General features: G+C 43.2%; 37 protein-coding genes across 37 annotated transcripts; 21 read left to right on the forward strand and 16 right to left on the reverse strand.

Moving 5' to 3' along the window:
* Positions 1-21,684: 21,684 nt before the first annotated feature.
* On the forward strand, positions 21,685-23,067 carry K441DRAFT_674196 (uncharacterized protein; the record flags this gene model as incomplete). Its single annotated transcript, XM_067650724.1, has 1 exon — positions 21,685-23,067. The coding sequence occupies one exon, from the start codon at positions 21,685-21,687 to the stop codon at positions 23,065-23,067; it is 1,383 nt and encodes a 460-aa protein (XP_067508130.1).
* Positions 23,068-23,171: 104 nt separating this feature from the next.
* Positions 23,172-23,607, reverse strand: K441DRAFT_289640 (uncharacterized protein). The gene has a single exon (XM_067640973.1). The coding sequence runs from the start codon at positions 23,507-23,509 to the stop codon at positions 23,276-23,278; it is 234 nt and encodes a 77-aa protein (XP_067508131.1). The 5' UTR covers positions 23,510-23,607; the 3' UTR covers positions 23,172-23,275.
* Positions 23,608-24,899: 1,292 nt separating this feature from the next.
* Positions 24,900-25,837, reverse strand: K441DRAFT_653905 (uncharacterized protein; the record flags this gene model as incomplete). The annotated part of the gene is made up of 2 exons (XM_067647608.1): positions 25,794-25,837; positions 24,900-25,726 (listed from the first exon to the last, which is right to left on the reverse strand). A coding segment is annotated over exon 2 (287 nt), but the record flags the coding sequence as incomplete, so codon positions are not given.
* Positions 25,828-28,486, reverse strand: K441DRAFT_542331 (putative DEAD/DEAH box helicase; the record flags this gene model as incomplete). Its single annotated transcript, XM_067642683.1, has 3 exons — positions 25,828-25,975; positions 26,147-28,113; positions 28,211-28,486. The coding sequence occupies 3 exons, from the start codon at positions 28,484-28,486 to the stop codon at positions 25,828-25,830; spliced, it is 2,391 nt and encodes a 796-aa protein (XP_067508133.1).
* A 123-nt stretch (positions 28,487-28,609) lies between these two features.
* K441DRAFT_703208 (mitochondrial 54S ribosomal protein mL59) lies at positions 28,610-29,856 on the reverse strand (the record flags this gene model as incomplete). The annotated part of the gene is made up of 3 exons (XM_067653460.1): positions 28,610-28,889; positions 28,941-29,450; positions 29,845-29,856. The coding sequence occupies 3 exons, from the start codon at positions 29,854-29,856 to the stop codon at positions 28,851-28,853; spliced, it is 561 nt and encodes a 186-aa protein (XP_067508134.1). The 3' UTR covers positions 28,610-28,850.
* Positions 29,855-30,634, forward strand: K441DRAFT_684670 (N-terminal nucleophile aminohydrolase; the record flags this gene model as incomplete). The annotated part of the gene is made up of 3 exons (XM_067651806.1): positions 29,855-30,096; positions 30,136-30,331; positions 30,491-30,634. The coding sequence occupies 3 exons, from the start codon at positions 29,855-29,857 to the stop codon at positions 30,632-30,634; spliced, it is 582 nt and encodes a 193-aa protein (XP_067508135.1).
* A 49-nt stretch (positions 30,635-30,683) lies between these two features.
* K441DRAFT_289705 (uncharacterized protein) lies at positions 30,684-31,091 on the reverse strand. Its single transcript, XM_067640974.1, has one exon. It carries the CDS (start codon positions 31,005-31,007, stop codon positions 30,786-30,788), a length of 222 nt encoding a protein of 73 aa, XP_067508136.1. The 5' UTR covers positions 31,008-31,091; the 3' UTR covers positions 30,684-30,785.
* An 84-nt stretch (positions 31,092-31,175) lies between these two features.
* On the reverse strand, positions 31,176-32,275 carry K441DRAFT_541848 (uncharacterized protein; the record flags this gene model as incomplete). Its single annotated transcript, XM_067642668.1, has 2 exons — positions 31,176-32,126; positions 32,177-32,275. The coding sequence occupies 2 exons, from the start codon at positions 32,273-32,275 to the stop codon at positions 31,176-31,178; spliced, it is 1,050 nt and encodes a 349-aa protein (XP_067508137.1).
* Positions 32,276-33,031: 756 nt separating this feature from the next.
* K441DRAFT_653913 (N-terminal nucleophile aminohydrolase) lies at positions 33,032-34,847 on the forward strand. The gene is made up of 5 exons (XM_067647609.1): positions 33,032-33,530; positions 33,587-33,652; positions 33,712-33,870; positions 33,957-34,283; positions 34,337-34,847. The coding sequence occupies exons 1-5, from the start codon at positions 33,528-33,530 to the stop codon at positions 34,655-34,657; spliced, it is 876 nt and encodes a 291-aa protein (XP_067508138.1). The 5' UTR covers positions 33,032-33,527; the 3' UTR covers positions 34,658-34,847.
* On the forward strand, positions 34,847-36,240 carry K441DRAFT_653914 (phosphoglycerate mutase-like protein). The gene is made up of 3 exons (XM_067647610.1): positions 34,847-34,926; positions 34,975-35,184; positions 35,566-36,240. The coding sequence occupies exons 1-3, from the start codon at positions 34,872-34,874 to the stop codon at positions 36,027-36,029; spliced, it is 729 nt and encodes a 242-aa protein (XP_067508139.1). The 5' UTR covers positions 34,847-34,871; the 3' UTR covers positions 36,030-36,240.
* A 330-nt stretch (positions 36,241-36,570) lies between these two features.
* K441DRAFT_542340 (uncharacterized protein) lies at positions 36,571-38,695 on the reverse strand (the record flags this gene model as incomplete). Its single annotated transcript, XM_067642684.1, has 2 exons — positions 36,571-38,422; positions 38,499-38,695. The coding sequence occupies 2 exons, from the start codon at positions 38,693-38,695 to the stop codon at positions 36,571-36,573; spliced, it is 2,049 nt and encodes a 682-aa protein (XP_067508140.1).
* Positions 38,696-43,717: 5,022 nt separating this feature from the next.
* K441DRAFT_653916 (glucosamine-fructose-6-phosphate aminotransferase) lies at positions 43,718-46,407 on the forward strand. Its single transcript, XM_067647611.1, has 5 exons — positions 43,718-43,845; positions 43,902-43,972; positions 44,051-44,282; positions 44,420-45,810; positions 45,864-46,407. Exons 1-5 carry the CDS (start codon positions 43,841-43,843, stop codon positions 46,244-46,246), a joined length of 2,082 nt encoding a protein of 693 aa, XP_067508141.1. The 5' UTR covers positions 43,718-43,840; the 3' UTR covers positions 46,247-46,407.
* Positions 46,408-46,546: 139 nt separating this feature from the next.
* Positions 46,547-47,644, forward strand: K441DRAFT_653917 (Lumazine synthase). The gene is made up of 3 exons (XM_067647612.1): positions 46,547-46,723; positions 46,793-46,958; positions 47,048-47,644. Exons 1-3 carry the CDS (start codon positions 46,681-46,683, stop codon positions 47,490-47,492), a joined length of 654 nt encoding a protein of 217 aa, XP_067508142.1. The 5' UTR covers positions 46,547-46,680; the 3' UTR covers positions 47,493-47,644.
* Positions 47,645-49,192: 1,548 nt separating this feature from the next.
* K441DRAFT_542550 (histone H3-K4 methyltransferase Set1) lies at positions 49,193-53,128 on the forward strand (the record flags this gene model as incomplete). Its single annotated transcript, XM_067642700.1, has 3 exons — positions 49,193-49,723; positions 49,809-52,911; positions 53,025-53,128. The coding sequence occupies 3 exons, from the start codon at positions 49,193-49,195 to the stop codon at positions 53,126-53,128; spliced, it is 3,738 nt and encodes a 1,245-aa protein (XP_067508143.1).
* Positions 53,129-53,905: 777 nt separating this feature from the next.
* On the reverse strand, positions 53,906-55,525 carry K441DRAFT_653922 (uncharacterized protein). Its single transcript, XM_067647613.1, has one exon. It carries the CDS (start codon positions 55,267-55,269, stop codon positions 54,175-54,177), a length of 1,095 nt encoding a protein of 364 aa, XP_067508144.1. The 5' UTR covers positions 55,270-55,525; the 3' UTR covers positions 53,906-54,174.
* Positions 55,526-55,812: 287 nt separating this feature from the next.
* On the forward strand, positions 55,813-56,291 carry K441DRAFT_603687 (uncharacterized protein; the record flags this gene model as incomplete). Its single annotated transcript, XM_067645314.1, has 1 exon — positions 55,813-56,291. The coding sequence occupies one exon, from the start codon at positions 55,813-55,815 to the stop codon at positions 56,146-56,148; it is 336 nt and encodes a 111-aa protein (XP_067508145.1). The 3' UTR covers positions 56,149-56,291.
* Positions 55,932-56,950, forward strand: K441DRAFT_628791 (UMP-CMP kinase-like protein; the record flags this gene model as incomplete). The annotated part of the gene is made up of 2 exons (XM_067646210.1): positions 55,932-56,512; positions 56,622-56,950. Coding segments are annotated over exons 1-2 (660 nt in total), but the record flags the coding sequence as incomplete, so codon positions are not given.
* K441DRAFT_703218 (eukaryotic translation initiation factor 3 subunit M) lies at positions 56,811-58,756 on the reverse strand. The gene is made up of 2 exons (XM_067653461.1): positions 58,436-58,756; positions 56,811-58,382 (listed from the first exon to the last, which is right to left on the reverse strand). Exons 1-2 carry the CDS (start codon positions 58,650-58,652, stop codon positions 57,289-57,291), a joined length of 1,311 nt encoding a protein of 436 aa, XP_067508147.1. The 5' UTR covers positions 58,653-58,756; the 3' UTR covers positions 56,811-57,288.
* A 192-nt stretch (positions 58,757-58,948) lies between these two features.
* K441DRAFT_653924 (cation chloride cotransporter-like protein) lies at positions 58,949-63,564 on the reverse strand. Its single transcript, XM_067647614.1, has 4 exons — positions 62,797-63,564; positions 62,150-62,741; positions 61,937-62,102; positions 58,949-61,888 (listed from the first exon to the last, which is right to left on the reverse strand). The coding sequence occupies exons 1-4, from the start codon at positions 63,377-63,379 to the stop codon at positions 59,069-59,071; spliced, it is 4,161 nt and encodes a 1,386-aa protein (XP_067508148.1). The 5' UTR covers positions 63,380-63,564; the 3' UTR covers positions 58,949-59,068.
* A 189-nt stretch (positions 63,565-63,753) lies between these two features.
* Positions 63,754-66,757, forward strand: K441DRAFT_653925 (amino acid transporter-like protein). Its single transcript, XM_067647615.1, has 2 exons — positions 63,754-66,297; positions 66,351-66,757. The coding sequence occupies exons 1-2, from the start codon at positions 64,129-64,131 to the stop codon at positions 66,516-66,518; spliced, it is 2,337 nt and encodes a 778-aa protein (XP_067508149.1). The 5' UTR covers positions 63,754-64,128; the 3' UTR covers positions 66,519-66,757.
* Positions 66,758-66,809: 52 nt separating this feature from the next.
* On the forward strand, positions 66,810-69,039 carry K441DRAFT_736335 (cytochrome P450; the record flags this gene model as incomplete). Its single annotated transcript, XM_067654310.1, has 3 exons — positions 66,810-66,843; positions 67,166-68,087; positions 68,173-69,039. 3 exons carry the CDS (start codon positions 66,810-66,812, stop codon positions 68,672-68,674), a joined length of 1,458 nt encoding a protein of 485 aa, XP_067508150.1. The 3' UTR covers positions 68,675-69,039.
* K441DRAFT_464990 (WD40 repeat-like protein) lies at positions 68,822-70,489 on the reverse strand (the record flags this gene model as incomplete). The annotated part of the gene is made up of 2 exons (XM_067641808.1): positions 68,822-69,403; positions 69,455-70,489. Coding segments are annotated over 2 exons (1,617 nt in total), but the record flags the coding sequence as incomplete, so codon positions are not given.
* A 232-nt stretch (positions 70,490-70,721) lies between these two features.
* On the forward strand, positions 70,722-76,071 carry K441DRAFT_628806 (uncharacterized protein). Its single transcript, XM_067646211.1, has 5 exons — positions 70,722-70,930; positions 71,052-71,207; positions 71,300-74,400; positions 74,468-74,616; positions 74,665-76,071. The coding sequence occupies exons 1-5, from the start codon at positions 70,875-70,877 to the stop codon at positions 75,667-75,669; spliced, it is 4,467 nt and encodes a 1,488-aa protein (XP_067508152.1). The 5' UTR covers positions 70,722-70,874; the 3' UTR covers positions 75,670-76,071.
* Positions 76,072-77,810: 1,739 nt separating this feature from the next.
* Positions 77,811-79,263, forward strand: K441DRAFT_541824 (EXS-domain-containing protein; the record flags this gene model as incomplete). The annotated part of the gene is made up of 5 exons (XM_067642665.1): positions 77,811-77,901; positions 77,958-78,007; positions 78,065-78,759; positions 78,811-79,127; positions 79,190-79,263. 5 exons carry the CDS (start codon positions 77,811-77,813, stop codon positions 79,261-79,263), a joined length of 1,227 nt encoding a protein of 408 aa, XP_067508153.1.
* Positions 79,264-79,584: 321 nt separating this feature from the next.
* Positions 79,585-83,128, reverse strand: K441DRAFT_543206 (uncharacterized protein; the record flags this gene model as incomplete). The annotated part of the gene is made up of 2 exons (XM_067642726.1): positions 79,585-80,995; positions 81,045-83,128. 2 exons carry the CDS (start codon positions 83,126-83,128, stop codon positions 79,585-79,587), a joined length of 3,495 nt encoding a protein of 1,164 aa, XP_067508154.1.
* Positions 83,129-83,896: 768 nt separating this feature from the next.
* Positions 83,897-85,049, forward strand: K441DRAFT_542555 (BIG1-domain-containing protein; the record flags this gene model as incomplete). Its single annotated transcript, XM_067642701.1, has 5 exons — positions 83,897-83,994; positions 84,046-84,356; positions 84,422-84,520; positions 84,578-84,820; positions 84,913-85,049. The coding sequence occupies 5 exons, from the start codon at positions 83,897-83,899 to the stop codon at positions 85,047-85,049; spliced, it is 888 nt and encodes a 295-aa protein (XP_067508155.1).
* Positions 85,050-87,182: 2,133 nt separating this feature from the next.
* Positions 87,183-89,287, forward strand: K441DRAFT_290201 (uncharacterized protein). The gene is made up of 4 exons (XM_067640976.1): positions 87,183-87,454; positions 87,527-88,178; positions 88,235-88,319; positions 88,378-89,287. Exons 2-4 carry the CDS (start codon positions 87,547-87,549, stop codon positions 89,209-89,211), a joined length of 1,551 nt encoding a protein of 516 aa, XP_067508156.1. The 5' UTR covers positions 87,183-87,454; positions 87,527-87,546; the 3' UTR covers positions 89,212-89,287.
* Positions 89,288-92,213: 2,926 nt separating this feature from the next.
* Positions 92,214-93,483, forward strand: K441DRAFT_653934 (uncharacterized protein). Its single transcript, XM_067647616.1, has one exon. The coding sequence runs from the start codon at positions 92,262-92,264 to the stop codon at positions 93,339-93,341; it is 1,080 nt and encodes a 359-aa protein (XP_067508157.1). The 5' UTR covers positions 92,214-92,261; the 3' UTR covers positions 93,342-93,483.
* Positions 93,484-94,040: 557 nt separating this feature from the next.
* Positions 94,041-94,682, reverse strand: K441DRAFT_674220 (uncharacterized protein; the record flags this gene model as incomplete). The annotated part of the gene is made up of 3 exons (XM_067650726.1): positions 94,041-94,124; positions 94,185-94,490; positions 94,545-94,682. 3 exons carry the CDS (start codon positions 94,680-94,682, stop codon positions 94,041-94,043), a joined length of 528 nt encoding a protein of 175 aa, XP_067508158.1.
* A 144-nt stretch (positions 94,683-94,826) lies between these two features.
* K441DRAFT_653936 (uncharacterized protein) lies at positions 94,827-96,603 on the forward strand. Its single transcript, XM_067647617.1, has 3 exons — positions 94,827-95,124; positions 95,185-95,397; positions 95,526-96,603. Exons 1-3 carry the CDS (start codon positions 94,869-94,871, stop codon positions 96,476-96,478), a joined length of 1,422 nt encoding a protein of 473 aa, XP_067508159.1. The 5' UTR covers positions 94,827-94,868; the 3' UTR covers positions 96,479-96,603.
* Positions 96,604-98,119: 1,516 nt separating this feature from the next.
* Positions 98,120-99,597, forward strand: K441DRAFT_290422 (protein prenylyltransferase). The gene is made up of 4 exons (XM_067640979.1): positions 98,120-98,290; positions 98,406-98,659; positions 98,743-99,129; positions 99,186-99,597. Exons 2-4 carry the CDS (start codon positions 98,442-98,444, stop codon positions 99,502-99,504), a joined length of 924 nt encoding a protein of 307 aa, XP_067508160.1. The 5' UTR covers positions 98,120-98,290; positions 98,406-98,441; the 3' UTR covers positions 99,505-99,597.
* Positions 99,598-99,689: 92 nt separating this feature from the next.
* K441DRAFT_541894 (tryptophan synthase beta subunit-like PLP-dependent enzyme) lies at positions 99,690-100,866 on the reverse strand (the record flags this gene model as incomplete). Its single annotated transcript, XM_067642670.1, has 3 exons — positions 99,690-100,572; positions 100,648-100,701; positions 100,763-100,866. The coding sequence occupies 3 exons, from the start codon at positions 100,864-100,866 to the stop codon at positions 99,690-99,692; spliced, it is 1,041 nt and encodes a 346-aa protein (XP_067508161.1).
* A 256-nt stretch (positions 100,867-101,122) lies between these two features.
* K441DRAFT_684695 (cytochrome P450 family protein) lies at positions 101,123-102,992 on the reverse strand (the record flags this gene model as incomplete). Its single annotated transcript, XM_067651807.1, has 7 exons — positions 101,123-101,308; positions 101,375-101,512; positions 101,569-101,663; positions 101,716-102,238; positions 102,338-102,591; positions 102,649-102,750; positions 102,806-102,992. 7 exons carry the CDS (start codon positions 102,990-102,992, stop codon positions 101,123-101,125), a joined length of 1,485 nt encoding a protein of 494 aa, XP_067508162.1.
* A 525-nt stretch (positions 102,993-103,517) lies between these two features.
* Positions 103,518-104,384, forward strand: K441DRAFT_674224 (uncharacterized protein; the record flags this gene model as incomplete). Its single annotated transcript, XM_067650727.1, has 1 exon — positions 103,518-104,384. One exon carries the CDS (start codon positions 103,518-103,520, stop codon positions 104,382-104,384), a length of 867 nt encoding a protein of 288 aa, XP_067508163.1.
* A 558-nt stretch (positions 104,385-104,942) lies between these two features.
* On the reverse strand, positions 104,943-106,242 carry K441DRAFT_653940 (peroxisome biosynthesis protein-like protein). Its single transcript, XM_067647618.1, has one exon. The coding sequence runs from the start codon at positions 106,181-106,183 to the stop codon at positions 105,107-105,109; it is 1,077 nt and encodes a 358-aa protein (XP_067508164.1). The 5' UTR covers positions 106,184-106,242; the 3' UTR covers positions 104,943-105,106.
* Positions 106,243-108,081: 1,839 nt separating this feature from the next.
* K441DRAFT_736369 (uncharacterized protein) lies at positions 108,082-108,351 on the forward strand (the record flags this gene model as incomplete). The annotated part of the gene is made up of 1 exon (XM_067654311.1): positions 108,082-108,351. A coding segment is annotated over one exon (237 nt), but the record flags the coding sequence as incomplete, so codon positions are not given.
* Positions 108,352-110,843: 2,492 nt separating this feature from the next.
* K441DRAFT_674226 (uncharacterized protein) lies at positions 110,844-111,535 on the forward strand (the record flags this gene model as incomplete). The annotated part of the gene is made up of 3 exons (XM_067650728.1): positions 110,844-110,900; positions 110,951-111,335; positions 111,393-111,535. The coding sequence occupies 3 exons, from the start codon at positions 110,844-110,846 to the stop codon at positions 111,533-111,535; spliced, it is 585 nt and encodes a 194-aa protein (XP_067508166.1).
* Between the last annotated feature and the right edge of the window lie 23,928 nt (positions 111,536-135,463).

Genomic DNA, 135,463 nt, shown 5'->3' on the forward strand with positions numbered 1-135,463 from the left:
AAAAAATATATATATCTATCTATATTTAAACTAGTAATCTTTAGCGTAGTGTTAAGGCTCTTAATAGTCCCTTCTAACCTAGATCTTGCTGAAATCTATAATATTATTCTTAATAGCAGATTTAATAACCTTAATCGCCCTAACTGAGTTAGTTAATAGGCTAGCCCTATTATTAGTTATAGTATTACTAGCAGAGCTAAAAGCGCGCTTATTTAATGTACTTGTTATAGGGTAAGTGAGGAAAGTAAGGGCTAGGCGACTAAGTATTAGATACTATTCTTTATAATTAAGCTAATATTAAACTAAGTTCTTAGTAATAGCCTATAGCTATTTAAGGTAGTAGTTAAGCTTATTAAATTACTTATTAAGGTTAACCTTATTATTTTAATTAAAGAGACCTTTATTATTATAGATACTATTAAGGTTAGCCTTTAGAAATCTAATCGTTTAATATACTTGACTTACTATAACGTTAGGAGCTACTAGTGGGTAATTTCTTATATATTTCTACTTAGTAGCCTTATAGAGATTACAAATAGATAAGCGTGCCTTAGCTAGCTAGCTCGGCTTTATAGCCTAGTAACGTTAAAGCTATATAAATTTAAGGCTTAGATAAAGAATAATTGCTATATAGTATGCTAGCGTAAGGTCTAACAGCTAGTAATACTTATTAAGTTTTTTATAGGCTAGGTCTATTACTACCTTTAATCTAAATATTAATATAAGCAAACTGTAGCTATATCTATTATAAAGTTTATATAAAGCTATTTATTAAATAAGGGTTAATTAATTAGTTAATCTATATTATATTTTAATTATTATTTAACCTAGGGTCCCTAGGGCTCTATAAAGAGATTTATAATATACGTGCCCTATATATATAACTTATGCACATCCTATACTATAGAAAATGCAAATTATCTAACACATCCCCTTAGCTTTAAGCTCTTTAAGGTTAAAGCTAACTACCTTCTTATATCCGTTAATATATTAATTAAACTATAATCTTATCTAAATCCTTCCTTCTCACCTTAACCTTCTCCCTTAGGTCCTCTAGTTACTTCTCCTTATTTAACTACTTCTTAATATTTACTATTCTAATTATATTAATAAAGCTCTTAAACCTCTACTTAGGCAGGGCCTTTATAAGTCTATTAGTAATTATCTCCTTTATTACTTTTTATTAAAATATTACTTATTTTATTATATATTCTTAATATTACTAGTATTAATAGATATTAATATATTAAAGCTTTATAATTAGCTTTACTATATCTTCTTTAATTAATTAGAGTATTTAGGTATTATTATAATTAATAATTAAGGGCTTATTTAGCCTTAATATTATTACTCTAAATAGCCTACTAATAAAGATAGCTTTCTTTACTATTTATAATAGGGCTAATAACTTAGCTTTTATGCTTAATATTATTACTATATCCTACTTATTTACTCTCTAGGCAATTAATCCCCTAAATAGCTTTATAATATATCTTTATAAGCTCTTTCTATTAATAGAGTTATTTATAAATAATACATCGCTAGTATAGATAAATAATTACGCTTTACTTCTATTATCTCTTTTATTATTTTATCCTTTATTATATATTCCTTTATCTTTTCCTCTACTATTTATTTCTTCCTTATCTCCTTTATAGTAAATTACTCTACTTCTTATACTATATAAGTACTAAATAACTTTATCTACTGCTTAATAGTGCTTTTAGCTTAGGTTCTAATTAAACCTTACTAGCTATAATACTATAAAAGCAATATCTAGACGTATTATTATAGCTATATAGAGTATTAAACCTAGTTTTCTCTAATATAGTATTATAGAAGCTAGTAAGGATATAGAATAAACTAATAGGTCTATATTAGGGGATAGACGTATTAGATAAATTAATTAGTAATTAGTAAAAAGAAGTTTAGATTCTACTATAAAAGTATTTAAAAGATGCCCTTTAAGATTTATCTTATACTAGTTAGCTATCTTCTTAATATAGGCTTTTTAGGATAGCTATAGGAGCCTTTAACTATAATTGCGTAGTATATAGATTTTTAGAAACTATTTTAGCTCGCTAAGGGTACTTATTTAGTATTCCTTACTTAGCTCCTTAATTACTTCTTAAGCTTTCTTCTTATTTATTTTTTAGTAGTAGAAGATAATATTATTAATAAAGAAGAAAATAATTATTTTACCTTTTAGTATAATATACGGCTTTTAAGGTACCTCTTTAAAACCTAATTCTATTAATAAGCTTATAAGATTCTTCTATTATAGTAGTAGTAATTATTATAGTTTATAAAGGGCTTTTCTTAAGCGTAGTACTTTATTTATCTTTCCTTTATTAAACCCTAGTAGTAGCTTTATATAGATAACCTTATTAAGATTATAATAGATAAATATATTAACTATATCTATCTATATTATTTTTAGGTTAAATTTTATAGTTATTATTATAAGGGTTTAAAAGGTTATACTAGCTAATATAGTAGCTTTTATAGGTAGGTTTCCTAGGGCCTATTAATTTCTATATACTACTAAGCGTGCCTTATATTTCTAGAGGAATTTATACTTATCTATTTTATAAATAAACACCTATATTAAGCTAATAACCTACTATCCCTTTATATACTTCTTATCTATTTCTTAAAATAACCTTATTTAATAATAAGATTAAAGATAGGCTTATTAAGCCTTTTAAAACTAATCTTAAAGAGGGTATATATTAAGGTCCTTAATTAACTAAGATAGTAAAGGTAAGTTCTTCCTATATAATCTAATATTATATATTTTACTTAATTTTAGCTTACTATTATTAAGTTAACTATTAAGGCTAAACTTCCTTCTTACTATAAAGGCGCTATAATAGGCTAAGGTAATTCTTTTAGTAATAAAGTCTTTAAACCTATTATTATAGGCTTCCTTAAATAAGTCTTTAACTAAGTTATTAAACACCTCCTAAGTATAAAACCTATTTCCTACTTAGTTAATAATATCCTAATTAGTATCTTATATATTTAACTTTATAGGATACTTAATATAAAAGGTATATAGAGATTCTTTATTTTCTTTTATTAGAGGTAGTATATATTATATATCTTTAAAAGCTCTTATAAGATTAAAATCTGCTAATTTATTAAAGGTTTAAATTAGCTTATTATTAATATTATTATCTTCCTTTTAAATTAACGGTTTAAATATATACTTATTATCTTTTAAAAAAACCTTATTCTTAATTAGGGTATTAGGGAGTTAAAAAATTTTAATTAGTATGTCTAATTTAGTATATAAGTTCTTTAAGATGTCTATTTACTTACTATTAAAAATATCTTTTTATTAAAGATAATATCCCTTATAGAGATAATAATACCCTTATATAGAATCTAGATTCTATAAATATTAGTAAAGTTATAGTTAATAAGGTAGCTAATATAGGCTTATAGATTTAGCTTACTTAGCCTTTTTTTTCTTTAGCTAGGCGTTAAATATTATTGCGTACGCCCTATAGCTATAGGCTCTTAGGTACGCTAGTTGCGGTTTTTTTAATCTTTTATTTGCTAGGAAGGTATANAACCTCTTATATAGTAATTTTTAACTATTACTTTCCTATAGAGTTTAATCTTATAGGTAGACTATATAGTTAACTATCTCGTTCTATAGGTTATATAGTAGATTAGCTATAATTCTTATTACTTATACTCTCTTAATAATTACACCCCTTAAGCGTTTAGTAGTACTATTTTAAGCTTAGATATATAGCGCCAAAGGCTTAAATATAATCCCTTAAGTCTATAGCTATTTAAGGGTTTTTCTTCTCTTTAGCTTATTATCTAATCTAATAGTATTAACTTTAAGGTTATACCTTAAACAAATCTATTAAATAAAATCTTTAAGCACTTATAGTATCTTCTTCTTCTTACTATACGTTATTATAAAATATAGGAAGGTTCTTTTTAAGAAGGTGTTATAGATAAGTATAACTTATATAAATCTAGTATATGCTTCCTTAAGGTTAATCTAGTTAATATAGAGGTTAAAATAAGGTTTATTAATATTTTATTTTAAGAACCTTTATAAGACCTAACGCTTAATTTTAGTAAGACTATAGTATTAATATTCTATTATCTTAGGGCCTTAAAGCTTAACTCCTAGGGTGTTAATACCTAAATAATAAAGGCCTATAGGTCCTAAATATCCTAAATACAGACACTATAAATCTAGATAAACGTCTCTTAACGATATTCTTCGCTTCTGTTTTAGGCGTAGTAGTTAGCTTAAATTAAAAGCTAATAGATTTCCTAATTAGACGTACTTAATAGTCTATTATCTATAATATTCTTTTATTTAATATAGGATTATATTATCCTTCTAAACTAAAAGATTATTATCTCCTTTAGCCCGCGAAGCCCTACTATACACGTCTACGTTGCCGCAGGTAGAAACATTATTGGGAAATCATTCCTTATAATGGCTAAGTGCAGAGGCGATGGAGGAGAGCCATCGTAGCGCGCTGCGCGCGCTGGTGTTGCGACTCTGTAGCGTTAAGCCTGCGACGCGTATATCGCCCTTAATAACACTAGGAGTCCTACTACCCCTACTTAGGGCTCCTGCCATACTATCTAGGGGGGCTATTAAGGGAAACTGGGATATGAAAACCGCCCGATGTATAACTACCTGGCTTATAACCAGGCCTAAAACTGGCCTTATTTAGCTAGTTAATGTAGACGCGCCCTAGGCGTATAATAGGACACTTTTAGGCTTGCACGAGCTCTAAGATTAAAAGGATACGGCGAGGGTATAGGGAACCTCTTTTTATAAGAACTTATTAAGGTTAACGCGTTGCAGATACTTTATACGAAACTTATTAAGGCCCCTCTATAAGGGCCTATCTGGTATCCGGTATACCTAGGTAACTTAGAAGAGGGTCTTAATAGGCGTAGTGCGCGTAACCTAGACGACAGTAACGTAATAGCGATGTAACGGCGACTAGATGGCTTAATAAGGTGGAAATATAGGTAAAGCTCTAGGTAGTGGAAACACAGGCCAGCTTTAACGGCCCTATGGCGTATAACTTAGTCGACTTATAGTTAACCCATAGTTAACTTATAGGCGACTTTTAGGAGGGTTTTAATAGGCGTAGTGTATATAACCTAATGTGTATATATATAAGGCGACTTATAGGAAGGTCTTAATAGGCGTGGTGTACGTAACCTAATATATATATATGGGGGAGGCTGTAGGGGAAACATAGGCCAGTTAGATAAGGACTTAATTGTTAGAGATATAGGCTAGCTTATAAAAAGGGGGGACATAAGCTTAGTTAGTAGGAGGGGGGAAAGTAGGTCGTTTAGTGCGGGACCTAGTATCTCTATAGCCCCCCTCCTATAAGACACGGTTGGCCTATTATAAGAAGACTTCTATAGGCAATGTAAAACGGGAACTAGTAGTATATAGGGTATTACGCCCCTATATTACTACTGGCTTCCCACGGGGTGTAGTATATAGTAGCTACTGCTAGCTTTAAGGACCTTACCCCTTAACTAGGCTCTGACCTTTAGTGCACCTAGTAAACAGGTAGGATTATACCCTAGCTAGAGAAACTATTATATAGCTTAAGAGAACGGATACGCGTGTTAATATATTAATAGACGGAACTGTTTACCTTTAGGGCGGCTTACTAGTAAAATATACTTAAGGAGTAAATAGGAGTTACTTAGGCAGGAAAGGTAGTGGCTTAGCCTCGTCCGTAGAAGGTATACCCAACTATATTATAGGATGCAGCTACAACGCCCCCATAGGATTACGTTAGTAGGCGTAAAGATGGGAGTTACGACCCCTAGAAACGGCAGCTTATACCCACGCCGGCGGAAATAATAAAGAAAGGCGTAAAACTAGAGACTATAGAAGGCTCCTAAGCCATATAAAAGCGTACTAACTCTAGGAGGAAACTCTTATATAGACTACTAGGGGGTAGACTAGTACTTAGGTAATACCGTTATAAGATATCCAAAAGAACTAGTGAAACTCCCCGTAATTAGTAGTGGCAGCTAATTACTTATAGATTAGGACCAAAGTACTAGAAAACTGGGGTAGAGGCCTAAATAAGTAGGTATATTAAACTCTACTATATTACTAGTTAATATATAACTACCTAACCAAAAAAAAAACCTAGTAGCCTGGACAACACCATACGGTTTTCCTATCTCCTCTTAAGGAGTGGTGACCCTTGGCGAGGGCCTAGTAACTAGGGCCTAGGTATAAAAGATACCCAGGTATACACGTCCCGCTCGCCTTATAGTATAGTGTAGTGGTAGTTTATAGATAAATCCCCCTTACGCCTTCGATAGGCCTTAGGGGGGAGGAAGGCATAGTGTATATGGCAATGGTTAAACAAGAGATAGCATATAGGGGACGGTTAAGATATGGGAGAAATAACAATAAGTACACGGCGATTGATCGGCAAGGCCTAGCTGGGACGTAGTGAACCCCAGCTTTGGATAAGCTGGAGAAGGAAGCAGTGGTTCCTAAGGAGTTCAAACAATCTAAGGAGGGCGGTATAGGACGTAGCCGTAGGCCTGTAGGGCCGCTGCTATATACGGACATAGCAAATCGGGGTTTTTCATCCGACTGAGGTAGCTCATAGGGTTTTTCCTCCCCCAAACTGCAGGGGTTTTCTTCCTGTAAATACATAAGTTTTCCCCCCTGTGACGGAGTAGTCTGCGTGGGCCATGTAGGATCCGTATCAGACGTTAAGCAATGAATTATTATTATTATTATTATTATCTCCTTTATTATCCTAGTAGTACCCTTATTTTTAAAGTAGATGGAATAATACTAGATTTATATTAAAGTCCGTATAAAAGGCAACGTCTTTAAGACGTAGGTTTCCCTTACTCTTGTCTAGTTTTATAACTTAGATAGTAATATCACTATAGCCTAGTATAGGCACTTCTAAGCTACCGGCGATAATATATTCGTGTCTTAGAGCTTTCCTAAAGTTATAGAAATAAGAGAGGTTATTAAAGATATAGAGAGTAGTTCCTAAGTTAAGAATAGTTAATAGCTTTAGTAGATAGAGTTAACCAGTATAACACAATTCTAGGAATATCGCATTAGCTTCTTCCTTAATCTTAACTATCTCCTAACTCTTATTGTTACGGACGCTTTAAGTACAATATTACGACTACTTAGAGAAGAGTTAAAAGAAGCTAGTTAGTTAATATAAGCACGGTCTAGGATAAAACCCGTAAAACTATATAACGAGGAATAGTAAGCAGAGTTACGTAATATAATCTATGTAATCTATATAATCTATAAGATCTATAATAGAGCAAATAGAGCAGACAAAGCAAATAGAGCAACGACTTTCTTAGGAGTATGGTTATGTATTTAAGGACCCTTAGTCCCTACCTAGATAGTTCCTTCCTTATAGTAATTTTTAGAATATAATTAAAGTTAATCTATTAGGCAACCACTCCACTAGTTATTATTACGTTGTTAACTTATCTATTTCTATATACCTAGCCTATTAATAGAACCTACTGTAGTTTAAGCTATAAGGTTCCGTTATATAATTACTACCACGGTTATAGTTTAATAAGTTAAATAATATACCACCAAAAGCAGCCACCATAACGCCATTAACGGTGGTAACTACTTTAAGATTAGGTAATAACACTAGTATAGTAGACACTAACTCGCAACAACCTATAATAGTAAAACAGCTATAGGAGATAGTTAATTAGTTAATGGAAAATAATATAACGCTTAAAAATAAAATTAATGGGATAGGTGTAGTAAAGATTAAGCTACCATTAATTGAACGATTCTTAGGAGAAAGATTAAAGCTTAAAGGATTCCTTATATAAATGCACTTTAAGGTTTTATAAGAAAAAGCCAAGTTGCTAACACCTATAGATTAAGTAGCGTACGTAGGATTATTCCTAATAGAAAGGGCACTTAAGTGGTTTAAATCTTACTTTATGGAAATATAAGTAAACGGAATAACAACTATAAACTAAGACGTATGGTTTATATTCTTAAACTAGGCTAGATTTATAGGATAATTAATATAAATATTTGGGGACCCAGAAGTAATAATAATAGTAAAAAGGAAGCTTTAAGACTTAACGTAACAAACCTTAGTAATTAAATACATAATATAGTTTTAGATATTAGCTATATAAGTTAAGTGGAATAATAAGGCGCTTATAGTATAATATAAATAGGGACTTAAAGTAAAAGTCTAGGACGTAATTATTCTAATAAAAGATACGGATACCCTAAGGGAATTAATAAATTAAGCGATTAAGATTAATAATAGGATCTTCTAAAGGGAACAGACTAAGAGAGGCTAGGATAGAGTTCTATAGTTATATAAGACGTAGAGTACGTAATAACTAAAACTAAGTTAGAAACTATAGTATGGCGCAGAGCTAATAGACCTAAGTAGTACTAAAGAAACCTATAAGAGATAGGGAAAACAACTATAGAAACCTAGAAGTTAAGAATTAAGTAATTAAAGAACTAAGGAGCATAGGCTAAACTAAGGATCTTAGTAGCAGAAGACGTTTAAGCGGACTCTATAGTAAAAGTAATGGTTTAAAGACGGAGCTTATATAAATTATAGAAAATAGGGTTATTTTACTAGAGATTATAAAAGTGGTTAGAATTATTATATAGTAAAGGGAACTAGACTAATAGTATATAATATATACGTATAAAAAGATAATAGTGTACTATAAGGAATAAAGGAATGTTTAATCTAAAGTTTTACGTTTTATTATAATAACGCATGCTAAGTTTATAAAGACGCTAAGTATAGCGTAAGCTATTAGCTATAAGAGCTAGAGTTAAGAGGACTTAAGGGAACTATAGAGTTAGATAAAGAATAAGATTAACTCTATAAGCTAGATTAAGATATTACAGTAATATATGGATAAAGATTAGCAATAATAATAATAAAGTTAGAGTACTTATTAATTAATAGCAACAAGGGAAAGAAAGGAACTAACTAGGAGTATTTAAACCTTAATAATGTAATAGAAGTAGAGACTAAGACCGCTATAGAGCAAGGTTTAGTAACGGGTATTATAACACCGTTAGATACGATTTCCATTGCTTTATAAGACGGAAGGAGTAATATCTATAGGCGATTAAGTAAGTAAATAACTGCTAGTGCTAGCTTACTACTTAATAAAGGCAAAAGGCTATAGGCTTAAGATTCTCTAAACGAGATAAGAGATGACTAAGATTCTTAAGATAAGATAAGGCACGCTTAAGGACCTATAATAGACGATAACCGATGGAGTAGAGCAATAGCTTAGTTTAGCAATATATAAATAAGCTTAGGACAAAGTTTCCTAAAGGCATAAGACTCTTAAGACAAGATAAGTAAGATTTAAGACTCTTAAGATGAGATAAGAATACTAGTAAAGCCTAGTTAAACTAAGGCTAGAGCGTAGCTTAAAAAAGAAGTAAGCTTAGGATTAAAGAATCTAAGGGATTAAGAATTCGGCGTATAAATAAGGACACCCATAAGCAAGAAGTAAGAAACTTTACTATAAATTAGAGAATCTGTAATATAAACAGTAGTTAGACTAGGAGACAAATATATAAACCTAGAAGATTTACTAGGGGAATATAGTGTTTAGCCTAAAGATTAAAAAGTTAATACCACGATTAAGAAGTAAGAAGACTTTAAGAATCTAACTATAAGACGCAAGTACTAGGAAACCACAAATGAATTTAAAGTAAGAATCTTTGTATGGTATAAATAAGGACTAAATATAAGATTTAGTATAATAGGTTATATATAAGACAGAGCACTGGTATAAAGAATTACTAATAGGCTAAGAGCAGGCACGCTAAGAGCTAAGTGGCTTACTAAACTGGAAAATAAAGAGGATTTAGGGATTTTAACTAGGTTCGAAGAATGGCATATAAAGGGCTGTTATGATATAGTAATAAGAAGATACTTCCTTATAAATAGACCGTATATACTTTAGCAGCTATACTAAAAATAGTATAGGTAGAGATATAACGATAAGTGGGAAGATTTCTATATATAGTTGGATAAGAAAGTTATCTAAGACCACCTAATTACGGAAAAGGTAATAAATTATATTAAGGGAGCCTTAATTATAACATTAAAAGATCTAAAGAAATAATTAGAGGACTAAAGAAGCGAAAGACGTATCTTAGTACCCGCGAATGAAATTATAACGTTTAGATTAATATAATAAAGGTTTAAACTTAAGGATAAGGATAAGTTAAGAGTTAACCTAAAGCACCTAGTATACTATATGCTTTTATGGATTGTATATATAGATAATATATATAAGATGCACAAAAATCTAAAAGAAAAAAACCGGAAATACTTTATAAGGATATATTAGGCGCTAAATAAGTAATAATATAAAAATGCTAAGTATATACACAGCTGGTATTTAGTAGAAGTTTAAGAGTTAGGAGACTTAATACTTTAACTAGGAAGATTTTTTATAGAAGAATACTTAGATGGATAATAGTGGTGGAAATACCTAAAGAATATATATCTATAGTATATTAAGGACAAAAAGTAAATAAAGCATTGGCTAAAGAATAAGTTAAGTGTACTAAGAGCTAGCTGTGAGGCAGTATTGCCAGGGTGTACGGTAGGGAGCAGGCAAGCCGAGCATGAGTCACATAGGGAGTCGATGGAAGAGGACGATATGGTAAAGAGTAGGCAATAGCCTCGTACGAAGAGAGACGAACCGATGAGGAGGGAAGGGCTGCAAGCCCGAGGTGCTTATAAGGAGGTGCCAAGGGCTAGCCGAAGGCTAGCCTTGGCGACCCCTAAGAGCCCCTAGGCGATGCAGCCGAGTAAGGGCCAAAATAACCCTTACACTAGCAGCTAATAGTTAGGAAAAGTAGAGGCCTATAAAACTAGAGGGAGCCAGTAGTAGAGCCTTAGACCCTTAAAGGAATTTAAGAATAACACCTAAATTTATAAGTTAAATAGTAAGATTAACAGTTTAAAGCGCTAGTAGATAGTAGAGTAATAAGGAACTATATCTTACTAGTAATAGTTAAAAGGATGGGGCTACTATATAGATAGAAAGAGCACCTATATCTACTAGTAACAATTTTAGGAGATCTAATAGCCTATAAAGGAGGCATTATTAATCTTAAAATAGGACCTATTTAAATAACCATTAAAGGGAGATAGATTAAAATGTCTTTTAATATATTACCATTAGGAAATAATAAGGCAGTATTAGAAATACCTTAGTTATAGAAATACAATTTAAAGATTAATTAGATTATAGGTTAGGTTAATATTAGAGATACTTAATACTATAAAATGTAATAATAAGCTAAGATAGTATAGTACTAAGTAGGAGCAACCTATAAAGAAATAGATAAAGGACTAAGCTATATACTAAAGAGATACTATAAGTACGGTAAGAAACTATGGTTACTAAAAAGTAAGAAGCTGTTAAAGTATATAGTATAGGACTATAAGATAGAATTGGAACTAGGAGTAAGTTTAAGGTTCTTTCTAATCTATAAGCTTACTAAAGAAGAAGGGAGAGTACTAAAAGAGTTTATCTAGGAGAACTTATAAAAGGGATATATTAGACTATTATAGTTATTAGTAGGTTATCTAGTACTATTTATACTAAAGAAAAATAGGAAACTTAGATTATATATTAACTATAGATAGTTAAATAGTATTACTGGGAAGAATAGATATCATTTACCCTTAATTAGCGAAATTTAAGATAGGATCGGTAATGTGTAAATCTTTACGAAGATAAATTTAAAATGGGCGTACCATTAAATTAGGATTAAGGAAGGCGATAAATAAAAGGTAGCCTTTAGGTTAAAGGAAGGACTATATAAACTATTAGTAATGCAGTTNNGGCTTATAAATATACNAGCAACNTTNTNNAAANGNATTAANAATNTATTAAGNGAACANTTNGATAAATTTATTATAGTATACCTTAATAATATTATTATCTACTTAATAAGTAAAGAGGAGCACGGAGAATATATTAAATAGGTTTTAAAGAGACTATAAGAAAAACAGATGCTAGTAGTAATTAAGAAATATAAATTCTTTACTAGGAAGACAGATTTTGTTAAATTTATTATTAAACTAGGCCAACTTAGTATAGATCTAAAGAAGATTAAGGCTATAGTAAATTGGTAAGAATTAAAGAACGTTATATAGTTAAGGTTATTTCTAGGGTTTTGTAATTACTGCAGAAGGTTTATAGCTTAATAGTTAAAGGATATTAAGCTATTTATAAGGTTAATAAAGAAAGAAGAACTTTAGGTATAAAGAAAAGAGTAAAGAAAACTATTTAAGGAGGTTAAGGAGTTATTTACTTAAAGCCTAATCCTTAAAATCTACTAACTAAAACTAGAGACAGTGGTTAAAACGGACGTATTAGACTTTACACTAGGGGTATACTTTCTATAGAAATATAAAAATAGATGGCACCTAGTGGTATACTATAGTTAAAAGATAATACTACTAGAACTAAACTATAATATCTATAACAAGGAGTTATTAGGTATAGTTACAGCACTTTAGAAATAAAGAGCATTCTTATAAGGCATAGAGAAACTATTTATAGTTAAGACGGATTATAAGAACCTAACGGGGTTCCTAATAATAAAAGAACTTAACTAAAGATAAGTTAAATAGGCAGAGATGCTTATAGAATACTATTTTAAGATTTAGTATACTAAGGGTACAGATAATATACGGGCAGATGCTTTAAGTAAAAAGGCTAAACTACAAAATAATAAGAAGCCATTAGGGGCTTTACTGCGAAAAAACATAGATGGAGTAATTAGATATAATTATCCAAAGATTATAGTAATAAGAGAAACTAGTTAGACCTATAAATTACTAAAAAGTAACTAGTTATAAAAGATTTAAGACGTATAGGTAGAGGATCTAAACTTAGAGTAGTATAAAAACTGAGAAGTAACATACGTGCCTAGAAGTATTACAAAAGAATTTATTAAGTTATTTTATAAGGGACTAACTTAAGGACATAATAGAGCTATAGGCTTAGTATTAAGACTTTAAGAGGAGTATATTATTAATAAAATCTAGGGACTAGTAAGGTAAGTTATAAAGGAATACCTAAATTACTAAAGGAATAAACTAGCAAGATATAAGCTATATAGAGGGCTATAACCTATTAAAATACTAGAGAGACTATGGGAGGTTATATTATAGGACTTTATTATAAAGTTACTAAAGTTAAAAGATCCTATTACTAGATAAGATTATAATATAATCCTAGTAATAGTAGATAAGCTAATAAAGTAGGGATACTTTATAGTATGCATAGAAGAAATCTTAGTAGAAGATGTCGCTAGAATCTATATTAAAGAAGTATTTATAAAATATAGAGCACTAAGTAAGATTATATTAGATAGGGATTTAAGATTTATAGTAGTATTTTAAAAGGTATTTTTAGCGGAGCAAGGAGTTTAAGTAGTAACTTTTACCGTATATTATCCGCAGACAGATGGTTAAATAGAAAGATTAAATTAGATACTAGAATAGTACCTAAAATACTATATTAATTATATACAGAATAATTAGGTATTATTATTACTAATTACGCAGTTCGCATATAATATAACACCTTAAGAAAGAATAGGAATATTACTATTTAAGGCGAATTATGGATATAAACTAAGAATATCGTTATTACTATAATAAGTAAAAAAACGAGTAGTATAGCTAAGTAAAGAATAAAGATATTAATAAATCTTTATATAAACCTTATGGAGATAGTAAAGGTGGTATAGTAAAGAATAAAAAAGTACTACGACGCTAAGAGATCTGAGGGACTAGATCTTAAGGAGGGGGATAAAGTGTAGCTACTATATAAAAATTTTAAAAGTTAACAACTAAGTAAGAAGTTAGATTATGTTAGACTAGGACCTTTTAAAATTATAAAGAGGATTTTATTAGTTATGTTTAAGTTAAACTTACTAGCTAAAATAAAGATCTACCCTATATAGTATATTATAATGCTAGAGCTAGTATATAGGAATATTAAGCTACTAGTTTATAAAGCAGACACGTATAGAGGGCAAGAAGAGGATAAATAGTAAGTTTTAAAGATTATTAGTTATAAAGACGTTAATAATAAAATATAGTATAAAGTAAAGTAAATAGGCTATAATAAGACTACCTAGGAGCTACTAGAGAATTTAAAGAATGCTATAGAAAAGGTATAAAAGTATTAGAAGAGAAAAGGTTAGGCAGCATTAATAAAGAAGAATTGTTAAAAAATAAACCACCTAAGGGGAATATAGGAAGAACGATTGCCGAACTACTTAGAGTTGTTTTCTTCTCTATTAGAAGAGAATCTGTTCTTTTATTACTAAGTTCCTATAAACCTTATTTTATAAGCTTCTACTCCTTAAAACAAACCTTTTTACGAACTTTTTTAAGATGGATTAACCGGGTAGATATAGTAAGACGGGAGTTAAGAGTGCGTTGCTAAGTATTAGCAGCCTCTTTCTTAGCGTTATAGGAACGATAAAGTTTAGTAAGGGCAATAAAGAGCTTATTATTAAGCCTTGCAGCAGTAAATTAAATATAAAACCCTATAATAAATTACTTAGGGAACTTAAAGACTATTTAGAGTAATAAAACGCGTATATTTAGCGTTAGAGACGGAATAAATATCACAAGACAATTAAACGTTTGCCTTAGTGCACTCTAAATAAGAGGATAGTTGCTAGGAAGAAGGACTTACTAATATAACGTAAACTAACCCCTCTTTCGCATAATGAGAATATAGAAATGGCATTATCTTACTAAGAGATAATATTATAGCGATGGTACGAGACCGACGAGCTATAGAAGAAGAAGAAGGTGCTTTAGGTATAATAAGTAACGATATTAACTAAATTAATTAGACGGATATTATACCTCTAGTAAATAACCTAGAGATACTAGGTATCTTTAAGGACAAAGATAAAGAGGAGGGAGATAGTATTACGGACGCTTTAAGTATAATATTATAACTACTTAGAGAAGAGTTAGAAGAAGCTAGTTGGTTAATATAAGCACGGTCTAGGATAAAACCCGTAAAACCATATGATGAGAAATAGTAAGTAGAGTTACGTAATGTAATCTATATAATCTATATAATCTGCGAGATCTATAATAAAGCGAATAAAGCAGACAGAGTAGATAGAGTAATGACTTTCTTAGGAGTACGGTTATGTATTTAAGGACCCTTAGTCCCTACCTAGATAGCTCCTTCCTTATAGTAATTCTTAGAATATAATTAGAGTTAATCTATTAGGCAACCACTCCACCAGTTATTATTACGTTGTTAACTTATCTATTTCTACACATCTAGCCTATTAATAGAACCCACCGTAGTTCAAGCTACAAGGTTCCGTTACACTTATCCTATTACTATTAAGCTTTATTATCCTTAAGCTTAAGTTATTTTACTTAAGTAGCTAGATCCTTATTATGCTCTACCTTTATAAGTACCCTTTTCATATATATACCTACAGCTTTAAATCCCTTAGGCCTTTTACTCTTAAATAGATACTAATAGTTAGGGAGGGTATATCCCCTTATATCGCATACTAGGCATTTAAGGTTCTTCGACCTTTTAGAAAAAGACGTCTCTTCTTTAATTAAGTTTATCCCTACCCTTTTTCGGCTATAAGATTAGCTATTCCCTCTTCCTTTTATACCTTTAGTAATTAGGATATCCTCTTTAGATTCTCCTACGTAGTCTATATTAAATACATTCCCTCTTACCGTTATAGGTATAGCTTTAAAAAGGTTTTAGAATGCTTCTCGCAGCTCTATTACTATTACGGCACTGGCAGAACTTGGTAGAACTTCGCGGTCACGTGACTAGAGGACCGTATAAAAGAGCCCTACTTCAACCGGCGCTGCTCTTCTTCTCCTTTCCTTTCTCTAGCTTTAGATCCTCGTTTATAGACTACCAATTATATAGGCTTACGCGTCCCTCTTGCCGTACTCGTGCCTTAATTAACTAAGTCGCTAATATTATCTAAAGCTTAACTACCCTTTCTTCCTAAGAAGAAACTTAAATATATCTACGGACCATAAACTAGAATAGAATATAGAATTAGACCTAAAGAATATTACCAGAACTAAAAGAACAGAAAAGAATAATAAGATTTATAGAATATGTACAGACCAGAACCCCTATAGAATCCTACTAAAGGTTACCCTAATAACCGTACTACGATGCTAAGAAATACAGTAGCTGGCAAAGCAGCCGTAGGACCCTTAAATACCTCCAATAGTAAAACAGTAACTAACTTAAACTCCTAAGTAGAGCTCGCAGCAGCCAATGCCAAAATTAAATAATTTTAAGAGCTGCTTAAAGCCAGAGAACCCCTTACGCCTAGTAAGGAATTATTAGACACCTAGAGACTTGCTATAGTCCTTAAGGCTCTAGCCTAATGTATAGCATTAGTATTGTCGCGGTCCGTAAAGGTTGCGAACCCCCTATTACTTATAGATAAAACTAACCCTATATTTAATAATTAGAAGCTTTAATTGCAGGATAAGCTTAAAGTTAATGCGGACCATTTTCCTACTACTTAGGCTAAAATAGCCTACGTCTTCGGCCGTACTGGCGGGGACGCATAGACGCACCTACGTCCGCGGTACGCACAGGACTTAGTAGAGCCCTTCCTCTCTAAAGAAGAGATAATTATCTACCTGTCTTCTATTTATAAGGACCCCTTTAAAGTATAGAACGCCTAACTTAATTATAAAAGCCTAAATATAAAAATAATAGAGACCTTCTTGGCCTTTTAGACCCGCTTTCTGCACCTAGCCGGCTAGGCTCGAATTCCCCAGGAAGATTTAATACCAGACCTATTTAATAAGCTTACCCTAGACCTGCAGCGAGCCGTATTACTAGTTTTTACTACTATATAGACGCTAAAGGAACTTATAGACTAGTGCTTAGCTATTAACTAAGGCCTCCACTAAATTAAGGTATACGCTAAATAGTACAAAGCTAGAAACCCTTTAAATTAGACTATAAGCAATATAAGAACGGCCTATAATGCCCTAGCACGATCGGCAACCCCTATAGCACTACCTATATAGCCTACCGCTAATTTAGCAGCTAGCTATACGGCTAGCCCCGCCATAGGTCCGGCGAATGCTCGGCCTATATATAGCAACCCCTATATATAGGCCCTTAGTGATTAAGGAGCTTGCTTTTCTTACGGATAGAAAGGTTACTATATAAAGGATTACCTAACAAACGCAAAAGCGGACAAGGTTCTATTAATCTAGGAGGATAGCGCGGAGTTGGAAAAAGAGAAACCCTAGAGGAAGACTCCTTTCTAGGGTTAAAAGAGATTAATATATTAGATATTAATCTAAGTTAGCTAGTTAGTAAAAAAAGCTACACTATCCCTTATACTTTATTCCGTAATAAATACTAAGTTTTAACCTTTACTTTAGCTAACTCTAAAGTAAATGCCTTTGCCTTAATAGACACCTAGTATACCATAAAGCTAGCTAACTTTCTAAATATACCTATTAAAGAACTGCCTAAACTAATTCCTATCTACGGGTATAACGGGCGGATAGGACTACCTATTACGACTATTTTACGGATTTACCTCTGTGTTGACGGATAAAGGTAGTATAACGCCCCCTTCCTTATTACGGACCTAGGTAGCTATAATATAATCTTAAGGCGAAAATAGCTAGCCTATTTAAGCTTATAGCTTAATATATAGAGTAGATGGCTTACCTAACCTAAAACCCTACCCCTAACCCCTTTCTTTATAAAAGAAATTAGCATTATAATAAAAAACCTTATACGGCCCTAGATTAATACTATTTACTAGGCCGATGCTATATGTAGGGACTAGGCCTTTAAGAAAGATATATAGCTTAATTCGCAACGGATCTGTATACTATATTACCCCCAGACTACCCATATTACGCTACCCGCATTAAAGACCTAAGAAGTTAGTAGTAACCTAAAAAAGCCCCCTATAAAGAGCTTAGGCCCTATATAGCTATAAAGAATAGCAAGGGACGTTAGACGTTACACTAAACTAATAGATTAGAGGGATAACCTATAGAAGATAGAATAGGAGCTAAGAAAGATTATAAACCCTAAACCGCAAAATACGGTCTAGAAAACGGCTATAAGGAAACTAGCGGACCTCCCACTAGTTAATATCTGCTATATTAGTGCTATAGAATTCTACTAGAACTTAGTTTAGCCTAATACCGTCGCCTTTATAACGAGCTTATACAAAATTAATTAAAAAATTAAGGAAAAGGGAAATAAGCTTAGTGGATAAAAAAGTAAGCTTATAAATAAGGAACTAGTAGAATAAAAGCTACCCTATTAACACTAGAAATTCAAGGACGTATTCTCTAAAGTAGCGTCTAATATACTTCTACCTTATTAACCGTATAACCATAAGATTAAGATTAAGCAGGGCAAAAAAAATACCCTTAGCTTTAGCCCCCTTTACAAGCAGTCTATTACCGAATTATAGGCTATAAAGCAGTATCTTATTAATAACCTAAATAAGGGCTTTATTAAGCCTAGCTAAGCCCCTTTTACCTTACCTATTTTCTTTATTAAAAAGCTAAATAGAGGACTTTGCTTCTGTATTAACTACTATAAGCTAAATAATATAACCCGCAAGGATTGCTATCCGCTACCCCTACTTAATAAGACTCTGGCCCGAATAAGTAGAGCTAAGGTCTTTATAAAGCTTAATATCCGCTAGGCCTTCTACTAAATTAGGATAAACCCTAGGTTTAAAGATCTTACTACGTTTCGGACCTATTACAAAACATATAAATATAAAGTGCTCCCTTTTAGACTAACTAATGGACCAGCTACGTACCAGCGGTATATAAATAATGTACTCTTTAACTACCTTAATAATTTCTATACGGCCTATTTAGATAATATTATAATCTACTCCAAAAACGAGCTAAAATATAAAGAGCACGTCTATAAAGTCCTATAACGGCTCCGCGAGGCTAGCCTCTAGGTTAATATTAAGAAGTCGGAGTTTAGTGTTAAGTATACAAAGTACTTAGGTTTTATTATTAGTATAAATAGAATTAAAACTAACCTAAAGAAAACGGCCGTAATTAACTAGTAGGCACCCCTACGGACCATAAAGGGGGTATAATCCTTTTTAGGGTTTTATAACTTCTACCAACGCTTTATTAAGAACTATAGTAGAATCGCCTAGCCTCTTAACCGTCTTACTAGAAAAGACCAGCCCTTCTACTTTAACGCTATATATAGGTAGGCCTTTAATAAGCTTAAGAAACGGCTGGTATCGGCTCCCCTACTTACCTATTTTAACCCAGAACGGCCCTTAATACTAAAAACTAATGCCTTAAATAGCGTAATAGCTAGTGTTTTTTCCTAGAAGTAACCGGACGGAGAGTAGCACCCTATTATATACTATTTAAAAACTATAATAGATGCTAAGCTAAATTACTACATCCATAACAAAGAAATGCTAGCTATTATCTCTAGCTTTTAGCACTGGCGTGTATAGCTAGAGGGGACCCCTAAGCCGATTAAGGTAGTTTTAGATTATAAGGCCCTAGAATACTTTATAATAACTAAGGCCCTTATAGCCTAGCAGGTATACTAGGCGGATACCCTATCTTAGTTTAACTTCTTAATTATATATAGACTAGGCGCTACAAACCGTGCGGACGCTCTTATAAGGCGCGAGTAAGACCTAGATAACTAGACGGCTGTAAAGATCTTACTACGGACCTAGACGCTACTACAACTAAAATACCTTAACCCTTAGATACGGGCAGAACTAAGCACAGACTCCTTAGGCGCCGAGATATGTCCTATTAACTCCTTTAAACTTAACCTTATTAATAAACTACTACAGGCCAACTAAATAACCCCCTCTCTATAGGAATACCGTAAAAAGGCAAAGAACGTTACCAGCCTATAGTCCCTTAAAAACGGACTACTTAAGTACTAGGAACGGTTAGTAGTAGCTAAAGAACAAAACTTACGGACCTAGCTTATTACTAAAGCTTATACCTAGGTCTCTACGGCCCACCCTAGAAAAAATAAGACCTATAAAATTATTAGTGACCGCTACTACTAGCCCAGAATAGTTATAGATATTAACCGTTATATATGGAACTGCGACAGCTGCCGTAGATCTATAATTCCATAAAATAAAACCCTAGGACTATTAAAACCTCTCCTGATACCTAACCGCCCCTAGCAGTATATCTCTATAGACTTCTATAAGCTACCAATAGACCGCGACGGATATAATATAGTTATAATTCTAGTTAACCGCTTTAGCAAGCGCCCATTCTTAATTCCCTATTATAAGAATATTAATGCTAAGGAGGCGGCCTAACTATATATCTACTACATCTACCGCATTTACGGACTACTAGATACTATTATATCTAATTATAGCCTATAATTTATATCGGCCTTCTAGAACGAGTTTACCCGGATTCTAGGTATTAGGCTAAAGCTCTCTATAGTATACTACCCCTAGATAAACGGCTAGATGGAGATTGTAAATTAATATTTAGATTAAAGACTTCGGCCTTTTATTAACTACTTCTAAGATAACTAGGGCGAACTACTACCCCTAATAAACTACGCCTAGGCAACCCTACCCTATAACTTTATAGGATTTGCACCTATCTAACTAGAAATAGAGTATTTACCCTAAATAAGCTTTAACTGGGATAGACCAGAAGGACCATAGACCGTACGCGAGAAACTGTCTTATAAGGAAGCCTAGCAGTACGCCAAGCGCTTAAAGGAAGCCTAGACGGTAGCCCATATAAATCTAGAAAAGGCCTAGAAATTAATGGAACAGCAGGCAAATAAGCATAGGCGCAAACCTAACTTTACCGTAGGCGATATGGTCTGGGTTATAACAAAGAACTAAAAGACAGAACGGCCTAGCTATAAGCTAGACTATTAAATAGCGGGACCATATAAGGTCCTTAAGAAGATAGGTAACTTATACAAAGTAAAGCTCCTGGATTTAATTAAGGTTCACCCTATTTTCTCGCCGGATAAGCTATAGAAAGCTATAAACAACCTATTGCCTAGATAAAAGAACAAACCTCCCCTACCGATTTAAGTCAATGGCGACAACGAATAGGAAATTAAAGAAGTACTGGCCTATAAACTAGTAAGGAAAACGCTAAAGTACCACGTTAGTTGGAAAGGCTATAACCCAAATCCTACCTAGTACCCTATATGGAACTTTATTAGCAGTCCCTATAAGCTTTAAAATTTTTATAACCGCTACCCTAATAAACTAGGACCCCTAAAGTACCTAGACGAGTAGATAGAGTGCTAGTATAGCGAAGACGACAAGCTACCGGAAGAACATAAAGATAAAAACGCCCCATAAGCATAATACGGACTATAAAGCCTAAGGGCAGGCTTTTGCAGAGGAGGGGGTAATGTTACGGCACTAGCAGAACTTGGCAGAACTTCGCGGTTATATAACTAAAGGACCGCATAAAAGAACCCTACTTCGACCGGGGCGCCCTTCAAGCATGTCAAGAGCAGACTACGACTTTTAATTGGAATCTGTTTTTCCTTGCGGTAGAACAAACACTTGGCATGCGTCCTACACTTACTGCACGACAGCCGCAACATTCTTCGATACCGGAATTCATCCTACGTGGGCTCACGATGATGTTGCCACTAGTACAGAAACTCCCAGATGACCGCATGATTCAAATTGAACTGACATATATCGATGGCCTCGCCCTGATAGTTGTATGGGCACACCACCTCCTGGAGCTGAACGTGGTTGTTTATGATCATGTGACTGGTGGAATCGGTCTCGAGCCATTAAAAAAACAGTTTGGGACTGGAAATGCCCAGGTCGTTGTTGAAGTTGGTGCCCCGCTTGGTAGGCCGGCTTCCATCACTTTAATGTCAGTGATTGAAAATGGGAAAGATGAACTATTCAGGCTTGTGCCTGACACAGACGCGATGAGAATCGAAATCCTTCGAAGAGAGCTATTATGTGAGTATGGAGGGTCTCTTATCACAAGCGTGGCTGCGGGCGAGTTTCAAGACCTCGAGCCTGTCGTCGCAGAAATGGCGCATGTGGTGTGCGCTTTCGCTATTAACATTGGGTTTCGGTTTTTGAGACGTCCTATGTCAAGCATACATGGAGATGACGCGGATAAAGGCACTACTCTCAATCAGTATGACGGAATGCTGTATGACGACGATTTCTTTGAGAATGAAGACCGCGTTACAGGGTATGAGAAGGAGCTGGAGAATGACTCCGATCGACAGCTTGAATACGAAACACAACGTTCGCCGCCGATTGAAACTCCAACACCAAGGATTTTGGACGCTACCCGTACGGTATTTGGGGGGATTAAAATGAACAGGAAAACCATTGACCAACATTTGAACCTTTATGACATAGCACCGTTGAACGAAAAGTTGCCCGTTCCAAATCGACTGTTAGCAATGTACAAACGTTCCATTGGAAAAGCGGAAATGTCAGAAAAGGAGCAGGATCATCTGGTTACCATCTGGCGTAGGTTAGTCGAGGTGGGACGGCTTCTAGCTATTCTTATTCTGGCGTTGGCCCACGTGGAAGACTTAGGATCATGTGAAAAAATCCCGTTGATTTGTCAAACTGAGGCTTTGCAAGACCACCCCCTCGCAATCAAGCTCCGAACATGGAACGGCATCGACCCCCTGGACATAGGAGAATACACGTGGTATCATGCTATTGCGCTTTTACTCCTTGGACATGCTATGCCGACCACGCTTGGTAATGTGCCGCCTGCTTTAGTGAGCAGTCGCGGTTGGAGCGTTTATGTTGGAACTTTCCTTCAGCCCCAGACTCGAAACTTCGAGGAGATGATAGACCCGAGCCTGATTAGTTCTGGGAGATTTGAATTTCGATCGGCGTGCCGTGGCGGAATGAAGTTTATCGACATGCCATATTCGACGGTCCAGACAAGGGTACATTAGGTCATTGGGAGTACGAAGAGCATAGTGGTGACACGGCGTCATTGAGATGCGCAGATCAAGTTCTCCAGGGCCGCCCTCTCCATGGTGAGGATGAAGATAGTTTCAAGGTAACCTTACGGCTTATCAGGACGCCGACCCCCAATAACAATTTCACGAGACGCACCGGCTATGCGGAGTTATTCAGTGCCTTGTGGCTCGCTCGGCGAACTCAGTCATGTGACCATAACATAACAAGTGTTGTATTGGATCCAAGTTGCGTGACTGTTCGAGGGTACGGAGATGAATGGCATGACTTCGATGAAAGGTTGGTTATATGTTTGACGGCGAACAATTCGGCTGCAAGATGGAGGGCTCTGATAGCGATAAGCCGCAGCAGCAGGAGGAGACGGTGGAAGCGACAGCTGATGTTAAGAGGGAAAAACTGTTGTTTCCAATGCGCCATTGAGCAAGCTTCCGCGGACGGAGGCCGTTGGTTTATTCTTTTGTAGCCCTAGAGTAGCGATTGTTTACAGAGATTGAGCGGGGCATGTGAGCTTTCGGTGCAGCAGAAGATTGGTGAGCAGCCTGCTCAATTTGAGAGGGCTACATTGGGTTATTTACGTACAGAAGAACACTGCTGGCAGTGTCAGATTCAATGCGGAGTGCAGATTTTGCGGTGGGTGCAGTAATGTTGATCATCGTTAGTTGAATGCAGATCTGCCAACGTGTTTCAAATTCTGGGGCTTCGGTAAGGAGCACATTTGTAAATTGTTTACCCCTATCCCTTCTACAAGCAGGTGCAGAACACCAGAATCAAAACTACTTGTATAGCCTATATAGATTTGATCAATTAATTACCATCGACCATGCCTTCCAATCGTACTTCCAATGATATAGATCTTGTTCGACCGACTCAATACAACGTTCCACCAAATTGGATTGTTAAAAAACCACCCCCCGAGCCATAGGAGCTGCCCGATTCGAGCTTTTGCATATTAACGATTTCGACGACCATAGCACCCCAAATATATTTCCACTTGATCGAAACGACCCGTTCGCTATATTCAGTCAATTCTTTACTGGTAAGATTATAGATAAGCTAGTAGAGTAGACAAATAAGTACGTAGGGCTGCCGGTCAAACGATACAGGTGAAAAGCTACGGACCTGCCCATGGCAGCCAACATACAAAGAAGAACTCTAGGTGTATTTTAGTATGCTTATTCATATGGGCCTTGCACACGAATCGTCTATCGAAGATTAAGGGATGCCACAAGCCTCTTTCGGAGCTCTCTACAAAGTGCATATACATGCCCCCAAATTAGGCCTAGTGCTTGCCTGTTTAGCGTGCTTATAAAAAATCTATCGCCCACGCGCGCAACCTCAAACACCGCGAGGATACATTAACTCGGCGTGATCCTCCACACTGGGAGCCTCCTCGAAGGCGTGGGCGAGGAAGAGGACGTGCGGGAGGACTAGGAGGACGCGGAGGATCACAATCAACTACTGCAACTGCAGCTTCTCAAATCGACTACATCTACTGCTCCACCGCAAGCCTTTGCCCCTGCGCCGTCTCAGCAGTTTAAACTGATTAAAATCTTCCGCGATTCTTCCCTCCTTGCCTCGTTAGCCTCCTATAGGCAAGCACCTAGCCTGATTTGGGCGCATGTGTATGCACCGAAAAGGCATGCGAATACTGCTGCCCAAATATTTTGTTGCGGCAATATCTCAATGCACGGGCAAAAACTTCTGCCACTAATAGGATTACTTAGAACTCCTAAGGCGGTAAGCGAGAATCCGGTGAATCCATTTAGTAGTGCTGTGTAAGTTTAGAAAAGATATTAATTTAATTAAGAAGTGCATTCTACTACCTAGTGTATATAATAAGTTATATTTGGCTGATGTGGTTAATTGCATACGAATCCAGGGTCCCGACTGCGGTGAAGGAGGAAGGGCTGAACTCTCGAAAGATCATGTTCTAGCTCATCGCAATAAACGTAATGATTGTGGTGATGGACTGCGGGGTCCTTGCGGTCGAATTCACCAATCTCTACACCATCGAAACAACTTTGAAGGGTGTGCGAATGCGTCAGTCTAAAAAAGACTCCTGTCGAATTCCCAACCGCGGAGAGCATAGGAACCAAAACTTACTCATCTAGCCACGACCTCCTCTCTAATCTCGACTGTCTTCGCGAACTTCTCGTTTCAATAATTTGGAGTGGGGCGGCATGTGTTACATCGCTAGTGGCCCTGTTTGGATCAAAAAAGTGTGGAAACGCTTGATCTGAATTTTGCTTGTCTGGTGTGAGAACGGTATTCCAAGGGCCCTCATGGGATGACCCGGGATTTGTCGTCACCAATTGGACTAATTTGCCAAGTACCGCAAACACGGGCTTCAGCTTGATGGAACGGACTAGGGAAATGGCCAAACATAACATTGAATGAAATGTCAAGCATGAAGCACGGGAACCAGAACTCAGAATTGAAGCCCAAAGGGGTGTGATGAGTCACTCCGATTGAGCTCCAGCAGCAGGCAATATCTAAATAGCTTGTCTCGGGGGCTTTTTACCTTTTTCTCCGTGGCATGGCTTTCAAATTCCCGAAGAAACGAATCGTCTTTCTACTGATTTCTCTGAGAAAACTTATTTTGTGGCAGTCTCGACCATGCTAAAAGAAGTCACGGTAAGAAGTATTCCCTGAGGCCTCGTAGAAAATTCAAAAATCTCCATTCTAATCTTACACTCATTAGAAAGTATGGTGTCCACACCACAGTGGCGACCGTATTACCAGCCCCCACCCTTTCCACCGAAACCGCCACTATCCTCGACTTTCTTCTGCCCACCGCGTTTCTGCTGTGCGGCTTCATGCTTGCGTAATTCTTCCGGAACGCGGGAGATTTGGGATTTCATGAGCATTTGTTTAAGGTCGTACCTAAACACATACATGGTCAGTATTGATCTTGTACAATAACTGTGTCGAAGAGGGAAGGAGTGGACTCGGGGATTGAAGTGGTTAAGGGAGCCATAGAAGCTCAAGAAGAGAGATGGAAAAGTAGGAGCGGAGGTCGCATAAATAGAAAGGAAAAAGAAAAGGAGAACATACATCACATCCGCATCCTCGTTTCCGAGGAATGTAATAGCCACACCACTCTTTCCTGCTCTGCCCGTTCGTCCCACACGATGCGTATAACTCTCAATGTTCGTTGCCATGTTGAAGTTGACCACCAAGCTCACATCCGGTACATCAATACCTCTGCCCGCCAGGTCGGTTGCGACCAAGACATCCGTAGTTCCGTTTCGTAGGCTGGCCAATGCAGCCTCACGCTGCTCTTGCGTCTTAGAGCCATGCAAAGTAACGGAGGTATAACCCATGTGCTTGATGTCCCTTGCCACAGCATCGCAGTTGCGTTTGATGTTGACGAAAACGATAATTGGAGGCTGAAATTCGCCTGATTGGAGTATCTCCTGCAGACGCTTCTTGCGCTTATCTTCACCGGCCACAAACTCAACACGCTGCTCAACCGTCTCGACAGCTTCGCCCACATTGCCGATAGTCACGATGGCAGGCCGACGGAGGTACTTGCGGGCGATACGCTCAACTGCTGTAGGCATGGTTGCCGTGTACATCATTGTTTGGCGGTAGCGGTCTTTACCCCCAAGATGCTGAGACATTGCCGCTGCGTTTTCGGCATCGTCAGTATCTGGTTTCTCATTTTGCACAGGTAGGGCGTCGAGGATTTTGTTCACGGGTTCTTCAAAACCTAGATCGATCATGCGATCGGCTTCGTCCATGATGATATAACAACATTGTCCGAGAACAAGCACGCGCCGCTCGATGCAGTCGACAAGACGGCCAGGAGTGGCGATGATAATTTCCGCGCCATCACGCATGTTATAGGCCTGTTCTTCGATTGAGTGACCACCAACGATACTAACACATGTGAAGCCAAGAGGAGTTGCAAATTTCTTAGCTTCAATCTCAATCTGTTGCGCTAGTTCACGAGTTGGTGCTAGAATGATTGCATAAGGACCGTCGTTCTTGGTCGACTCATTCAAAGGAGGCAGTTCTGAAATGTAGACGAGAAGTGGAAGAAGGAAGGCTGCTGTTTTGCCAGAACCGGTAACGGCAACACCAATAAGATCGCGTGATTGAAGGGCGATAGGTATACAAGCTCGCTGCACAGCAGATGGTTCCGTATAGCCTACAGAATCCACAATATCGAGTAGTTTCTTTGGTAGACCCGATTCGCTCCATGATCGCATAGGATTGGGTATTGAGCCGCCCTTCGTGCTAATGTTGAAGTCTTCCTTGAAGATACGCCAGTCTCTTTCCCGCATATGCTCCAACCTTTTCTCGCTCCAGTGCTTCTCAAGAGTATTCCGACCGCCTTCTTCCCTTCTTCTGCGCTCCATATCGAGCATCTCCTGCGCGCGTGCGAATCCAGCTTCATGGTCCCGCTCTTTTAATGCTTGGGCATACTTCAGGGCTCCGCTGTCAGTAACATCATCGGCAAATCCGCCGAGTCTGCCTCGACCGAAGAAATTCGCCTCGGCCCGCGCTTGATACAAGGGGTTGTAGTCGGGGCTAGTATCCTCTTCGGCGTTCCATTCAAAATTAAACTTCTTTTCCGTAGTCCTTCTTCGTTTCTTCTTTGCTGAAAATGTGGATTGGTTTTGGTCTGCCCCCATATACCGCTGCCGGATTAATGCAGCTTCTGCATCTTCCGGCGACGGTCTCTTGCCTGCCTTCTGATCGGCTGACTTTGGGGGAGGTGGTGGTGCCATATCATGGCCCCTGTTTGGTTGTGCAGTCCGCATTGCCGCTGGTCCCGTAGGAATCTCGCCGTGTCGCAACGCTCGTGGGGCTGTTGGAATGGTAGACTTCGAACTAGCAGTGGTACCGTTTGGCCCATGTCGCGATGAGCCGTTGATAGAATTCCCATTTTGCTGTGATGAACCATTCAAAGAAGCAGCACGGTCAGCCTCGGCCTTCCGTTTTGCTTCCTCGACCTCCTTCGCGCGCTTCTCGAGGGCGATCTTCTCGCGTTGCGCCTTGGAAAGAAACTTGGGCTAGACGGTAATTAAAAAGTTAGCTATATTCGGTGTGCACTAGATTGATGTGTGAACAAAGAGTCATGCGGAAGATGAAGGTGAAGGAATTACGCACCTTGGCGGCAGCTGCGTCAGCCTCCCTCTTCTTTTTCAGAATCTCCTCAATACTGAGAGGTTCCGTCTTTGGCTTCGGCGTGCCCCATCCCTTCTTTCGTCTGGGAGCTACAGGCGAGGGGGGTTTCAGAGCTTCAACAGCAGGTGGCGGGGGTGGTGGAACGTCTTCGGGAGGCGGAGGAGGAACAGAAGCTTCAGGCGGTGGCGGCGGTGGCGAAGCCGGTCTTTCAACAGGGTCAGGGGGCGGTGGGGGTGGTATTGTGTCGTTCGTTGCCATTTTGTCTGAGGTGGTGTTATGGACTTGAAGGCGGACAGAAGTCTGGAGGTTGTTGAAGTCGCGATCTGCCAAGCGAGGCCAATATTTTGAAAAATATCATGAGCGAGTCAGACAACGAGTTTCCTGCAACAGCAAGCTTTGATGTCATGACTATTGGTGGATGCTGATACGATCTTTGCTTAATTTGCCTTCCAAATAATACATAATCCTGTACAGTTTCAAATCGCTGTCCCCAACTCCAGATTCAATGCTCGTCTCCACAGCCGTAACTATATAATATAGCACCATCTCTGCCAGCGCAGATCCAAATTCGCACACAACAGGCCAGTATCGGTACAGAAGCCTCCAGAAATCGCGAACAACCCTATTTCGGCCACTTCTTCCACCCTCTGCCATGTCCTTTCTGTAGGCTTATTGTTAGTGCAACCTTCCCGCACGAAAAAACCGCACATACCTGCTTCCATTCCTGAATCATAGCAGGCATAGCCAGCATAGCCTTCTTCCTTTCTTCCAACCGCCCCTTCAGCGTTCTCTCCCACAGCTTTCCCTTCACCCTCTGCCCAATACCCGTACCCTTGACCCTCAATCCAAGCTCCTCTCTCCTCTTCGCCCTCTCGCCTGGTAACTTTATCGTATAAGGTAATAAGGATACAACACCATGCTGCTGTGCGAGCTTGACAAGGTCAGCTTGCCGTCGCAGGCCAAAGACGGGCGAGTGCCAACGGCCTGTTACGTAGTGTTTATGTGGTTGAAAGGGATTTCGGTAGGAAATTTCTGATGATGATAATGCTTGAGAGTCCGGGGCAGAGGCATTGGGGTCTGTAGGCGTAGTCGATGTTACTGTAGTGTTTCCTGTGGCTGTAGAAGTAGTTGCGGGAGTGCCTTGGAGGAGGGCTGGCGGCGGGTATTTTCTAAAGAAGTCGAGGAGCCGTTTGGGAAGACTACTCGCAAGTTGTATATGCTGCTGTCGAGGATCCATTGTGGGCAATGGAAGGAGGTAGTGCAGGAAGAAGTCGAAAACTGCCGAACGCCGCATTTGGTCACGTGAGAGCTTAGAAACGGGAGCTTGGGAGCCGCGTAGGAGATGTTACCTACAACTAACAACAGCACCATCTAACACCCCTCAAGCTCTCCTCTTCCATCCGGACTCCCCTCCACTGGTATCTCCATACCTCCCCTTCTCACCCGAAGCTGCACCTATATTTTCACTAAAATCTTCGCTGCAGCCATGGTAAGCTATCCAACTCTCTACTTCAGCTAGAGCTAATCAAATCACAGTCCTCACCCTTCAGCATAAGTACGCCCCTACTCCTCAAATTCCGCCTTTTTTTTTCCTAATACCTTAAAGATGGTGGTGCCTGCGTGGCCATGGTGGGGAAAGACTGCGTCGCCATCGCCTGTGACCTACGTCTGGGTATGCAAGCTCTTACGGTCTCAAACAACTTCCCAAAGATTTTCCCCTACGGCGACGTCTACCTAGGCCTTACTGGTCTCGCGACCGACGTATCCACCGTGTCCGACCTGTTCCGATACAAGGTGAATATGTATCGGCTGCGAGAAGAGCGCAACATTAGCCCTCAGACCATGGCGAATCTAGTATCAAGCACGCTGTAGAAAGTGCGTACATGCATGGCGAATCTAGTATCAAGCACGCTGTACGAAAGGCGGTTTGGCCCATACTTTGTTAGCCCGGTGATTGCGGGGATCAACCACACGACGGGAAAACCATTTATTTGTGGATTTGATAGCATTGGATGCATTGACTTCGCAAAGGACTTCATTGTCAGTGGGACCGCAAGTGATCAGTTATTTGGTACTTGTGAGGGTTTGTGGGAACCGGATTTGGTATGTTGGTTTGCTATATCTGAATCTTCTTCCTTGTAGCATTTTGAGCTGTCGGGGACGTGAGATACTTGAAAAAATGCGCTGAACATGATAACCACGGAAAGTGGTAGCATATTATCAGGATCGTAGGATTCTATGCTAACCTTTTGGAACATGTAGGGCCCTGAAGATTTATTCGAGACCATTTCACAGGCGCTACTTAACGCGGTCGACAGAGACGCACTGTCCGGTTGGGGAGCGCACGTATACATAATTGAAAAGGACAAAGTGACGAAGAGGCTGCTGAAGGGCAGGCAGGACTGAGAGGTTGGTGCAATGATTGTATTGATTGTACTGATGGGAAACTACCTTTTGGAGTATATGAGAGTCTTAAGTCAAGTATGGAGGCAGAGACAAAGGCTAAATGCATAGAAGCTCTTGAACTATTTTTGCAGAGCAGGATGCGGCGCTTGTATTAAACCACTAGACATCTTCCATCAAGCACGACATAATGAGCCGTGCAAATAGGATGCTTGCTTCTCACCCCAAAATTATTCCCAAAATTATTCCCACAAGTATGGAATCCATCAAAACTCCATTTCGTCCCATCAAACCGCAGACTATGCAGTAAAAACATTCTAAGCCACCCTGAAACATTTATACATGCCATAGTAAGTAGACGTAGCACAAGAGGCATGCCCCGTGATCCCCAACAGTCAACAGGTATCCAACCCTCGTACTCTCATTTCAGCATTGCCTCAAACATGACCAATCCTATCTATGCATCAAAAGGAATCCTCCGCTCATTTGTCCACCAAAGCAAAAGAAATATATCTTTGAGCAAATCAGCGTATCTACCGTCTCCTTACATAACCATATCATCGTCTCCATAGCCCACAAAGGAATGCTGCGGAGGTGAAACGCCATACTCCCGCATCTGCGCAAATGCGCCATACTGGTTCTCCATATCTTGCAACCCACTCTTCTCCCACATGCCTGCTGTTGCTTTATATATTGGGTCAACCGCCTGGTTATATCTAGTGGACTCTTGCAGTCGCTGCTCTTGTAATCCTGTTTGCTGGTCGTATTCCCGCTTTGCGAGTGCTTCATAGCCAGAAAGGATGTAAGGTTCGGCATTTTGGGGATTTTCTTCTGGGGAGGGGGAGAGGAATGCCGGAACGGCTCGGACGGTAGCGGATTCATGATCCATTGACTCGTCCATGACCTGATTATGATTATGAATTTCCGCAGCAACAATGTTATTGGTCTCCTGTCTTTCCTTCTCCTCCATCATCCGCTCATAGCGCAGCTTCGCCATTGTCTCTTCCTGCTGCAAGCTTGTGGGTGGCCAGTCATATAGCTCCCGAGCAAGAGCGTGGCCACCGTAGCTTGGAGGCGATATCCGCCATAGTTCTAGAAGTCGCAACCGCTGGTCATTGTCTGCGTTCTGGAAAAGAGTGATCTGGGACGGGAAGAGGAGAGTAGGGTCGATGCTGTTTCGTAAGAAGATGGCTTCGAGTTCTGACGTGTCAATGTGGGTAGATACGGGGGCAGACTGCGCCTTCGGAACAACGTGGCTAGAGTGAGTGTAATGTTGGGAGATATAAGTGATAGGTTGAGATTGGGGCTGTTTGGATATAGTCTGTTCTTGTTTTTGCTGCTGGGGTTGTTCTACTTTCGACTCAGGTGGGGGAGGAGGCGGGGAATGGGAAAGGGTGAGACTGTTGGAGAAAAGCCTTGAGAGTTCCTCCTGCTGCATGTCTGCTTTTTCTTCCTCCTTCCCTCGGGCGTTGATGCCGACAGAGACGGTCCCACACTATGATGTAGAGGTCAGTGAGTGTAGAGAGCAAAGAAACTCGGGCTTACGTGGTTGCAGGTTTGATTCTGAGAAAAGACAGAAGCAGAGAAAGGGACAGGGGTGTTATATGTGCAAGCACAGCAGTAATGAATGAGTAGCGGCTGCATGAACTCGGGGTGCAATGAATATGCTTTAGGGGACTATTCCAAAGATGACTTCAAAGGCCTGACATTAGTGGGAAGTGTAAGTCTTGTATGAGCAATAATGGAGATGATTCGGACCAGCAGTAAATTGCAGCCGTTGTCCGGAGCCTCTCTGATGTATTTCTTGCAGCGCTCCGACGCGTGGGTTGCGTCTTTGGGAAGTCCCTTTGTGTGAGGGCCGGGTGAATATCGCCCTAGTCCACCAAGTCTAACGAGATAAGAGGAACGAGTTACAAGGCGTTACAAGGCGTTACGCAGGTGGGTGAAAATAGCAGTCTATGGCTGTTAGGGGAGTTGTGGTGCTGGCAGCGTGATTCATTTATGTAGCGGAGGCGTCGCCTACCGATATGGTCATGCGTTCCTGAAAGGATCTCGTTGGAGGAAGAGCAGGCCATGCACTGGGCGCGGCGGGCCAGTAAGGAAAGCCATGAAACATATAATGTCCCGCTAGCAACCGATACTCTCAAAGAGAACCAATAGGCGCCGCCCTAGACTCGCCTTTTTGTTCCCTTGACAGGACAGCTCATCAACAAGCAGCGGCAGAAGCGTTGTCAGAAAATTTCTTCTCTCTGTTCGCGCAGCAGACCGGGGAGATCCCGGGGAAGTTCGGTAACAAGAGACAGTCGGGGAGCAACACGGTGCTCCGATAAGAAAGAGCGGCAAGGCAAAACCCATCCTTGCAAGCAGCTGCATATATATATATTGAGTTGTCCGAGGAAGCATGACGCGGATACGTAACATCTCCACGAAGGCACCACTGCTGATGCGACGGGATACACCAGTGGAGTGGAAAGACTGCTGGAGATAGCGGGAACTGCTAGAGACTCCCATTAAAGTACGCATGCCATGAAACATAGAGCGCGGCGAAGCTGGTGAATGAATATATGTATATTCAAAGGGCATACTAAATTCCAGGTTATGCAATGCTACCTCGATATACTATAGGTTACAGGATATATTGGTATACCATATGTACTGTATGTATGTACTGTACCTGGTCTGGAGAGATTCTCGCCAAGAGATCCTTACGATTAGATTGACCTTCCATCAGCACTAACTGGAACAAGATAGCAAGCTTAACGCGCAGTCGCTATGCAGCCTTGAACTCCCATCAATACCACTCTAACCTCTAACTCTTTCTCTTTGCGTCTTCCCTACTCCAAGTCGCCCGCTTTCCTCTAATCTCCAACTCTCGCTCTCCTTACCACTTACCACCATGGTGAACCTTCAACTCCCACATTGTTTTCCAAGCTGTCCTTCTGACCGCCGCAACAGACATCAATAGGCACGGGCTACGATCTTTCGAACTCCGTCTTCTCTCCCGATGGCAGAAACTTTCAGGTACTACCTTACCATCCTTTCTCCTCCTTCATAATATCATCGCGCTCAGCATCCTGCAGGTCGAATACGCAGTCAAGGCGGTGGAAAACGGCGGTACAGCAATCGGTATAAGGTGCAAAGACGGTGTCGTACTCGCATTGGAGAAGCTCGTCACTAGCAGACTACTCAAGCATGGAGCGAACAAGCGGATAGCTACTATAGACCGGAATATGGGCGTTGTAAGCACTCTCGGTTTTGTCAGCTAGAAAATTGCACGATTCCCCATTTTGCTATTCAATTGTATCTAACTTGGTTATTCCGCAAGGTCTCCTCAGGACTCCTACCCGATGGCCGTCACTTCGTTTCCCGAGCTCGCGACGAGGCAGCCGAGTGGAGGAGATTCTACAAAGCCCCGATCCCAACCTCAGCCCTCGCAAACCGCATGGGCAGCTATGTCCAGGTATACACTCTATACTCAAGCGTTCGGCCATTTGGTGTGACTTCCATTGTCGGAGGTTGGGACCCGGAAATAGAAGTACCCGTCGATGGACAAGTTGGATCAGGACCATCATTTGGTGCGGGAGGGAAGAAATCAGGATCCAAACATGGTGGACCATTCCTCTATATGATTGAGCCTAGTGGGCTCTACTGGGTGTGTCAGATCGTCTCTAAATCACGTTGAGTTAACAGCTAACATCACCTTAGGGTTATTACGGCGCCGCAACAGGCAAGGGCCGACAATCCGCTAAATCCGAGCTTGAGAAGCTAGATCTCGCAGCAGGCAACCTCACCCTTGAAGAAGGCGTCAAGGAAGCGGCCCGTATTATCTACGTCGCGCACGAGGACAGCAAGGACAAGGACTTTGAGCTGGAAATGACATGGGTTAGCTCTCTAGACGGTCCTACGAAGGGTAGGCATGAGGAGGTGCCCAAGGAGCTCAGAGAGGAGGCGGAGCGGTTGGCGAAGAAGGCATTGGAGGGTGAAGACGATGAAGACGAGAAGACGGATGATAAAATGGAAGAGTAGGTGGGCATTGTACGATATTCTACTAGAACTGGGAGTTTAGTATAGACACACCTAGTTGCGAGCGCTGCTTGAAGATGTAAGGGGCGAATAATGCGTTTTCAGCCTCTTCCAACTTTGTAGTTATGGTGGAATGGCAATGGATCACGCCTCCCGTGACACGGAAACCACAAACTACACTCTTGCTCCTCACCAGTACTTTAGCCTACCAAGTTCAATGTCACCAACCCTCATCCTAATAAGGCACGCCCAAGCCCTCCACAATGTCGAGAATAAGTCAACCCGTCCCTCCTAGCCACTCCCTGCTGATTTTTCCACACGGGATTACAGCATTCCTGATCCAGCACTGTCAGAACTCGGCATCAAGCAATGCCAAACATTACAAGAGAATTTAAAAAACCTCCCGTTGGCAAACGAGGTAAAGCTCATAGTTGTCAGTCCCATGCGAAGGACCCTCCAGACGGCGACATTATGCCTAGGTTGGTTGATTGAAAGGGGAGTTCCGGTGATGCCTGACGCCGGATGGCAAGGTGAGGTTGAAAAAATTTATGACCTTCCATTATAGAAATCCGTATAAGTGGGCTTCACCTAAGACATAAATCCTCTAGTTCTACTCTCCGAGCCATCGTGCCTTATTGCGCTTCTAATAGCAGAAAGAATGTTCCGCTTTGCCAACAAATCAAATTTTCAGCTCTCTTTCTCACTTCAATTCTTTTCACTCCCGTGCGCAAGCGTGTAGCCACGTTGGTTCAGGACGTGCAACACACTTCTTCTAGTCTTCTGCATATAATATCTACAGTCACGATACTTATAAAAACGCGCACATACCCCATCTCCATCCACTTCAGACGCTTCCCACGCTTTCTTACCAGCAATCTCTCTGACCACTCCACGCCGCTAACAACGCCCAGAGAGCTCCGATAGCCCTTGCGACACCGGCTCCAACCTCTCTACCCTATCTGCCGAGTTTAATACCCTCGATTTCAGCGCAGTCGACTCTGTCTATCCCAACAAAACCACTCCTGAATCCAACCCTTACCTCTTCACCAAAATCGCCGTACTAGCTCGAGGGCAGGCCTGCCTACGTGCTCTCTATAATCGACCCGAGAAGGTTATTGCAGTCGTCAGCCACTCGGCTTTCCTGAGGTGCGCCGTTAGCGGTACAAGGTATGCGAATGCAGATTACCGTATTTTTGATTTTGAAGAGATTGGTCGGGAGACAGACGGTCAGCCAGCGAAGTTTTCGCTGAAGGAGTGGGCTGAAACAGAGGCTAGAGGAGGCGGCATGGGAAGGAGTGAGAGGGGTAGGGCCCAAATTAAGGAGCAAGATTTTCCGAGGGTAAGGGAGGAGATTGTTCATGAAATGCCTGAATAGTGTAAACCGTAAGGATGGAGTGTTGCAAGGAGGAATATATATATCCAAGAGGTTTAGGTGAGGTAGCGGATATAGACAAGGTAATTGAATAGACATATATGGAAAGATTTCTGTAAAAAACTCGAAGTGCTACAGGATTGGATTACCTCAAAGCAGTATTTATCACGCACACACGGTAGGCTAAAAAATAATTTTAATATCATCTTCTGACAAATTTATGGCCAACCTAACTCGAGAAAAAAATCCTAACTTTTTATCTACATCTAGAACAGCGGGGTTCACATATCCCCAGCCATCAAAAGGCTATGCGCAGTGTTTAGGCGCATGTATGATCTATGTACAGTTAAATTCTGGCCTCTAGCCAAGAATTTGGGATCTCTGATCCCTGAAAAGAGAAAGAGAAAGAGAAACGAAGAAAATTCCAGAGGGTATACAACTCTCCTTCGCCTTCGCAAACGCCCATTCCTTTCCCGCCTTTGCAATTTTCTACCCAAAACACACTCAGCTCCAGGCTAGTCATTCCCCTTCTTTCTCCACTAGGTCATCTTCGCAAACTCTCTCTATCCTTAGCCATTCGCTTTACAGGATGCAGTATCATCCCTGGCAGACACATGCCCGTTCCCTTCCCTAGCTCCTCTCCCACAACCCTCTCTTCTTGGGCAAACTCATGCGTCTTAACCCTCCACCCTAGCCACTGTCGATACAGTATCCTCGGGAACTTGGACGCATAATACCAGCTCCATCCTTGGAAATTATACTCGCGGTCATGATTGTAGACAGAGTCTCTCCCCTCTCCCCACTTGCCGTCTACTCTGTCGTCGGCATTAAAGATAAGGTCACTGTAGAGCGCATCCCAGTGACGGTCACCCCAGATGGGATGGGGTGCATACACGGCTTTCAATCCGTGCTGGAGGGCAGCGGTGCTGGGCCACATCTCTGCGACCATGGCCCGGCCCACAACATTCTCATCGTGCATTGCGCGCAGCAAGCCCTTCGAGAACCTGACGACGGTATTAATGAACACCCTGCGGTTCAGCTCCTTAAACTTGGGGTGCTTGAAGTGTATATCGGTGGGGTAGTCGCCGGTAAATTCGGGGTGGACACCTGGGACGTAGTTCCAGATTTTGTCTTTGTAGGACCATTCGGTGTCGCGGGGGTCGAACATGGGGAGGAGCGTGATGAAATCCGCCTCTTCGCCTACGCCCCAGGAGAACTTGTCTTCCTCTTGAGTCGTGGGGGGTGCAGGACCGACAGGAACCTGTGGAGGTTCGGCCTCTGGATACGGCTGTGGGCCCCATACCGGGGGTGGAATCTTGTCTTTAGCAAATGAATCCAGGATCTTTTCGTTTGTGTCCTCGACGAAGGCGGAGTAGTTGTTACCGTGGATGGCCGGTAAGTAGTAGCGTTTATTCCGCTCCCAGAGGAGCTTTCTGGGTTGTTTGGCTGCAAAGTCGGCCACGCGGGAGAAGAAGTGGTAGTGATTCCCTATATATCTAGCGTCTGTTTCCCAGTTCCAAACATAGTCAAATTCGGGGTGCGTATACGAGAACCACTGCACGCACATAAATTGGTGCCAGTAAACTTGCCAGTTTGTGACATTTGGATACCAAGACTTGAAGATAGCCTCGGACCAGAGGATTGCAATATCACGAAGCTCTTCCGGGACATGTTGTTTGAGGGTTTCCTTGTAAAGCTCCGGGTCCGAGAAAATGGCCAAGTCATGACTCTTTATGTTGACAAAAAGGAAGACTTGGTATTCACCGCCAGAGAAGAGGGAGAGCTCCGTTATCATGGCTCGGATGGCCTGAATATCATTCTCTTCGTAGGTGTAGCCCTCATACCCACGGATCAAAACCGCGGTGCGTGAATGGTATGAAACGGGTGGTTCACTGGGATTGGTCCTTTTCGACTCTGCATGTATTGAGGTAGTAGCCGGGAGTTCCTCGTTGAACTCAATGCCGGGCGTCATGTTCGCAAAGTTCCGGGCCTCTGGACGGTACCGCCCCTGGTTCTGCTCGAGGCATTGGTTCTGTAACTCACCCCACTTGACATTCTTCCACTCTACCTGCGTCCTGCCAATAGAGTCGTCGAAGCCATAGGGACCATAACGCGAGTAGCGGTCAAAGCATACATTCGAATCGAGCCCGATAACATCGGGCCTGCTGACGAAAGACTCCGGGAAGTCCTTAGGTAGACCACGATATGCCATAACCTGGTCTTCTTTGCTGATGTTCAATGGCACTCCCCTTGCTCCTTTGCACGCGACGTACTCTCCCTTCCACTCCTCTCGCCATTCTGGGCTATTATATTTCGGGTATGGAAGATATGGTAATAACGAAGACTTGGCGGTGTCACTCAGCTGCTCGACGCCGTTGTCATATATCCTATGATCCCTGATACAAGAGAAACCGTAAGCATTTAGGATGGGGTAAACCAGGCACCATTGCCCAACTAGCTACTAAGACGTACATGTCAAATCCCTCCCACCTGTTCGGGTCATAATCACTGTGGTGATAATCCCCATAAGGTGGCCAATGTTTATTCCCCTTCCCCGGTCTATTCCATTTGAGCATGTTCGCCATATAATCCAACTTGTTTATTGGTATAGGCGCTTTAGAGGAACTAGCGATTGTTCCTGTAGAGTATAGGTGTGTTTCCGGGTTCATTGTTGTAAGTGAAGGTCTTTCCTCTGGCATGTCAACGATATCGGGCGCCGATGATTTCTGGGATGCAGGCTTAGACGAATTTTCGGGTGCAACGCCCGGCGAAGGGCTAGAAAGAGAGCCAAAAGACAACTCATCATAATCTAGATTGTTCAAATTGGGCGATTCTCTGAAGGTGACGAAAAAGAAAAAGGCAAGGAACGACAACAGCACGAGCTGACGGCGAAAGGAGTAGACTAGCATAGTGGCGTTGAACGGGCGGTATAGAGTTCGAATTAGGAGGGAGTTGGTGGAGAAGTTGAAACTGATTGCGACTTCATAGGGGGGTTTTCTGAGCCAAAGGATGGCTAGGGGCATGAGCGAAGGGAAAGAAAGGATATTTGGTAGAAGGACGATGCCTTCCTCGAGCGAAGAGGCAAAGAAGTGAAGAAAGCGTCTAAGAGAGGACGAATAGAAGAATGGAGGTGTAGAGACGTAGAGGCAGAAAGGTATAGACGTGGAAGAAAAGAAGCGTTATTGGCGTTGCACCAGCTGTTCCATCTACTCTCCGCCTCTTCTCCACCGTGCCGCAGTATTGGCATGGTGTTAAATTAGCCAGCGCCCCTGTATCAGAATATTCAACGTGCCCAGCCACGGATTGTGGCGAGTATCTTACACGTACAAGGAAGGGAACGGCATTCTGAAGGTTTTTTTTTATTACAGATGAGGGAGGGACTGCCCACGGACTGCGCAAGGTCTGCCTAGAGACTGCCTAGAGACTGCCTACCTAGGGAAGGAGGGGCATTGCGAGCGGGAGGGTTCCAAGGTTTGATGTTGGGTCACACACTCCCGAGACGTACAAAGATGCACAGCAAGATGCTGGAGACGCCCAAGGCCTCCCCAAGACTCCTTCGAGGCTCCTCCAAGAAATCCCCACCAGCTGCGCCGCACGGGGCAGCAGATAGGCTGCCTGGATGCGAGAATGTGTGGAGTGGGCGGTTACCCCCTCGCCGCTCAGTGGGTGCGTGCGCGTCGGAGGATGCAGCCCTAAAATAGACAGTTTGGCCTAAGCACGTTTCGCTGTTTCAGCGCCATCGATCCGCCATTAGAAAAAGCTTCTTCCCCTCCACTCGTCATCGTGGTGCTACACCTTCAAATTACGTTCAAATCCCCCCAAAATCCTTTCCAAAATCCTCTCCAAATACTCCAGGCGTCTTCGTACAGCATCCATCATCCATCCCGCTGCGATACCAACCGTGCCACCTGTGCCGCCTTTCCAATACTGCACCACCATCATGACCTTCTCCACCCGCTTCGAACCGTAGCGCAAGAAGAACTGAAGGGCTAGCAGTATGCCTCCAAAACTACCGAGTCCGACAGCATTTGGTAATCAGGATGGCGATTTTATGTCGTGTTTTAAGAGACATAGAGCGGAACATCCTCGACCCAACTGCTCGGTCATACGACTACTTGTCATGACTCTGATTGTCGGACGAACTCGTGTGCTCGTGTGTAGATTGATCCACGCTATAAATACACGGTGGGCGAGTCACAGGCACCCCTGATCTAACCCTAATACAGTAGTGATCGGCACCAGATCAACACTGATACAGTTGACGTCACTGTTACGGAAGATTTCCCACGCACCGACAGCGAAGCCGCGGAAATTTACCAAGCACTGCCTCCTAATTTAGGAACCCTACAAGCCACGCGGTAGGAGAACTTAGTACCTAAAATTCTATGATATATTTCCAACTGTGGTCTGACACAAAATCTCATTTAAATGATCGCGACTACTAATCGAGTCTCTCACTAATGAACCCAGATCGGGAATGGAGATAAATACTTTATTTTAAGTGCAGAGTCGGCACATAATTATGCGCTTGCAAAGGTCCCTCCTTCTACTAGTCCCACTAGAGGCTTTGATTATAGACTGAACTGAGGTAAGGTGGAGTGGGGTCAGGCTACTGCTACTGTTGACCGAACAATTTAGAATGAGAACTCTGTCCTATTGCAAGAGGCTCTAGAGCCTCATTATATACAAGAGGTGGGTGGGTCACTGGTACCCCTGATCTAATATTGATATAGCAGTGATCGACGCTAGGCTGACAGCAGCTGACAGTAATCGCCTCTCGATCGACAGCTACACGATTGCATCGGATTAGTCGCGTAGAGAGCTCTATTTGACCATATGTGCATACAAATAATCGTATATATATATTTGGCAATTACTTTGGCAGGCTTTGTGAATTGAGTTTTGTAGCACATTGTAGCACTTAGTGTTCGCCCTGACACCGGCGTGCTCTGCATGGGATAACGTAAAAACCCCGGATTTTAGAGCAATTAAGATTCGGGGATAAATAAATGTCCAAAGAATAGCACATGTATACAGTCTATTGAGAGAGAAAGGTATGCCCAAACGAATTCGGAATCAACGTGGTTAAGAGTCACGGGTGATTTTATTGTGCGAATAAATGCATAGAATGATGAATACCAGACATACCCGCAACAGAGGCATAATGCTCGACGCGTGAGAATAGATGGGAACAAGCATTCATACCTAATCCCGGCTCATAGGAAATTTATTGGACAGGTATTAGAAGTGCATAATCATAGCTTGTAGCATTATAATATGAGATATTTGACTGCGCTATCGGTATGTTAGTACCCTTCTTATCGCTTCGGACATCTTCGTTAGTGCGCACTTCGAAGCATTTCAGTTTCACTGCCTATGAGCACGAACGTTTGCGTTTTTCGTCGTGCATCTATTGCGCCGGGTTGTCTCGCCTGATATGTAATGTTGGAGTAATTCGTGACACGTCATGATAGGCTCTCTCAGCTTCCGAGCTCCCTCAAACGCCGCAAGAGTCAACGTGCTGAATGGAGCCTCTAACTGGATAGACAACTGTTCAGCTCATCCACTGAGGCTAGGGTTGTATTGCTTTTGACGAGCCTTTGAGGCGCTCAAACGCAAGCCGCCCGAGACTCAGCACACTATCTCGCCACCGTGGGCCCCTCATGTAAGAAATAAGCGTGAAAAGCAAGGTGAAGCCTATCCTCGCTGTCAGAGAAGCACGGAAATCAGTGAGGTTGAGGACCGAAGCGATTCTCTCAGCTCTTCAGCCTCGCCAAGATATGTCGTTTAGAGAAGCTACCTGGTAAACAGCTTGATACGCCCAGCCATGCAGGACCCGGCCAGGTATTCTTGCCGGGATGCATGAAGATCTTCCAGGGAGCTGGAACGATATATTGGAGTGCAGAGCAGAGGCAGCTGACGTTTGCGAACCCTAGGAGGAGAGAGGATTTTGGCTGCATTCCAGGTTTCTCCCTAGGTAAGCGCACATATCTACATGCCCAATGCGTGGGATATGATGAGTTTGGCCACCGAGCTATTGGTGAGCTATTACATGGATTTCGCAAATTTCTTTACACTAGTTGGGGCTAATTCAGGTGGTCTGCAGGGAGTTTGAATACGGCTTAGAGGATGCTGATTTGGGCGAGAGATTCTGCAAGGGGGCCATGCTTAGCCTCCTGCACGAGCTGGCGCCGAGCCTTGTATTTTTTGAGGTTTCAAAATGAGCCTATCTTACGTCGTGCTTCTTGTGGTAACAAAACGACGATCGTGACGTCGCGCGATTTTGTGATCTTGGTTGAGCCTCCTGTCGATCAAATCAAAGCTTCCTTATGACTGAACCTGTATTTGAAGCCTGCTCAGCTTCTTATCCTCGTAATCTACCACTGAGCCCCCCTTCCTGCCGACTACTTGGTGACGACCTCCCTCATTGCGATCACCTCCTTCCGAGCCTCCGCGAGAGCCGCTGCCCCAGGATCACGTCTTCGACGTTACCTGAGGCTTGATCGGCACTATCCCTTAACACATCAGCGTCCATTTAGAATCTAGTCCGTGCGCGGAACACCAAAACACCAGACTCTTAATTACGCGTGCACCTACATAGACTGTGCGAGCCGCCGAGGACACATTTTGGGTGTAAAATATGTTAGATTCCGTTCTGTAGAAAGGACGAGTGTTGGTTACCTTATATTGAGCGACTAAACTCTAGGGAATAAGCTATATAGATCGTTTTATTATGTAAAGATTTTGTAAATATTACTAGCCTCACATTCCTGAGCAGGACGATTCGATTTGGTTGATTTAATTAGCTAGTCCTTATCGATAACAGATGGACGCAAACTGGCGTGCTAAGAGATATACTGCCTCTAAAAGTCGTGACATAGGTGGTCCTATCGCGGGGAAAATGAGGGTAGTAAAAGGAGCTGCTAAGACGTTAAGTCTATAACTACATCACTGCTTGATTGATCGCAACGATTACTAAGTAACTTTACCTGATATAGGTGTGTAAGCGAGATACTGCAAGCTTAAAATACTGCCTTATTTTACGAAATCTTTTAAGTCTGCGTTACGCATGTGTAGGGGTCCCTTGTGGAAGCCTTTTATAAACGGTTTCGTGCGGGTCTACAAGCTAGGGTGTGTGCGGTGGCGTTAAGCCAAGGCTTAATCGACGGCTTCGACGTCAGGATTGAACGACTTTACGAAGTTTACAAGGATTGCGGAATTCATGTATTAGTGAGTTATTTGTGAAATAATGGGTCGGAGAGAAAAAAATTTGAGGCGGCTCTTGAGGTGCGGCCGCATCAAGCGTTTCTATATTTACTACACTGCGCCTCACTGATCCTTGAGAAAGTCGCCAGGCCAGGAACAAAAAGTGGGCAAAGCAGCGCTAGGCATGGAGCCACCCTGAGCCCACAGCGCACCCTCGCGGTGACGAAATGGCAGAATCAGGGAGAGTCTGTAGAGCTTACCTACTGCCATCGATATCCCAGGCCATGAAAAGGAGAAGATGTGACTTCGCGCGGGCGACTGTTTCATTCGCTGCGCCACGGCCTCATAGCGAAACAGGGGACGCGAGGCTACAGTAGCCTTTCTGCCCTTCTGGCAGCCGAGCCAATGTTTTTTGTGGAGAGGTGTTCTTGGCCCTGCTGCTTGACATATAAAGCCACCACACAAATATTAACACTATCCCGACCACTCCCCTCCTTCTCTCCTTTCTCCACCGATCCACCAAACTCTTTCCAACTTCAATTGTCCCGCTACAATTTTTACGATCGCTATTGAATAACGTGCACGACTATTTTTTGTTTACATTCGCAATGTGGTAAGCTATCCCCACCTGCCACCGCCTGTCGCTTTGGAAAACTGACACAAGCGAAGTGGAATCTTTGGCTATATCAATTACCTAGTTGAGAAGGACAGGAAATACATTCTCGACACATTGATCAATGGCAAGTCTCCCGGCATCCCCTCCCCCCACTTTGCAACCCACCTGGCCTTGGCTGTAGCTAACGTTTGCATCGTTGCAGGCCTCTCCCGTCTAGAATATCGTGGCTACGATTCCGCTGGTCTGGCAATCGATGGTGACAAGAAGAATGAGGTTTATGCTTTCAAGGAGGTTGGCAAGGTCGCTGCATTGAGGAAGCTCTGCGACGAGTCCAAGCCAGATCTCAACAAGGCCTTCGACTCTCACGCTGGCATTGCACACACTCGCTGGGCTACCCACGGTCGTCCATCTCGCGTGAACTGCCATCCCCACAGGTAAGCCTCTTGAGGGGCGACGCTCTGTCAGCAATCTGAAACCCCCATCAAATTTGCATTCTTAGCGTGCAACCCAGCTCCACCGCCAAAGAAATTAGCTAAAGCAGAGCGGATTGGCTGACTGCTGGACATCACAGGTCGGACCCCAACTGGGAATTTGCTGTTGTCCACAACGGTATCATTACCAACTATAAGGAACTGAAGGCTCTTCTAGAGGGCAAAGGTTTCAAATTCGAGACCGAGACCGATACTGAGGCCATTGCAAAGCTCGCCAAATACATCTACGATGAGCACCCAGACATTGATTTCCCCGTCCTTGCCAAGGCGGTCATAAAGGAGCTCCAGGGTGCTTTTGGTCTCCTGTTGAAGTCGGTTCACTACCCACATGAGGTTATTGCGGCTCGTAAGGGTTCGCCCTTGGTTGTCGGTGTGCGGACACAGAAAAAGATGAAGGTGGACTTCGTCGATGTAGAGTACACCGATGAAGGCACAGCTCTACCGGCTGAGCGTGCCTCCCAGAATGTTGCCTTGAAAAAGACCAACAACCTTCTTGCTCCTCCGGACAAGTCACTTCTCCACCGGTCGCAGTCGCGCGCTTTCCTCTCCGACAATGGTGCTCCCATGCCGACAGAATTCTTCCTCTCTTCCGATCCATCTGCTATCGTCGAGCATACCAAGAAAGTGTTGTACTTGGAGGATGACGATATCGCACACATTCATGAGGGCTCTCTCAACATTCATCGTCTTCGCAAGGACGACGGCGCTTCCAATGTTCGTGCAATCCAGACCTTGGAAATCGAGCTCCAAGAGATCATGAAGGGAAGATTCGACCATTTTATGCAGAAGGAGATTTTCGAGCAGCCGGAGTCGGTCATCAACGCCATGCGTGGTCGTCTTGACCCCGTTGAGAAGAAGGTTACTCTCGGCGGTCTTCGCCAATACATTGCTACTATTAGGCGTTGCCGAAGGATTATTTTCATTGCCTGCGGAACCAGCTTCCACTCTTGCATGGCAGTGCGTGGTATTTTTGAGGAATTGACGGAGATTCCAATTGCAGTTGAATTAGCTTCCGACTTCTTGGATCGACAGGCTCCGGTTTTCCGTGACGATACATGCGTATTTGTCTCTCAGTCCGGAGAGACTGCCGACTCCCTGATGGCTCTGCGTTACTGCCTGGAACGGGGTGCGTTGACTGTTGGTATTGTCAACGTCGTTGGCTCCTCCATTTCTCTGCTTACTCACTGCGGTGTCCATATCAATGCCGGTCCAGAAATCGGTGTTGCGTCCACCAAAGCTTACACCTCTCAATTTGTCTGCATGGTTATGTTTGCCCTCTCCCTCAGCGAGGATCGTGCCTCAAAGCAGAAGAGGCGTGAGGAAATCATGGATGGCCTTGGGAAGGTCTCGGATCAATTCAAGGAGGTTCTCAAGCTGGATGAATCCATCAAGAAACTTTGCGAGAGATTCAAGGACCAGAAGAGCTTGCTGCTCCTTGGACGCGGCGCGCAGCACGCCACTGCTCTGGAAGGTAAGGACGCTCCGGATCTATATATTATATTACTTCCACTAATCATATTGTAGGTGCTCTTAAGATCAAGGAAATCTCTTACCTTCACTGTGAGGCCGTCATGTCTGGAGAGCTTAAACACGGCGTTCTTGCTCTTGTTGACGAGAACCTGCCCATCGTCATGATTCTCACTCGTGACGATATTTTTGCCAAGTCCCTAAATGCCTACCAGCAAGTGATTGCCCGAAAGGGTCGTCCAATCATCATCTGCAATGAGAAAGATGCCGAGTTCCCTGCAGACAAGACGGACAAGATTGAAGTGCCTCGTAATGTCGACTGCCTTCAAGGTCTCATCAATGTCATTCCTCTGCAGCTTATGGCCTACTGGATGGCTGTTGGCGAGGGTCTTAATGTCGACATGCCTCGCAATCTTGCTAAGTCGGTTACTGTGGAGTAGGAGATGGTTCAGGACGTGGCGTCGGGCGAGGATGCTCAGCTGGCTATGGGCTTAAGTAATTTGGGTCTGGGATTAAATTCGGTGTTGGTCCTGCCGTCCTATATTGTGGGAAGACGAAGGAAGGGAAAGCGAAGAGTCTTTAGCTAGTATTGCTTCAGAACACGGATATGAATTACTCATTCAACTACCATTTTAATATTGCTTTTGACGCCCTCTTTTGATGCGCCCTCTATAAGCTGACGATCTGGGCTAGTCACCCATGTCTTTCTGGTGGGGCATGCAAGGAACCAGCCCCTCCGAAACCTCCCCTCCGAGACCTCTACCCAGCGCGAAGCACAACGTAATTCCTCTTAATTACTTTTGTTGAAGGCAGTCTTGAACTGTCCGCGTCTTGCTTTCTGTATTTTGCCCAAGCTCCTACAGCTGTCTTAGCCATGGCATCTCTCAAAGGCCCGGGAGAGGCAAAGTCATACGATGGTCGGAGCTTTGATTATGGTTTCCCTATCCACCTGCTTCAGAGCAGTCTTTTCTGACAATAACCTACAGGATCAGGGCTTCGGATCGGCATCGTCCATGCTAGGTGGAATACGGCAATTATTGATGCACTGTTAAGCGGCGCGACGAAGGCTCTTGCCGACGCCGGCGTTAAAGAGGAGAATATCGTTATACAGAGTGTTCCGGGCAGCTATGAATTACCATTTGCAGCGCAGCGGTACGTTAAATCCCTACGTTGGCTAAGATATCTGCAGAAGTGTGCTGGTGCCATTTCAATCATTCAATGGCTAAGCAGATCTCTAAAAGCATGTACGCCTCCTCCCAAATTCAGTCGTCCTCGTCCGGCGCTGGCCTTGTAAGCGCGGCCACGGACCTCCTGTCATCCTCGACCACAGACCTGTCGACCACTCTCATATCTCCAACTCCTTCCATCAACCAACCGTCCGGCGCATCCACCGCGCCGTTTGACGCCATTATTGCCATTGGTGTTCTCATAAAGGGAGAGACGATGCACTTCGAGTACATTGCGGATGCGGTTAGCCATGGTCTGATGCGCATCCAGCTAGATGCTGGGGTGCCGGTCGTATTCGGCCTGCTGACGGTCCTAACCGAAGAGCAAGGGCTTGCAAGGGCGGGCATAGCGGGCGAGTCGAAGGACAAAGGACACAATCATGGCAGCGATTGGGGAGCGGCAGCAGTGGAATTGGGAGTGAAGAGGAAGGGCTGGGGTGAAGGGAAGATGGTAGATTGAGGAATTCCGTGGTGTGGGTTGAGAAGAAGGGAAAACAAGGCGTTAAGGATGGGTCATGGGTCCTGTGGGCATTGCAACGTCCAATGATCTCTTGATTGAACTTCGCATTATGCTCGAAAGACACGGCGTACGCCAGAAATGATATCACAGAGTCTCCTTGCCTCCGAATATGCTGTCGCACGACTGATTGACTAGACGTGGGTGTCTGACTTAACAGTTTATCTGCGCTCCTCAAATTCAGGCACACATAGCTTCCTCTACCATGTTGTCAAGCCTTGTTAGACCCTGAATTAGTCCGCCTTCGCTCGTATCTATATTCATTGAAGACGACCTGTCAACGGTTGGTGGGGCTTGAGTAGGAAAGTGTAACGGATAGGTGTGTGGAAGAGATGTAGAGACGGAATCCTCGATCCTCCGCCCTCGGCTCTTTGGTACTCTTACTTCCATGTTATCTCGACCGCATCTCCATGCGCATGTTATGGCGGAGGGCTCTGCGTAGCCTGGTCACAGAAAGTCGCCCTTGTCATAACGCTTGGATCAGTTTCCACGAGCCAAGCGTCTCTGGAACGAGATTATAAGACTATCAGAGTAGCAGGTTATGCGCGCGAAAGCCTCGAATCGTGCGAAATTGATCGCATTGCGAGGCCAATCTGCAACATCCGAAAGCGTCACCGCAAGTGTCAGCTCACGTGAGAAGCACAAATGATATTAAAGACGGGCGGACAGCCATTGTCTAATGTGTTTACGCTTCCTGCACTCGCCTCATGGCATTGTTCGGGAGTAGGACCGGTTGAGGTTGGTTGGTTTCTTCTTATTTCCACGGTGGGCTGTGAGGCGCGGCTGGAAACGTATTGCGCCAGGGGTGACGCAGGAGGCGGGAGCCGAGGGACGTCAGTTAGCTGCAGGAGGCCACGGTAGGATGCGCGTTAATATATACGGTGAGCAGACAAGGCTGTGGCTTAGAATAGAGGCTGTTCTGGGGTGGAGGGAGGGAGGGAGAGGGAGGAGAGAGGCGGCGTGTGCGGTGGATGTGAGTTGGATGGGGTGGAAGGCGATTAAATGGTGGCGCTTGGGAACCTCTACTCCACCTGGGCGACGCTGGGTACACCGCACGACCGCACGACCGCACGACCGTTAGCCCTTCCAACCTTGGGTTTTTCCGCTCCTTTGATCCCTTTTGCCTTTGCCTCAAGGAATGCGCATCAACCCGTCAACGATCCCTCCTGAACCTTCACCACCAGCTCTTCTGCTGAATCGCTTCGCCGTGTCTACTCCTTTCATCCTCTCTTCTTCATTCATTCCTTCTCGCCTCAGCGCTGTCGCATTGCCCGAGCACGTTTCGTGAGCTGTTCGCGTTGCGGCTCCATTCCCCCACACCTCCTACTACCGCGTCCTCCACACACTGTCCCTGCCTGCAGCCTGCGGTCCCATATCTCACGGCTTTGTTCTTCACGTCGTGTTCCCCTCGATCGCACATCGAGATGGTGGCACGCTGGGTGCAATCCAGGTAGAAGCGGCTCAATATTATGTCGCGCGCTTCGGCGGGCAGCTTCGCCGACGTATCCTCAAATGCCCCGTCCATGTCCATGCTGCAGCAGAAGCGGAAGAAAGCAGCCCAAGAAGTGCGACGGACTGGTTTGCAGCCGGCAGACCCGTCCGTCAGTTCTCCTTCGCCATCGCCTGCTGTTGTTCAGTCCTCGATGCAGAACGAGAATTTGGACGCCATCATAACCGAGGATAAAACCACCACGACTCCCCCAGGTGATGATGAAATCCACCGCTGTGAATCAGGCGATCTCCTAAACGGCGTTGGCTCTGCAAGTTCGCTAGCCAGCACCGTTTCTTCAGTGTTTTCAAACAACCAAACCACAATGTCATCCTACCCCGGTCAAACATCCTCTTTACACGCCCTCACCCCATTGACAAACACCGACTTCTCTCCTCCAGGAAAGCCGCTCAGTCCTCGCTCAGCGAAGCTTTCCGATGACACCATGCACGCGACAACCGCCTCCCCCTACATCGCGCCCTCTGCTGACCTTTCCCAAAACGTCTCCGAAACGATGACACCAGTTCACACCCCGCCAGAACACAGAAGACAAGCGCGCCCTGGGCCTGGTGAACCGAAGGGCTTCAGGCTTTTCTATGACCCAATGCTAGACCCAAAACTCTCGCAACTGTCTCAGTCTGAGCAGAAGAAACCCAAACCTCGATACAAAACATTTGGCGAGCAGGTACGTCTCTGAGCCTTCCTCTACATTCATATTACACACGTCGAATATTGGTCGTCCTGTAACGCTAACTGAACTTGCGCTGCAGGACGACCCATCGCCACCTCCGGATCCTCGCCTGGCAATTGCTGGCTACACTTCTGGGAACTATGTCATTAAAACTGGAAGCGCAGTCGCACCCAAAACCAAACTCCGCATGGCTCCCTACACGCTCAAGCCCTATGCTTTCGACCCTCGGATATCGGTTGGTCCTGGGCCTGCTACGCAAGTGGTTGTTACTGGTTTCGATCCCCTGATACAAGAATCGCAAATCAAGGCTTTGTTCGGCAGTTATGGTGAGATTGCGGAGCTCAGCAACAAGACAGATCCCAATACCGGAAGTTTTCTTGGCGTATGTTTAGTTAAATACAGAGACTCCAGGCCGGTTCGCGGAGGTACGCCAATCAAAGCTGCTGACGCAGCCAAGAGAGCAGAAAAAGAGGGGAATAATCAGCGAATTGGCTTGCGCGAGGTTAAAGTGCAACTTGATCGGGAAGGCCGGAAATGCAAGCGCTTTATTGCGGCTGTGGTTGAGCATAATCGCAAAGAACAGGAGAAACTTTTCGCTACGGACGCAGCCAGGAAACCCGGAACGCCTGTCGCTGGACTCACCCCAACAGCTATCACTTTCGAACCGCCTCCAAACGCGCCAAAAGGACCGTCGGGGAAAGGGATGCGGCCTCCTGAGGGGCCTCGGCTTGCATCTTTACCAAAGCCGGCCGCGCATGCTCTCGTAGAAAATGAGCCCATTTTGGATAAGATCAAGCGGAAGCCGTATATCTTTATTGCACATCAGTATGTCCCTGTTTTAGGTACAACAATTGTGCATCTTCAAAAAAGATTAAAAAACTATCAATGGAAAGAAGTTAGGGTGGATAAACTTGGATATTTCATCATCTTCGAAGACTCTAAGCGAGGAGAGGACGAGACCGTACGATGTTACAAGGAGTGTCACATGACAGCCCTTTTCACGTATGTCATGAATATGGAATGTCAGCAATATGGTAATCCAAATTATGAACGAAGCCCCAGTCCAGAGCGGGTCCTCGCGGAAAAACGTGAGAAAGAGGAGCAGGAAAGGCTCATCCGAGAAGAAGAGATGGACCTGGAGTATGAGAAGAAGCACAGGGCTGAGGATCTTGACCCAGTGATCGCCGCGCTTGAGTATCTAAAGACAGAGCTTCGAGATAAGGTCATGAGTGATATTAAAGCTAGAATAGCTGGACCAGCGCTTTTCGACTATCTTGATCCGGAGCGACATGTTGCAAAGCGGCGGAGACTGAATATTCCAGATCCTCAGAGTCAAGATGCGGTCCGGCCTACAACTTACTTTGGCCGGGGAGACGACACTCCGTCGGTAGGTACCCCTGACTCTCGGGCTGCTGGCTTCTCTGGACGCTTCCGGAAGCCTTTGGGCCCGTATGATCACAATATGTTTCGTGGTCGCAGGATGCCAAAAGTTGTCAATGCATTTCAAGACGAACGTCGTAGGAAACTCCCTCCGAAGCGTCCTGTTGTTAGAGGTTTGCATCGCCAAATGTTGGATTTCTACGATGATGATAAAGACTCGGATGACGAAGGCCGCAGTTCGTTCACAAGGGATACGGAAGAACAGGAAAGCAGACCCCTCAGCCGTGCCGCTTCTACGGATCTTGAAGACGAAGAGCCATCGATAGCACATCGATCGAAGAGGCGAAGAGTTGATCCTGGATGGGGTGAAGAGAGCGATGATGAGATGATGGACGATGCTCATGCCCGAGGACTTTTGGCTCATCTGATCGACAAGGATCCAGAGGATATGGCTGAGAAAGAGCTGGAGCAGGTCCTGGCTATTCTCCCGAGATCATCTCCTATTTGGAAGAAGGCCGACAGGGCAATGAAAAGAACGATCAAACTCCGAAGGTCAATCGAGGAAGCGGATGCTATTTTCTTTGGTGTCAACCATGAAACTACGACTGTTGATCGGACGGAAATTCCTTCAGTTGATATCACTCTCGAGGACGATGAGCTAGCGCATAAGCCTGTAGCGACGACAGAGCTGGAGGATGTCGCAAAGGCCACCTTGAAGAAAAAGCTACCAAAGACTAAGAGGAAGACAAAGAAGCAGATGTTCGAGGAACGAGAAGCTCTGAAAGCTCAGACTGCAGCCACCAGCGAAGAAGTCGTCGAGGAGGAGGAGACTCCTGCTGCTGAAGAAGCCAAAGCCGAACCCGAGGTGTTCGAACCACTGCCTGACACCCATAGAGCAGAGGTCGAGTGGGGAGTATCAACTGACAAGCCCAGACGTACGGTCGAGGATGACCTCGAAATCGTTCTTGATATCGACGGTTGGCAGCATATGCTTAAAGATGAAGAAGATCTTAAATTCCTCCGAGAGGCTCTAGCATCCGAGCCTGCTTCAAACGTTGGTGATGTTCATCTATGGGCATGGAAGCAGAAACAAATCAAGGCACTCAATCGGCCAGGCGAGCAGGGGATTATTCGCAGCGAAACCAAGATCGAGGGCTATTACGTTCCCAATCAAACAGGCTGCGCGCGGACGGAAAGCGTCAAGAAGATTCTCGAGTTAGACAAGTCTAAATACCTGCCTCATCGCATTCGTGTCCAAAAGGCTCGGGAAGAGCGTGAAGCCCGCGCAAAGAACGACCCTGCAGCTGCTGCTGAAGCTGCCAAACTCGCTACCGCTGCGAAGATTGCTTCAACCACGTCGTCTCGGTCAAATCGTGCAAACAACCGACGTCTCGTTAACGATATCAACACACAAAAGCAGACGATGAGTGCCGAAGGTGATACCATACGTTTCAACCAGCTGAAGAAGCGTAAGAAGCTTGTCAAGTTTGACCGATCCGCCATTCACAACTGGGGACTCTACGCCGAAGAAAACATCGCCGTCAACGACATGATCATTGAGTACGTCGGCGAAAAAGTGCGTCAGCGCGTCGCCGATCTTCGCGAGAAGAAGTACGATATGCAAGGCGTTGGCAGTAGCTATCTCTTCCGCATCGATGAGGATACTGTCATTGATGCAACGAAGATGGGTGGAATTGCACGATTCATTAATCACAGCTGCACGCCGAATTGCACAGCGAAAATCATTAGGGTAGATGGGACGAAGAGAATTGTTATTTATGCGTTGAGGGATATTGCGAAGAGTAAGTACTCTATTTCCCATTAATTTCCCCTCTCGTTCCGCTTTCTGTCCCTTTTCCTGCCCTTTCTAGCTGGCATAGAAAGACGATAGAGTGAGTGCTAATATATGATTCAGACGAGGAACTCACTTACGACTATAAATTCGAACGCGAGATCGACAGCACGGACCGCATTCCCTGCCTTTGCGGCTCCGTTGGCTGCAAGGGCTTCCTCAACTAAGCCCATTGTTAAAGTCCCTCGCGCATGTCTCGGCTTTGTCCAACTTGATTCGATGCATCCCAGGCGTTTTTGTCATTAATTTTTCTATCTTCCATCTCAAGACTGGCGGGCGGGTTCCATCTGCATTGGGATGGTGTTTTGTGTCTCTTTGCCATCATTTCATTTCTCTCGTCTCATCTTGGCAGCAGGTTGCTGGGCATGGCACATTAGGCATGGGCAGGCGGACGGGATAGTAAGGAAAGTAAGCACATGCTCTGGATTGAAATCTCCTAATTCAATGGAAGACTTAAAGGTCTTTCCAGTTCGTTTTCATTTGTTATTTTAGGAGCCATCTGTGGGCGGGCGCATGTGGATGCATGCATCAGGATGTCTCTCCTCCTCGAGCGAGAACGCTCCGCGCAAGGCGCTTTTGCATCATCTTTTTCGGTCTTCTTCTCTCAGCTGAATGGGCGGTTTTTATTGTCTTGCTTATATTTGTACAAAAGAAGTAGGCGTGCTTGGTGTTGGTGCGGAATGTGAATGCCAGGGAGGCTGGACACAGCGTTTGATTTCGTATAAGAAGCTACCATGTAGTAGTCGAAGTGGACTGAACTTAGGGGTTAGTGGGGGAAAAATGGGAAGAAGCTGCTGCGGGCTTCTGGTTGTTGAAGCTGCGATCCTATGGATTTTGATTCTTACAATTCATGACACGGCTGGCGATGAGTATGATCCCAGCCCTACAAACCAGTCTAGTCTTTAAGTGTATGCAGACTTAGACTGATATCTAATATGACGAGCCGGGGGCAAAAGAGGTTGATAGCACAATTTTAGACAAGTCTTAAGAAATAGATTTATGACCTTACTCAAGTGTAGTTAGTGTGTGTATCAGATCCAACTGTGAGATGGTAAGTTCCAATGCATCCGTTCCTTATCATGCCTTAAACTCTTCTGCTGAACCTATTGTCGTATAACCGGTCTACCCATATCAAAAAAACAGCCCCGTGCTGAGTGAGGCTGACTCCTCCAAGTTCAAATCACCCCATAGTCGAATAAGCTCCTTAATACCATCAGAGTATCGCAGCAAAATTCAGGTGATGCTGCCACTTCTGGTATCTTTCCTCCCATGCCTCTCGATATTCGACCATGGCGTCGGCCTCTGACCATCCCAGCATCCTTCGCCTGATTACCTCTGCAAATAGGTTGTGAAGTGCCGTGCAGGCATCTGCCAGCTCAGAATCATAGAATATGAAGGGGCGGGTCCAGCGTGTTGTAAGAGCTATGTGGATATTTGTAAGTGGCTTTTGAACGGTAGGCTCGACGGTGATAGAACGAGGTGCATTATGGCTTAAGAAATGGGGGTTGGTTGGAGTGTGGGCTGATTCTAGAGGGCGGGTGAGATGTCGAAAGGCGAGAAGGGGTTGTACCCATGTTGCTTGGAGTGAGAAATGTAGTGGGGTCGCAGTGACGTGTAGCCAGATCCGCAACTCGCGCAGGCCTTTCAGGAGGCTTGCTGCTTGTTGGAATATAGACGTCCATCGGGTGTTATGTTTCGTTTCCCAGATCAGATCCTTGGTATGCTTCGGGTTGCCGTATGTGGAGTAGTGCACATGCAACTTCTGAACCCATTCAAGGGACGGCTTCGAGATACGAGTCATGAAATTGGAAAGCCTGCAGGGCGCAGCAAATACGAAAGTTGTGCTGGCATATAGGAGCGGAATGACTTCTAAACTTATTTGCTTGCTGACGAGGATGAGAGCGCAGAAGGAAGTTCCCCAGTCGGTGCTCATGCCGTGGACACGCAGATATTGGCCGAGTTTGCGCGATGTACGCAAAGTAGGCCAGTCATTCTCTTCCTTGTTCGTCCCAGCCTTCTTACGGTCGACCGTGGGAAGAGATTTGCCTAAGACTGAGGACAAGCAGAGTTTGATAGTTTTGGCGGGTTTGGGGATGAGTTCTGCATTCCGACCTACGAGCTCAGCGCGAAACCCATCCTGGATGTAGAACGTGTAGATTTGGTTGCGAAGTTCGCCGGGAAGGCTGAGAAAGCTGAGGCCTTTTCTTTTCAGAGCGGATGGGTTGAGGCGAAGACGCATAGGAGGGTTTTTGTTGGTCTTGGACTCATTAGACTGGGATTTACTTGTTGCAACTGTGGAGCAAGGCATCTTGGATGAATTTGCAATAGCTGAATAACGTTAGTTGGGGAAGGGGCGGGACTGTAGCACTAGTGAAGCCTAATATGGAGGTGTGAGCAGAGAAGAGGAGAGGAGAGGTAGAGGTTAACGGAAGGCGAAGACGAGGCACAGTACAACCCACAACAATAGACGAGAAAGATTCAATTAGTAGTTATTGAGTGAAATCAACAATGTCAAAGAAACAATTAGTTTTTGTGAGATGAAGTCCGCGAAATCCATATGCCCCCACTAAGGATAATTGACAAAAGCGGAGTGTCAACTGTCAGTCGTTCGAAGAACACCAAGCGTCAGTGCAATGAGGCTGGGATATTTGGGCTGTAATACCCTACAATGTGTCTGTCGTGCCCCCCGCTGTCTTTGTCTACGGGCGGTTTTGATAGGCTCTTCTCCCTAGCCTCGTGGCGTCCGTGTGTGAGGGGTCCCTCTATCTTCGTCTAACCTCATCTGTTATGGCGGCAAAATTGTTGGATGCATGCACAGCAACCTGCAGCTCCATCATCTACGCCAACCACCATGCCTCTACCGCTTTATTCCTCTACCACCTGCTATTCCCGTCTTCCCTCCACAATTGCAAGCTCCAATTCTATTTCAGTGACCCTGCGACGCCCCTCACAGACCCGCAGAACTCTGCCCCGCCACTTCACTATCCTCCATCGCCTGCGGGAACAGCCAAAAGAAACGCCTCGCAGCCACCCTTCAATAATCCCCAAGCCCAGCCAACGGGAGTCCCCGCTCAAAGTCTGGCCATTCGTCCTCATTTTCGTAACCGGCAGCTTTCTCTTCTCTCAGATCGTGAAGCAGCGCACCGGCACTTACGACCCCAAACGACATAGTCCAAGCCGTCCATAAACCCACCCCCATTCCACAAGCCAAGCAGGCCAAATGCCAGCTGTTGACTCGCTCCCAGGGCCTAAGCGCTCGAAGCCGCTCTATTCAGCTGACGATGTCACTGTCATCTTCGTGCTCGGCGGCCCAGGCGCAGGCAAAGGCACTCAATGCGCAAAGCTGGTCGCCGACTACGGCTTCAAGCACTTATCGGCCGGCGATCTGTTGCGAGAGGAGCAGGATAGGCCGGGATCCCAATTCGGCGAGATGATCAAGCATTATATCCGGGAAGGCACCATCGTTCCCTTGGAGGTGACCATCCAGCTGGTGGAAAACGCTATGACCGCAACAATAGAGAAAGAAGGGAAACGCATGTTCTTGATTGATGGTATAACGCTCCCCAACTTCCCCCTGTGCAGAGCCACAATATGTAGCTAGGTCAGGGTAAGCCTGGGAGGTTTGGATTACTAGTGCTAATAATTTTTCTTTCGTTACAGGCTTCCCACGAAAAATGGACCAAGCTCTTGCCTTTGAAGCCACCGTATGCCCGTCCCGCTTCATTCTCTTCTTCGACTGTCCTGAAGATGTCATGCAAGAGCGCCTCCTCAATCGCGGCAAAACTTCTGGAAGATCCGACGACAACGCCGAGTCAATCAAGAAACGGTTCAAGACCTTTATTGAAACTAGCATGCCGGCCGTTGATTACTACGAAAAGGAGGGGAAGGTGGTTAAAGTCAAGGCCGTTGATAGCCCAGATGAGGTGTATGAAGTAGTGAAGCGGAAACTGAAGGAGAGAGGAATTGAGGCACCAAAGTTGAAGTTTGTGGCTAACGAGGGGGTATAAGCGGCAGGCTCAGAGTGCTGCATTTATATTTTTGCGTTTCAGCATGAAAGAATATATGGTTTGGCTAAACCGTATGCTCGTTTAAAGCTCGTTTCTAATAGCACTAGAGACTTATAGAACTGAGGGCAGTCAACCCGCCAAGGAATTTCAACGTTTCGCTCTTTGAATATGCCAATTCATCTCTATGTGGGCCTCAGCCGATAGCAGCCAGAGGAAGTCCTTTCATAAAAACCTTAAGACCATAGCACGAAAACTGCAACCAATGCCCAATCAAAACTTTCTTGGATTTTACACCCCACCTCAGTCGAGCACACCCCAAATCATTCCAAATCAACCTCCCCATCTCCTCTCCTCTGTTTCCGATAATTCTGCTGCGTGCCCATCCCAGCTCCATTTACTTTCGCGTCTACTTCCCTCGATTCTTGCTCTTTCTGCGCGATAAAGTTGGCCTTCTCACTCTGAATTACCTGCAGCACACCAACCAAACTGTTCCGCCACATGTCCAGCCGGCTTGCAACTTCTCGCCACTGGTTTTCGCCGAACACACGATATGTGCTGCGGTGGATGAGGAACGTTTGATTGAGCTGGGAGAGTTTCCCTTCGACAAGGCCGGCACGAATCACGTCGATAACCCACATCTCCACATCTGATGATGGAATTTGTAACGCTTTAGCGATATGTGCGTATGGCAGGGAACGCGTCTGGCTTGTTGAGGCGGCAATCGAGGCAAGGGTTAGTAGGCGCATCTTCCGGTTCAAAGCAGCAGCGTCCAGGCCTTCAGCCTCGATCCAACCATCGTGCTCATCTTTGAAGTCGTTGAAGTCGTCTAGAAGGTCGGCATTGAAAATTTCGAGGAGCTGGAAGTATACCGGGTCTGAGTTTCGCAAAGCCTGGATTGAGTCAAGGTCGGTGAGGTCTTGGAAATCGTAGTGGGAAGGATGTGTCAGGGCGGATTTAAGGGCACGGAGAGAGAGCGTCCGCGCTTCGGGAGTCGAAGCCTCGTCTGAGGGGATCGTGCGTAGAGCGCGGATTAGGTATTGGTAAGCTTGCTCGTCTTCGGCGGCTTCGGCGGCGACGTCAGTAACGGCAAGGTACAGTTTTCGCTGGTCTTCTTCATCCATTTCCCATTGCACGAGCCACTCGTCTAGATGTCTGAGTTGGGGTTTAAGAGTTTCGAAATTTGCGCTGGCCCGAATAACCCGTAGGATCGCAAGGAAGACATGGTAACGGTTGTCGTTGTCTGGCTGAAGGGTGTTGAAGACTGTACTTAATATCGATAGTGCAAGACCAGCGCCGTTGGAGGGCGACGATTGGATGGGGCTCGATAGGTTTTGGCAAACTCGGGGTAGAAACATGTTCAAATTTGGAGACTGCTTTATGAGGTGGACAAGGAGGTTGTATGCCGCTATGAATTCTGAATGGCTTACAGTCAGTAAAGTGTATAAGCCTATCCTTGGTCTTGCTCACCCTTCTCTGGCGCTTGATTCAGCGCCGGACTCCCCGTCACCAGCTTCTTGAGGACATCATCTTTCTTGTTTTCCTGCAGCAGCTGTGCGCATTCTGCCTGAAGGTTAGAGCCTTCGTCGCCTTGGGCCTTTTTCAGGTTGTCGATGTATTGTGCGAGTTCGTCGACTAATTCGTCAAAGCTACCCTCTATGAGTAGGGTGGTAGTAGGCGACGGCATTATGATATTATAGTATAGGTGTGTATGCCTGGCGTAGGAGAAGCGTTGGTGAGGCACATTAATTGGTGGTAAGGGCGCGGTGAGGGCTTGATGAGGTTGCGTCGCGGATTCTCCCTTTGAACATTTCGTGGTGGGATTAAAATCTTGGCATTTAATCCGCCACTATCGATAAGCCCATATCGCCGAATCGACGACAGCAAGAGAAAAGTCACTACGTAAATATTGAAGTGCATGACCTTACGCTCATCCAAGTTCATAAAGGATTAGTAAGATATATATTCTTATATTATAAAAGTTGTGTATGTTTATTGAATGTTCGAAATCCACAGCACTCCCTATGTACAACAATTTAGTCCAATATGGAACTTATGCATCCATCCCATGGCTAACATAATCTAGATGTGCTTTCCATTCTCTTAAAGGTTCATAGTCACAGTCATACTATTGCTATGAACAAGCAATACCGGCGGTAAGCCCTGGCATAAAACCTCCAGATCACTCAAGTATCTCATGCTGTCCGACTCGCTTTCACAAGTGCCTTCGATGGGACTTGGTAATGTTGTGAAGACTACAGCAGTGTCTGCAGATTGCTGCCTTATCAATTCATTGAGGATAAGATGTTGTGCCCGGCAAGGAAGATCATTGAAGCTTAGCGGGATCGCCTGCTGAAATGGGAAGCCGGATGCTTGATTGTTGCCTTGAGAATGGGACGACTCAGGTTCTCTGCCATTTTTATCCCCACTGTTCGCCTGTTCCTCTGCTTGAGAAGTTGAGAAGTGTTGGTAAATAGACTGGTGGCTATGACTACGGTCAGGTGATGACTGGTCTGTGAACATAATCGAAGGACCAGGGCCGTCTTCAACCGCGATAGTTGTTCGGGGCACCGGTTTAGACGAAAATTTGGGGGGATACTGGTGCCGTATCACTGGCGACCGCGTCAGGGGGCGTGTTTGTGGAGAAGAGACGCCAGGTCTTGCTGGACTGCCCCGGCCCTGAGTTGAAGAGTCGGGCTTGGCGGCATCTCCTAAAAGTGCGGTATCGGAGGACGTGGCTTGTGGGTGAGGTCTTAATGGATTGAATTTAGGCATTGATGAAGTGTCTTCTGTATCGAGGACCCGACGTAGACCGAACATCTTTGAAGGAAATGGAATTCTCACGCTCGCCCCCATACTTCGAGTCCTCCTCACGGGGATAATTGGCAGTTCATCCTCGGAAGCGTCCAAGTCGTATTCGTCAATATCATTTTCGCTCGCAGCCAGTTCCTCGCTCTCGCTGTTAATGGCGTCTTCACCACTTTCTTCGCTAGAAGACGAGCTCTCACTTGCGCTTCCGTGCCCACTTACGAGGTCAGGAAGTAACCTATGAGTCCGCATTCCGATACTGACGCCTAGCTGGTTGATGTCACCCATAGAGGCTTTGCGTTTCGACTTCCGAAGCATTTTCCGTAACCCTTCGAATCGTTTCGCCTTGATATCGTGTCTTCCATGCTGGAACGAGGATGTCGGCCAATTGGTCACGGCACCAAGCAAACCTTCAACCTCTGCCAACTCCTGACTAGCGCTTATGGAACCCGGCCTATCTCGAAGTTTCTGGATATCCCGCCACCATTCCTCTTCACTCAGAGCTTCATTGACATCATGCACAGCATCTGCATTCTCGTTATCGTTCTCGGTATTTGCATTGATGATCACTTCATATGTTTTAAGACCGCCACTTGCGAGCCAAAAGACTAGTACCTCCGCTTGTATTCTGAGATTTGTTAGAAGAGCAGTTACGCGCCCCCGCTCTTCTTCAACGTCTGATTCGTATTCTACGAATACCGCTACACGTAGTTTGTATGCTCTTTTCCACGAGGGCACCGTATTCAAAATACATCCGAGCTGTAAAATGAGAGTATATGTATCGAAGTTGGTCGTTAATACGTTTCGCTTGGATGAGCTACCTTCACCAGCAGCGGCAATCTCAGCTGACATCTGAATAGGCCACATGTCGATGTATTTCTTACTGTTTTCATCTTCATTCTTCCCACCGAGATGTAACATAGACAATGTCTTCTCCATTCTGGTGGGCTTTGGTCCGGGCATCTCTAGGTCTTGGAATCCTTTCGCGACAGCGACATTGATCTGAAGGCGTAATAGCAGGTCCTCGAGTATTGTAAGGTAGTTTTGAACTCCAATAGCGTTTTCTCTTCTCATCGCATCGGTAGGCAATTTGCCATGCAACTGGTCATCTTTGCCCAGCCTTGTTCTCTCTTGAGAGTCCTTCTGATCTGGGTCACGGTTTTCCATTCCCGATGATGGTCGAGATGGCTGGGGTGAGGGTACATCGATGAGCGGTTTTGATTCTCTTAATTCGTTGAGGTTGTAAAAACCCATTACGACAATGTTGGGTCTCATGCCACCTAGTCCTGTACTAAGCACAATATTTCGAGCACCCCACTCCACAGCAGGTGATATAGCGATATTGACAAATGCTTTGATTTTGGAAAAATCGATGTATTTCGTCCAGGCAGTCTGTTGGCGCCTGGCCTCAGGCACTGCCCCGCCAAAGTCCTGAGTGACGATGACATGACCAAGGACGAAAAGAGCTCCCTTTTTTAGGGAATTACAAAATTGGATAAGCTTGTATTGTCTGCGAGGATCGTTGACAAAAAGAAGAATTTGAGGCCGCCAAAACTTGACATGCTCTTGTCTAAGGCGGAGGAGATATTTTCGAACCTGGTGGTAGATGAGGCTTTGACTAACATCTCCCCATGACTTAGGAGGAGTAGTGTAGTGGATTATGAGGAAAATTACAATTAATATTGCAACGCACCCAGATGCATACAACCCGTCAACGAAGAACATCGTTGCTCCACTGACGACTGTACCAATGGCAGCGGTCCCCCAATTGAAATAGTGAAATGACGGTCGAAAGTTCGGTGCTGAGCTGATCTTGAGTAGAAAGCATGCCAAATTCGTTACTAGGAAAGTCATGAGGTAAGTCATGGTAATGAAAGAAGCAATTCGGTTGATATCAGATAACATGGTGAGTTGAGCCACGATATAAGTTATAATGATGGCGTAGGTCGGTTCGTCCGCCTTTTCAGTGCCTTGGCCGAAGATTGAGAGACCTGGGATGAGATGGTCTCGGGCGAGTGCTTGTAGTAATTTGGCGGAGCCGATAACTCCCATCAATGCTGAAAAGAAACATGTAGCGAACTCTCCAAGTAAAATTATCACGCCAGATACGTTGACCTATGCAGCGTTAAAAAGAGATCTCTAGATTCTGAAAAGGATTCTTACAAGTTGAATGACGTTTGTATTTTGGTAGAACGAAGCTCGAGTAATAGTAGCAGCCATTGAAAGGACAACTATGGCATATGAGAAAAAGGTCAATACAAGGCCGTACAATGTTCCTTTAGGAATAGCTTTGCTTGGATGCTTCAGATCGCCAGACATACTCGCACCACTAAGTACAATTAGCATGCATTTTTCAGGGCATTAGAAGCTGCTTACGCAAAGATACCGCCAGTGGCAGGGAAAAGAATACCAAACAAGTCCTGAAAATTCTCTCTGCCCTTTAGTTGACTTCCATCGGCCCCCTTTGTGAAACTGGGCATGAGGTTGCCTCTAAAAGTTTCAAGGCTTGGCCCCGTGTACTGGATACCTAATCGTCTGCTTTCGAATGGCTTCATGATAAGGGCAGAAAACGGTATGCTGAAGGTAGCTACCAGCAACATGGCTAGAAGACCGTTGCTGCATCTCGCGAACAGACTACTGCCAGCTAGACATATGCCAGTGCACACGAGCAGAACAATGGTTGCCCAAAGATACTGCCACCAGAAACCTTCGGGCATCCACTGATACCAGGTGCCTGAGCTAGAACCGAAGTTCTCAATAAAGCAGTCAATTAGACCTACGGCGTTCATACTCGTGTTGAAAACAAATCCAAGGTAGAAAACGATACCAATCGAGCCGCCAAACTCGGGTCCCAAGCTCCGTGAGATAAGATAATACGCACCACCACCTCTTACAGTCCCATTCGTCGCAATCGCCGAAATTGATAAAGTGGTCAAAAGATTGATAGCATAACAAGCAATGAGCATTCCTGTAACCATGTTAGCAGTTATTCGTAAGAGACAATGAATTTGAACATCTCATACCCAACATGCCAACAACTCCTCCCTGTCCCAAAATGAATCCAAAACGTAGGAACATCAATATGCTAAGGACGTTGAGAGAGGTAGGAACGAAGACTCCAGCAAAAGTGCCCAGTTTCGACGTTCCTCCAACCGGCCTGGGAAATGCTCCAGGCCTTGGCTTGCCTACATCTACACTATGGCGTTTGTTATCACCATGAGCATGCATCTGCGCAATAAGAGAATCTTCAGCCATTATTGGGTGGCCCGTGGTTTTCCGATGACCACTTGAGACCTGTCTTCCCACATGGAACTGAGATGCGCCATGCTTGCCCAAGAAGAATAGCCTTTGCAGGAGGGTTGGCTGTGGTTGCTGGTCGTTTTGGCTCTCATCGTTGTCCACTGGCTCATAAGGGTTATTCATGTGGCCAGAATGAGCAGATACATCTAGAAGTGGGGTCTCCTCTTGAGACGAAGGAGAGGGAAACGTGGAGTAACGCCTCTCTAGCTGCTCAGCATCATCAGTGGCTGTGCGGGTTAGGAAATTCGATCGAGTCCTCGGTGGCATCCGCCTCTGCGTAGGCGTGCCATCAGCGGCGCCTGACATGATGGATAGCAGGCACTTCTAAGCGGGTCACGAGACAAGTGAGGAGGTATATCCAAGGGGTTAAGGATAGGGTTGATTTTTAAACCATGCCTGGAATGCCGTTTCTTTACCGCGCCCCGGGAGAGGAGACATGGACGCGGGGAGATGATGGAAAGGCGGAAGTGTAAAAGGGAAGGAGATGCAGAACTTCAATAAAGGCATGAACAGATGTTTGCAGGGCAACTCGTGTTTCCACGGCGGCGTGAGGCCCGAAGAGCAAGCGAGTAAGGGCAGCCAATGCCAGCGAGGCAATCCCACAGAAAGGCTTTGGTGAAGGCAGCTGATCCGCCAAAATATCTGTGCACCCCCAAAGCCCCCACGTATTCGTCCAGCGCCCCTGGCATCCGGCCATCAACATGGACCACGTCTGAGAAGTGAAGCGTCGTGACTATGACTTCGCCTTCTCGTGCGCTGAACACACTGCACTCTCTTTAATCCCTCTAATCCTTCCTTCAACCCAACTCCTCCCCGTCCACATCACCTCGCTGCCCAGCTCTCTTCCTCTCTAGCCCCTGTGTATGTATCCTCCAATACCTCGAGTCAAGCCCTCCCATGTCTGCCACTAATCTCCACCTGCTTCGCTCAACAGACTTGAGACCACAATCACCCTCGTCACTTGCCGTTTTGACTCTCTGAAAGTATACCTCGTGTCAGCGTTTGACGCAACCTTTTACACTCCCGAGGACAACTCCGTCTCCGTCTCAATGACAATGGCAGAACACCGCCGGCAATCGTCGGCACAGTCAAAGCCAAGGCCGGTGCCTACTTCCAAAGGCTCTCCCGACCCGAGTGAAAGTCGTTCACCTACTGTTGAGGGTTCATATTCGAGAGCAACATTCGTCGCACGCTTAGATTCACCAGTTCCTTCACATGGCCCAGGCTCTCCAACGATTCGACAGGTTCCTACACCCAGTCAGTTAGCCAGTGCCGAACCATCACAGTCTCAAACTCCTCTTCCCGGTTTAGGCGAACCGCAGTCCTCTCTTCCAGGGCCTGGAGAGTCTGCTCTATCTCATGCGTTGAAAGAGTCATTCGGTAGGAATAGTCCGCCTCGACTTGACACACCTCCCTTGCGTCCCCTTTCACCCGCAGCTGCTGCAGCTTCTAGCCGTGGTCCACGTAGCAACTATGAGTCCCTTGATGGGAGAGGCTCTGGAAGTCCAATACCTTATGAAGACCCTGAGGTTGTGCGAAGGCATCTTGTTGGCCCCTCAAAAGGTTCTTCGTCAAATTTGTCTGGGCTTGATACACATGGTTCACCAAGAAAGACGTACGACCGCAATGGAGAAAGCTCAGATAATCGGGGAAGGAGCGCATCAGCAGACGATGATGAATTCTCCAGTTTACAACTACAGGGAGGAGATATTACGCGGCAAATATATAGGTGGACAGAGCAGCAAGAAGCAGAAGAGCGAGCGGAGATGAAAAGGAGCCGGAGTTTCCACACCACGCGGCCAAAGCCCGAGGATCAAATATTGAATATCGACAGCATCAAGCAGCCCGGTGGTTTCCGGCGTAATTACCTTAGAAGAGTTGCTGCCAGCCCATCTCCTGGACCGTCAAACTATGGAGCAGCTGGATCTCCAAGGCCAGGGCGGCAGCAACCACCTGTTTTCACGAGCAATTTTATCGAGTTCCTTAGTTTATATGGCCACTTCGCTGGTGAAGAATTGGAGGAAGACGACGAGGCCCTAGGACCGGATGAATACTTCTCGTCAGACACTTACGAGGAAACTGGAGGTGGTGAGAGTGATAACGATGGCCGTGAGTATGGGGAAGGGAGTGCACTTCTGACCCCAGGAAAGAAGAAGCGTAAACGAAAAGAAAGGCTTGCTGGAAAAGGTAGTCCATCTGGCGCTGCCTTGTTATTGCTCAAATCCTTTGTTGGAACAGGAGTTCTTTTTCTGCCCAGAGCTTTTCTCAACGGAGGCATGTTGTTCAGCAACTTAGTTCTACTTGGAGTTGCAGCCTTGAGCTACTACTGTTTCGTGCTCCTAGTGTCAACACGCCTAAAAGTGGAGCATTCCTTTGGCGAAATGGGCAACGTTCTTTACGGAAAGTGGATGCGCAATCTCATCAACTTTTCGCTTGTCATCAGTCAAATTGGCTTTTCTTCCGCATATATTGTCTTCGTGTCGGAGAATCTCCAAGCTTTCATTCTGGCAGTATCCAAATGCCGGACTCACATTGACATCAAATACATGATCTTCATGCAGATGATTATTTTTCTCCCTCTTTCTCTTTACCGGAACATCAACCATATCCAAAAGTTGGCTCTGGTCGCCGATATTTTCATCGTGCTTGGACTCGTTTACCTTTATTACTACGACATCTACACAATTGCTGCCCAGCATGGCGTTGCGGATATCAAGAACTTCAACAGCCAGGACTGGACGTTGTTTATTGGAACAGCCATTTTTACCTTTGAGGGTATCGGTCTCATCATCCCAATCCAGACTGGAATGAAGAACCCAAATAAGTTTCCCAAAGTCCTTGCGGGAGTTATGGTTATTATCACCGTCATTTTCGTCAGCATGGGTGCTCTTTCGTACGCCGCATACGGATCAAAAACTAAAACTGTCGTGATCTTAAATATGCCGCAAGACGACAAATTTGTCAACGGTGTGCAATTCATCTATTCGCTGGCAATCCTTCTTTCTACTCCTCTACAGATCTACCCTGCAATTGAGATCACGTCTCAGCAGCTTTTCAGCCGAACTGGGAAATATAACCCCTACATCAAATGGAAGAAAAACGTCTTCCGATTTTTCATGGTCATGGTCTGTGCTATGCTCGCATGGGTAGGAGCCAACGACTTGGATAAATTTGTGGCACTTGTCGGCAGCTTTGCTTGCATCCCACTAGTTTACATCTACCCAGTAAGCTCTTCCTTTAATCAATAGAACCAGAACACCGCTGACTTTACTCTCAGCCTATGCTTCACTACAGAGCGATAGCCAGTAGCCGCCTAGCGAAGACGTCGGACATACTTCTTTGTATATTTGGCATTGTTGGTATGGCATACACGACTGTATTGACTATTTCGAGCTGGGTGCATGGTGGAGTGGTAAAATCTCCCGGATACTGTGACGAAAAGTGAAGACGACGCTTTCAGCGCAATTGTCGTCTAATTAGGTAGGTAGGGTTAGTGGTACCCAAGGAACGCTGTGTAAGACGAAAATTTTAGTTCTGTTAGACTGTAAATCAGATATCTATCGCGACATGGACTAGGACGTCCACGTGTGACTTATAAGCCAGCAACTAGATTGTCATATAGAAGCCATATAGTGTAGGCTCAAGCCCTATAAACTTAATTGACATTCGGTGAGAGAGTCGAGACTTTAAAAGCAATTTAACTCTTCACATTTTGGAGTAACTGATAGTCAGAGTGATGAAGCTCTGCAAGCAAATGGCAGGCTGGGTGGGTAGGTGGGTTTGTCCTGCTGCTCCCGCATAGCATTTTCCTTCTCTCGGTAATTTGTCGGATTTCTCTGGTGACACACCAGCAGCAGTCAAATACACCTTATCGTCGGTGTGGAGTCACAAGCAATTTTCGATACAACAATTCTTATCATATAAATTCCAACTCGCCGGTTGTAAATCACCCATTTTTCAGGCAATATTTACTCGCCGACTAGATCTGTAAAATGGCATTTGTCCAATTTCTCGACTTTCTCTTAGTCCCGGACCAAACTGCTATTCTACTCCTAGCCTGCCTACTGATTTCAACTCTCAACGTATTGCTAGTCTATCTCCTCTATAATATCCTTTTCCACCCTCTTTCTCACATCCCTGGCCCCTTATTAGCTCGCTTGTCATCTATCTACCTATACTACATCACCTATGTTGGTCACGAAGCTCGCATCCTGCATCGCCTGCACAAAGTTTACGGCTCTGTCATCCGAATCGCACCAAACGAAGTTAGTGTCTCTGATGGTAGGGCGCTGAAGGTTGTATATACGGATGCGGGAGGTATGCGTAAAGCAAATTGTTACCAAAACTTCGACATTGATGGTTTCCCGAGCATTTTCTCGGAGCTCGACAAGGAAAAACGAGCCGTGAGGGCAAGAAGTGTGACCGGTTTGTTCAGTACGAGTGCAATTCGCAAGGATGGGGAGGGGGTTATCAGAGAGGTGGCTAAGAAGTGGGTTGCTAGCACCAAAGAGAAACGTGACGCGAGTCTGAAAAAGGGGAGGGGAGGAAAAGGCAGAGAAAGTGTGGACTTGCTAAGAGGTGCCAGAGCTTTTGCGTTGGATGCTGTTACAGGATATCTCTTTGGGACGGTCTATGGAGCCCTACAGGAGGATATTGAGAAAAAAGATAGACTGAGCGCTGGGTTATTCGTGGACTCCTTTGTTGCTGTTGGGAGATTCTTCTACTTACCTAAGTGGGCGTTCACATTTCTGGAATCCTTGAGTGCTAATTTTGCGGAAAATAAGGTGAGAGTGGAAAAGAGCATGGAGAACGTGGATGAGTTTGTTACAAGAATAGTGGAGCAGGTGGATGTAGATGACCTTGAAGAGAACACGTACCAGGCGCGCATGCTCAGAGCAAAGATCTCGAAAAAGGAGACCAAAGCCCAGTGTAAAGATCTCATGTTTGCTGGCACAGATTCGACAGGGATGAATCTAGCGACGATATGCTGGTATTTGTCCGAGAATCCGGAGAAGTATGTTGCCCTGTTTCAGACCCGTTTCAAAGCGGCTTCAATATCATGTACACAGTCAGGTAGAACCATATTGACCAATTTCTAGATATACCCGCCTTCGAACCGAACTCATCTCCAACCCCTCATCTGATCCTCAAACCCTGCCTTACCTCTCCGGTATCATCAAAGAAGGCCTTCGCCTCAGCATGGCTAATCCAACACGCATGCCGCGTGTTGTCTCATCTTCGGGGCTTACCCTACCAAGTGGACAGTACCTTCCGCCATCTACCATTATCGGACTACAGCCTTACTCATTACACTTAAACCCGGCCGTTTTCCCGACTCCCGAGGAGTTTATGCCAGAACGCTGGCTAGATCCCACGCCAGAGATGCTCAGGGATCATATTCCATTTGGGCTCGGCAGTCGGGCATGCATCGCAAGGAACTTAGCGACTGTGGAACTATTTTTTGCTGTCGAGGGTATTATGAGAGCTGACGTACTAGAAGGTGCAAAAGCTGTAGGGGAGAAAATTGAGATTCTTGAATGGTTCAATTCCAGGGTGGTTGGAGAACGAGTTGAGATAGAGTGGCTAGAGAAGACAGAGTAATGCCTAGGGAAGCGGTCAATAAATCAGGCAAAACCAACTGCAGAAAGAGGCCGTGGGAAGAAGATTTCCCTCTTAGAGAACTTTAGAAGTTTAAATTATGTGGCGGAGCAAAGAAAGTGTGTTTTTTTATTCACTATCATTGCTACTACTAGTGTCATTTTCTAAACCTTCTGCTTCAAGCTCTGCTTCATCTCGCACATCCTCTGGCATTCCTATCATTACAAACGCTTTCAAGCATGTGATGCGGTTGCCAGTTTCGCATGTGCCGACAAGCTGGCCGACTTGTTTTGCTGCTTTAGCTGCAGATCCGTTCGATTTGGGGTCCGCATCTTCGCTTTCAGTTCTCTCTTCTTCATGCAACTCCTCCGAATTCAATTCCCACAGCCTGACTGCGCCATCACTGCTTCCTGTAACGATGATCAAGCTGCTAGACGGTGATGACTCTGTCGAAAAAGGGACTAAGGTCTCAAAGTCTTTGATACGGCCGGCGATTCCGGCGGCCCTGCCACCGAGTTGTGCAAGAAGAGTACAGGCTGGAATATCAACTGTCTTTGTGGTTTCGGTGGGATTTGTGGCCGGTGTAGTAACTATTTGAGTGTTATAAAAAAGAATGCGACCGTCCTCAGTTGACAAAGCTAAAATATGCAAAGAGCCCAAGCCTGGGACATAACGGATTTGATGAAGTTTTGTTAAAGGCGCTGGCAATATCCGTGCCTTCGGTTTCGAATCCTAGAAGCGGTCAGTCTTACCAAATTCGAATTCCTGGAACAAACTACTCACCATGCCGAATATTACAGCCCCCTTTTCGAAGCCTACTGCGAATTCTTCGCCTTCAATATCCCATTCCACCTTTCGGCCCTCGCCAGTCCCCCATTTTCCTTCACCGACTTGTTGCAGCATGTCTTTATTAAAATTCAGCACACCAGCTTTCCTGCCTGTTACCAAATTCCATAATCGCATGCATCGCTCTCCTTTCCCCACACTAACCATAAGCTTCATGCTTGGATGTACTGCAAAATCGTTAACACCAGCTGGGACCTCACCCGGAGCGGCTGTGTCTCCACTGGGTCTTCCAACAGGTTTGGGAATAGGAGCTTTGATAGTTGACAGTACAGTCCAATCTCTTGTTCGCGATATGGCTATTGTATTATCCTCTGCTGAAGATAACAGTTTAGACCTCGTTGGAAAGTATAGCGCAGTGATACTGGATGAATGGTGAAGTAACGAACCCAGCTCACGGTTTTTTGGGTTCTCTAAAACTGTCATACCAGCTAGTGTTGGAATTGGTGGTTTTGAGCCTATAGGCGGAGGCGCCGTGGATAGATTGTACAGGTTGATTCGTTCATCGGTGCCGCCGCTTGCGAGAATAACTTTTTGGGAATGTTCATCGGTGGATGCAGAGGGCGGTGAGATAGCAAGGCAGCGGATAGCTGAGGAGTGTGCATTGAAGAGAAACGTATCTGCGAATTCAATCTTGCTGGTGTTCCCAGGCGAGACGTGTGTGGGATTCCTGGGAATTTTTGCTGTGAGGCCGTGCAGAACTCGTTCGTAAGAGCCGGTGACGATCTGTATAGTGGCTGTATCCGTCCAATTATCGGTCGCTGAAGCTGAGGAAGAAGCAGGCCTTTTGCTCCCATCATGTAGAGTTGTCCTGAGCCCTGTGCTCTTGGTTTTGTTGCTGCTTGGTGGAGTTTTTTGCTGCTGGATGCTTGAGTATTTTGTTTGTAGTGGTGTTGAAACGATCTCTTGTTTCCTGCTCTTTGTGGTGCCTTTTGCGGCTGCCGCGTCCACGACTTCGCGCTTTCTCTTGCCCATGGCTCTTTCTACAGTCTCTGCACTTGCTCTCTGCGTGTGTGGGCGGCGTTACTGCAGCTGTCAAGTATATGGGCGAGAGAGCTACGTGATGTTTTTCCTCGCTGACCTAAAATTTCGGTTTTCTGCCGGCCCAAACTGGCAAGCTCGAAACTTATCTAGGGCGGTGTGATGATAGAAGTGAATGCGAGGGGATGATTTGCTTGGCCGTCCCTCCGCCGAACCTCTGCTACTCACGAAGTGTTGCCCATCTACAGAGACCCTCCTGTGCTTGTCTGATCAGAAATCCATCACATTTCATCAACAAACTCGCAAAACAACGCTCAAATCCATCACCTTGGCTTTACTCGCGAATGACGGATGTCGTTCAGTCAGGTTCGGCCTTCATATGTCCCTAGACGACGTTCGTGATGCGACTTCAAAGGCGAAAAAGAATGAAATCGCGTAAGTGACCATTTATTATACGGTCGCTCATTGCACTATTTTACTATTTGAGACTATGCGAAACCGAAAAATCGCTTCGTTTGTTTTATTATCGTGCGGTTGTGTTAATATCGCCGTGCAGAACCTGTGAGCTCTCCCGGAAGCGCAAACTGCGCGAGGTCTACGCCTACACGGCCCTTCTAAACGCAGCCCACCAACCAAAACTCCACGATCTGCTTTTCGATGCTGAGCCCGACGAAAATGAGTTGCGCTTCTTAGATGAGAATGACATTGCAAAGTAAGATCACTCATTCCTTATTCCAATTGATAAATAATATCCTTTCGACAAGTCGCTCGCTCTAAATGCTGATCGCTGTTGCCCACTTGCAGAGGTCGATACTTCAACGACTCGACTCTCCCGTCATCTTACCAAAATGCAAAAGTATCACCCAAATCTCCGAGCCTGTCAAACTCCAAAGCTCCTGTGTCCTTCTCATCAACCTCATCGCCACCGTCCATTGTTAGCGGCGCCGTTGCAGTGGATGGGCAGCCCAGGGGAGCCTCTGCCTCGCCGTGTCAAACCCATTTATCCCCAACCAACGACTTCGCAGCTGTCGATGACGGCATGGCGAAGCGCCCACAAAAGTCTTTAACCAGTGTGCACCAAAATACATTCACTCAATCGAAAAGTCGTGGAGACACCCATTCGGACGACATCGTTCTCGACAAGGTTACCGCCGACGACCCCGCTCCAGTATCTCGACCGAAACTCTTGAAGCTCTCTGAGGGAAATGAAAATGAAGCTTTTCATCCTCGAGCAGATGTCTTGTCAGATAGCCCAAGCATCGACCCTAAGAAAGACGTGCCTATCACATCTGGAGATATCGCCAACCTACCAGAATCAGAGATTCCAAATCATGATTATGATTTGACACCTCGACCGCCTCAAGTAGTGCATTTACCTCCGAAAGAGGAACAGGAACGACATTTGCGCGAGATTGAAAACGCCCAGGAAAAGGTGGTGCAAAGAGAGCGGAAGGAAGATGAGAGGCTTGGCCTACCCCATGGATCCGTTGCTGGCGAACTTACCTCTTCTCCATCTTCGACTGTGGGCCCCTACTCTACCGCTACCCCTCATCCCAACCATCACTCGCCCGACACAAGCCCAGATGAGGAGACTTTCCGCGATGGTGTAGCCCAACTACGGCAACCTAGCCTAGATCACGGCTCAAGCGAGCAGACAGCTAAAGATGAGCACGACAACACTTTGAAGTGGAATATGAAAGTTGCAAGGGAAGATGCTCGTGCACTCAGTCCTGAAACACCGGACGCGCAGTTGCAATTGGAAGACGAGCAAGCCATCCGACTTGCCCGGAACTCAAAGTACTTCGACTCGAAAGTCCCTCATAGTCAATCTTCTTTCGCAGGCGAAGGTCGTTCGCTTACTAGCCAAGCCGAAGATGTCGTATCAGAGAACCAGAGCAATGGCGTCTCTTCGCACATTGATGGTTCCTCAGGAGTACAAGCGGTGGACACAATCCATACTGCACCCACAGATCCCTTAGAGGAAAACGCACCTAGTCTGGCGAATACTGACACTATTGCTGTGAAGCCTAAACACCATCAGGCGGCACCAACCGAACAACCAACGCCTCCTGTTGATATTGAAATGCAAGATGCACCAAATTCAGTGACACACGAAAAACAGGAAAAACCGCTCACACCAAATGCGGAAGAGACCGTGGCTCATGTTTCATCAGCCATTTCAAAGACCCCTATTGAGAAATCTCAGTCGTCTGTTAGCTTAACAGCACCCGTAAATGGTACTTTGACACCAAGCTCTACTCGCGCTTCTACCTCGGGAAGCCCAAGCCAGCCTCGCAATAGTGAACGCAAAGATAAATCGAAGCTTTCTGTAGTTTTTGCAAAGCAAGAGAATTTGCGGCCTGTAAATTCTCTCCAACTCTACAATGAGGATTATGCTGCACTTCGAGGGGCCTCTCAGGATTCGAGCAAGGATTATCTCCAAGGCCTATTCTCCTTCCAGGCACACCATCCCCCGCGATCTACTCCCCTTCAAGAACTTCTCAGCTCGGCCCGAAAAACAGTTACAACATCAAATACCCTCGCTAGTTTGCGTGAATGTCAAGATTACAAGATACTAAAGCGTGTTTACCAACTGCAAAATGCTAATAGATGGTCTTTGCGACAAATTCAGAAATGTGCTGAACCACCTCGTCCTACTTCTCACCTTGATCATCTCCTTGCCGAGATGAGATGGATGCACACTGACTTTAAAGAGGAGAGAAAGTGGAAAGTTGCGCTTGCATCAACCTTTGCGGAGTGGTGCGCCGAATACGTAGCCAGCAATCCTAGGCAACAAGAATCTTTGCGAATCAAAGTACGGCCCCACAGGAGACTCGACGCTACAGCTGAAATAAACGATGACGAAATGCAGGATGCTCCTACTCCAGATCTTATTCCTTCTGGCGCAAATGAGACTGAGAGCGAGTCATTCCCCGAGGATGATGATATTTTATCGGGCTTCAATGGTTCGAATGCCCCTGTTGGACTCTTTTCCCTCGGATACGGAGACGTGGTAATGAAAATAGAACGAACACCGGCCAGCGACGCATTACTCCAAGAGCTTCCTGCGTATGAGCCTACACCAGTAATGAGACCATCGGTAACTGACACACCTTCAACCCCTACTTCGGAACCGCCTATTCTTCCTGTATCTAAGCTTGTCACTGGAAAACTCATTTCTCAAGTGACGGGCCCGCCCCGGAAACGCAGCCGATACGAATACGAGCAGGAGGATGAACCCGTCAATACGCCTAGCAGATCCCATACGTCAGAGCATTCTATGCCCTCTACACCAGGTCGTCGCTTCAATAGGAATGATCTCCCCCCAGAGATGACGAATGTTGCCCTATTCAATCCTGAAAATAAGCATGTTAGAGACCGTATTCAGGCTGGCCATGCATTTCGACCTCCATCAGAATTTGCGATGCCATCGACAGGCTTTTTTGAGTCTCGAGTCTCTTCTCAGTGGTTATGGGACGAGGATCAGAAGTTACGGAGCCTTGTTAAAGAGTATACATTCAACTGGTCACTCATTGCTTTGGCCTTATCCCTACCCTCTCTATACACTTCTGGTGCAGAACGACGTACTCCTTGGGAATGTTTTGAGCGCTGGGTACAGCTCGAAGGGCTTCCAGCCGAAATGTCAAAGACGCAGTACTTTCGAACTTACCAGTCTCGGTTGGAGGCGGCTCAGAGAACTGTGTCTGCACAGCACCAAGCGTTGCAACAGCAACTTCAACAACAAGCCCAAGCTGCAGGTCAGACGTTGTCGTCACAAGTGCGACGACGAACTACACAACCTATACGGGTCGAGCGGCGGAAAAACAACAGGTACCTTGCAATCATTGATGGCATGAGGAAACTAGCTCGTAAGCGTGAATCGGCAGCGCACAAGCAGCAAGAATGTAAGAATCCCCCCGTTAGTAGATCTTCATTATTTACTGGATACTAATCGTTTCACTCGCAATTTAGCCGCAAAAGCTGCGCAGTTACGAAAAGCTCATGAGGCTGCTGCACCAAAGACTAGTGTACACACACCACAGGAATTCAGTAGGCTCAAATACGAAAGAGAGGTCAAGATACTAGAGAAGCAAGAACAGTATCGAATAAACCTTCAAAGGGTATGATGTATTTCCGGACATATTATTTCATTTTCTTACATATTGCAGGCTGCTGCGCAGCAACGGCAAGGTCAAGTTGCAGGACAACCTCAAGCGATGCCTAACGGTATTGGTCAACCGCAACGCAACGGAACCCCTAATGGCAACGCGCCTGGACCTAGTCCCTTAGCGAATTCTACCTCTCAGACAGGCCACCCCGCTGCGAATATCAACATGCAAGCTCGATCACATTCAGGCCAACCTTCAATGCAGAGCAATTTCCCGAACGGGAATGTATCCGGAATTCAGATGGGTGTTCAAGGGATTCCACAAGCTCAGATGCAGGCCAACATCCAAGGGCAACAGAGAATGCCGCCTCCTGAAAATATGCGACTAGGTATGCAGAGAGCCCAATACCCATCAACAAACCAACACCAATTCCAGTTACAACAACAGCAAATTAATCTTGCAGGCAACATATCAGCTAGTCATATTGGAGCCGGTAACGGTATGCCCAATCCCAGCATGATGGCTTCCATGGCCGGCCAGAATATGAATGGAAACTCAACTCCGTCAATGAACGGCATGTCTGGGTCTGCAGCATCCCCACGCATGTCTCAACTCAACCCATCTTTACAAAACCAATCCCGACCGCTATCTAGCGGCCACGTCCCTGCTATTCATAACATTCAGAATCAATTGAAGGCACAACATCCAGACTGGTCTCCTGAGCATGTTACAAAAGTCGCTACAGACCAGATGAAGCAATATTCTCTGCGAGTGCAGAGAGCGTCTGCAATAAACGCTGCGGCAGGTGTATCAGCCGTTGGTGCTGCAAATCAGATTGGTTCGAATGTTTATCTCCAGAATGGCGGAACTGTTGCCGGTAGCCCGTCTCCGAACTCTGCGCAGAATTATCAACAACTTCGACAGCAAATGATGCACCAGCGTCCGCAACAAGCCGGTAGTCCGAGGTTGAATTCTGCTCGACCACTGAGCCGGAGCGCAACTCCTCAGAACCCACAACTTCAACAGAGTCCTGGACTTCCGCAAGCGCAACTGGCGAGGAATTAATTGGAGGATTTGAGACTTGCATTGTACATATGTCATGAGTTTTTATTGTCGCCTCTCGGAGTTCGGGTTTTGGGGATACCTTCTAGGATGGTTTCTTGGACTTGGGAGAGCAAGGCGCTCAGGTGTCGGCAGAACAGCGAAACTGCTATTTTTTGGTGGGGCCTTTATTGTGCAAGCTCAAGCGTTAAGAGTAACTTAACGTGTTGTGTTACTAGAGCTTGAATGTCCCAATTTTTTTCGAGCTGCATTGGCTGGATGCGAAGCTCCTTTGACCTTATTCCCTAGCGGATATATTTGAAGCGCAGAATTTTGCCCTGACTTTACTGTAAATAATTGCATCTTCAACGTTTTGCCCTGTCACTCGTGGAAAAGAGATTGTGGAAGCCAATGCCGCACAGGCTCCCCTTCTGTACTACGACTGATTTATTAATCTTGAAGAATTTATGTAACTTTCTCTCGAATCGGCTTCAACCCTTCGTTTCTTCAGATTCTTTTATCTCATATCACCTAACCATTCCATCAGTTGCAAATAACACACTCAAGCGACCAAAGGACAAAGTCTTGGTTCGTAAAGTTTTCAGTTGTCACTTACCCTCAGCCACTGGCAGAATCTTCAAGCTATATGTACCATTTATGATAGCGTTCAACCGAAATCAACCGTTTTCTAATACGGTTTCCCGCTTAGTTCGACTCAGAACCTTCCTTCTAAGAGTTCAAAGACACTCAGTATGCACGAGCAACAGAGGACAGAGGTCCTATACTGCGTCGACGTCCAGACGGTTCTCGACACTTCTGCTGCCACTCTGTGCCGGTAGGTTGTTGACTATGTACAAATTCAAGTGAAGAAACCTTGGCCATCTAGGAGCACTATAGCACAAACGCTTCTGAAATAATGCAAGACTCGAACGTCTACGGGATCGTCAAATCTAACTTTTCCATCTTCACTTGCCCTTCTCGTTTCCATAATGGAACTTGTTCCATTTCTTGCCTAACAGGCTGGGCTAGCAGAAAGAACTATTAGCAAGCACCTTTTCATTTCATTTCTTTTGCAAAAACGAAGTATTTTAGGATGGGAGGTTTCGTATTGGGTTTAAGAAGGTACATTGGGTGGATTTCGTCAACCTACATCAAGTTTCTGATCGGAAGCTTTTTCCTTGAGAGGTTCACTGTTGATGCCGGGGTCGCATTATATTATCGTCTTCTTAAGCTATGCAGAGAAAGGCTAGGTTGGTTGGATATACCGGAAGAGTTCAGTTCTTCATTTCTAACGGAATTTGGGTCACTTGAGAATGAATACTAGATTAGCAAGCCTCCTACGAAGGTTGACAAGTTATGTGGCATCCCCAAATAAGTCTCTAGGAGTCTTGCCCGAAAAATTGGGAGCAAGGCCAGGTAAGAATACATCAAAAGTCTTTGCGTGTCCCAGGGTAGTATCAAAAGGTCTACATGCCGAGCTTCGTGGCGACGCCGGGCGTATATGTTGGGTGAGCACCACTAGCTGTCCACCTATCTTCTATATCGGTGACAGCAGGTGTATGCATCTTGTCTATTGGTACGACAGCCTGCACAACAAAGTATAAAGCATCGACGGTGCCTGCAGCTATAGCAAGGTTGCAAGTAAATGTAGACGTGATAATCGAATACTGCTACAAGTGAAGGTAGATTGAGAAGTGCAAGAGCTGAAGGTCAAGCTGTCGAAAGGCGAAGAGCAAGCTGGAGCGGGATGTATTTTTCATTTCTCGTCAATGCTCTCGGATGGAAATGTCCCTTCCTTTGATTCCCGTTACAAGCGAGAGCGTTATGCTAATGTCGACTCGGGCAACAGCTCTTTCTAGCGGATTTAGCTAGGCTAGAAGCGGGCCTAGTATGTGGCTTGGCCTGTAAGTGGCTGTAGGGCTGAGGCTCAATCCTTGGCGAGCTGAGGCGTCCATAACCCATTTGAGAAGGAGAATGCGTGGATACTAGCTCAACGCCATTCAGCGCTGCCGTGATACGATCCGGACTCCCCTTGCTTCCGAGCCAACTCTGTTAATCCCCTTACTTTCACTCACCATAGTCGCTCTTTGCACGCTGAATGCCGGACAGAAGTAACAGAAGAGGTGGTGCGCGATTTGACAGGGGATTCTTCAGGCTTCAGCAAAATGGACGGTGACCCAGCTGTTAAGCCCGAATTAGATTCGTTTAGCCGCCTTCTTCCCTTGCCCTACCGAGTCGCTCTAATCATCGTCCTTGGTGGGTGAAAACTTCCACCACGAGAACCTGGAATGTCATTGCTGATCTTTATCCAGGTATCTGGGCTTGGGGATTGAACCTCCAATATCTTAGTCTCATCAAGATCGTAAAACCACCTCATCGTATAACCACAGATAAACTTATGTGCTAAAAACTCTCTCAGGATGTGCCAGCGCTGATACGATACCCTTCACGAACCTCTCCTACGCACCCTCCTCACCACCTCTCTTGCTACCGGGTCGCAACCTTTCTGACAATTCCACTCGTCGCCTCACTCCTGTTTTTCTGGGCCATCACTCGCGGGAACTCCACATCAGTACAGCGCTGGGAGATTCTACCGAACCTCTATTTACTCGTGCTCGTTGTCGGCTTCGTTGCCCCAATCCCTTTTCTATCTCGCTCTGGCCGGTTCCGCACACTCGCAACGCTCAAGCGCGTAAGCATCGGGGGACTCGCTGAGGCCCAAGATGGCAAATTTGGAGACATTCTAATGGCCGATGCTTTAACGTCTTATGCAAAGGTGCTGGGCGATCTATTCATCGCGCTCTGCATGTTCTTTTCTTCAAAGCATTCTTCCACGGGACGCCCAGATCGAGGATGCGGAGGACAATTCATGGTTCCTTTTATCATCAGCATACCCAGCGTTATACGGCTACGCCAGTGTCTCATCGAATATTTCCGCGTGCGAAATGGCAACAAGCGAACTGGAGGCATGGGGAGTTCAGGATGGGGCGGACAACATCTTGCCAATGCACTGAAATATACCAGTGCATTCCCAGTGATTATACTGAGTGCTTTACAGCGTGGGTATGATCCTAAGAAGATCGGGATGACTGAAGCGGGCTTGTTTCGATTATGGTTCGGCGCTCTGAAAAATTGAATCTGTGGTGATAAGCTTACAATGCATAGGCTCTTCTTCGTCTTCCTCAATTCTTTCTACTCTTTTTACTGGGACGTTACTCGCGACTGGGAACTGTCGCTCTTCTCCTCTGCTCGAAAGAGCCCAGAATACCCGTATGGCCTGCGACGACATCTCTACTTTCACGCAAAAGAGATTTACTACTGTGCCATCATCATTGACTTACTGCTGCGTTGTACCTGGAGTTTTAAGCTCTCGCCTCATTTGGATCATTTTAATGATTTAGAAGGCGGCATTTTCCTAATGGAGGCGTTGGAGGTATTTAGGAGATGGATTTGGGTATTTTTCAGAGTTGAGACTGAATGGGGTAGGCTAACCACAATCACATCTTCCGCTCAGAATTTATACTAACTTCGAGCGTACTTGCAGTCCGAAACAATCGTGGACCTCTACCCGATGACATCCTTTTAAATGAGATGAGCAATAAGTACGATGAGGATTGATCTGGGTTTGTATTGTAGCATAGCGTTGGTGTATGTATGCTATGAGGCGTTCAAGCAAATAATAGTTTTGTAACAGTAGTGAATTCTTTTGCAAGAGGTTGCGGAGCACGGTAGGCCCTCACGTCGGTTAGACTTGTTAGTATATATGTTGTAGTGAGGCTCTTATTCTGCTGAAGTTACGCCTTTCGAGTTCATACTACTGGCACCAGAGTTATCTGGATATGACGTGACAAGCTTATCTTCGCTAATTTCGCCAACGTCGCCGGAATTACCAGGGAAATTTCCACATTAATCTCACATAAGTCCCATGGCTGCGCCATATCATTCATCCTCATCGTCCATTTCCGCCCACGTTCCCATAGCACGGCCACCAGGATCCGAAAAGGAAACTGACCCATCCTGGTCAGCAACGACTTCACTACCCTTATAGTCGGCCCTCTCTTCGCCTGACACATTTTCTCCGTCACTTCCTGGCTTCTCCTTCTCGGTGCTGCCTCCAATCTCGAGGTTCCCCTCACTCCCCTTCCTTTCTCTCTCCTCTTCCATCAGCTCTGCCGTTTCCCAATCATCCACTACACTCTCCTTCCTCTTTATCTCTGCCTTCTTTTTATTTTTCGATAAGCTTAATACTGTGAATGTATTTTTTCCTTCAACAGGACCCTGCCTCTGAATACGCATAGGCGCCGCCCCCTTCGCTGCAACCTGACTCCATCCCGTTCCCGTTCCACTATCTGTTTCCCTTCGCAAAATGTTTAGGGAACCATCGACACGGCAGAGCTCCAGAGTGCCCAGGGAATGTGCAGATAGAGATTTGGAGATGGTAGGTTTGAGGGACATGAGCAGGGTTTCGAGGTCGCGGTCAGAAAGTCCTAGAGTGTTGACGACTGGATTCAGGGCAACTTCTTCACTTGGGAGAAATGAGACATCCAGCGTGATTCCGGATTTAGTGTCGATGGCATCCTTAAGTGCTGAGCGTAGTTCTTCAATGGTGAGACCAAAACGTGGGTTTGTCAGAAGGAACCCGTTGTAGGGGTCACCGACCAAATTACTAGCCTTCATTCTACGCTGTGTATCTGTGGTGAGGGAGCTCATATTTGCCACCGTAGCTCGCTGGGATTGTCGAATACGCATACACTCTGCGAGAGTTTTCATTGGTGCCATGACGAACCGAGGGGTCTTAAATACAGCTACGTGCCGGTGAGGCTCGGGATCCATGCTTTCAGAATCAAAGCCAAAGTCATCCGCGAGGGCGTGAATAAAGGTCCGTTGGTGGGAAGGCATCGGTTTGAGCCTGAGGCGTTTCTCGGCTGGGTTGGCAGCGAAAATACGAAACTCTTTCTCTTGAGTGGAAGCCCATGATAGGTTTTCTTGATACATTGTGAGCGTCTCAGAGGTATATGGAATGTGGTCATCCTTATGAGTTGCGGGATCGATGTTGAGAGCCAGGGCGAGTTTGCGATTCCTTTCCAGACGAGCGCATTCATCATCACACTTCAAGAACTTTTTGGTATTTCCTTCACTATTCCTTGACGCGTTGCATCTTGCTTCCTGCTTGACACGCTGGCATTCGCAAGTAATGAAGGTTTTGTGTTGACAGGGTTTGTCTTCTTTACAAGGGTATGGAGAGTGACATGAAGTTAGACAAGCATGCCCACAAGTTGCTAATTCTTTGCCGCAAGGCTGCTGACATGGCTCTTCGCATTGGCCCGGCCTATGGCATTGTCGTTGACATCTAAGATAAAGTTAGCCTCTCATAGTCAAGAAGAATGTTTAGAGCTTACTTATGCGCCCCGCATTTGAGTCTCCGGCCACATACCTCCCCACAGCGAACTTCGTTGAGCCAGCATGGTTGGTTTTTTAGAGTATTCTTGCCACATAAACATGGCTTGGTAGTGAGGAAAGGGCATTTTGGACAGCTCTCATTGTCAAGATGGCAGCTATGAGGTACTTGAGAATGTCCGCACGACTTCGACCTGTCGCATTGGAACTGACAAGGGGGTGGCTTAGTCCCGCAGGGCAAAGGAGGCTGCAGAACCGTACGACCACAATGGCAGCTAATTTCGTCAAAAATAGCCTCACGGCAGGTCCCACAGGGTCCCTTGTGGCAGAGTTCCTGGCAGCGGTGTTCAGGGTTGCCACATTTCAACAAACGCTCACAAGTTCGTGTACAGATATGCTCAGCTTCAAAGCTATCGTCAGGCTGCCTAGGGGCTGAATGAAGCGGTCTAAGTTTGCGCTTGCTAGCTTGCCGCTCGGTTGCCTTGCGCTCCCCTGGACAACACCTTTCACCACACTCGTGTCGGCCACAGTTGAGTGTGACACGACAGACACGCAGGCACTGGGGAGGCTCCTCCGTGCCTTGGTGACAGATTGTCGACGAGGTTGTCCGCCCACAACAGCAGGCGATTGAGACATTCTGGAGGCAAGGAGAGCACTCTCCTTGGTGACAGAGTTGCAAGCATTCGTGACCGCATAGCAAGAGCTTTCCGCATGGTCTCGAACAGTTTGGAATTGGGTCCTCGCATGTTCTTCTAATTTTATCCGAAATCTCGCTCAACCAAGTTTTGCCACAGGGGCAGTGAGAGATGACATCGGGTGACCGAGGGCAATGTGGAGGCTCGATGTCCTGTTGATGACATGGTTTCGAACAGTGATGTATCCCGCAATCAAACTCTCTTCCACAGGAATTACCACACTCGAACAATCCAATCCACTGTTCAACGACTTTTGTCCCATCCTTAGCAAAATATGAGCGTTTGCTCTCTTCTTCATCCCCTCGGTCGCAGCAAAGTATTTCTTTCTCAACTCGCCCGCAACAACAACGGGCAGGTACACGAATTTCGCAGGCACCACACAGGCCTTCATGGCACGGCCTTGTGCAGACGTGGTCACCACAGGGCATGATCTCACCACACGGTTCACCACAGCTCCACCCATTCTCATAATCAGTATCAAGGCATCGCCTCGTGATGGACTTCTTTCCACAGAAGCAATTCCGCGTAGGTCCCATCTGGGAACAAGGAGGACATGGCCCGCTATGGCACAGAGATGGGCATGGATGCGGACATTTTTTAGGTAGATCGCGTGGTCTCGAACATGTCTGACCACAAGAGAATGGCGGTAAACCGGGTAATGGCTTCGGATCAATCTCTTTTTCACACCAACACGTGAAGACTTTAGGCAACGAATCTTTAGGGAGATTGCAGCCAGGACACCTCCACTGCCTCGGAGGAGGCAATTCACCACCTTGTACATCCTGACGTGCGGCTGCAGACCCTTCGTTGGCTGACCATTTTTTGATGCAACTAAGATGGAAAACCGTCCAGCAAGTCCTGCAGGACCATATCCGAGAATTCCTTCGAATGTCTTCCGTACATATGGCACATTCGTAATGGCCGTTATCGATATCTTCATGTGTTCTGGTGGAAATATCAGGCGCAGAAGATTTCGAAAGTTTTCGTCTCCGTTGCTGAGGTGGCCGAATACTCCTCGCTCCTGATGCTGGTTGGACATGCGGTTGGCCTGGCCGGAATTCAGGAGCATCTGCGTACAGATGAGATGCAGTTCTCGCAGTTGCTGGCCCATTTGAGCTGTTATCCTCATTTTCTATTGTGAGCTGGCCTCCAAACTGTCTGCCACCTTGAACTGTCCGGTGAGGATGTGCGGGCTGTCCAGGTTGATTATGGGAACTTCGTGCTTCTTGTCTTCCAGAACTATTCGCCCCGCCTCTTTGTCGGCCTTGCAGTCCTCCACCCCGACCCCTTCGATTCCGGCGTAGCGGCGGGTTCTCGGTTACAGAAATATCAGCGCTGGAAGGCTCTCTAGGCTGAAGTTGATCCGATAGAGTCACAGATGCAGGTCTCATTGCTAGAGCAGCACCTCGAGCAGGTTGTGCCCGGCCATCTCCCCTCCGACCGCCATGAGTTTGGGTCTGTACCACGTCATCACCCTGAGGCTCTTGTTGGCTCTCTCCAGCGTTTCTATTTTGCAGTCGGCGACGTCTTGGCCGTCTCGTAGGTCCTGTAGATATATGATCTTGAGCTTGTGGGACCGAAATTGTTGTTGCAGACATGGCTATGGTGTCGTGGATGAGTGGATGAATGGACGTGGTGGCGCGGACGTCTAGAAGATGCAAAAATTGAGATCGGTATACAGCGGCAATTCAAAGAAAGCAAAGGGGTGTAGTCAGCGACGGACGTGACTTTGCAGGCTCCAAAAAAAAGGCCTGGTGAACAGTAGGAAAAGGTGGTGGTGAATGTGGGATTGGATTGGTGGGGAGAAGGTTAGTGGCAAGCAATATATATCGATGCTCTCTGGGGGTGTCGAAATGACGCTAGTGTTGGCACAACCTAGAAAGACTCAGAGGGTGACTCTTTATATCAAAGGCATGACGGACCCCCAGATCGGGCGCAAAAGCTGCGGACGCGCCACCGGTTGCCGTGGATGTAAGCTGCTATGACTCTCCCGTTCACCCGCAGCAGCACTAACTAAATTATCTCTCATTTTAACGACCCAAAAGAGCGTCATCGCCAAGAGGAAAAACTGTCGGCCCGTTATCCTTGCGCCGCTCTATCTCCAGGCCTCAAGGTCTCAAGCTATCTACCACCCCGACCACTACATCCTCTCTACCGCCATGGCGCTTCGCATGCTGAGGGTATTGGCCTTTATTTCAGTATCTTCCGTATCTGCTTTCCGTAATACCTCGCCGTTTTTCCTCTTCTCAACCGACAAGTGCGCCACCGCATCTCCTTCCGCATTCCGCCCAAAGCTAATTACTTCTAGGCTCGCAGAAAGCTTCGAGGCCATCCATCCTCAGCTCGTCACCTCTGCTAACATTAATTCGCAAGTCCTCGAGTCTCTTAAGCACTGCCCCTCGGCCACCTACTTCATCGTTCATCAAGATAAGGTATCATCAAGCGATTACTCAGACGGGCGTTCCACACCCTACCTAAGCCGGTGGCTCGGAGGCGCAGATAAGAGCATCGCCTCCAGTGCCATCGTGCCTGAAGTTCTCGGAAGCGTAGATGAGGTAACAATAAGGGACTATTTGAAAACACGCTGCGGAGCGGAGAGTGTATCAATTAGCGGAGCAGGTACGTGCCCATGGCTTACAGGTTATCCCTCCAGTCAAAGAGGGCATTGCTAAAGAAAAGTTCAGAGAGCCAAATTCCCGAGGTCACCTTTTCTCCTCGTATAGTCAACATTCATTTTCCTGCGTTACCCTCAGAAGATCGTGCATCGACGCTCGCCGGGTATGGTACGGCCGCCTCCAAATCCATAATTTTCAGTAAGGCATGAACTGATATTCCTAAAGATTCATTCCTCGACACTGTTATCTCTAGCAAATTAGGTAATGAGAAGTACACCGTCATCTACATCACTACTCCTCAAGGTGAAGAGCAGTCTGCACTACAATACCAGGCACAACAAATTTACGAAATGGACGATCCATTCCCAACAGCGATGCATACGGAATTGAGGCGCGATATTGAGAGTCACGCAAAGGACGTTAAGTCTGAAGGCGGCCTGTTTGAGCGATACCAGTTCCTCTCCCCAGGTACGAGTTTTTACGACTTACAACTTTCAAACAGGCTCAATCACTTCATGCCGATAGAATTAGTTAAACTTACTCATATCGGATTCATCTAGGCATCTTCATGGGTCTCACAGCCAGTTTACCCCTCCTTCTCATTCTTTACGTTGGCATCAGGGCAGTGTCTAGCTTGGAAGTCTCGTATTTTGCGTTCAGTAAAGAGATGGGACCAGCGGGGCAGAAGAAGCAATGATGCTTGGTGTATGTTTGTATACTCTCATGTCAGAAGACGGGGTATTTGGCGTTAATGTACCATATCAATAGTACGAACTTTCCGTGCCAGTTCGGAATCCGAAGACTGTATTTATCAAAATGAATAGTTTTATATGAAGCATGAGCAGAGCATTATTTCCTGAAGTGAACTATTCAGAAACAGCCGAGAGATATCTAAATTACCTTGGAGTCTTGGGACGTATCCGTTGGAGTTTCTTCGACTTTATTTCCCCAAGCATCTTGGAATCTGAATAGCCAAACATGAGAGGCCGGATCTCCGTATCGGAGCTTACCCGATCAGATACTGCCATGGATCTATTTGGTTAAAGCTCAATTATTTCATCGTCGTAATCCATAAATAGGGATTCGAGGCATGAACTAAACTTGTTTCTACCTTTTTTCACTTCGCACACCAAGCTCTTCCTGCTAATCACCTGTTTACATAGAGTCTGACTTGCTGCAGACAGATTTCCGGCCCTAGGTACGTATTGCTCTGGACTCGGCTAAAGAAAAGAAGATCTGCAAGCAGGGTGATATACGCTAGTACTGCGCATTCTTCAATCGCGTACCCAGAGGCCGGGCGGCTCGGAATTAGGGTCCTTATATAATCATAATCACCAATTTTGGGCGATTGTATTGATTATGTGCATTCCCGACCCACCTTTTTCCCAAACAGATATGCCAAAAGAATCTTTGGTCTCCGACGGTTGCAGTTAGGCATCACGCAAAACCGGAGATGACCAGATCCCTAACTCTTATCCTGACTACGGAGGTCGCTAATAGCCAATTGCACCTTCCCGATTAGGCAGTTAGGATACGTTTCTTTAGGGAACTCTCTGCAGAGGCTTAAAAATGCCGGGATTTTGTATATAATATACCTAGACGTTAATTAGGCATAAATAACATGGAGAATTGAGGCCGTAAAAGCTTCTGCCTAAGCAGAAAAGGATGCAATCTGCGGTCGCACAATTCTGGGGCGCCTAAGTACCCTGGTAGAAGCCGTTAACTACTAAAGCAGAGGCTTCTGCAACCCTAATTTACTGAATTTTTTGCCTCATTAACGACTAGATGGATTTTAAATAAAATGTTGGTGTTTTTAATGCTCTTAAAGGTAGTTATTGCGGGTGGTAAGCTTGGGTGTCCTAACTGCCTAATCGGGAAGGTGCAATTGGCGACCTCCGTATACGTGCTTGTACCTCAACAGCAGGCGCTACAGTGCAGTATTTCGTTAGCATTGTAATGTTGAGGTGTTTTGGTGCGGCTTGCTAATAAAATTGCGCTAGCTGGGGTGCCTGCAGCATGCTAACTCACACGAAGGGATAGTGGTGTTCCCGCACGAACCACTTACCCTAACCCTGACGTTGCAAGGGATAAGGCAACCTTCATAATCGGGCAAAAAACAAGCACGATTGGCCCGTCTGGTCTTTGCCCAGTGTGACTCGGATAACGTAGTTGGCATACAACTATTAGCCATCCTGCGCTGCAGTCCCTGCTGGGCCCACACACACCAGCTGCACGGAAGAGATAGCGCGAGGCAGACATCTGTAGAAGGAAGCACGAAAGTTGTTTGTCCAGTGGCTCGCTTGGTCGCCAGCACATGCCAATGGTACTAGCAGAGGCTACAGTATCCTGCAACTTTATTATGACCTCACAAATCATAACACACGTGACCTTGAAATGACTTTAAAGAAATGGCTTTGCCATCACAGAGGATACTGTAGGCTGGCGTGAGCTCTCTGAGATTCGGTGACGTAGTGCTGTAGCTTTGTGGCGATGCTGGGTGTGGCTTTTATTACCTTCGCCACAATATGCCTTTAGCATTCTGCTTCCTTCCTCAGAACAAAACAGCTCACTTCCACGCTTTCGTCCCCTCACATAGTGGTACTCTTCATATCACTCTCCCATGAGAATTCTCTCCTCTCATCCAGTTTTACGCGGAAGTGGGAAATCAAGTTGCAGCAAAGCCNCCCCCCCCCCGTTGGTCTTAGCCAACAGTTTTGGTTCATTCCGAGAGCCACTCACACGAGACTAAACTGAGAACTGATTGTCACACACACTCGCCCGCAACTTCTAACCAGTAAATATCTGCCACATTTTACTTGGTGAGCTGGTGTGATGTGCATATTCATCTCCATTGGCTTTCAAAATGCACGAACACCTCATTAGGTTCGTAGAGAGAGCACCCCGTAGATTCCTTCCATGGACTGCATGCCTTGCCCCACATTAACCGCGCCCACTAGCATTTCAGTTGCTTTGAATGCAAACGGATGAGCTCTGTGGATTTAAGTTGCTATTTCCATGACATCCCTTTTTCCAATCTGCGCGGATCCAAATCGTTTTCCCCGAAGTGTTAACCTTATCTATTCACTGTACTTCGAGAGACAAGTAAGTCCTTTGGCGTTGTACCACGTTTCTCGCCATAACCGATACGTTTAGATAGTTAACATATTCAACTAGTAAAAAAATTTATTCTCACAATGTCGTCGAAACAAAGTAATGCCAGTGCCACGTCCGTTAAGAGCGGTAGTGAGACATCTACAACTACTGCAAGTAAAGGTCCAGCAACCGAACAGGATCCTGCTCGTGAGAGAGGAAAGGTAAACAAGCTCGTGAAGGAAATAGCAGGCCTTTTTGGACAACTCACCAAACATACGACAGAGTTATCCGACTATGAGAATATTGTCCTAGAGCGCGATGATTTGAAGAAGAGACTTGAAGAGAAGAATGTAGAGCTGAAGATGAAACTTGCAGAGAAGGATAAAGAACTGGCGACAAAAGACGCAGAGTTGAAATTATTGAAGTTGGCAAAAGGGTCACAACTGGACGAGTTTATGGCTAAATATGACGAGTGGAAAGACAAAGAAGCAGCTCTACAAAAAAAAGCAAAGGCGGATATTGAGGCGGTGAAGAAAGATCATAAAGAGGCAGTGAGGGCGACGACCGAAGAGCTTGAAATTTGTCAATCCAACCTAGCCCATTTTGAGGTGAACCTAATTGCGGCGGATCGGCACATAGACACGTTGAACAACCAGCTCGCAGATTATGGCGGGCAACTGCAGTACTGGAACGGGTTTGTTCAACAATTCGAGAAATTAGACACTGTAGCCACGTGAGTGTAGAGCTACTAGTTGTCCTTCGTTAAGTTTGCTCTAACGTGTATTATAGGAAAGCAAGAATCGAAAGGCTGTACAAAACATGCTATCGCAGTATCCACGATGACTTTCACATCGATATTGTCTTGGACTCTATGGTAAGTTCCCATTACGTCGCTATTGATTGATGCTGAGTACTAATTAACTCCATTATAGAAGCCTGATGATTGGGAGAATCACATTTCTGGACTTAAGCTATCCTTGCCTCATTCGAACTCAGAACCTGCGAAACTCGCTCGTGTTGCTGCTGCAATGCATTTACTCGCCAATCATTTGAATTCTGTCGTTTTCCAACCATGCCACATACCTAATTCTCACAGCCAGAGTACCGCGATAGACCATATTCTTGGAAACCAGGTTTTCGCTGATCCTAGAGCAGCGTTAATGATGCGTGGCCTTCTGCTGTCAACGTACACACGAGAAGAATTTAGTGATCAGGTTCAAAAGAACGCGCACCAAGGAAAAGACGCATTGCTAGAGAAGCTATGCTTTATGACTAGTGATGGCGGTATCACTTTCGCCGGGAAATTGGACGGCATCTTAAATCAAGCTGCAAATTTGTGGGCAGAATTCCAGTACGTCCAGGAAACAATAGAGGCTGTCGGCGTGAACGAGCAAGCACTTTCTGGCTGGGCCTGGTGCTACGATAAAGAGTTCGGGCAGCCACCACAAGAGCCTCAACAAGATTTGCTGGATCTGTTTCCTGGGTTTTGGGTCCTTGAGGGCAGTACCGAGCTTTATAAGGGCCATGCGCTTTGGAAAGGCCAAGAGCACATAAATGCGGCGCATATAGAGTTGCAAAAATCAAGGCCAAGAGGGTTTGGTTTTGCCGCGAATATCAAGGCACCACCAGGAGGAAGACATAGGAGGTCTGTATCCAGCAGCGGTGGAACTTTTGTTCCAATACCTTCACCAACCAGCCCAACGATTAGTAGGATGTCGGGCTTTTCAGATAGAAGCAGGTTCGGTATGAATGGAAGCCGAGGCTAGATTCAAGAAGGGAAGCATAAGCGGAAGCCGTAGAGTTGGGGAATGTGGTTGTAGGCGTTTAGGGAGTCCTCTGCTATTACTTACCTTGTTTATTTCTTCAAAGGTTTCTCTAGCTCGAAATATTTACCCTTTCCCCCTCCCGTCATGATTCCTTACCATCTTAAATAGACTTGATTAGGATATTGGCCGAATGTGCGATTAACTGGGGTCGGCTTAGTGAATACCTCATTGTTAATAGACTCGAGCTCGCGGTATCTACTGGATTTAATTGGGCACTTGCATTGAACCGGGTTCTCCGATTGGTTGGTCTCTTATCGAAAGCATTGTTTGCACTACATAAGCGACGCAGCAGATCATCAAACCAACCGGGCACGAAGCCGCAGCAAGGTGGTCCTTTGCTTAAGCAGCAGGCCCTCCGCGGAGAAGAGAACTCCTTCCGGAGCAGATTTCTCCACCCAGTTACCCTCCTCCAAGTCCACGATCTGGGCCAGACCATCTTCACTACGATGCATAGACGGGGAAAGGTATTCCACCCCCGCTTGCAAAGGTCTCCATTGGGCCTGTGGAGTCTGTCCCTCCGACCGGCTGCCTTGGGCAGGAGAGGTATCATATTGCAAGTTTACGTGCAAACCCGGGACGTGCACTTGCAGCAACGCGTTCTCCATATCAAATGAATGGCTAGCAGCCTCGCCTTTCCGTAAGCATAACGGTTCCTTTTGTACTAGCTAGTCGTGGTCTCAGAAAAGTTGGACGTGGCTACTGATAGGGGTCGGCGGAAGCTAAGCGTGGTCACCGATGGAATCATTGGGAAAGATTTCTCTAATAAAGGAGGGTATTTTTAGTCTATCCTCTAGCTAAATAAACTGTCTTTACCGTATATTTAGCCAAATATTAAAGTAGGACATCTATTTTTAGCTAAGGATTATATTATAAAACCCTAGGTCTAGGATATAAAATGGGATACTATATTAGTGTTATCTATTAAGAGAAATATATAACTTTAAGATATAGGTAGCCGGTTAACCTACTTAGCTATTATAGCCTTTTACCTAGACAGGCTTCTCTAGTAGACGTGATTTTGTAATTCGGAAGACGGCGTAGGTTATTCCGACGCTAGCTAAAAAATCACGTCTAAGCTCGCTAAGGTAATAGGGCTTGTTACCTCAGCGAGCTCAGACGTGATTTTTTTTAGCTAGCGTCGGAATAACCTACAGTGGTGTGCACGACCAGCTTCACCCCCTTTAGCGAGTTGCAGATTCGGTACGCGCATCCAATTTCGCCTGGTTGCCACCAGCTGTACATAGTAATTGTAGCGAAGCCGTATGCTTGGCTACAAGAACATTACTTCTGGCGGCCTTCCTCCGCAGTGTCGTGATCTTTGTCAAATATCGTGAGGCTCCCACCCGTACGATATTGCCAAATTTCGTCAACCTCTTTGCAGAGACAGCGTTGTATTCGCGTTTTGGCGAGCATAATGGAGGCATAGTTAAGGGGGAGAAAAGGAAGCGTCGTCTTCAATTTGATTCTCCTGGCCAACCAAGGCGATTCTCCAGGGCAACCAAAAAGGTCCTTGCGTGCAGCCACAGTCGTTCGCTACAATTACTATGTACAGCTGGTGGCAACCAGGCGAAATTGGATGCGCGTACCGAATCTGCAACTCGCTAAAGGGGGGGTGAAGCTGGTCGTGCACATCACTGTACGCCGTCTTCCAAATTGCAAAATCACGTCTGATAAGTTAGCCTTTGGCGAGATTTGTTAAAAACGTAAGCAAAAATCTTAGTTTTAGCGATTTTATAAAGGGATTTCCTCTACAACGTAATAAAATAAAGTCTTTAAAAGTTCATAGATATATCTTAGAGGGCTACTTTATATACTAACAGCTTTAGAATTATATTGTCCCCTTCTAAATCTAAGATTAATCTCGTTAAAGTTAAAATCCCCGTTATTAAAAGCGTAAGTACCTTTACGTACCCTTATATACGGGCCCACGTAAGGTATAAAAAGCCTAAAATCTTATAATCTATAGAGCTAGGTCTCCTAACGTAATCCACAAGCAAGCTGGCACCACAAGCATCCTAGCACCCTTAAAACCCACCAAATTTACACTTTAATATCTTAACAACCACTTAATAATAATTTTTAATAATTTAGACCTAGACTTTTATATACACTCTACAGCTTCTATTAAAGTTGCATAGTAATTAGTTTAGTGGTTCTTAAGATATAGTCGTATTACGGTATTTTGGCTTATTTTGGCCCCCAAATTATAATATCTTAAAAACTACTAAATTAAGTGCTATGCAACTTTAATAGAAGCTGCAAAATGTATATGAAAATCCAAATATAAATTATTAGAATTTATTATTAAGTGGTTGTTAAGATATTAAAGTATGGATTTTTAAACTTTTAGTGAGTTTTGAGGGTGCTAGGATGCTTGTGGTGCCAGCTTGCTTGTGAATTACGTTAAGTAATTTGATATAATTTTTACCTTAAAATATATTGTAGAGAGATTAATTAATTTTGTTGGGGTTTATAAGTTTTCCTTACAAAAAAAGCTTATGCTTCCATACAAATCTCGCTAAAGTCCCTCAGACCAAGAAATCGATCAAATATCCAAAGGAGATTAGCGCGCCAGCGCAATCGATTTCTTAGTCTGAGCTTCTAAGGTAATAGAGCTTGCATGATGTCAAGTGATGATTAAGCTGACAAAGCTGCATGAAAGATTGGAAGCCTGCAGGTACCAGTCCAAGAATAGTGCATAATAGCCGTCAAACGCAGTTAGCTTACCATCGTTCAGGTACATCATTGCAAAAATTTGTCGATCCTTCAAAGCAGAGCGGGGTCTTAGATTACGGGGCTAGTCAGTTAGATAGAGCTGACAAACTTGGCGAGTTGACTAATCCAATCTAATTGCATAGTAATCCGTTTAACAAAACTACCTAGTTGGGTAAATAGCATTTTTCTATAAAACAGCATGCTCTAGGGCTTGATGCACTGCACCTGTGGCAATTCTCTACTACTTTTAGGTGCTTCAATTGTATCTTGACGAAATGATAGCCTCCAGTTACAAATATGGCCTTCTCACATTCTTCATATTCTTTTGCTCTCTTTTCCATCCTCTTCATACCCTCGCCGCAACGATATCATTGCGAGATAAACCAGAACCTTTCACCCATGATCTCATAACAACAGTTCATCAATTTCCCAATGAAACCTGGCTTGAAAACATCGCCGTGCGATCCAATGGTCAGCTGCTCGTCACTCGTATTGACCAGCCCGAGCTCTACCAGGTGGACCCATTCCCACCGCACGGCGCGATTCTCGTGCATAACTTCACTGAAGCACATGCCCTGGGCTTGCTGGGAATCGCAGAGATCGAACAGGACGTATTTGCGGTGATCGCAGGAAGCTGGAGCGATAAAACCTTGAACTACACGGCCGGCAGTTACTCCGTGTGGCGCGTAGATCTACGCTCCTATTATTCGGCTAGCCCAAAGGTGTCAAAAATCACTGATATACCTTCGGGTTTATTTCTGAATGGCATGACGCTACTCCCTGAGACTCCGCAGACCGTTTTAATTTCCGACTCAGCCGCTGGAGTTGTGTATCGCCTCAACACAATAACAAGCGCGTATGACATTGTACTAGAGGACGACACGATGAAGCCGGCCGCAGACGCCTTTGTAGTTCCAGGAATCAATGGCGTACGATATCATGACGGTTACCTCTACTACACGAACAGTTTCAAAGAACTCTTTTGCCGAGTGGCAGTGAACCCGTCTACCGGACAGGCACTAGGAAGGTATGAGGTCCTAGCTACTGGCCTTATCGGGGACGATTTCGCCCTTGCTGTATCTGGAGACGGTACCATCACCGCGTACATTACAGGTAACCCGAGCAACCTTCTAACCCGGGTTGAGATTAAGCCTGATAATGTAGAGGTTAAAGTCGTAGCTGGAAATAAAAACTCTACAGTTATTGCGGGGGACACGGCCGCAGCATTTGGAAAGACAAACAAGGATGAAGGGATCTTGTATATTGTTACGAATGGGGGTATCGCAGCGCCTGTAAATGGCACTTTTATTGAAGGGGGGAAGGTCCTTGCTGTTCAGGTTACAGAGCTGGATTAGTAGTTCAATATACAGGGAATGCGCAAAGTTCTGATGATCGAACTAGGGGGCGGTGACTCCATTATTGTACGAAAACCGAAAAAGAGCAAAAAGCCAATGTGTTAAGTAGGTCTAAGAGAAACTATGGTGCAGAAAATAATATACAATCAATCACAAAATTGAAAAGACATCTTTCATATTTATAAATGACGAGAAGAAGAGAGAATTGAAGGTGGTGCATCTAGGAGATCTCTCTAGGTGATATACAGAGTCCATATTCCTTGTGGAAATATCTGAGTATTTAGTTCAGCCGAATTAGGTAGCATGACGGAGAAGCCGCAATTAGTTGCTTCTTTAAGAGCTTGCGGGGTACGTTCCGTAGTGACCCTAGTCGTCAATGTGATATAGGATAGATGCATTACCCCGTGGGTACCATTACAGTGAGATTAAGCTCCTGTGGAAGGGGGTGTTGTGTGCACTCGCTTCTATATTTTCTCGAGGCCTTTTGGAGCCATGTAAACAGAACGGACTTCTCGAACAATCCTTCCTGCCTCAATTTAGGTCTTTCAGGCACTCTCCGGCTTCCCCAGCCGACCCGCAACTTCTTATGGGGGGCTTTATTCCTCCAGTCGGGAGAGACGGAACGGACGATAGACCCGACCGGGGTTCAAAACCCTCCTATTCTTACGTTTCTGTGGTAGCTATATGTATGTTACATCCTTACATCCGATCCATCTCAGTTTTTCTCTTCTCCATTAGGCGGATCGCCTTCTGTCTCCTCTCATCGCGGAGCGTAATGAAGACCTGCGAGAAGTTTGTCAGTCTTTAGCTCATGATAAAAAAACTAATGTGGAGAGCTTGTACCCAGAACCAAGCCGAAAGCTCCAAAAAGCCCCAAGTAAATACTACACTATTTTTCAAATTATCTCCGGCCCTCGGCTTATAATTCCCACCCGTTGCTGCGAGAATACCACCCTCCTTGAACATGTACGTATATCCAGTAATGATGAAAAGGAAGAGGAGGCGAACGGGTGTTTGGGTACCCCAATATATTTCTGCGTATTCCTCGGGCATCGAAACGGCCGTGAGATCGATAATTCCTAGGAACGCCAGGATGAGGGCGATAAATGCAGTTGCTGCTGAGGGTTTATTGAATACTGAGGGGGTGGGCTTTTGCTGATTAGTAGTCTATCGAGTATTCCATTCGAGTATGCCAGGATTTACCAGTTTCATGGACTCTCCAAGTAAGAACACAACATTTTGATCCGCAATAGTCCGTGGGGATGTTAAGAAGAAGAATGCGAGGGTGACATGGAAGAGGGATATACACCGTATGATTGCGAACGCGGAAACAATAGCCATGATTGAACAAGATAAAGAATGGTAAGATTGGAGAAGCGTCGTGTTCTTTCGTATGGGGATAGAGGTTAGTTCGGAGATAGGAAGGTCCGTTCCTGATCATCATGCTTGGCACGATTTCCAATCAATGTGAACCGTGATGAGCGCCTTTCTTCGCATACATCTCTCTATATCGCCTATAATACTAATATGGCAAGTTTATCTCCGCCGAATTCCAAAGAGAAACTGGAAGAAGAGCATCCGTCTGGTCCGCGGCATCCCCGTAGACTTTCCCGATTAGTAACAAACGGTCTTTCAGCCATAAGCGTTGCTTTTTCACTTATCCTTGTCCTTTCTATTTTTTATCCAAGCCAATTCAACCATTTATGCGGCTTCCAGAGGCCTGCTACTCATCTGAGTATCGAACAGAGAGTTGATAAGATCCTCACAGAAAACCCATTGATTGGTGTGTAAATCTTATTTCCGTCTTGCATAAAACAGCTCTAACCTCTAACTCTATTGATAGATGGCCATGATGACCTGATGATCATGATCAGGTCTCTTTTCGGTAACCATATATATGACTCGAAATTTAAGGATATGTTTGAAAATGGTGGCATGCCATACCATGTAGATCTGCCTCGTCTTGATAAGGGCAAAGTGGGCGGGGCGTTCTGGAGTGCATTTATGCCCTGCCCTAAAAATGGATCCGACTTCTCTGATGAAAATTATGCTGGGAGTACGTTTTCCACTAGCTGTTGAATGTCCTTACCATATGCAGTGCCCTCGGCGCTATCAGTATACCTTTAGTTGCCCGATGGTCACGAGCTGACTGCCTTTACCCTAAGCAAGCTGACGCATCTATAGTTGTACGAGCAACTTTAGACCAGCTTGATCTTTTCAAGCGTCTTCAAGAGAGCTATCCGAAATATTTTTCACCGCCATCTAACAGTGCAGAGGCAATACAAGCATTCAAAAATGGCCGTCTAATCTCACCCGCAGCGATCGAAGGTCTCCACCAAATTGGAAACTCTCTATCGACCCTCCGTCTGTATTACCAACTTGGAGTCCGGTATGCCACGCTTACCTGGAATTGCCACAATATTTATGCCGATGCTGCCTGCGTTTCCTCGTCCTCCGGGGAGACTGTCGTTGCCAAACCATATTGGCATGGCCTTAGCCCTGCCGGCCGCGATCTTGTCAAAGAAATGAATCGCATGGGCATGCTTGTAGACCTTTCCCATGTTAGTACTGACACCATGCGCGATGTTCTAGTAGGATCTTTTAAGGACGAATGGAATGGAAGCCTTGCACCTCCAATTTTTAGCCACAGCTCAGCCTATGCGCTCTGCCCACACCCTCGCAACGTACCAGATGATATCCTTCAGCTAGTTAAGCAGCGCAATTCTCTTGTGATGGTGAATTTCAGCCCAGATTTCATTTCTTGTGTTCCCGGGAATTCTCCAACGGGTTTACCGGACCTATATAAGCTCAATGCCACTCTGAGCCAGGTTGTCCGGCATATCATTCACATTGGAGAGCTTATCGGCTACGATCATGTCGGACTCGGCACTGATTATGATGGAATTATCAACACTCCGAAAGGGTTGGAAGACGTGTCCAAGTTCCCCGATTTGGTGGCTGAGTTGCTAAGGAGAGGAGTAAGCGACAAAGATGCTGCAAAGATTGTTGGTCAAAATTTGTTACGGGTATGGAAGGAGGCTGATGCAGTTGCGGCGAGACTGCAAAGAGAGACTCCCCCCCTGGAGGATAACTTGAACCCTATCCGGGATGAGGAGGCTCCGAGATTTGGAAGATAGAACATCGTTTCCTATATCTGAGGCCTGGAAAGGTGATCTTTTTGCAAATCTATATGTCCTTGCTACATTGGCTGTTTGTTAATTCTTAGATATCTGTACTTACATATTCTGATATTCAACGTTCAACATAACCATGTGATATCAATTTGTTCTAATTTTCCTGTCTAGACAAGTTGGATTCTTCCAATGTCTATACTCTCGTGGGAAATGCTAGCTACAAGAACTAGGAGCAAATCCGATATATTAGCGAAAGCTATATAAATTAGTGAATGGAGGTAGGCTTAGTTACGATAGTTATATATTGCTCGGACAGTGAGTGCGAAGGTTGCCCCAATTCATCGACTGCGAAGCTCGAAAGGGAACCTTATACTTAAAATATAATCATCAACCCCTCCCAACCGACCTGGAAACGAGTCGCCATTTTTAACTCCAAAAGCTTTTGGCGGCATCTAGCTGTGTTCGGGCGGTCAAGGGTGGAGACTCTCTCGCCATTGCGATGTAAGGCCAAGCCTTCTACAGATAAGAGTGACACTTCTGCCACAAAACCAGTTGATGGATTCAATAGCTGATAGGACACAGAAAAGACGCCGCAATTAGTCAGTCTAAATCGAGCAGATGTGCTAATTTCTGAGCTCATGAAGGAGTTTCACAACCCGCAATCCTCCGAACAGAATCTCTATAAGGAGCTTGCTACTTTGGATTCTTTCAAACGATCTTCTGAAGCGGCCCTCAATGATATGAAAAGGAAGGTTCTGCGTACATAATCCAACCACAACTTTTCACGACAAGTTCTCGAAGATCAGTCGACTAACGAGCGATTCCTACAACAAACAACTGAAGCCGCCCTCGACTAGAAGATCGAGGAATATAGGGTCCGTAGTGACGTTGAGCATCGACTCCACCAGCAGATTGCGTACCTCGAGGCCTCTTGTGAGGCACCCGAAACTGGTCTATGTAACGAGGACAAAAAGCTACGACAAGAGAATAGCGAGTTGCAGGAGCGAAGCTAGCCTTGAAGAGGCAAGTCATGCAGAGTTGGTTGAGAATACTCTTCGCGAAGACAATGAGAAATTGCAGAAGAAATTGAGCGAATTGAAGGTACAGATTGAGAAAAACCTGATCTTTGAGCAAGAGAAAGAAAACCTGCGGAGTGAGTCGGAGATTTTGGGATCAGTGCATCAGACCGAGAAGGAGGTCCTGCACAAAGAAATACAGTATCTAGAAGGCTTTCACAGAATCACCAATAAGGATTTGACTATGAAGTATACGAAAGTCGTCTTGAACGTTAACGCCATGCGAATTACAATGGCAGAATATTCCATGTCATATAACTCCAAAAGGCTCTTGTGTCGTCGCCGTCAATTTGAATTATACCACCTCTATTCAATCGGACTTAGTGCTCTTATTGGCGAGATTATGGGGGCAATCCGCTGAATGCACTTGCGGGCCACTTGGCTAGGGATTCGAACTAGGTTTCTGCGAATACCCAGGTCGTTCATTGTTCGTTTGTGATAGGCATTCGTTCTTTAGACCCAGAGACATCAGCAGCATAGTATCGTCCTCCAAATATCACTAATTAGAAGCGTTTTCTTTATTGAACCTGTGCATAAATCGCAACTGCCGTCCAGTTGCTAGGAATAATACTGACAAGCCGAAGTAGGTCTATTTTAGGCTCTCAGATAGTGTAAGGGCGTCCTCATTCTTAGTCAAAGTCAAAGGGAAAGGGATCATTAATATTAGAAATATGAGATTTCATACCTCATGTCACTTTGATAGCTTTATTGTTGGCTTCGATCTATTGTCCCGGTTTAGGTATTGTTCGTTCGTTAACGTTGTCGCTTGCGGGAGATTGGCGTTGTTGAAATTCCCCGCCTTGTCCTCAACCTACCTGAGTCTCTTCGTCGACTGACCAGTTCCATATCCACAGCTAGTTCCTTAACTTGATAGACACCGATAGAAAAAAATGGCCCAGTATTCCGAAGATGAAGCTTGGGCCGACATCGAACCCCTCCCGCAAGACGACGGTGGAGCCCATCCTCTCGCTGCCATAGCCTATACCGAGGAATATAGCGAAGCAATGTCCTACTTACGAGCTGTCATGGCCAAGAATGAGATGAGTGAGAGGGCGTTAGACCTTACCGAGCACATTATCAGCATGAATCCAGCCCACTACACCGTCTGGTATGCAACTTTCTTTGTTATCTCTATCCAACAAACCCTGGCTATGATAGCTACAGTCAGGCAACTAATATTATTGGGTATAGGCTATACCGCGCCAAAGTGCTCTTCGCTATCAATGCCTCCTTACGTGACGAGATCGCGTGGCTCAACCCTACCGCTCTCAAGCACCTCAAAAATTATCAAATTTGGCATCATCGTCAAACCATAGTCGACAAGCTCGATTCACCCGAAGGAGAAACGGCCTTCATATCACGCATGTTCGAGGCTGATGCTAAGAACTACCACGTGTGGAGCTATCGGCAATGGGTTGTGCGGCGTTTCGATTTGTGGGAGAAAGGAGAGCTGGAATCCACGGAAGAAATGTTGAAAAAGGACATAAGAAATAATTCCGCTTGGAACCATCGATGGTTTGTGGTGTTTGGACGTGATGAAAAGGTCAAAGATCAGGAGATTCTGAGCAGGGAGATTGAGTTAGTGTCCTCGACACATGGCCTGATTGATTAAAAACATGCTAACTAGGATTTAGCTATGTTAAAGCTGCTATATACATGGCTCCGCAGAATCAGAGCCCATGGAACTACCTCCGTGGTCTGCTCCGTTACGCCAAATTACCAGCTTCAACTATGAAGGACTTTGCTTTGGAATTTGCCTCGTTAGACAGGCCTGATGAGGTCCATTCAAGTCATGCCCTTGACTTACTTGCAGACGTGTACGCTGAGGAGGTGAATAAGAAGGAGCAAGCTGCAGAGGCTTTGGATCTCCTCGCGAAGAAATATGACCCGATTCGAGCGAACTATTGGAACTATCGGAAGTCTTTGTTGGAGCAGCCAAGCGTAGTGGCTTAACTTGCTCATATCTCGATGGAAAAGCTGCATGAGATACCCGGCTGGTGTTTTGGAGTTTACTGATTTGAGAAATTATAGCAGCACTACAGTTCTAGCGCTAAGAGCTCTGGAAGCAGATGATGTAACCCAATGGCAGAATCCAATCAGACAGCAACCGCAGACGGTGCATTCTTCTGACTTGGCACCTACCCATTCATGGGTATCTCCGTCTCCACCATACCAAATTCCTGCTTCCACTTCATCAACATATCTACCGTAACATTACTCCCCCCACACAACACAATTACAACCTTGCTCCCCTTTCCCAATCTCCTCCCGAGCACCTTGTCCAAGCGCCCATCATAACATAGCGCTACATTTACACCGCTTGCCATTTCTACCATCAACCTCTCGTCATCCGCCAAACGCCAACACCCCATTGCAGCTTCAGCATCTGGAAGCACAATACTTTTCACGTTTGACCTCAGGCCATACTCAAGACTCTTCCCTGTTACTCTGACAGCGCCAAGGCTAGTTGCCTGAGACGTAATACCTGGTAGGGTTACCAGCTCCCCAGCTAACACACTCTTCGCGAGGGATTCGGCGCCCTCGGTCTCCGTGGCCAGAACTTGCACGTCAGACCAGCCAAGCGCATCAAGGCCTTCGCACACGCCGTTGAAGAGCCCACCACCGCCAACGCTACATATCACCACATCTGGTTTCTCGCCGTGCGGCATCTGCTCTTTAATCTCGTGCATCATAGTGGCGTTTCCGGTCCAGATATCTGGGTGGTCGAAGGGGGGTACGTATATCCCCTCTTTGTCCTTCGCCAGCACCTCCTCGCGAAGATACTTATCGGCTTCGGCCCAGGTCGCGCCGCGCTGGATAACATCGTGAGCGCCTGCAGCGCGCAGTTTGGAAATCATGAGGGGTTTTGTGGAAAGCGGTACGATGACAGTACACGGATGGTGCAAAGTGCGGGCAGCATAGACGCAGGCAAGGCCGGCGTTGCCACCTGAGGATGAGTATATATGTGGTGTGCTACCAGAATTGGGGGAGAGACGGGCAAGGAGGTAGTTTCCTATGCCTCTGTTTAGGGTGTCAGTATGGACATGTCAAATTTTCACGTGAGAGTTGTAGGAGGGAGTAGTTGATATGTGATACCTAGACTTGAAAGAGCCACTGGGCTGGAGGTTCTCCAATTTGAGAAAGACTCTGCTTCTACGATTTAGAAGATATGTTCGACAGTTTAAATTTGGCATAACAGGAAAGCTCATACCATTTTGCAGCCTTCGACAAAGAGCTGGATTCCTTGAGCGGAGTCTCAACCCAGGGTTTCTCCTGCTTCTGAGAAGGGGCTAAGCTGCCGTTTTGGACGGTCATTGGACTATATAATTGAAGTTGAGTAAAGTGTGAGTTTGGATAAAGAAAGAAGAGGAGACAAAGTGGATCGAGGAGTTTGGGTTTTATGTGAAACAGGTGTTAGGAGATGACACAGATATAGTCATGCGTGATACGGGGAGATAAAACGGAAACTTCTTTATCGATAAGCCAAGCGCACGCCCTAAGCTGGACACCGGCCAAAAGGATCGTAGCGTCATGACGTCGTGACAGGGTAAAAAGCCTTGTACCTCTTTTATTACCTTCTAATTGACAACCTGCATCTCAAATCCGTCTGCTTGACAAACCAATAATTAAGGCAGTGGAGCTCTTTCTGTGGCTCTTCAAGCTCGAAGTCGAATCGGCAAACAAGTTGCGGTATTACCTTCCCAATCTCGAGCAGAGAGATGTTTTTCCCCATGCAGCCACGCGACCCAAGGCCGAACTTAAGCGTAATCAGCCGCTAAATCGGGTTCTTGTTACTAAAAAGAAATGCTGATTGGATACTTACAGGGAAATTATATTGTTCCATCACCGATAAGGTCTTCTCGTCGGACTCAATCCACCGCTCGGGTCTGAAAAACCGAGCATCTGGGCCGAAGATGTCTCGGTTATAGTGAGCAACCCATGTGTTGATGCCGACAGTAGCCTAGCACAATATCAACACCAATACAGGATATTTTATCCCTATGTATGGGGCCTCACTCCTTCCGGAAAGAATTCCCCCGAGATGGTTGCGCCTCCCTTAGGAACCTTTCTTGCAAGGATTAGGCCAGTGGCTGGGTGTAGCCTCAAACTTTCTGCTGTTATATTAGCTCTAATGAGCTTCAAAGCTATAAGAACATTTCACACCCTTGATAACCGCCTGCAAATATGGCATGGCCTGTGTCTCTTTGAGTGTTACGGGATCCGACACTTGCCCTCTTTTAGCCATACCATCAATCTCGTCGCGAAGTTTCTGCATTTTCTCTAGGTGTGTGCATAGGTAGTGCAAAATAGCACTTAGCGAGATTGCTATCGTATCGGACCCTGCTAAAATATTTGCAAGAGACCCCATAAGTACGTCCTGAGCGGTGAAGTAATCTGGCCTCTCGTTGTGCGCAGTCAAAAATCTGCCGACTTGGTCCATAGGACCATCATCTGCTTCAGTTCCTAGCCGCACTTTTCGCTCACGGATCCTCTCGTTTGCGAATTTGAACAAGTACTGGAGGCTAGCTGCTCCAGAGCTAGGTAGGTAACTGACGATACGGAAGAGTAGTGGGTGGAGAGATGGATAAATTCCGGCAAGTGTAGCATACATTCTTCTGTTCTCGTTGGCTTCGATTAAACCGCCCATGTCTTCACCGGCGTTAAGGAAACCGAATCTTTTTGAGAACTATCCGAAGTCAGTCAGTTGCTCGTTACTTTTGAGATGTGGTCAAGGAATATTTCGATGTCGCTGAAGCAATTTCCCACAATATAAATAGGCGCATACAGTGATTGCTCCAATAACATCGAGAGCGTAATACAGCATCCACTCTCCTAAATTAATGACTAGATTTGAACCACTCAGCTCTTCAAATCGCTGGCTAAGAATCCGTCCGCATTCGTCTACGAAGCCCTCATAGCCCATCAGCGTAGACATGGAATACGACGCAGCATACTTCCGCCGCTGAGCCGTATGATAAGATATGCTCTGGGTAGTGAACAGTAGTTCGTTTTTCTGCATCGGATTCGTCCAGCCGTAGTCTTTGGGCTCTGGTATATTAGTATGCTGGTTTAGATACGTCTCTTAACAAAACGCACACCAATCAGCTTTAGGGAACTCTGTGCTACGGCCATAAATTATCTTTACAGCATCTGGATCATCTATGCTGAACTCATTCGGAGCTATCCGGACAATCTTGCCTGCACGAAGGGTTAGGGCTGCAGACGCTCCGGCAACGCTTCTCTCTCTACATACCATATTTCCGGTGTAGCTCGATGTTCTCCTTTTCAAAACATCCTCTGTAAACCTTAAAAAAATACCAAAAACTTGTGATACGAGCAAGCAAGGGCCCAGGAATATCACGCAAAGGCGACGAATAATACTTATACAGAGAAAAGACCACGCGAGCAAAAACAATCGATGCAAGAGCCCAGTAAAACATGGCTAGATGGTGGTTAAACTGAGTGTGGGGACTGGCAGAATTATGAGAATGTGACCGAGTACTGGTCGACAGGGCTTGCTTCAGATATTTTGCAACATCGAGGTTCTGAGGAAGAGCGAACATATAGAGTGGATGCTTGGTGCAAATGGAGAGCCGGAGTGTTCAGCTGCCACTTTCATAGCGTCACCTACCCCACTTCACTAATGGTGTCACCATGCATATGTTTTTCACGACACTTTCCCAGGTCACGCTGGGCAGAGTCGAATGCTAGGAGCACGAATGCGTTATGAGTGTTTATGCATATAATAGCAGACCCTCTCAAGTTCGACCTCTTTAAATGAGGCTTTACTATTAGCTCTTTCCGCTCTCCGCAGTGGACCCGTGTGTACGCCAAGCCGCAGTGAGGATGTTTCGAAGGATCAAGTCTTGGGGCTAGGCTGCAGCCTTAAAGATTCATATTTAAAGCCTCCCGTTCCCTTCTCTTGAGGCATATATCACCCGCACAAATGCCGAATATAATCCATCATGCCCACAGCTGCCACCCGCGTTCTCGGCACCCCCGAGCTCCTCGAAGCCATCCTCCTGCATCTCCCTCTCCGAGACCTCCTCCACTCTCAACGGGTAAGCTGCCAATTCCAAGCTGCTGTCACCTCATCGCCATCTATCCAACGAGCCCTTTTCTTTCGCGCCAACCGCCGCAAACTTAGCCCGCAGGAATGGGAAATCAATCCTCTGCTTCGCGAAGCTTTCCTCCCGTGGTTCCTCTACCCAAAATCCGAGATAGATCTTCCTAACTTCGAAACCTTCGAGTTCCTAGATTGGAACAGTAGTGAGCAGAAGCAAATTGCATATGCCAGACCAGAAGCAAGCTGGAGGCGCATGTTCTTTATACAGCCACCACCGCAGAAGCTCACTGTGAAGCGATACTGCCGTGGTAGGGGTGGTGACTCCGAGACGGCGGGCGAGCTTCTCTTTGATGCTGACGAGAACGATGGTGTAAGAATGGATGTACTCTACGACATACCCTTCTCTTTTTTTTGCATGCAGACTGCCAGTAGCTTCGGGCTGCAAGTCCATTTCCCTCGCTCTGGCAATGCCGAAGCGCCTAGTATGACCTTAAAATTACGATATGTTAAGCACTGCTGCCACAGGGCGCCAAAAGGGCAACCTCGGTTGCAGAGCTTGGCAGATAAGAAGTGGCATTTCAAGGATATCAAATATAAAGCGCCTTTGCACCCTGGATATCGCTCGAGAATCGGGTGGAGCTGGTCGAGCGACATGACTCTGGACCATGGTGGAGTATCCCCTCAAGAATTAAAAGGGTGGAAGATCAGGAGGCATCCAGATGCTCTCAGTAACGATTCGGGTAATTTCGAAGAAGAGGAGTTGTGATTTTGTGTTCCTCTGTCCCTTGGCTTCTGATACCTCTGCAATCGATGCCTCATGACAGGCCTACCACCTTCAGTTCATTGTGATCAGAAAGCATTACGGTCTAGAAAGAAATTCAACGGCTGACGGAGTTTCTTCGCAAATGCCCACATACACTCAGCAGATCCGTCTTCTTGATTAAGTATTCACGGCAGCATTCTCCAGTGATTTCACGCCGGCCCTTCTTGGGCATTACCATTCTAATATAATGAATGCATTGGGCACGCCGAGCACAGAAAGCCTGTCTACCACCGTCTGCATCTATGAGACGATTGACCCACCCAATGGAAGACCTTAGTACAAACTCAGTCTAGACGACGAATTTAATCACGCCAAACCATCTGCTTTTATAGCTGCACGGTTGTCGTGCAACTGGTCTGTTGACTGAGGCCGGGTCTTCTCAGATCCAGGAACGCGTATATGGCATGGGTTGAACAGGTCTCCACAAAATAGGCGGTGCATATCGGGCCGTATCTTATTAAACGAGCCAGCTAAATTTAGTGGGACGGCTTATATTGCGTTCAACGAGCGTTTGATTCATTAATATTTAGGTCCAGAATTTTCTTAAATAATGGTGAATGCGCTATCCCTATTTATACCCCCACTGCCAATACTCCGAACATACTCGTGATCAAAGACTCCTTTACACGCTAATAAAAACCCAAATCCCTAATCGTACAGCGGAATCACCCTCTCAGAGGCAAAATATGCTGAACCAGACTCATCTGTCTACACAGCGGACACTCAGGTTTCTCACGACACCAGTCGCCAATACATGTCCAACAGAAAACATGCCCGCATGTCGTAACACTCGGATCCTTCATCTCCTCCAGACATAATGTACACTTTCTCTGCTGCGTTCCCGATATCCAACCCATAGTCTCTTCATTATTCAGATTATACCGAGGTCGGTCTAGTACGGGGGTATGCGTGATCCTCTGCAGACTTTCGAGGCTACGTTCCGCGTATTGCGCCCCGCCTTCGAACAGCAACGCATTATTACTACTGTAAGCCTCCGAGTTCAATGATACCTCAACACCATGATCCAGCACGGCATTGCTGCCGACCGCCGAGCCGACATTCGCGACGCTGACGGTGTTTTGGAGGTGCAAGTAGCCCTGCACTGCCATCTGGAGGACAAGGAGGACGCCGAGCACCTCGTAGCCTACGCGCTGCTCGCTTTCCTCCACTTTCCGCGTGAATATATAGCGTAGGCCCCATAGGCGCTTGCCCAGGTGGTAGTAGGCACCGGAGAAGTAGAAGGCTGCCAGACTGATGGCGTAAATGGGGGAGGGCGAGGTAATTGTGTCGAGGTTCGAGAGGAGGTACGATTGAAAGCTGCGGGCAAGGGAAGATTTGTTGTCTTTCCTCTTTCGTAGATTTGATTCTAGCTTCATACGCACGCGCCGTCGGAAGGCCGGTAGCATGCGATTCAGCGAGTAAGGAAGCAGGATTGTGGATAGGATGTAGCCAGCGCGGCGCTGGAGGGAGGGGAGGCGGAGGGTATCATCCTCTACCTGGACAATGTCACAGTATTCTTCCCCCAATGTGCGATTGCCAACGAATGTGGTGAGACCAAGGTAAAGTAACTCGGAAAAGGTGTGCGCTTCGGATGTGTATGTGTGGGCGAAACGCGCTCCATAGAGCTTGCGGAGGATGTTGGAGAGTTGTTCAAGAAGGATGCCTTGAAAGTAGGCGTCTTTCTGGTGGGAGCGAATAATATCGGGGGAGGCGGCGAAGGGGTATTGATACGTTTCACCCATGCTAAAAGTAGAGAGAGACAGAGTAAGGGTTAGAGTGAGGGTAGTATTTCTTCGAAAACTATGAAGCTGCCGGAGGTTCAGATGAGAGGATAGGGCCAAGAAATCAGACCTCGGCTCTCGCTTAAGCGGTAGCAGATCTCTTTCTGTACTCCCACTCTTCAGCGCCGATAAAAGCGGCGGAATAACGGCACGGGCCACAAACACCAAAACACCCCCTAAACAATTACAACAAACAACAATACGCGCACCAAAACACTCCCAAGATTGCCGGCGTGTAAATGGGCAGATAACACAGTATTGAGCATAAATTGAGCGTTTAATTGTATATAGAAATCAAGGTATGGCCGAAAATCTAGTATTTATGGCCCGTGCCGTTATTCCGCCGCTTTTATCGGCGCCGAAGAGTCCCAGTTTCTAGGTGCGAAGAACTAATCGCACGGAAATATCACAACAGATATCCAGTTCAAATTATGGCAGAGGTTGCCAAGGACAGTGGAAGACGCCGCGGATGTTCAAGAAGCTTCCCGATAAGCAGCAGAATTGAACACAAAGCACTCCCCTATCTTACAATATAGGTAGTTTGGGTTTTCTTGAAGTCAACTTGAGTGAGCCTACAAGCCTTCTAAGGCCTATGAAATATCCGCGCACCCGGCTGGCTCTAGATATACAATAATCCGCACCATCCATCACCCGGCACACACCTCAGGAGATGACGGCAGAAGAATTGATTGCCTCAGTGAGACCGAGAGAAGTTGAGGAAATGCCTCGCGGCATTCAGCTCTATGAGGACAGGCCAACACTCGCGGAGGCAGTCTGTGCTCCTCATTTGAGGAGCACAGGAGAGTCATTTCAAGAGCTAGAGCGTTGGACGAAAACCGTTTCAGGGCTTGGTGGCCATCAGCGCAAGACAACGCTTTGGCCCTGGGACTAAATCTCAGAGGCGATGATAAAATAATATCCGCCGTTCTCTTCGGTCATAGTGTCATTCTATGCTCTGATCCAGGTAGGCTTCGTGTTCTTCCGCCGTGACCACCTCGATCTCCTACTAATTACGCTCTACAGACTCAGAACCCCCTTGTTCATATCTTGTGGAAATCATATCAGCCATCATAATGGAGCGCGAATATTGGATCTCACTAGAGACTCGGATTTCGAAACCAAGCCCACATACACTCATAATAGCCAACAACAGACAGACTTCAGAGTGCTTCGTGGATTTACTCATTCAGCTTACAGTTAAACCCCCTTATAACGATATAGGGTATATAACGATATTGTCTATATTACGATATATATCCTTAATCAATCCTTTTTTGGTGTAATATTACGATATTCTGGCTTTTGGTGATATCGTTAAGTTGTCTCACCAATATCGGTATAAGCAGATTTTGATTCGTTGGATTTAACGCTTGCTCACCACATATTCAGCCATCAATAACCACCACACAACGATTTAAATCTATTAAAATAACCCTTAGATCTTACTCTCTGTACCTAATTCTACCTTATTTATTATGGCAAGACATCAAAATTCTAAAAGGCAACGCCATTATGGGGTTTCCGACTTTGAACGCCAAAAAATACGCGCCCACTACCAAAGTTACCCCCACCTGTTACAAAGCTAGCTCGCTTAATGGGCTACTAACTTCTTTTATCATAGAATTAATTAATCCTTAATATCGGAAATATTTAGTAATAAGTTTAAGCACCTTAATATAGCTAAGTTGCCACGTAGGCAAGGCAGGTAAGAGCGTAAAAGGGACGCTAAATAACCTCTTTTAGAAGAAGATCTCTTTAAATAGCACCAACGCCTACAAAACTCTCGCATTTCTATTTCTGGCGAGCTTATACGTATTACTGCTGCTTAGTTATAGCAACGGATACCTGTATTAGCTAAGATAGCGGAGCCAAAGTGGTCTACTAGCTGGTTGGAAGGCTTTAAATCTCGCAATAATATTCGCAAGAGAAAGCAGTACGGTAAGGCTGCCTTAGTTAATATAGAGGGAGCAGAGGATCGCATAATAGAGCTTCGAGTAATTGTCGCACCTTATCCACTAAAGGATGTTTTCAATATAGATAAGACAGGGCTATTTTGGAAGGCTATACCGGATACTATATTAGCTACTAAGGCTTAATTAGGAATAAAGAAGTAAAAGGCATAAATCTCTCTAGGCAATTGCTGTAATGTAAATAGCTTTAAAAAGCTTTCTCTTCTCGTAATTAGCTTAGCATAACGGCCACATTACTTTACGGCTAATAAAGTTAATATAGCCTTATTGGATATTATCTGGAGGTATAATAAGAAGGCCTAGATAATAACAGTTATTATACTTAATTAGCTTACCTAGTTTAACAAAAGGATATTTAGCAGGAAGGTACTCCTCCTAATTAATAGCTTCAGCGCTTACAAAGTAGCTATTTAAACGACCTCTAAGAACAGCTCTCTTAAGAACACGCGCGTCGAGTTCCTTCCCCTAAATTGCACCTTTGTATACCAGCCTCTTAACTAAGGGATAATTACAAACTTTAAGCTCTTCTACCAAAGATATTAGATGCGGTTTATAGTAAAGCAGTTACTTAAAAACTAAGATCTAATTAAGCAGATACATGTCCTATAGGCAATTTAATAGGTAATTACAGCTTAATAGGAGGTTACACCACAGACAATTAAGAACTGCTTTATTAAATCTATACTATTTGGCTCTTGTATAGGCCTACGGCCTCGCCCCTAGGGTTATATAGATCCTCCTATTGTTAATAAGCTGCAGGCAATGGCAGAAGAGCTGCAAGCAGCAGGAAGAATCCGTCCGTAACAAATATTTAGGATTTTATTAAGCTACCAGGTAAGGAAGTGGAGGATTTAACGGAGGATCTTATTAAGCATATAGCAGAGCTCTACGCAGGGCCTAATCGTGATGCAGAGACAGATAAGGAAGTCGTTAAGCAACCCCAAATTAAGCTTAATGAGGCGCTTGACGCCTTATAAAAGCTTTATCTTTATAAGGAATAGTAGGAAGATTATAATAGAGATATAATTACGACTCTATTAAGGCACGAGCGACAACTCCAAAATCAACGAAGTCAGAACACCAAACAGCAATCAATTATGACGTATTTTAGTGTAGCCAATCGCTCAATTGCGACTTCACAGGTGTAGATATATAATATTATTACCTAATTTTAATTTTTGGTGCATTTTATATATAAATACTAAATATAACGATACCCTTGGTATTACGATACGGTCGGCTAAATAAGTCGTATCGTTATAAGGGGGTTTGACTGTATATGCGAAAAGCATTTTCTGGACGTACATGTCTACACGCTCACCCGACGGCAATGTCCACAATGTACGGCTTCCACCTACCGAGCGTCGACATCCTCGTTGCCACACTAACTTAGAAAACTTTGTTCGAGCAAGCGACCGCATTGATTAGGTTTTCTAAAATATTTAGTCATTGACGCAGGCTGGATCGACCAAAACGCAACTCTCCTCAATACCGAATCCATGTTTCACCCGGTTCAAGGCCACTGAGATCATTCGTCCAGGATTATTTAACCATTGTCTGCACTCCTGAAATTCCCAACCTATTTGTTCTACCATATTCAAAACCCGTCTGGACCAAAACTGTTGCAATTATTGACTTGATCAGCAGAGCATCACACTCCAGTCAACAAGTCGAGCAGCGAAAACACAATCGAGAGGAAGGACCTTCAATGAATCCAATGAGCTAGCCAAAGAAGAGTCTGTTAAGGAGCCTGGCTAGGACTCCAACCGTGTATTATCCTCAGAACTTAAGTGTAAGTACTACAGCACGGTTTCTTAAGTTAACTAACATTAGTAGCCAGATTTATCGAATTTTCAATTCCTTTAAAAATTGATGTTTCCCGTCTTCTTTATCTGAAGCGAGTACCTTTGGTACCTGAACTTATTAGTGGACTCATGTACATGCGTATATGTTATACACACAATGACTCTTCGGAATAGGCGTCCTGCATCTGCAACCAACTGAAACGAGCTGGCCAAGAATTATAACGATTATGGATTATCCATAGTAGGACTTTGAGTGTTTTCCGGCTTTTCATACTCGTGAAAGCAATTTGTATTCTCGGTTCTAGTGTGGTCCTTGAGCTGCGGCAGGAATCTTCAATCCGAGGAGCGGGCTGGATCGCGAAGTATCGGTAAAATTAAAGATGTATGATATTTTCAAGATCAGATACTAGAGTAACCTAGACTTCCTGGAGCCGTGAGTCATCATCTACAATCCCGTTCTGAGCGTACATCCTAGTCGTGAAATGATTTATTGTATCGCTTAGCTCAGTAGCGGGGGGTGTTGACTCGGTGGTGACCCTAGAAGACGCTCACCGCTTTCACAGCTACACTTATAAATTGCTCATGTGCCTTTTGATAACAGCATCTCTTTCCGCATGTTGGTGCCAGGTTCATATGCTCCATCATCTATGCTCTCCTTATCCTTGCTAGTGTAAATCCCACTTTCTCTAAGCTGAGCGGTTGCGTCCCAATTCCTCAATTCTCTGAGAACTTTCTTGTGACTCACCACAGTCTGCCTTCACATTATCCAACGACTTAATAATTAAATGCACTCGAAGCTCCATCCTAGCCCCGATATTCCAGCTGTTAACGTGAGTTGATTTCGCCATGGTTCGTAATGCTAAGAGGGAAAGAAAACGTCTCGAGTATGAGCTTGGAGTCCAGGTACTTCCACCAAAAGATATTGACACCGACCACTCTGCTAATCGGCACAGTCCAAGATCCAACGTACGCATGATCCAGGCCCTGGGCTTTGGCATATCGGCGAAGACGTTCTAGTTGCTGTCCCGTCATCACCCCATTCTCAGAAGACGGTAAAGCTGGGAGACCCTTCGCTTATAAGGCCACCATCATCAGGTTCACATGATGCAACACAACCAGAAGACAGAGCTGACGACCTATTGTCCGCGCCTCCCCGTAAGATGGCTAGGATTGAGGGTAAACTCGGCGCAGCCGATCCAATCATGCCAACAGAGCAGCGCGTCTCGATGACCACGAACATCGAGCCTCTCCGACGCAGTGACTTAAGTGCGGAGACTAAAACCGTAATGGCCGTTGGAGTCCCTTGCATGCAAGCCCTAGGTCAAGCCCTAGGCCAACGTATGTGCCGTTATCGCGTCCTCGATATACAACCGCTGCCTACTGATATCCCACTAGATCACCGCCCATTGCTGCACGAGCAACAAAAACGAGAGAACGATCAACTTTTACCCAGACCTGCTGTCCTTGTCCATGAGAGTAGCTCCATGAAAAAGGGCTCCCAAAAAAGCCCCGAAGGACTTCTCGACACTCTCTCTTGAGATCGCAGCTGAGCATCTGCGCCAGCTTGAAAAGTGAATACCCAGTAACGGGATCGGTTCGTGTTCCATGAATGGCAACACCATCACAATTCCCACAGGAAAATCCCATCTCAGGAACATGCAGTCTTGGGTCAAATTCGAGAAGCCGAGGTGGTCGGAAGCATGTGTAGGAAGTCTTGTTCTCAAGACTTGAACTCATCGGGATCCCCCTGATGACTAGATGAGATAATACATATACGTAGTCCTGCCCTTCAAAATAAATTTTGATCATTGTTTTACGGCTTATTTTATCCTCGATCTTACTAGCTTCATGAGGTTATTTAGCTCCACAGGTCCCGCCTTGAAGGTGTGACCAAAGGAGAGTTCGTAGGCACCTATCACCGGCCGGTCAAAAAGTTCCGATTCCGATATCCCGCAGAATTCTAGAAATGAACTTTTGTGTAGTTAATCCTTATCTGTGAAAGAGAAACCGAACGCGAGGGAGCTGCTCAGAACCCCACCCAATTTCAAAACAAGCTAGACATAATTGGTCCAATCGATAGCGCAGTGACATTCTTTAGACCGTCTAGATGCCTATGGTCACTAAGGTCACGAACTTTAATCTACAGCCAAGATATACCATAAGAAGAATTTCTGAATAATCCAGCGCTTCAGAACGTCTTTCTGCAAGCCACGATCATTCCGCTCAATAAGCTGTCTCGGACGACTTTGTTACCATGAGCGTTACAGTGGTGTTCACGGCTCGGCTGAGCGCCCGCTCAGTCGCTGAGCCGCACGTGACACATACAACCCCCGTCGACATTCGCGGATGTCCACGGCCGAGCCTNCAGCCAAGCCGTGGACATCTTCGAATGTCTTTACCCCTACTGATCGAGTCGCTGATGCGCGCGTACTATTGGCCTATTGGCCCAGCCGTGCGCCCGTTTATTTACCCTATGCGGTAAGGTCACTTATCCGGTAGGTATGCTTTCTCTACCTCTCCCCCCCGGTCTATATCTGCGTATATAGGAAAATAGGAACCCCCCCTTATAGCGCAGCTTCTCTAGCAGCGTCCTATATATCTTAAAAATGCTATTAATTAGTCGCGTAAAGATTAATGTTATAAATAATGCCGAACTACGCACTAACGCGTAAAGTATCCTTACCCTTATGCGTTTTAAGAGACCTAAAAATACGTCTCTAAATTATAAGCTAAAGCAGAAAGAGTTTAAGGTAAGTAGGTAGGTGCTTTATAAAGTAATATACTTATAACTAACGCGCGTCTTTTTAGGCCTTTTATAAGCGGAAGTAGTACTATAATAGTAATACCGTTACGGAAGAGAAGCTACTTCTTTTCCTTATTAAGGAGGTTATAGGCCAGCCACTAAAAGGAAAAAGCTATAAGGCTAGTAATAATATACCCTAGGACGAGACGCGGCTCTCTTAGCGCTTAGTTCGCGGCTATATTACTACCCTAATAGACCTTTACCGGACGTAAAAGGGTATAAGAATAAATAGCCACTAGTCCCCATAAGAGGATAATATTAGGGATTACCTAAAGGTTCTATAATAAAGGGACGCGTAGTAGGAAAAGAAGCAGTTTATAGATAAGGGTAGAGATATACTACTCGATAAATATATAAAGGACGAGTTTAAAAGCATCTGCCGTAAGCTATAGGCCTATAGAAACTCCTTACCAGAATACTACCTCCGTATACTTATAGATATCCTACTAGGCCACTATATACTTACCCACGGCGGCAATAGGCGCTTTGCCGAGATCTTAAACTTATTTACCTTTAAGTTTAAGGGGGAAGGTCCTACACGCTATATGCCCCTAATATTTACTATATATATTAGTAAGTAGAACTAGTATAGCCGCCTTAAAACTATTAGAGCTCTATATAATAAAAAGCCGCTTATCTATATACTTAGCAGGCTAGCTTTCTACCTCCTATACTACTAGGACCTTAGTAATAAGCCATTCCTAGACTTTAGTAAGCGGTTAGTATAGTATAATATCCGCCTAATTAAGAGCAGCGCTAGAAACCGTAAGACGGCCTTCTTATATAACTCGCAGCGGAAGTAGGTTACTAAGGCATTCTAGGCCGTTAGCGTCTTTTTATAAAAGAAGACCTATATTAGGTAAAGCGCTAGCGCTAAAATAGCGAAGCTAAAAGGGGTTAGCAAGGACTAGATTAAACGCGCTAGTAGGTAAAACCAGAAGTAGATAGTTAGCTACTACTTAAACTCGCTACCGCGGGAGTTTATACGGATGATAGCTGGCCATTTACCGCAAATAGGCTGCTTTAAGATTCGTAGGGTAAGCGTTACCCCCCCTAACGTACTACTATTAATAATTTAGCTAGAGCTAAACGTCTAAAAGGGTTAGTTTAGTCCTTAGGTTGGCTAGGTTAATGACCTTACGGCTATAGGCGCTATAAACCTCCTATTTTATCTCCGGGAGGTTATTCTATAGGACTTAGTAGTCCTCTATAAGATATTCCTAAGCAGCCCTATATAAAACCACCTAGTCTTCTAGTATAAGGCCTATCTACCCTTTACGCGGAAGGTTAAAGCCTACCTATAGTAGGAGGAAGAAGGCCCTAGCTAGCTATTAATACTCTACTAGGCCGTGCTAGCTATTATAGACCGCCTAAAGACTATAGACGCCTAAGTACGCGAGCTATAGGCGTTATTTAACCGTATAGCTAAGTCCTAGTAGGCGCAGTCTTCGCAGCTTTAATTGCTTATATTTAGTAGCCTTACCTTTTAGCTTAAGGTCCCTTTAGCATTTATATATTTACGTCTAATAGTATACCTACTAACGGCATATCTACTAACGGTACGTTTACCGACGGTATATTTACTAGCGCCTCTATTTATTGCGGAATTAAGCTAGAATATATTAGCCTAGGTAAGCGCTATAGCTTCCCCTTCGCTAGCGCCGCCGTAGCTATAGCTACAGCTATAGCCGTAGTAAGGGCTTAAGCCTAAGTAGCCGCCTAAGCAGCCGCCTATATATTGTATATACTATATAATAAAGTCTATACAGGCCCTTTAGCGCGAGTAGACTAAAGGGCTTAAAGGTAATCCTTCTATAGTAGCGCTAGATTCTAAATAGGGTAGTAGATAGTAGGCTAGCTGGTAAAATAAGCTCTAATAGTACTCCCTACGGCTTAAGGTTATTAAGGAGATTAGGCGGATTATATAGGCCTAAAGGGTTAGTAAAAAAGCGGTTATATAGTAGGTTAATTAATAGTAGGAGTAAATATAGTACTCGCTAGATTAGCTTTATAAACGGCTTTAAGTAGGTAAAAAAGCTTTAAAATAGTATATATATTTAACTTTTAAGGAGTCCTCTTAAAGCCTTTATCTATAGCCCCTTAGGGGCTTATTTTAGTACAGTATAAGTTTAGTAGGGTACTTATATAATAGCGGCGCCTAATCTAAAATATAAATATTTCTATTAACCTATAGCTAATTCTTACTATCCTAGTGTAAGTAGAGAGCTCTTGGACAGCTTTACGTATAGCGCTTAACAGGTATTAAAAGCACGACGTTACTATAGCATTACTAGCGATTAAAGATTAACTATAGATATAGGGTAATATCTATATACTACTAAGCGCACGGGCCTCCTACCTACTAAATTATAACTTAGTGGCTAATTTAGCTATACAAATCGAACCGTGGACATACTATTAATATATACGACTAGCTTTACCCCCCCTCCTTAGTAAGTTGCAGATTCGGTACGGGTATCTAATTTCGCCTAATTGCCGCCAGCTATATATAGTAATTGTAGCGAAGCCGTATGCTTAGCTGCAGGAACTTTACTTCTGGCGGACTTGCGACCGGCCTTCCTCCGCAGTGTCGTGATCTTTGTCAAATATCGTAAGGCTTCCACCCATACGGTATTGCCAAATTCCATCGGCAATTGAAGAGACAGCGTTGTATTCGCGTTTTGGCGGCCATAACGGAGGCGTAGTTAAGGGGGAGAAGAGGAAGCGTACGTCTTCAATTTAGTTCTCCTAGCTAACCGCGAATCTCCAGGGCAACTAAGGCGATTCTCTAGGGCAACCAAAAAGGTCCTTGCGCGTAGCCATAGCTGTTCGCTATAATTCTGGATACCCATACTAAATCTACAACTCGCTAAGGAGGGGGGGGTAAAGCTGGTCGTGTATATTAATAGTATGTCCACGGTTCGATTTGTATAGCTAAATCAGCCACTAAGTCACGATTTAGTAGGCAGGAGGCCCGTACGCTTAGTGGTATATAGATATTACCCCATGTCTACGGTTAATCTTCAATCGCCAGTAACGCCGCAGTAATGTCGCGCTCTTAATACCTGTTAAGCGCTATGCGTAGAGCTGTCTAAGGGCTCTCTACTTGCACTAGGATAGTAAGAATTGGCTATAGGTTAATAGAGATATTTACGTTTTAGATTAGGCGCCGCTATTATATAAGTACCCTACTAAACTTATACCGTACTAAAATAAGCCCCTAAGGGGCTATAGATAAAGGCTTTAAGAGGACTCTTTAGAAGTTAGATATATATACTATTTTAAAGCTTTTTTACCTATTTAAAGCCGTTTATAAAGCTAATTTAGCGAGCACTATATCTGCTCCTACTGTTAATTAACCTACTATATAGCTACTTCCTCGCTAACCCTTTAGGCCTATATAACCCACCTAATCTTCTTAATAACCTTAAGCCGTAGGGAGTACTATTAGAGCTTATTTTACCAGCTAGCCCGCTATCTACTACCCTATTTAGAATTTAGCGCTACTATAAAAGGATTACCTCTAAGCCCTTTAGTTTACTTACGCTAAAGGGCCTATATAAACTTTACTATATAGTATATATAATATATAGGCGGCTACTTAGGCGGCTACTNNGGCTTAGGCCCTTACTATAGCTATAGCTATAGCTATAGCTACGGCGGCGCTAGTAAAGGGGAAGCTATAGCGCTTACCTAGGCTAATATATCCTAGTTTAATTCCGTAATAGATAGAGGCGCTAGTAAATATACTGTTAGTAAATATGCCGTTAGTAAATATACCGTTAGTAGGTATGCTATTAAACGCGAATATATAGATGCCGAAGGGACCTTAAGCTAAAAGGTAAGGCTACTAGACGTAAGTAATTAAAGCTATAAAAACTGCGCCTACTAGGACTTAGCTATACGGTTAAATAACGCCTATAGCTTACGTACTCGGGCGTTTATAGTCTTTAAACAGTCCGCAATAGCTAGCATAGCCTAGTAAAGTATTAATAGCTAGCTAGGGCCTTCTTCCTCCTACTATAGGTAGGCTTCGACCTTCCGCGTAAAGGGTAAATAGGCCTTATACTAAAAGACTGGGTAGTTCTATATAGGGCTGCTTAGGAATATCTTATAGAGGACTACTAAGTTCTATAAAATAACCTCCTAGAGATAAAATAGGAGGTTTATAGCGCCTATAGCCGTAAGGTTATTAACCTAGCTAACCTAAAGGCTAAACTAACCCTTTTAGACGTCTAGCTCTAGCTAAATCATCAACAGTAATACGTTAGGGGGGGCGACGCTTACCCTATAAATCTTAAAGCAGCCTATCTGCAGTAAATAGCCAACTATCGTCTATATAAACTCCCGCGGTAGTAAGTTTAAGTAGTAGCTAACTATTTACTTCTAGTTTTACCTACTAGCGCGTTTAATCTAGTCTTCGCTAACCCCTTTTAGCTCTACTATCTTAGCGCTAGTGCTTCGCCTAATATAGGTCTTCTTCTATAAAAAGACGCTAACGGCCTAGAATGCCTTAGTAACCTACTCCCGCTATAAGTTATATAAAAAGGCCGTCTTACGGTCCCTAGCGCTACTCTTAATTAGGTAGATATTATACTACGCTAACCGCTTACTAAAGTCTAGAAATGGCTTATCGCTAAGGTCCTAGTAGTATAGGAAGTAGAAAGCTAGCCTGCTAAATATATAGATAAGCGGCTTCTTATTACGTAGAGCTCTAATAGTCTTAAGGCGGCTATACTAGTTCTACTTACTAGCGCGTATAGTAAATATTAGGGGCATATAGCGTATAGGACCTTCCCCCTTAAACTTAAAGGTAAATAGGTTTAAGATCTTAGCGAAATACCTATCGCCGCCGCGGGTAAGTATATAGTGGCCTAGTAGGATATCCATAAGCGTGCGGAGGTAGCATTTTAGTAAGGAGTTTCCGCAGGCCTATAGCTTGCAGTAGACGCTCTTAAACTTATCCTCCGTATATCTATTAAGCAGTATATCTCTACCCTTATTTATAAACTACTCCTTTTCCTACTACGCATCCCTCTATTATAGAACCTTTAGGTAATCTCTAATATTATTCTCTTATAGGGACTAGTGGCTATTTATCCCTATACCCTTCTACGTCCGGTAAAGGTCTATTAAGGTAGTAATATAGCCATAAACTAAGCGCTAGGAGAGCCGCGTCTTATCTTAGGGTATATTATTACTAGCCTTATAGCTTTTTCCTTTTAGTAGCTAGCCTATAACCTCCTTAATAAGAAAAAGAAGTAGCTTCTCTTTTATAACGGTATTACTATTATAGTACTGCTTCCGCTTATAAAAGGCCTAGGAAGACACGCGTTAGTTATAAGTATACTACTCTATAAAGTACCTACCTACTTACCTTAAACTCTTTCTGCTTTAGCTTATAATTTAAAGATATATTTTTAGGTCTCTTAGAATATATAAGGGTAAGGATACTCTACGCGTTAGTATATAGTTTAGCATTATTCGCGACGTTAATCTTTATATAACTAATTAACGGCATTTTTAAGATATGTAGGACGCTGCTAGAGAAGCTGCGCTATAAGGGGGGGTTTCTATTTTCCTATATACGCAGATATAAACTAGGGGGGAGAGGTAGAGAAAGCATACCTACTAGATAAGTAACTTTACCGCATAGGGTAAATAAACGGGCGCACGGCTAGGCCAATAGGCCAATAGTACGCGCGCATTAGCGACTTAATTAGTAGGGGTAAAGACATTTAAAGATGTCCACGGCTTGGCTGTAGGCTCGGCCGTAGACATCCGCGAATGTCAATGGGGGTTGTATATGTCACGTACGGCTCAGCGACTAAGCGGGCGCTCAGCTGAGCCGTGAACACCACTATATTTATTAAGTCGACACAATATATAATAGGTTTCGGATCATCAGTAAGTTATCCCTTAACCCGCTGGCGTGTATAAAGCAGGTAGTCCGTGCAGAACACTAGAATTAAAACTACGCGTGTAGCCTATATAGATTTGATTAATTAATTACCATTAACTATGCCTTCTAATCGTACTTCTAATAATATAGATCTTATTTAACCGACTTAATATAAAGTTCCACTAAGTTGGGTTGCTAAAAAACTACCCCCTAAGCTATGGGAGCTGCCCGATTTCGAGCCTTTGCATATTAACAATTTCGACAACTATAGCACCCTAAATCTACCTCCTACGCTTGATTGACACAATCCGTTCGCTATATTTAGTTAATTCTTTACTAGTAAGATTATAGATAAGCTAGTAGAGTGGATAAATAAGTACGCAAAGCTGCACCTATTAAATAATGCAGGTAAATAGCTATAGGCCCGCCCATGGCTGCCAATATATAAAGAAAAACTCTAGGCGTATTTTAGTATGCTTATTTATATAGGCCTTATATATAAATCGTCTATTAAGGATTACTGGGTGTTTGTACTAACTTAATAGTATAAGTGAGTTATATCCCGGGGCACGAAATACGTATAGTATTATATGCTCTTTGGGATAGTGGTAACTGTTAATTCTATTAAGGCAGACTATGTAGTCTATATACTGATGTGACCTCCCCCTAATTAGTTAGTGCTTTAGGGGTGCACTAGACGTGTAAGCGGGTGGTTAGTGCACCGAACGCGTAGACGCGTAGTTGGTGTACCGAACGCGTAAGCACGCGGTTAGTATAATAGGTGCTATAATTATATACTGGCGGTACTTAAAAAATAGAACCACCTGTGTATAGCCTCCGTAATTACCCTAATAAAACCGTAAAATATAAAAGAAATATATAAGAAATAAAACTGTAAAATATAAGAAATATATAGGAGATTCCTTTGTATAGTGGGTGCTATAATTATATACTAGCGGTACTTAAAAATAGAACCGCTTGTGTATAGCCTCCGTAATTTGCTTTAATAAAACTATAAAATGCAAAAGAAATATATAGGAAATTCCTTCCCGAGGTACCTTCTGGGTTGCCTTCTAAATGGTACTTTAAGCTAGCCGTAAGTCCTGCTTATGGTCCGTAAAATAAACCGTATAGCTTTTTAATAGGCTATAAATAAACCATATAGCCTTCTAACGGGCCGTAAATAAACCATAAGAACTCTATAAGGCTAGGTAAGCTCACTTAATAAGCCTAACGGGCTAATACGCCTTAGCTAGAACGGCTTTTCGGCTAACAGGTAGTTAAAACGGCAGTGCAGGTAGTAGATTTTGGTACTGCTGGTAGTTGCGGCGGTCCGTAAAGTAGGCATCTAAGTTAGTTTGCGGGTATTGTAGGTCCGTAGCGAAGGCTTTGTTAGTACTAGGGTAAAGATACTAGGCGGGAGGAAGACTAGGTAGGGTAGGAGTAGTTACTAAGGGGAGGGTAGAGGCGGTTGCCGCAGGTAGTGATTGCTAGGAGTTGTACTATCGCTAGGCAGGTTACGGGGGCTCGTATAAGCTTAGCTGCCGCGGCTCCTTAGCTTTAGTTAATAAATAGGGTAAAGCTAGCGGAGCTTATATAGGCGGAGCTTGTATAAACGGAGCTTGCGCGGACGGGGCTTGCGCAGGCGGAGCTTGCGTAGACGGAGCTTGTGGGGGTGGAGCTTATGTGGGCGGAGCTTGTATAGGCGGAGCTTGCGCAGGTAGAGCTTGTATGGGTAGAGCTTGTGTATGCGGAGCTTGCGTGGACGTAGCTTGCGTGGGTGGAGCTTATATAGATAGAGCTTGCGCGGATAGAACTTGCGCTGATGGAGCTTGTATAGGTGGAGGTTGCGTGGGCGGAGCTTGTGCGGACGGAGCTTATATAGGCGGAGCTTGTACGGGCGGAGCTTGTGTAGTAGCTGGGGTAGGTAGGTTAGGTAGAGGATCGTCCTTTGAGGCTTGTGGGTCTATTACATTATCGTCTTAAGAGTTAAGCTCCTTTTGATTAGTCGCTTGATCTTGACTTCCGCTAGGGTCTACCCATTAATTTCTACTATCTACCTGTCGATTTCTACTAGAGTCTACCTGTTAATTCCCACTGGAGCCTACTTAAGTCTCGTCCTTATCTGACGTCTTAATAGTCTCTTCCTTTAACGTTATATATAGCAAGAGTCCTACTATTTCTCTTTTAGGTAGTGGTGGACTTATATATATCTCTGGTCCTATAAGACTAGAGATTCTATTAAGGTTAAAAGTGGTAAAGAATCTATTGGTATTAATGTGGTCTAGGATTTCCTCTTTAGTTTATTCTATTTGGTCTTTCTTACACAGTATATTGTATAAAGATTGTGTAATAGTAACTTGCTTATTAACCTATACGCCTTAGTTATATAGGAGGGTTCGTAGGTTGTAGAAAGCTATATAGTTATAAGCCTTAAAGGTAGCTTCCGTAAAGTCTACAAAGTCTTTCTTATATAGTTCCCACATATTATTATTTAAAAAATTGTAATATCTATATTTAATAACTTTAAACTTAATATAGTTATTAACGTTGTTTATAGACGTAAGGTCGACTCCCTGACTCCACTTCTCTTAACCTTTATTAATTTGCTTTCTGATGTCTGCTATACTATATAGTGTAGTGTGTAGTGGGCGGAAGGGGTCTTATAAGGGTCCGTAAGATTAGTTAATAGGTCCGTAAAGGTTTATAGAAGGGTAAAAGGTCTCCGTAAGGGGTTTTAATAGGTTTATAGTGGTTTGCAGGAGGGTAAGGAGTCTCCGTAACGGTCCGTAAAGGTGATTAACACGTTTATAAAGGCGGTTAACAAGTCCGTAAAGGTTTGTAGAAGGGTAGAAGTTTAAGGTTTAAGGATAGGGGTTTAAGGTTCGAAGGAGGTTAAGGGTAAAGGGTTCTGTAAAGGTTTGTATTCGCGTTTATAAACTTCTAGTAAACCGTACTAAGACTTAAATAAGTTTATAGAGTTGGTGATAGTTTATAATCCCCGACTTCTAACCTTTTAGTAGGTCGTACTAGGAGTTTAAATAGGTGGTTACTGTTAAGTATTGCTTGGGGGAAGGTGTTAAGTAATTACTAATCTGTGCGCGCTTACTAATTAGTGTTTATACTAACTTAATAGTATAAGTAAGTTATATCCCGGGGCACGAAATACGTATAGTATTATATGCTCTTTAGGATAGTAGTGACTATTAATTCTATTAAGGCAGACTACGTAGTCTATATACTAATGCAACCTCCCCCTAATTAGTTAATGCTTTAGGGGTGCACTAGACGTATAAGTGGGTAGTTAGTACACCAAACGCGTAGACGCGTAGTTGGTGTACCGAACGCGTAAGCACGCGGTTAGTATAATAGGTGCTATAATTATATACTAGGGTTTTTTAGATAGTATTAGTATAGAGTATATTGTTAAAAAAAATATAAGCCGGATACAATTTAAACAGCTTAATTATTACTTTCGGTGCACAGAACTATGGTTAGATAATAATCCTATACTATAATCTACATTTAATAAAGTTAATAAGCTTATTAAATATATTCGTCTTACCTATAAGAAGCTCTATAGCCCTAGTACCTACCTCGCGGTTAATAAGACGATTAAACGCTTTATAGGCCGTATACCTAAAATTATTAATATTCCTTCTAAACTAATACCTAAAGGTTTTAAAATATGGGTTTTAGCAAATAAGGGCTATATACTTAATTAGCTGTAGTATATAAGAGGTAATAAAGTAGGCCTAGTTAATCTAGATATAACGTTTATTAAGGAGGAAGGTTTTTTAAAGACGTAGGCAGTAGTACTTAATCTACTTACTTAGCGCGATCTAGAGTTAAATAAGCCCCTTTATCCTCCAGAAAAGCATGTTATTTAGCTTAATAATCTATTTATAAGCGTTAAGCTTCTTATATAACTCTAAGGCCTTAGTATTAGAGGTATAGGAACCGTTTAAAGTACTAAAATAGAGCGGGAGATAAAAGGGGGAGAGGAGGGCGATATATTAACTTATGCAGCTAGTAGGAAATAGGTTAAAATAGCTATAGAGCAAATTAACTAGAGGCTCGCTAACCTTAAATTAATTCACGCAGCTTAAATAGAGTGGGGTATATTATATGCAGCAACGTTAAAGGATAGTTAGGTTATAGAGTTTGCCTAAAAGGACGCTAATATCGTGCTTTTTATAAGTATAATTAACGACAGTAAATAATACACTAAAAATCTTCTAAAAATAAGGCTTAAAATACTAATTTCGTTATATATTGCTAGGTTAATTAATGTAGAAAACTTATAACGGAACCTTATAGTAGGAACTACGATGGGCTTGTTAATAGGCTAGGTGTGTAGGTAATATAAATTAAAGTCAACAACGTAATAATAACTAGTGGAGTAGTTGCCTAATAAATTAACTCTAATTATATTCTAAGAATTACTATAAGGAAGGAACTATCTAGGTAGGGACTAAGGGTCCTTAAATACACGACTATACTCCTATAAAATCCTTCTTATATATAATATACGTCTTATACATAAGGTATATAAGTTCCTTTTATTCCTCTTATTTAGTATATAGCATATTATATAACCTCGCTTACTATTCTTTATTATATAGTTCTATTAGCTCCATCCTAGACTACACTTAAATTAACTAACTAGCTTCTTCTAACTCTTCCCTAAGTAGTTATAATATTATACTTAAAGCGTCCGTAATACTATCTCCCTCCTTTTTATCTTTATCCTTAAAGATCTAAAATATCTCTAAATTGTTTACTAGAGGTATAATATCCGTTTAATTAATTTGGTTAATATTATTGCTTATTATACCTAAAGCAATTTCTTCTTTATACGCTTAACATCATATCCGCACCATTGCTGCAATATTATCTCTTAGTAAAATTATACCGTCTCCATATTCTCGCTGCTTAAAAGAGGGGTTAGTTTATATTATATTAGTAAACCTATCTTTACAATAACCATCTTCTTACTTAAAGTGCACTAAAGTAAATATTCGTTTATCCTATAATATTTACTTTACTTCTAATACTAAATATACATAACCTATTACTCTTAATAGTCGTCTAGTTCCCTAATTAATTTGTCTTAGGGTTTTATATTTAATCTACTACTACGCGGCTAGATGGTAAACTATCTTAAGCCCTTACTAAGTTAAAATATTCTTAGGATATGGAACAGAAGGCCCTAGATGCTTATATCGCGGCGTCTACCTATTTACTCCGTCTTAAGAAAGTTTATAAAAAGGTGTATTTTAAGAAGTAAAAACTTATAGAATAGGGTTTATAGGAACTTGGTAATAAAAGAACGGATTTTTTTCTAATAGAGAAGGAAACAGATATAAATAGCTTGGCAACTACTCTTCTTAGGTCCCCCTTAAGTAACTTATTTTTTTATAATCCTTTTTTATTAATACTGCCTAACCTAATTTTTTCTAATACTTTTGTACCTTTCCTATAACATTTTTTAGATTTTCTAGTAGCTCCTAAGTAGTCTTAGTATAGCCTATTTACTTAACCTCGTACTATATTTTATTATTAACGTCCTTATAGCTAACGATCTTTAAAACTTATTATTTGTCTTCTTTCTATCCTTTATATATATCTGCTTCGTAAGCTAGTGGCTTAATATCTCCGTATACTGGCTCTAGTATTATAATGTATTATATAGGATAGATCTTTATTCTAGCTAATAGGTTTAACTTAAATATAACTGGTGAAATCTTTTATATAATTTTAAAAGGTCCTAGTCTAATATAGTCTAACTTCTTGCTTAGTTATTAACTCTTGAAATTTTTATATAGTAGCTATACTTTATCTCCCTCCTTAAGATCTAGTCCCTTAGATCTCTTAGCGTTATAGTACCTTTTTATTCTCTTTTATACTTCTTTTACTAATTCTATAAGGTTTATATAAAGATTTATTAACGTCTTTATTCTTTCTTTAGCTATACTACTTATTTTCTTTGCTTACTGTAGTAATAATAATGTTCTTAGCTTATATCTATAATTTACCTTAAATAGTAATATGCCTATTTCTTTTTAAGGTGTTACATTATATATAAACTATATAATTAGTAATAGCGATACCTAATTGTTCTATACATGATTAATATAGTGCCTTAGATACTGCTCTAGTATCTAATTTAATCTTTTTATTTAACTATCTATCTATAGATAATATATAGTAAAAGTTGCTACTCTAACTCCTTATTCCGCTAAGAATACCTCCTAAAATACTGCTATAAACCTTAGGTCTCTATCTAATATAATTTTACTTAGTGCTCTGTGTCTTATAAATACTTCTCTAATATAAATTTTAGCGATATCTTCCGCTAAGATTTCCTCTGTGCACGCTATAAAGTATCCCCACTTTATAAGCTTATCTACTATTACTAAAATTATGTTATAATCTTGTCTAGTAATAGAATCTCTTAATTTTGGCAACTTAATAATAAAGTCCTATAATATAACCTCCTATAGTCTTTCTAGTGTTTTAATAGGTTATAGCCCTCTATACAGCTTATACCTTATTAGTTTATTTCTTTAGCAATCTAAATACTCTTTTATAACTTTTTACGCTAAGCCCTAGATTCCGTTAATAATGTATTTCTTTTAGAGTCTTAATACTAAGCCTATAGCTCTATTATATCCTTAAGTTAATCCCTTATAAAAGTCCTCTATAAATTACTCTGCTATACTTCTTAGGATATATTTTACTTTATAATTTTTATATATATCCGTTTATAGATCTTTTAATTATACTTTTAGAATCCTCTATATCTAAAAGCTTTCCGATAACTTATAAGTTCTATTTAGTTCTTCTTAAGTTACTATAATCTTTAGATAATTATACCTAATTAATCCGTCTGTGTCTTTCCGTAGTAAAGCCCCTAATAGCTTTTTATTATTCTGTAGTTTAGCTTTATAACTTAGAGTATCTGCTTATATATTATCTATACCCTTTATATATTAAATCTTAAAATAGTATTCTATAAGCATTTCTACCTATCTAACCTACCTCTGGTTAAGTTCTTTTATTATTAGGAATCCCGTTAGGTTTTTATAATATATCTTAACTATAAATAGTTTTTCTATACCTTATAAGAATGCTTTCTATTTCTTTAATGCTATAACTATACCTAATAACTCCTTATTATAGATGTTATAGTTTAACTCTAGTAATATTATCTTCCAACTATAGTATGCCACTAGGTACTATCTATCTTAATATTTTTATATAAAGTATACCCCTAGTATATAGTCTAATATATCCATTTCTACAACTATCTCTAGTCCTAGTTAATAGATTTTAAGAACTAGCCCCTAGGTAAACAATTCTTTAACTTTCTTAAATAGCTCTTACTATTCCTTCCCCTATGCCTATAGTTCTTCTTTCTTTATTAATCGCGTAAATAGCTTAATGCCCTTTAACTACTGCGCTATAAACCTTCTATAGTAATTACAAAACCCTAGAAATAATCTTAACTATATAACGTTCTCTAGTTCTTACTAATTTACTATAGCCTTAATCTTCTTTAGATCTATATTAAGTTAGCCTAGTTTAATAATAAATTTAATAAAATCGGTCTTCCTAGTAAAGAACTTGCATTTCTTAATTACTACTAGTATCTATTCTTTCTATAATCTCTTTAAAACCCATTTAACGTATTCCTTGTATTCTTCCTTAGTTATTAAGTAGATAATAATAATATTAAGGTATACTATAACAAATTTATCTAAGTATTCTCCTAATATATTATTAATACGCTTCTAAAACGTTGCTAGTATATTTATAAGCCTAAACTGTATAACTAATAGTTTATATAGTCCTTCCTTTAACCTAAAGGCTACCTTTTATTTATCGCCTTTCTTAATCCTAATCTAATGGTACACCTATCTTAGATTTATCTTTATAAAGATTTACACGTTGCCTATCCTATCTTAAATTTCGCTAATTAAGGGTAAAGGATACCTATCCTTCTTAGTAATGCTATTTAACTATCTATAGTTAATATACAGTCTTAGTTTACTATTTTTCTTTTATACAAATAGTACTGGATAACCTGCTAATAACTGTGATAGTCTAATATATCCCTTTTATAGGTTTTCTTAAATAAACTCTTTTAGTGCTCTACCTTTCTCTTTAGTAAGCTTATAGATTAAAAAGAACCTTAAACTTATTCCTAGTTCTAATTTTATCTTATAATCTTATACTATATACTCTAATAGCTTCTTACTTTCTAGTAACTATAGTTTCTTGCCGTATTTATAGTATCTTTTTGGTATATAACTTAATCCTTTCTCTATTTCTTTATAGGTCGCCCCTACTTAGTACTATACTAACTTAGCTTATTATTATAACTTGTAGTATTAAGTATCCCTAATATCGACCTAACCTATAATCCAGTCGATTTTTGGATTATATTCCTATAACTAAGGTATTCCTAGTACTGCCTTATCCCGTCCCAATAATAGGATATTAAAAGACATCTCAATTCGTCTTCCTTTAATGGTTATTTAAATTAGTCCTATTTTAAGATTAATAATCCCTCCTCTATAGGCTATTAGATCTCCTAAAATTGTAACTAATAGGTAAGGTTGCTCCTTCTATCTGTGCGGTAGTCCTATTTTTTTTTAACTACTGCTAGTAAGATATGGTTTCTTATTACTCTACTATCTATTAATGCTTTAAACTACTAATCTTGCCATTTAACTTATAAATTTAGGTGTTATCCTTAAATTTCTTTAAGGGTCTAAGGCTCTACTACTGGCTCCCTCTAGTTCTATAGGCCTCTACTTTTCCTAACTATTAGCTACTTAATTCTATTTATACTTAGTCCGTCTTTAGCTAATACTTAGTTCGCTTTTTATCTTTAATATACTATAGATATATATTCTCTAAGCATTCCCACTACTATTATCCGTTTAGGCATTCTTCCGTAAGAAATCTTTTTAGCTAAAATATTAAGTTACCTAACTCCTAAACTTCTACTAGATGCCAGCTATATATATACTTAGCGTTTTAATACTTCTATTCTTCTACTAGCCAATATATTCTTATAGAATATTTTTAATACTTATCCTTTAGTGCTCTGTATATATTATACGTATTATCCATATATATAATCTACGTTAACGTATAATATACTAGGTGCTTTAGGTTAACTCTTAGCTCGTCTTTATCCTTAAGTTTAAACCTTTCTTGTGTTAATCTAAACGTTATAACTTTATTTATAGGTACTAAGATACATTTCTTACTTCTCTAGTCCTCTAAACGCTTCTCTAGATCCCTTAATATTATAATTAAGGCTCCCTTAATATAACTTATCGCTTTTTCCGTAATTAGGTGATTTTAGATAACTTTTTCATCTAACTATATATAGAAATCTTTTTACTTATTATTGTGCCTTTACCTATACCACTTTTGGTATAGCTGCTAGAGTATATACGGCTTATCCGTAAGGAAGTATCTTCTTATTACTATATTATAACAGCCCTTTATATATTATTCTTTAAACCTAGTTAAAATCCCTAAATCCTCTTCTTATTTTAGTTTAGTAAGCTACTTAGCTCTTAGTATGCCTGCTCTAGGCCTATTAGTAATTCTTTATACTAGTGCTCTATCCCTTATACGTTCTAATATACTAGATCTCTTATCTAGTTTCTGCTCTTGCTATAAGGTGATTTTTACCCTAAATTCTTTTATAGTTTCTTTTTTTTTGCGTCTTATAAGTAGGTCTTTAAAGTCTTCTTACTTCTTAATCTTAGTATTAACTTTTTAATCTTTAGGCCGAACGCTATATTCCCCTAATAAGTCTTCTAAGTCTATATATCTATCTCCTAGTCTAATTACTATTTGTATTATAGATTCTCCAATCTATAAAGAAGCCTCTTACCTCTTATTTGTAGGTGTCCTTATTTATACTCTAAATTCTTAGCCCCTTTAGATTTGTAATCCTAAGCTCGCTTCTTTCTTAAGCTTTACTCTAGCTTTAGTCTAACTAGACTTGCTTAGTATTCTCATCTTATCTTAAGAGTCTTAAATCTTACTTATCTCGTCTTAAGAATCTTATGTTTATGGGAAACTCCATCCTAAGCTTATTTATATATCTTTAAACTAAGCTAATACTCTACTCTATCGGTTATTGTCCGTTGTGGGTCCTTAAGCTTACCTTATCTTATCTTAAGAATCTTAGTTATCTTATATCTTGTCTTAAGAATCTTAAGCCTTAGGCCTTTTACCTTTATTAAGTGCTAAAGTAGTTTACTATCCTACTTCTCTTGCGTCTTATAAAGCAATAGACATTATATTTAGTAGGGTTTCGATCCCTACTAATATTCCCTATTCTATAGTGGAATTATTCTCTACCTCTAGTATAATATCTTTAAGGTTTATATGCTTCTAGTAAGCCGCTCTTATTACCTTATTATTATAAAATATTTTACCTACGTTAAAGTTATTATAGCTAGAAGTGTTAAATACATCATAAGGGCGGCCAAGGCGCTAGTAGTAAGCGAGCCAATGGCGATTTTCCATGCCGGGTATAGAAAATTGTAATTGGTTAACAGAGGTCACAGAAGAACACGTGATAAGCCTTACCTCTCGCGACGCGTAGATCTTAGAGAATCATCTATCTACAATACCGCATAGTATATATTATTGTAATATATATATTCTATACGTTGTAAAAGTTATACTAACACTAATTAGTAAGCGCGTATAAATTAGGAGATATATACTTACTTAGAAGACGTTTACGCTCTACCTTATAAAGGCCCTATTTCAGTTAAAGAGAATTAAAGTACTCTAGATTTAGAAGACGTCTAACGCTCTACCTTACCCGGAAATACCTTAAATCTACCCTAGATTTAAAAGACGTTTAACGCTCTACCTTAACTAGAGATAGACTACTATACCAGTAGTTAACATAACTACGTTAAGAACGCGATCACACTAAGAACGTAACTACCCCAACTACCACTTAAACTGTCCCATAAACGACCACTTAAACTATCCCCTAAACTATTCTATGCATCTTCCTTATTTCTTTTAAAATAGCTATACCTATAGATTAGAAGGTAGAAATAGAATAATAAAGGAACGGGATTAATATATAAATGGCAACTAGCAAAGACCTAATAGACTTTACACTATTTAAGTTATAGGAATATAACGAGTATAAGTTAATAGATAATGGACTTTAGTCCTCCTTCTAAAACAATTTTAAAACATTTAGTATTAATATATTTTTAAAAGTAAATATATAGCACCTTTAAAGCATATATACCTTCTTGTAATATAGAGGAGTATATATACATATAAAGGAGAAACGCACAATATATACGTAACTCTTATTTAAATTAACCTAAGAAGAACGTCAATATTCCTAAACTTAAGAGAACTTAGATAAGGTATATAATAAGCTAGATAAAAACAGGTTTTAGTTAAATAAAATAAATAATATACTTAAGCGCGGTCTTAACTATAAAGTATTATAAGACTAAATAGTTCGCATAACCCCATTTTAACTATAACAACTATTAAGTGTCTAGACTACAACCCTACCACTATCTAAAGGAACACTAGTAGGGCCTTTACTATATATAACCCCACGACCTTAAACCATTCCCCTCCTATAGATGCTAACTATACTAGGATAGGGCAAAGAGATTTCTAATATAGTAAAAATATATACAGAGGAACTTAAATATAATAGTATAAATAGCAGCTTTAATTATAAACTTACCATCTTCTATAGTATCTACAGCCGATCTAATATTCTATAAGAGGCTTATAATAAAGCTCTACTAATTATATTAATAGGTCTAGCCTTAAACCAGTACTTTAATAGCAGACTTAGTAATCTCTTATTTAAAGACGCTTATAGGCACCTTCGCAATTTCTTTAAAGGCCCTAGCTTAAAACGCAAGAACCTTAGTAAATAGAATATAATTCTATTAAGGATAATAATAGATAAAAACACAGACAAATTAACCAGCGATTATCTCTAAATATTAATTAATACACTCTTCTAACTATAGCATGGCCTTACCCCAGAACTATAAATAATACTATTCCTAACTAATAAACTTATTACGTCTTGCTAGGGAATTCATATATACCAATTCGCTATATTAGATCCACCTTAAGAACTAGGCCCCCTTATTAATAAACTATAGTCCTTAATTATAGCTTATAAAAAATAGAACCTAGAGTAAGCTTAAACTTAAGCTTACTATATAGATCGTCAGTACTTTAGACGGGAGAATAACTATAATTAGTATTAAAACTATAACTAATATTAAAACCAAACTTACGACCGAAACTATAACCACAACCGCACCCGCCCCTATTTCTCTTTACGTTATAAACTACGTTGCTTTATATATAATAAGGAAGGCTACTAATTATAAAACTATACCTAAGAAGAACAAGAAGAGTCTAAAGCTAAGTTTAGAACCGCCAATAAAGACAAGTTTAGTAAATTTAACAATTAATTTAATAAATAACTTAATTAATATATTATAGACTACAAGGATAACAATATTAACTTAGAAGAAGAGCTTAAGGAAGCTTTCTAAGCACTAACTATTAATATAAATCATAAGGCAACCAACAAGAACTCTTAACTAGACATTAACCACTTCTATACCTCTTTCGGCTAAGTAGAACAGCATAAAGCAACTTCTATAGCTGCTACCCTAGCTAATAAAGCCTTTAGCTATTTAGTCACAACTATAGACAATATAATACCTCTTATAACCAACCAGGACCCCTTTACCTATAATACAACTATATCTACGTCCTACTATACTACAGACTACTTTATAGGCATAATGATTAATATAGGAGTATCTAAACAATCTATAGTAGGATATGGCCAATTCCTAGTATTCCAAAGACTTAATACTAGTGTATAACTTAATACTACCATATAAGGCATAGTTAATATATAATTCGGCATTGGATTAACCTCATTAATTAGATTAACTAAAGTAACTACCCTAATTGGCATAATTAAGTTTTATATTATTAAAGTTAACACCCTATTTTTGCTCTACCTAGCAGATATAGATTAATTATAAGTATACTTTAACAACCTAAAAAATATGCTAATTACCCCTTAGAGCGAAATACTAGTTATATATTACTTTAGCTATCTATTCCTCCTTTAAAACATATCCCTATATAACTACTTAACTATATTATTTAATTAAAACCCTTACTACTTAACTAACATTAAATTAAGACGACTATATTATCGCTTTGGCCACCCTTTAGTTAAGCGTCTTGTATAAATACTTAAACGCTTAGGGCATAACATTAATAGTAAGACTTTGGACCATCTTATACGCTACTGCCACCATTATTAAAAACATAGAAAGTCGCCTAGTAGATTTAGATTTACCTTATATAATAATATTAATTTTAACTACTTAATCGTAGTTAATATTATATATATTAATGGCATACCTCTACTATATATTATTGATAAAGGAATACAATTTTAAGCCGGCAGATAGCTATAAAGTATTAGCGCTAAGCATATATAGGATATACTATAAATATGCTAGATTAACACATACCTAGGACCCCCTAATATTATTATATATAATATAGGTAAGAACTTTATAAGTAAAGAATTCAAATAATATGCTATAATACTCGGAATAGTTATAAAAGGCGTACCTATTAAAGCCTACAATTTAGTTAGAATAGTAGAACGTTACTATAGCCCCCTCCGTTGTATATACTATATTATTATTACGGAACTACCAGATATTAATAAAGATATAGCTTTATAAATGGCTTTTAAAGCAATTAATAACTTCATAGGCCCTAATAGTCTTATATTTACCTTGTTAGTATTTAAAGCTTACCTATATATAGTGGAATCTAATATACCTAATCCTACGGTTATAAAACGAGCAGTAGCTCTTAAAAAGGCTATAGAAGAAGTTAAGAAGCTTAAAGCTAAGCGCTAAGTAGTAGATGCCCTTAATATGCGTAACGGACCTAAAATAACCGCGATTTATAACCTACCACTTAACTTACCTATATTAGTATGGAGAGAAGGACCTATAGGCTAACCTAGCTACTAGTCTAGTCTATATAACCTACTTAGTATTAAAAATAAGACCTATACTATACAACTTCCCTACGGACCCACTAACTTCCGTAGTATAGTTGTAAAACTATATATAGTAGACCCCGAAATCACAGAAGATACGCAACTAGAAGATAATAATATTAAACTACCTTTACCTTAAACCGAGCCTAAACCTTAATCTTAAACCAAGCCTAGACCTTAACCTATTAAACGCGGAAGAGGTAGACTATATAAGTACCCTATTAAAGTAAATACTATAAATATCTTAATTTATCTATAGGATAAGGATAATAATTAACTTATAAATCCTAATTAGTTTACAGCATTACGCCAGAAAGAGATTAAAGGATTGCTTAAGAAAGGAGTTTTTAAACTAGTTAACCCTAAGGATATACTATAAGGCAATAAAGTATTTAACTTTAGATTTGTTAATAAGATTAAGAACCCTAGCACTAATAAAGCCTTTAAGAAGTTAAGACTAGTTATATAGGCCTATAACGACCTAGAGAAAGACCTTATACTAACCTAATTACCTATAATTTAACAAGTCAGCTAACGCCTTATTCTTTATATCACAGCCATAACTCAGAATAATAGTACACATCTCTACTTATAAGATATTTTATAGGCCTATATATAATTAACTATAAAACTAAACTAAGACTTTTATATCAAAGCACCTCTTAAACTTAGTATAGCACTTAAAGTCTTATAAGGCACAATTCTAAAGGTCGTTAGACCTTTATACGGCATTCCTAAGGTAGGCAATTATTGGTTTAAGACTTACTATAACCACTATATTAAAGAACTAAACATAAGCTAATCCACTTATAACCCCTACCTACTTTACCTTAATAACCCTATAAGTTTCGGAATAGTTGGTTTATAGACTAATAATACCCTCCTACTAGCCAATTTAATTTTTACAGCTTCGGAATAAGAGAAGATTAAGAAAGCTAAGTTCCTAACTAAAGAACGCAAGCAACTTACACCGGAATACCCAATTAAGTTTAATAGAGGCATTGTTTAACAATAAGATTATATAATTATGCTTATATAAGAGCGCCAATGCTAGAACTTAACCCTTATTAATATTAAGGAAGCTACTATAACAACCAGTTTTAGAGGCACTATTCGTATAGCACTTATACCTAAGGACTAATATATCGCCTAATAAGCAAGAGGAGCTTATATTGCGTCCGTATACCAGCCTAAAGCTTCTTTTAATTTATCCTACGCTGCCTAGGTAATTAACCCTAATAAGAAAGACGTAAAACTACTTAATAAGAGAATTTAGTGGCAAATTAAGAACTTAATAAGAGGCTTAAGCTTTATTAAGCTTAACATAAAGACACTTTAACTACTTATATTTACTAATTCCTTATTTATAAATAACAAAGACCTCTTATTATAGATTGGATATATCTTAGTACTAGCAGACTTATTAAATAAGGCGAATATTATCTACTAGTCCTTAGTTAAGTATAAAAGAATTACTAGAAGCGTACTAGCCTCCGAATTATATGCTATGGCCTATAGTTTTAATATTAGCGCTATAATTAAAGCTATAATCGAATTGCAACTTAACATCAGCCTCCCGCTTATTCTTTGCACTAATTCTAAGTTAATTTATAAATGCCTTATTAAACTAGGAACTACACAAGAGAAGAGACTTATAATTAATGTTATGTGCCTACGCCAGTTATATAAAAGACGCAAAATAGTAAAAGTTAAGTGGATTAACGGAGACAGTAACCCTATAGACGCTATAACTAAAAGTAAACCATTATTAGCCCTTAAATAACTTATCGATATAAACTAAATCGAGTTAAAGATAATAGAATGGGTAGAATACACTATGTTAGTAACCTAGTCAATTAACGTGTAAATATAGCAAAGAGGGCGTATACAATCTCTATGCCACATAACCGCAATCTGCAGCAATCTGCGGCAACCTATAGTAATCTGCCTATACCTATAATACTACCTAATACTATTATAACCTATGCTATAACAGTAAGGAAGGAAGAAAGGAGAAGTGCGTATATAGATTTTTAAATTATACAGTTATAGGATACCGGATCTTTACGTTTTCTAAAGTATTCCTAGTATAGCTAGAAGTGTTAAACACATCATAAGGGCGGCTAAGGCGCTAGTGGTAAGCAAGCTAATGGCGATTTTCTATACCGGGTATAGAAAATCGTAATTAGTTAATAGAGGTTACAGGAGAACACGCGATAAGCCTTACCTCTCGCGACGCGTAGATCTTAGAGAATTATCTATCTACAATACCGTATAGTACATATCATTGTAATATATGTATTCTGCATGTTATAAAAGTCATACTAATAGTTATTATCTTTAATATCTAATCTGCGAACTAGTTTATTAGTTTCTTTATATTCTGCTAAATATAGCTCCTATAGCTAATAGCTTACGCTATATTTAGCGTTCTTATAAATTCGGTATATATTATTATAATAAAACGCAAAACTTTTAATTAAACATTTTTTTATTCCTTGTAGCACATTATCGTCCCTCTATACGTGTATATTGTCTACTAATCTCGTTCCTTTTACTATATAGTAACTCTAACCACTTCTATAGTCTCTAATATAATAACC

The sequence above is a fragment of the Cenococcum geophilum genome (genome assembly GCF_001692895.1).
Source record: "Cenococcum geophilum 1.58 unplaced genomic scaffold K441scaffold_6, whole genome shotgun sequence".
NCBI classification, from domain to species: Eukaryota; Fungi; Ascomycota; class Dothideomycetes; order Gloniales; family Gloniaceae; genus Cenococcum; species Cenococcum geophilum.

Coding starts and splice junctions, on each gene's coding strand:
- K441DRAFT_290201 (XM_067640976.1), top strand. CDS start 87,547: ATGTCGTCGAAACAAAGTAATGCCAGTGCCACGTCCGTTAAGAGCGGT. Junction 88,179..88,234: donor AAATTAGACACTGTAGCCAC/GTGAGTGTAGAG, acceptor CGTGTATTATAG/GAAAGCAAGAATCGAAAGGC. Junction 88,320..88,377: donor ATATTGTCTTGGACTCTATG/GTAAGTTCCCAT, acceptor ACTCCATTATAG/AAGCCTGATGATTGGGAGAA.
- K441DRAFT_653940 (XM_067647618.1), bottom strand. CDS start 106,183: ATGGGTGAAACGTATCAATACCCCTTCGCCGCCTCCCCCGATATTATT.
- K441DRAFT_653917 (XM_067647612.1), top strand. CDS start 46,681: ATGGCATCTCTCAAAGGCCCGGGAGAGGCAAAGTCATACGATG. Junction 46,724..46,792: donor AGAGGCAAAGTCATACGATG/GTCGGAGCTTTG, acceptor AATAACCTACAG/GATCAGGGCTTCGGATCGGC. Junction 46,959..47,047: donor TTACCATTTGCAGCGCAGCG/GTACGTTAAATC, acceptor GATCTCTAAAAG/CATGTACGCCTCCTCCCAAA.
- K441DRAFT_289705 (XM_067640974.1), bottom strand. CDS start 31,007: ATGCCTCTTGTGCTACGTCTACTTACTATGGCATGTATAAATGTTTCA.
- K441DRAFT_703218 (XM_067653461.1), bottom strand. CDS start 58,652: ATGCCGTCGCCTACTACCACCCTACTCATAGAGGGTAGCTTTGACGAA. Junction 58,383..58,435: donor GAATCAAGCGCCAGAGAAGG/GTGAGCAAGACC, acceptor TAAGCCATTCAG/AATTCATAGCGGCATACAAC.
- K441DRAFT_653916 (XM_067647611.1), top strand. Junction 44,283..44,419: donor GTGAACTGCCATCCCCACAG/GTAAGCCTCTTG, acceptor TGGACATCACAG/GTCGGACCCCAACTGGGAAT. Junction 45,811..45,863: donor GCACGCCACTGCTCTGGAAG/GTAAGGACGCTC, acceptor ATCATATTGTAG/GTGCTCTTAAGATCAAGGAA.
- K441DRAFT_653924 (XM_067647614.1), bottom strand. CDS start 63,379: ATGTCAGGCGCCGCTGATGGCACGCCTACGCAGAGGCGGATGCCACCG. Junction 62,742..62,796: donor AGGAGTTGTTGGCATGTTGG/GTATGAGATGTT, acceptor ACATGGTTACAG/GAATGCTCATTGCTTGTTAT. Junction 61,889..61,936: donor ATACAAACGTCATTCAACTT/GTAAGAATCCTT, acceptor AACGCTGCATAG/GTCAACGTATCTGGCGTGAT.
- K441DRAFT_653913 (XM_067647609.1), top strand. Junction 33,871..33,956: donor TAGACCGGAATATGGGCGTT/GTAAGCACTCTC, acceptor TTATTCCGCAAG/GTCTCCTCAGGACTCCTACC. Junction 34,284..34,336: donor AGCCTAGTGGGCTCTACTGG/GTGTGTCAGATC, acceptor ACATCACCTTAG/GGTTATTACGGCGCCGCAAC.
- K441DRAFT_289640 (XM_067640973.1), bottom strand. CDS start 23,509: ATGGCGCATTGGAAACAACAGTTTTTCCCTCTTAACATCAGCTGTCGC.
- K441DRAFT_653925 (XM_067647615.1), top strand. CDS start 64,129: ATGGCAGAACACCGCCGGCAATCGTCGGCACAGTCAAAGCCAAGGCCG. Junction 66,298..66,350: donor CACTAGTTTACATCTACCCA/GTAAGCTCTTCC, acceptor CTTTACTCTCAG/CCTATGCTTCACTACAGAGC.
- K441DRAFT_653914 (XM_067647610.1), top strand. CDS start 34,872: ATGTCACCAACCCTCATCCTAATAAGGCACGCCCAAGCCCTCCACAAT. Junction 34,927..34,974: donor AGCCCTCCACAATGTCGAGA/ATAAGTCAACCC, acceptor ATTTTTCCACAC/GGGATTACAGCATTCCTGAT. Junction 35,185..35,565: donor GCCTGACGCCGGATGGCAAG/GTGAGGTTGAAA, acceptor AACAACGCCCAG/AGAGCTCCGATAGCCCTTGC.
- K441DRAFT_290422 (XM_067640979.1), top strand. CDS start 98,442: ATGGCCCAGTATTCCGAAGATGAAGCTTGGGCCGACATCGAACCCCTC. Junction 98,660..98,742: donor CCAGCCCACTACACCGTCTG/GTATGCAACTTT, acceptor TATTGGGTATAG/GCTATACCGCGCCAAAGTGC. Junction 99,130..99,185: donor ATTCTGAGCAGGGAGATTGA/GTTAGTGTCCTC, acceptor ACTAGGATTTAG/CTATGTTAAAGCTGCTATAT.
- K441DRAFT_653936 (XM_067647617.1), top strand. CDS start 94,869: ATGGCAAGTTTATCTCCGCCGAATTCCAAAGAGAAACTGGAAGAAGAG. Junction 95,125..95,184: donor CACAGAAAACCCATTGATTG/GTGTGTAAATCT, acceptor CTCTATTGATAG/ATGGCCATGATGACCTGATG. Junction 95,398..95,525: donor TGATGAAAATTATGCTGGGA/GTACGTTTTCCA, acceptor ACGCATCTATAG/TTGTACGAGCAACTTTAGAC.
- K441DRAFT_628806 (XM_067646211.1), top strand. CDS start 70,875: ATGTCCCTAGACGACGTTCGTGATGCGACTTCAAAGGCGAAAAAGAAT. Junction 71,208..71,299: donor GATGAGAATGACATTGCAAA/GTAAGATCACTC, acceptor GCCCACTTGCAG/AGGTCGATACTTCAACGACT. Junction 74,617..74,664: donor ATCGAATAAACCTTCAAAGG/GTATGATGTATT, acceptor TACATATTGCAG/GCTGCTGCGCAGCAACGGCA.
- K441DRAFT_653934 (XM_067647616.1), top strand. CDS start 92,262: ATGATAGCCTCCAGTTACAAATATGGCCTTCTCACATTCTTCATATTC.
- K441DRAFT_653922 (XM_067647613.1), bottom strand. CDS start 55,269: ATGCCTTGCTCCACAGTTGCAACAAGTAAATCCCAGTCTAATGAGTCC.